At 36.8% G+C, this 121,896-nt stretch overlaps 1 protein-coding gene and 1 long non-coding RNA gene across 10 annotated transcripts; one reads left to right on the forward strand and one right to left on the reverse strand.

Annotated features, from left to right (window-relative positions):
• Nucleotides 1-10,227: 10,227 nt before the first annotated feature.
• On the reverse strand, nt 10,228-71,530 carry LOC112644717 (uncharacterized). Of its 9 annotated transcripts, XR_004809204.2 has the most exons (8): nt 71,319-71,530; nt 70,276-70,401; nt 64,469-64,642; nt 50,182-50,234; nt 14,185-14,961; nt 13,297-13,377; nt 12,586-12,760; nt 10,228-10,651 (listed from the first exon to the last, which is right to left on the reverse strand). It is a non-coding gene; the product is annotated as an uncharacterized LOC112644717 (long non-coding RNA). The 9 variants fall into 9 exon arrangements; XR_007401064.1 differs by lacking the exons at nt 50,182-50,234; nt 64,469-64,642 and adding an exon at nt 27,726-27,862; XR_007401068.1 differs by lacking the exons at nt 50,182-50,234; nt 64,469-64,642 and having other exon boundaries at nt 13,297-13,374; nt 14,348-14,961; nt 71,319-71,527.
• ALDH1A1 (aldehyde dehydrogenase 1 family member A1) lies at nt 66,378-120,563 on the forward strand. Its single transcript, XM_025423308.3, is given in 14 exon segments — nt 66,378-66,535; nt 79,506-79,610; nt 87,665-87,805; nt 89,913-89,994; nt 89,997-90,041; nt 91,575-91,636; nt 93,005-93,133; nt 94,745-94,858; nt 99,140-99,242; nt 101,018-101,202; nt 105,155-105,319; nt 112,549-112,706; nt 115,223-115,297; nt 119,957-120,563. Coding segments are annotated over 14 exon segments (1,503 nt in total). The 5' UTR covers nt 66,378-66,469; the 3' UTR covers nt 120,030-120,563.
• The last annotated feature ends 1,333 nt before the right edge of the window (nt 120,564-121,896 follow it).

Consider the following 121,896-nt stretch of genomic DNA (forward strand, 5'->3'; position numbering starts at 1 on the left):
AAACTCCTTCAATCCAGAACTACTCCGCAATTTTCCTTTGTGTTTTGTCACTTTAACACTTCAGAATAGTACAATATTCTCTTGGAATGTTATTAAACATGAGTTTGATTGATGTTTCCTCATGATTTTGTTCAAGCTATGCATTTTTGCCTGAAAGGTCCAATGGTAGTTCATAGTTCTATCAAAGTTATATAGTTAATTAAAGTTGGGGCCACCATTTGAGCTTGAGTGAAGATCCAAAGCCCATACTTGCAACCTCCATTCCTAACATCATGAATAATTGCAGAATTTTTTGTACAGTATCTATAACAAATGTTGATGGCTTCTATGAATACCACTGAAGATTTACTGTAGCCTCTACCATGTAACAGAATTGAGAGCAGGGAAATCAAAGGGTATTGCAGTATAGATCTACTATAGGAAATACATGTTTATTATCCATTATGTGGGAGTTGCAATGAAAAAATCTGCATTAATAGAAAACTCCATCAAAGTCTACTTTGTCTGTTCTGGTCTATCAATTGCAAAGATTCCATTTTGTTTTGTTTTGTTTTTTTCTTTCAAGTTTCTATTTAAATTCTAGTTAGTTAACATTTAGCGTAATATTGGTTTCAGGGTTAGAATTTAGTGATTCATCATTTATATATAAAAGCTAGTGCTCATCATAATGAGTGCCCTCCTAATCCCCACCACCCATTTAGCCCTCAACCATCTCCCCCAGCAATTCTCAGTTTGTTCTCTATGGTTAAGATTCTCTTATGGTTTAGCTCTATTTTCTTTTCTTCCTTCCACTACGTTCATCTGTTTTGTTCCTTAAATTCCATATATGAGTGAAATCATATGGTATTTGTCTTTCTCTGACTCATTTATTTCACTTAGCATAATATGCTCTAACTATATTCATGTCCTTGCAAATGGCAGGATTTTATTCTTTTTGACGACTGGATTATATTCCATTTTCTTTATCCATTCATCAGTCAATGGACATATCTGATAAAGGGTTAGTATCCAAACTCTATAAAGAACTTACCAAATTCAACACTCAAAAAACAGATAATCTGCTAAAATTTCTTACTTTACTTGCATGTTTGACTCCTGTCTTGTTTTCTTGTCCTAAACATTTGTTTTACAATATGTTTGATTCTATAGCATTTTAATTTAGACTTGTGATTTTCTTAAGAACATAACATAAACATTATAATCAAATGCCCCTGAATTCCAGAAATTTAGCTCCTAAAAGTTTTGCAAAAACAGGTGGTGATTTGTACGTAATATCCTGCTCGTTTAATTACATCAAAAGCCAACAACTTAACAAAGTAGATTTAAAAATAGCAGCATGAATCAATATGAACAAAGAAATCTTTGTATTTTCAAAGCTCTATACATCTTGGGCTAATTCTTCCAATGTCATTATTACAAGGCAAATTGAAACTTAATAATCAATCAATACTGTGAATTATCTTTGATGTTTTAGTCACGAATATCTTTAAATGCAAGCCTAGGTTCCATGAAGAGACACTAAACTTATCCTGGATATTCTTTGTTTTAAAATTTCAGTTTCATATACTCTCAAAATCATGATTGATTTGATTTTGACTAGTGAAAGTAAAAAGTCTCTGAAAATAAGCATAACTTCTCAATATAAATTGGTGTAGCATCTAAAAGAATAAATAAATATTAAATTATTTTGTTTACTTAATAGTCTCAGAACTGTTCCATATCTCAGCAATTACCATAAACTTTCAGCACCAAAATCTTGGAAAATCTATGGGCCTTGAGAAGTAAGGACCAATACACAATGATAGGTCACTATTTTATTTAATTCAGTGTTTTCAAAGATATGAAATTAGCTCCTTGGTATGTCATGATCAGTTCTTTTTAAAGATGAAATAAAACAAGATGGAAATATTTTCAAGGGGTCATGTAGGAAATATAAATATTAATATGGGAAAGTTTAATTTTATTGTATGTGTGTCTGTGCATGTGTGTGTGAACACATATCTAAGTGTGTGTATCATGGACCATGTGAGAAGGGAAAATAGTTTATTTACTTATTTATCAAAGAAATCTTGGAAGCCACTGATTTATTCAGTTATTTAATTCAAACTTAGTCTTTGCCGTCATTTCCTACAGGTTACAAAATTGATGTATTATATTTTTCATTAATTTGTTTTTTCTCCTGCCCATACTAGATATTTCAAGGGCCTCCTTCACGGTCTAGCCATCCTCTCCCAGCAATATACATTAGATAAACTCTTCACCTAGGAATATTACCTCCCTCTTCCATTCTTAGCTTTTTCATAAATACTAAAGCAGTTTCAGGCAGCCCATGGCTCAGTGGTTTATTGCCGTCTCCAGGGTGTGATTTGGAGACCTGGGATCGAGTCCCATGTCGGGCTCCCTGCATGGAGCCTGCTTCTCCCTCTGCCTGTGTCTCTCCCCACCTCTCTCTCTCTCTCTCTGTGTCTCTCATGAATAAATAAATAAATAATCTTTAAAGCAGTTTCATCCAGAGTTATTTATCTTAGTTGCTAGAGTTCCTCTTCTTCCACTGGTAATGATTCTAATTCCTTTCCCACCTGATGAAATTTGCCTAAACAAAATGTAGATTATCTAATTTGCTCACCAATATATGCTGAGTTCCTACCCCATAGTATGAGCTCTTTAAGCATGTGATAAATAAATAAATAAATAAATAAATAAATAAATAAAGGAATGTATTAAAAAGAGTGGTCCTATCTTCCACTATAAAATGGCCTTCCTAAATCATCTGTCCCTACCAAATTATTTAATACAATCCTCACAGGATTAAAAGCATCCTTGCTTGAGATTGTGCAATTTGAGGGGTAAGGGAAATAGCAGAATCTCTTCTTGATTGGGTTTATAATAAAGGTGGATATAAATTATATCTGGATAGCAAAAAATGCTTTGTTTGGTCCACATATTTTAATCAATGTCCTATATTAGGAATTCTCACATAAAACTTGACTTAAGAGATCCTAAGATCTGGCAACACTAGGTTCAGAGAGTTGGCTGGAGCTGGAGTGGCTGATGCATCTTGATGGGTCATGTGTGTAAGTCTTTTCTTTTTGCTAGCTTTCCCTGCTAGTTTGTGAGTCCCTCAGAGCACTCATAGCTGGGGCTCAACAGCCAAGTGTGAATGGATTCATAAATTATGAATAGGTCATAGTGCTTAAGATCAGTTTCAAGGGTGGCTTATGTAACTATAAGGTTTAGTCTTTTGTTCCTTTTCTCACTGCATCTAGAGTTTGTCCCACAGAAATCTTATCTAAACCCACGGCTCAGCTATCATGTCTACCAAAAAGCTAAGTTGGCAATCCTGTCCTGCCTCCTGGACTATAATCAGAGATCTCTAACTGTCCCTCACCCACTCAGACTGTCAAGAGCTTAACCTGTTATCTAGCCAAAGTGTACTTTCCAAATGACTGCCCCATTTTCTGTAACACTACCATCTGCCTCCCACATACATAACCTTGAAGTCTTAGCAAGTTTAGATTTCTCCTTCTCTCCCTACAGCCACATTCTGTGAGTCATCAAGTCTTGTTCATTCTTCAAAATAGTGAATATCTCTTTTCTCTTTCTTTCATCTCTTCAAAGTCAAGTTTATCAACTTGATAAACACTTAATTGCTCTCCTTGACTCAAGTCTCTTGACTGCCAATATAGATTTATTTATAATATCAGTCAATATTTATCAAATATCCATCACTCTCTTAGGAGTTAAGAATACAGCAGTGAGAAAAGCAGAGTCCCTACCCTATGCAATTTGTAGCCAGTGGGAAATATAGCAAACACACTAAAACACACATAATAATATGATGTCAGTAGTAATAAATTATATGAAGAAGAGCAGAGTAAGAGAATAGGTAATGATGCAATAGAGGGGTGTAACTTTATTTTTAATAATTGTAATTCTTTTAACATTTAGATTCTCATGCAATTAATGGGAATTTATCGAGTACAGCTTCCAGATTAAACTGTACTTTTCTCTTGGTGACGTTGAGCCTATACCTGAGACAGAATCATCACCTGAAGCATCCACGTGAGTATGTCTTTTATTTTCCCCTTGAAAGCCATCTATCACTCTAATCCAAGGGAATGATATAGCGTTTTGTGTCTAGGATGAAATGCTTTTCTGTCAGGACAGTAGCTTCCCACACTTACCACAGGGGCACAGCAGTCATTTCCAGGAGCCTCAGTGACCACAATTCCATTCCAGTTGCCCAGATAGTTGGCCCTCCATGCTTGGTTCCCATGAATTTTTCTATTCTTGTTTTTTATCTCCTGCATGTCTTTCCCACAACAAAGAGAAATTCCTTCTTTGCCCTAAAAAGAAAATTGTATTGTAGTTTGCCTGATTCCTCTAGCCACTAATTGTTTAATTTCTACCAGATTCTTATTTCTCTGTTTTTAAAGATGTGGATATCTAAAAATGGCACCGGCACTTTTGGAGAATATTTATTGTCAGAAATAATAATTCAAGGAGAAATCAGAAATCATCTTTCAAACAACACCTGACATGAACAGCAGATAACATATTACTGTCCCTCAATATTAGTAAAGTATTGAATGAAGATAGGTATTGGATACTAGCCAAATAGGAAAAGATCTTCACGAAAGCTGGGGCTTCCAATACTGTACACATGTGCAATTCTAGGGCTAGCAGGAATATTCGGAATAATCTGAACTCAAATATTCCAGTTTACAAATAAGCACATTAAATCACAGAGTGGTCAAATGATGAGCTAAGCTAGTTCAGGGACTCACTTAAGTCCATGGCTCTTTCCAGGAAACCATGTGGTCTCTCCTGGATCATAACGTAAAATCTGGATGATAGTTTAAATGCGGATCTATAATAGTTTTTTCACAAGTTTCACAATATTATTCTAAGAATCATTATATAAATGCGGCTTTGGGTTCTCAATATTACAAAACATCTGACATCCACACAGTACTAGGTGTCAGCTTGCAGTTATTCAGGTAGATCTATCTGTGCCGATTTGAGGCTCAGACTGAGTGAAGTAAGCAAGGTGAATAATAATAGTAATACAAACAAGAGAAATAAGAATACTACCACGTAAGTATGACTTCTAATTAGATAAAGAAAACTCTATATGTCAATGAGTGGATAATACTCAGTAAGTGTATACAGTCAGAACTGCTAACCGTGATACCCTAGGGAAAGAGACAAAGGAACAGGTGACATGCTTTCCTAGGAGGCTTTCAATTTACACTGTGTTTATTTCCGGAATATTTCAGTTTTTGCAACAAACATGTATAACTTCTGACTTTATGAATATTTCAGAGGAAGAAATTAAAATCACAGAAGGAAACACCACATGAACATGATTATGGGAAGAAAATGTTACTTTTGTGAAAGGCCCTTGAACTTGCTGAAAAAAACACAGACATCCATTATTTTCCCACTGAAAATACAGTCAGTGAGGGACTAAGCAGTGAGCCTCAGTCCAGTTCTTTTTTTTTTAATTAATTAATTTATTTTTTTATTTATGATAGTCACAGAGAGAGAGAGAGAGGCAGAAACATAGGCAGAGGGAGAAGCAGGCTCCATGCACCAGGAGCCCGACGTGGGATTTGATCCCGGGTCTCCAGGATCACACCCTGGGCCCAAAGCAGGTGCCAAACCACTGCGCCACCCAGGGATCCCCCCCAGTCCAGTCCTAATGGTGGCTCAGTAATGAATTATGACCAGCAAAGAATGCAGGAGTTATTAAAAATTCTCATGAGCTCTGTCCCCGTACATCAACTACATCAAATCGACTATTCAGCACAGTGCATATCTTGGAGAGATAAAGATATCTAGGCTTTTTTTTTTTTACTGCTCAAAGTTCAGGCTAAGAAGTTTTTCACCCTCCAATGCTTGGTTCTTAAGAATGACCAGGCCAGACCCTGGGAAGACACTTCTAGGCAGCCCTCCACGGACTTTTTACTAGTATCTCCTTCGGTCCACAAATCTCGTTAGTTTTCTTATTAGAATGTAATCATATTAATGAGTTTCTTTGATCTAACTTGAGCTCTATAGTTTCTCTTTTCTTATAATTAGAACGTAAGAATTTCAAACTGTTTATATATTTCTTGTCCTTTATATCATTTTGGTGTGTTTCCTTACAAGGAACAAGTATCTGGGGCACCTGGGTGGCTCAGTGGTTGAGTGTCTGCTCCGGGTGTGATCCCAAGGTCCTCGGATCAAGTCCCGCATTGGGCTCCCCATAGAGAGCCTGCTTCTCTCCTCTGCTTATGTCTCTGCCTCTCTCTGTGTCTCTCATGAATAAATAAATAAAATCTTATAAATAAATAAATAAATAAATAAATAAATAAATAAATAAATACAGACAAAACTCCTGGCATAGAATATAACTGGGATCAGCAAACCTTTCCCCCTTAGGGGCTAAATAATAAATACTTTGTTTTCCAGGCTATACTTTCCTCTATGATAATTTTCAAGAGTTCTGGTAATGAGGAAACAATCGTGGACAATATCCAGAGAGCTGACTATGGTCCAAGAAGAGTTTACATATAAACACAAGCGATGGGCTGGGTTTGACTCATAGGCTACTGTTTGCCAACCCCTGTGCTATAATATTCTGCATATCGCAACCCTGTCTACCTCTCTCTTCTCTTACGCAGTATATCCCCCATGACTGCCACGCCAATGTCACTTACTTCATACTTTTATGCTTACTTCCTCCTCACCAGAAGGGCTTTGTAAGTGTCCTACCCCCTGTCTAAATTGCTCTTTGATCATCCCTTCACTTGGTTAGCTCTTACTCATTCTCCAAATCTTAGCCCAAAGCCACTTACTCAATGAAGTCATCTGTGGTCTCTGAACCCTGTGTAGTCTCTGCTAGCCTCAGACACTTTTCCTCCAGAGCACAGGTTCTAGGGGCAATTGTTATCTCTGCAATTAGCTGTTTGCTCCCTCCGCTTCCTACCACCAAGTGTGAGATGCAGGAAGATCCCAGAAGCAGGAACAGTGCCTTTCCTTTGTTTACCCTTGCATGTTTATCCTTGCCAAGACCCAGCACCTGGCATGTAGGGGATACTCAGTAAAGTCTTGTTGGCTGACTGAATGCATGAATGCATACATGCATGAGTTATCCCCACTCCACCACCAGACCACCAGCAGCTTCCAATATTGCATTGTGACCTGCGCCTATTTTCTCCAGTCCTCTCTTCATAATCTTTTTTTCTAGCAGTATTTCTCCCTCCCTCTTCTTATACCAATCTCCCTTTTTCTGCACACTTGATAGAATTGTAGCTGTTGCTCATTTACCTCTGTGTCCCTTACACATGTCTGTCTTTTCTGGTGAGTGTTCTTCTACCTCTCGATTGGCTCCCAAATACTCATGCCACAGACTTGTCAAATCTCTACATCCAAAAACCTTCTGGAACATTTTATTAGTAGAACACAGTTGCTTTTATTCATTTGTCACAACAAAAGAGAACACACCCTGTTAAAAACCATTGGAGCATCTCTGGAGAAGGGTGTTGAAAAAGGGTTTAAAGATTTGGGAATGGAGCTGCCCCGGTGGCCCAGTGGTTTAGCACCACCTTCAACCAGGGGTGTGATCCTGGAGACCGGGGATCAAGTCCCATGTCGGGCTCCCTGCACGGAGCCTGCTTCTCCCTCTGCCTGTGTCTCTGCCTCTCTCTCTCTCTCTCTCTGTGTATGTGTGTCTGTCACGAATAAACAAATAAAATCTAAAAAAAAAAAAAAAAAGATTTGGGAATGTGTTTGGCATTTGTAGGGAGGGTTCAGGGAAGCAGGGGCTTTTGATCTGGATTGGTGGCTGCCATGAGGAAATTAGGATAATTCTTTGATGGGACATCTTAACTGTTTTCTAGGAGGTAGGGAAGAAGGGAGCACAGATGAGGCTGTAAATTGTTTAAAGGGCAGGGTCCTGGCATTCACCAGGTTAGGGTAATTTTGGCCTTTTGAATCATTTGGACAATGTTTCTGTTTATCTTTCAAGACATGTTTACAAAATAGACTTGTTTTTGCTTGGATCCAATAAAGTTACAGAATAATTACAAGATTAGGTCAGTTACAGAATAACCCTACAGAATACAGAATAGTTAGAGAACATTCTGCTTTGTCATTCTCTGAACTTGTGTTCAATAGAATTCCATGGCCTACCTGGGTGGAAGGCCCAATCCCACGGCACTAAGGCCTTTCAGTGGTAGCAGGCAGCTCCGGGGCTTCAGAGCTGCTGCTCTTTCCTTAGAATGAATCCTCCTGGGGAAGAGTAGGTGCATACAGAGGGTGCCCAAACACACAAGGGTTCTCTGTGTGCTTTGTTCTGTGTCCAATAGTCTGTATCCAGGCAAACTAACCTTGGCCAAAACATAATAGAATTTTTTAAAAATATTTTTTATTTATTTATTCCTGAGAGAGAGAGAGAGAGAGGGAGAGGGAGAGAGAGAGAGGCAGAGACACAGGCAGAGGGAGAAGCAGGCTCTATGCAGTGAGCCGGACTTGGGACTCCATCTGGGGTCTCCAGGATCAGGCCCTGGGCTGAAGGCAGCACTAAACCGCTGAGCCACCAGGGCTGCCCATGTGATAGAATTTTGAGAGTGATTGCTTTTGTTTATCATTTTTCTTTTCATCCTAGTTTAAAAGGTCACATTAAGTTATAAAGATAAATAAAATTCCTCACTTATTGAAAAGTACATGGCATTCTTTGGCTTGTGCTCATTATTATAATTACAGATAAGATTAACACAATAGCCTTCAATAATCTCCCCCAGTACATAATTAAAAAAAATCTCTTGAGTAGTTTTTCCAAGATCATCTGTATATTATCAACCGAGAAGGCAAACAACTGAATTTTGGAGAAAAGCCAATCCACTAGCATCAATTAATAGCTGTAGCCATTTCTTACAGGTATGACATATCAAAAGGATTTATGAGAAGCCAAGTGTAAGTTGAGGAGCACAGTAAGGACAGATCTGTATCCTGTGTGCAGAATCTGAGGTTTCATATCACTATTAAGTGGTCCAACGATATGAGTTACATAAACTTGGACTGGGAAATAGTTGAGAAAAGCACCTTATTCAACCAAATCCTCCTGGAATCAGTGAAGCACAAGTTAGGGAGGTTTCTGGAAGTCTCTGTTCAGTACGTATTTTTGAGAAGAGAGTTGATCTTATCTTTGCTATGCAAAGTCAGTGTCTAGTCACCAGGACAATACTGAATGGAAGCAAAATTTTAGGCCATTGATTAAACTTCACCCCTGGCTAGAGGACCTGTTGTTGAATTTGAAAAAAAAACTTTGTAAATTTCAAGTACCGCAAGCATATAAAGAATGCATATTAACATCATTATTATTTATCCTTTAATTGCATAAAATAACCCACAGATATATAGATATTAGCATGTGTGTGATTATCTGGAAGACAGGAACATTGGAAGTAAGGGTCCTGAGAGAAAAATACTTAGAAATAAAAGGATTTAAAATGAGACCTTTGTTATATATGGGATCCTAGCTTTTACACTACTTTTCATTGTTATCTGTCCCTAACAAGGTCCTTATCTCATCCCCCGCAATATTCACCATCTTTCTTGAGTTATAATGTTTGCTTTCTCTCTCTCTCTCTCTCTCTCTCTCTTTTTAGTAAATATGCTGACCCTGGATTTCACATAAAAAAATACAATCATCAGGGAGGATTATGCACCTCACCTACAGCATACAGGCTTGCAGCCAGAGATGTGTGCCTTCACTTGGTGAGGAGTATCTTCCAGCCATGATTAATGCCTCGATTGTGTTATGAATTCTCCATCTCCCACCCCTGTGGGGACCTTTACTTAGTTTCTTTCTCTTATAGACACACACACGTGGATGTGAGCACACACACATGCTTCAGTATTCCCTCCTGTCTATAAGTTCTTTTATTTCAACACACAACATGAGTCTTTCTTATTAAAAAGAAATGCCTCCCATGAGCCCTATTTTTATTGGTTATTCTTTATTTAGGAAATAAGAAGTAAAGATATCTCATATCCCTAACAAAAAAAATTTTTTGCAAGAGTTACCTAAATGCATTACTTCTGCTTAAATGCCCATTTACTCCTCAATTCCCTAGAAATTTTAGTCTTTTCCAATTATTCCTGAAAAACTGTTTTCATCCAGATCCCTATTTATGTCTGTGTTACAAGTTGCATATAAAATTACTACAAGACTCAGCATTTTAAAACAAGAATAATTTATTATCTCATTTGGTTTCTGTTTGTCAGGAAGTTGGTTGGGGCACAATGGATACAGCGCATCTCTGCTCCATAAGTGTTCAGAATACTCAACCCTGGGGGTGAGAATCATCTGAAGCCTTGTTCATGCACATGTCTGGAGGTTTGTCATGCCTGTGAGCTGAGACTTTAGTTGGGACTCTTCACTGGAACTCTTACGTGTGGCCTTTCCATGTGATCTGGGCTTCTTCACAACATGGTGGCTGGGTTCCAAAGTCAAGCACACTGAGAGAGAACCAAGTGGAAGCTTTTATGACCTGGCTTTGGAAGTCACATAGCATCCCCGGTGCCATGGTCTATTGGTCAGACAGCCATAGATCTACTCTCAGACTCACCCACATCACATGTTTCCTGTATGTATCTCTGCCTTAAACAACATAACATGGCAATAAGAACTTCCATTAAATTCAGTCAAAGGGGAATTACAGATTTGCAACTTCAGTAAAAACAATGAAAATAAGCTTTTCAAATGAAAACAAGACTTAAATAAAAAAAAAAAACAATAATCAAGACATTCTATATCAGAATCTATGAGATGCATCTAAGACAGCACTTAGATGAAAATTTCACTAGCCTTTAAGAAAAGATAATACCAAAGGTATTGGAGCTGTCTTGGACCATAGGAAAGGAATGAAAATTTTCAAGTTTGTTTTATGAAACAAGAATAATAATGATTTTCAAAATTTTACCTTTAATGAATAAAAGAAGCCCACTTGTATATTATTATAATTAATACATTTAGCCTGAGTTCTACCACTCTACATTATATTGCCTGTATATCTATATGCAATCTGTATTCTTTGTCCATTTTGACAGTTCTTCAGATATTTTGGAAATTTTCTATTTTTCAAATTAGTCTTCTAGTCTCAATTCAAACGCCACCTTCTCAGAAAGGACTTGTGTAATCTGACTGAGACCTTCTATGCCACTACTCTGTTTTCTACTCCTTTTTCAGTCTTTTCATATCATGATCAGTACTTGAAGTTATGTTATTGGTTTATTACTTTAGTACTTTATTATCCTTTTTGCTAGGACCTAATCTCCTTTCTGATAAGATCTCTCTCTCTCTCTCTCTCTCTCTCTCTCATTCTTGTTCTCTCTCCTTTTCTCTTTCTCAATAATATAATCAGAGCCCATAGAAGTATACATTGAGTAATATTATGTCAGCCAGGTACTTAAAAATTTTATGCCTGAATGCTATTAGAAGCTGTGTTTTTTTTTTCATTTTCACTTATACTCTTCCTAATAATGTCTCATTCATTTTAAGCACTCAGGAAGTTTGTTATCACTAGATTGAAACTGTAAAGTCTATAACTTTATATAAAATATAAAATATAGATGATGAAGATAATGATAGCTAGTATTCATGAAACATTTACTTTAACGTCAAGCACTATTCTAAGACCTACACATTTAACTCACTTATTTCTTACAGTAATCCTATGATAGGTACCATTGATATTTTTCCACTTTACAGATGAGAAAACTGAATCAGAGTAAATAACTTTCCCAAGGTCACAAAGTTAGCATCGACTTGTTGAAGGTTAAATTAGAATTTATAAAGTCTATAACTATATTTAAGATGGGAAATATGTGCAAAATAATGTTATCCTAAAAGTAGAAGGATTATCCTAATATTATTTTTTCACTATTATGTCTTTGTGTGATTCTTATCCCTTTATTGCATTTTAAGCTGTTTTGTAAGCAGGCATTTTAAAAGTCCCCAAAGCTCATAGAAGGATGATAAATTAATAGAGCAAAAATAGTAGCTTGTATTTAGATAGCATTTACTATATGCCAAGCACTGTTCTTACTGCTCTAAATATATTATTTCATTGAATTCTTATGACAGTAGCTGATACTGTTATTTCCATTTTATACTTGAAAAATTAAAGCACAAAGAAATTTAATAACTTTCTTAAAGCCCCTGGGTTTGCAAATGGCAAAGTCAGAGTTCGAACACAGCCAATCTGATCCACAGTCAGTGCTTATGAGCATTATGTTCTACTAATCACAAAATGCTTATGAGTGATTAAAGAATCTAATGAGATATATATTTCATTATAGGATAATATAATTTGGGGCATGATTTATCCATATGCTTATCTATCCATGTTCCAGATTTATGCTCTTAAATAAACTAAATAAGAACACATTATAGGTATTAGTGAATCATACTGGGTGAATTAAGATTTACATTTGCAGAAATACAGAATCCCCTTCTCCTGGGAAAACACTGGTCATTAACTAAGGTCAAATTATCAGTGATTTTTGAGAATCACAGCCATGTTTTGCACTTACCCAAAATGTTCTTTAAATATTGTCTTCTCTGGGGCACCTGAGTGGCTCAGTGGTTGAGTGTCTGCCTTCAGATCAGGGCGTGATCCCAGGGTCCTGGGATCGAGTCCCACATCGGGCTCCCTGAATGGAGCCTACTTCTCCCTCTGCCTGTGTCTTTGCCTCTCTCTCTCTGTGTCTCTCATGAATAAATAAATAATATTTAAAAATAAATAAATAAATATTGTCCTCTGGATACATTGTATACTGCATATTAGCAAAACAAGCCCATGATATATAGAAGCATTAAGACATTTTTGAATATTCAGATATTTAAAGTATAGTTGCCAAAATAAACTTTCTAAACAAGGAATGACTATTTTATAAAAAAAAATATGATTCCTTTTCAGACATAATCTTCTTGTAACAAATATAATTTATTTTATTTTCTGCAGAATATTAATTCCACATTTCAAAAGAGAAGAAAACAAGAGATGATTAAGTGTGGATTTCAAGGCAAAACTTGGAATTATTCTCACATTCTTGGCTACAGCTTATCATGAAACAGAGTAATATTTTCCAAAAGAAAATAAACAAATGTTAACAATAACCACAATTATAAGCCACTGTTGAACTGAGCATGTGCATAAAGCCCTAGGAACTATCCTTAGATCCCTCTTTTTAGAAGAATCCATTCACAATGAGACAAAATATAATAGTCACCAGAATACATACCACATTGTTTATGATTTCCGGAATCATCAAGCAGCCTATTAATGAGGTATTGGGATAACATGAGGACCTGAATCATTACTTCTTTAAATTAAAAAAAAAAAAGACTAGTTTATTACCCAAAGAAATAAAGTTATACAGAATCTTAAATACATTTCTAGCATATAAATATGCAATAATCACACAGTATAAAAGAAAGGAGATATCAAAACTGTCACTACAGGAAAAAAAGGGCATTGTAGTATAATAGAGTTAGAAAGAGCTAAAAACTGGAAGGAAATTAACCATTGAATGATAAGGATGAAAAGATGTTTTCCTCTTAAGTGTTATGTGTCTGTATTTTCTAGAAACAACTGATACTACTTTTAAGTCTTTAAAGTGTTACAAACTTCTGCCACAAAAAAAAAATAAGGGGAATAATTATTTATTTGATAGGATTAGCAATTGAAAATAGTAAACATGTTTCCTGTATGATCTGAAAACCATAACTTTTATAATCTCGAGGTTAGAAGTTAGTTTAGCAATCAATAGCAGCTGTCAGCTCAGGACCTCAGTAACATAAATAATAAATGATGGTGCCTCCATTGAAATGTTTCTATAAAATTAAAAAATATATATCAAATTATATCTCCGATGGCACACTAAAGAATCACTAGAGGGTGATGTCATCTATAATTTGACATATCAATAACAACAAACAGTAACAGGTTATTAAAAATGCACCTAATCTATGTAAGCAGTATACACACCCCTATCTAGCATAATCCAAATAATACAACTTTTTTGCATAAATAACACGTATTGTAACAAAAGAAAAATCATTAAAATCAGAGGGACCAACCTTCTCAAAGACTAAAACCCAAAAGTAATTTTCACTTTAACTAAACTTACCTAAAATTTTTTGGTAGGTAACAGAGCTTCCCTAACTGGGTCCAAATTCAATCACAAATTTCCAGGAGGTCTGTCATCCTCACTCAAGAACAACTAGGAAATGTACATGCATTCCAGAAAAAAAAAATACTATAAATCAATGCATATATGTAAATATCATTACCCATGTCAGGCTTCTCATTCTTGCTAGAGTTTTATATCAGACAAGAGGACTTCCTTCTGGGTCATTTATCTCCATCAATCTTCCTTCTGTCAATCTCACAGGAAATCAAGGCTTACTTTTCTTTGTTTTTTTTAAGTAAACATAGGTCTTCACAGGTGAGGAAAACCCCAACTAAAAACTTTGAGTCACTTCCTTAAAATTATCAGAAGTTTCACTTGACCAGACTCATATAGCAAATGACAAATCCTTATCTTCAACAAACTCCATTTCAAGACGGTTTAAGGGAAAGGAAAAGGGGAGACAGACAAAAAAAAAAAAAACAAAAAAAAACAAAAAAAAATAAAAAAAAAAAAAAAAACCACACACACAAGTAGAACCAATGTTTGGGCAGGCAGGAGAGGAGATAATCTGAATTTAAATGGAACATTTCCAGGAACAAGAACACAGGCACGCTTTTCCATCTTCTTCTTGTTCTTCAGTCTGATATGGAGATCCAGCTGGAACTCCCATTTCCCAGCGAGTCGGCTCTAGCCATGCGCTTCTGTCCTTTGAATACAGATAGGGGTTCCTAGCCTCTGCATATGGAGGTGATCCTCTCACTCCATCGTGAGTACCTTCATAGGATGCAAGAGGACACGTGTTAGATCCTTGACTGTATGTGGTTTGGGGACCAGTGAGTTGAGGCATAAGGGTTTGCATTGCAAAAGAAGACAAAACTGCCTGAAGACAATTTCATTCTAATTGGGGACTTTTCTGGGCTCCCTACTAACTCCTCCAGAAATAGCTGAAGCTGATTCACTTGCTTTGGGGACACATTTATTGTGGCCAAATTTTTTATGGCACTTGATTGTGAGATCTTAGATTAGCGATGTTGCTTGGTGACACACCAGCCCCCCCACCTACACGTTTTCATTTTGACTTACCTAAATTCAAATTTTAAACTTTCAGAAAGAGCACAGATGGTTTTAAGATTTAGCATTTAATATTTGCTAGGAAAAAGATGTTCAATTCTAATTTATTCTCCTAGCACAAGAAATTCTAAGTTTTTGTGCTAAGCAATTCCATTTATATCCCTGTGAAATGTCCTTGCCATTTCCCTCAGTCTCCACCCCAACTGTTCTTATCACTACCCACACTCAAAAAATCTCTCTCTATATGTATTTGTGGTCTTGATTTCTTCTCTAGAGTGGAAGGTGCAGTAATCCAAGCAATGCCTCAGCCTAATATCATATCATGATTGGTAAAAGAGAGAGAGAGAGAGAAAGAGCCAAGGAAGGCAGGCAGGCAGGCAGGCAGGCAGGAAGGAAGTTTGCATCTGAACTGCCATTCACAAAATTGCTTTACTCTTTGTGACAAACACTACTTCCAAAGGGACTATACAGAGTAAATATTGTTAAGACTCCAGCAAAATGTAACAAGAATGAATGAACATTTCTCCAAAATTTAACATATGCACACATATTTGTAAAGAATTTAAAAGAAAGATACTTATCAGAGTATAGCTTATTAATACAAGTTACTTAACACATTCAAAGATGAGTGAATGATTTATAATAGTATATGCAATAGAGAGATATACTCAATATCTTTGTGGACAATAACATTGATGTGGATTATTTAATGACAAAGACGTCAAGAGCACATTAGATTATTAAGTTTCAAATTTGGTTTCAAAACTAGCATGTAGAATACAACCCTATTTTTGCTAATATAAAGATGTGTATGTGTTTGTGTGTATGTATGTATGTAATAAGTGGAGGAGAGGTGCCCCATTTTTTAAATGGTATGATTATGGGTGATTTTTCTGTTTTTTTTTTTTAAGGTTTTATTTATTATTCATGAGAGACACTGGGAGAGAGGCAGAAACATAGACAGAGGCAGAAGCAGGCTCCCTGCAGGGAGCCCCATGAGGGACTCAATCCCAGAACCCCAGGATCACACCCTGAGCCAAAGGCAGATGTTTAACCACTGAGCCACTCAGGAGTCCCTGATTTTTATTTTTCTTAATTTTTCCTCCATAAATGCATGGTTCTTTTATAAGGAAAAAAAAAATTCAAGTTGTGTATACATGTTGCGCAGTGGACAAAGTTGATTATCAGTTTCATCCTGTGTTATTACCAGTGCAGACTAGTAAGCTAGGGGACATCCTCTCCAAACATGCTCTTCTCTACACAGCTTTGTGATACTGATGTTGTGAGTCTGCAAATAATCCTTCTCTTTTCTAGCTGGTTTCCTGTTGGATTTGGCCATCAGGGACATGTGACTAAAAGGCAAGAATAGGAGGAAGGGATGTGCTTTGCATTTGCTTGTTTCTGGGGATGTCATCCCAGGACCGGCCTGTCATATGATCAGCGGCAGCGATTTATTTTACTCCTCAGTTTCTTCCAGTGCTCCCAGAACACCCCCTTGGTAGTACCAGGGTAAGGTGGGCAGTGTCTTCTCAGTTACTACTGTCATTTACCAAGTCACCTCTAAACCCGTCAAGTTGGAGGGGGGACCAGGGAAAAGAAGGCTCGGCAGCAAGTGCAGGCTGGGGGTAGGCTGCTTCTCCACTTGCAGATCCCCAGCCACAGATTCTCAGATTCTAAGTGTCTGTGGTGGACAGGGCTGCCCCAGGAGTCTCAGGCAAGCCTCAGGAGGAGGATCACAGTGCAGATCCCCTCCACATATTATTTTCTTCTTTTGAAAAACAGCTCCTGGAGTGCTTTTGATTCTTGTGGAGACTGAACTACTAAGCCTGGGACATCAAAATAACCGCATGACCTGAACTGTCCCTCATTAACTGGCTATGATAAGGCCCACCAAGTCAGAAGTTTGGGCAAGTAACTAATCATCGAGTGGATATGCTTTGAAGGGATGTGCATGAGCAGGTGTTTTGACACCTTCATTTGTTCTTCAATGTTCTTCTTTGACACCAACTCCTGCTTCATTTTTCTTGACTTACCCCTGGTCACAAGAGAAATAACTATCAGAATCTGGATGTGAGCAGACATCGGACTGACCCAAATGTCCATTAACTGGATAAAACAGAATGTGATATATCCATACCATGAAATATTAGTCACCAATGAAAACAAATGAAGTATTCATACATGCTACAACATGGAAGAACCTTGAAATCATTATGTGAAAGAAGACGGACAAAAAAGACAGCCATGGTGTATAATTCCGTTTATCTGAAATGTCCCCAGTAGACACATCTGTAGAGACAGAGAACAGATTAGTGGTTGCCAAGGGCTTGATGGGGCAGGGAATGGGAGTGACTACTAATGAGTATGAGGTTTCTTTTTGGAGTGTTGGAAATCTTCCAGTATCAGATGGTAGTGATGGTGGGCACGAGTGCAAATATATCCAAAACCCACTGAATCATACACTTTAAAAGAATGGGTTTTATAGTATGTAAATATTTTCTTAAGAGAACTGTTCTTTTTATTTATTTTTTATTTTTTATTTTTTATTTTTTTTAAGAGAACTGTTCTAAAAATTGCAATTAAAGCCAAAAAATGAAATATGGAGATGAATAGTATCATTAGTTTTTACTCCAGGAAAACGGTTATTTTATCTTTGTTAATCAGCCTGAAATAAATTCAGAAAATAGTTTTCTGTATTTGGGGAGTAAACCATTATTCTGTGTATGCATGTGTGTATTTTTATCCAAAATCTTTCACATGGAGAGCACTTTAATTTTCCCTGGTATTGCTGATTGATCTCTGAGATCTTGCAAAGTATTTGTGATTCTGCACTAAACAATAGAGCAAGAGGGCATTTCACAGAACAGGAAATATGAATATCTGATATAAAACAGATGACCAGCTTCACTAAGAACAAAGTTCATTCATAATGTAAATGTATTGAAAAATAGGCCATCACCTCTCACCCTCAGACTGACTGACCCTGGAGTGGTAACGAGTGAGGAAGAGAAGGCTCATGCATTATTGATGAGACATAAATAGTTACAGCCTTTTAGAGGAATGTTCTGGCACTATATATTAAAATTAATAATCTGCATATCCTTTCGTGCAGTAATCCCACTCTTTATATTCTAGCCCATAGAAATGAAAGTATCAGTGCATAAGCAAATAATGACAAAGATGTATCTGACCCCTTTGGAAGCAAAGTGAATGTCTACCATTTGAGGAATTTGATATATTGTGATACTTTCATATAATATTTCTCAGCCATCAAAAGGAAAGCATAGATCTCTATATGTTTCCCTGAAAATATATTCATGATACATGACCAGGGGACAAAAGCAAGATGTAGAGAAAAGTGGATAACATTTCATTTACGTAAAACAAAGTAGCAAAATGTGTTTCATATGGGTCTTTGTATGTTTGTGTATATGATTTTGTATGCATGGCAAAGGGTATATAGAAAGACATACTTCAGATAGATAATTTTTGGCTACTCAGCTAGTGAGTAGGGGATGGGGGGGGGAGAGTGGGGCAGAAGGAGATTGAATGTCAGTTCACAAAATCAAGTGACCCAGCAAGAACGATATCCCATTAATGCTGTCTTATATATAAATATACATGATTGAATAAAGATGCATAATGAATTTGGCCAAGTGCTACAAATGGACATGTAGAGGTTAGTAGGATTTCAGAGAATATTTTCACCCTTTCCCATAATTTGGTGTATTGTTTAAAGTTTTACAAAGATTATTCATCATTTATATAACCTGAAAACTTGAAAACCTATTTTCAGTGGGGAAAATAGATAATAATATAAGCAATATTTTACTATTGTTATTTTTAACTTGAAATACCTTTGTTAATTTGTGAGCTCAGAAATTATAATACTTTGGAGAATGTCTAGGATTGAAGATACCTTTGTTAGGCTGGAAATAAAAGTGACCATCTAACGAATAGTGCAAATCCCACATGAGGAAGGGCTATGTGTCACTCATATAATGGACAATGGTTTCAAAAATCTTTAAGCCCTCACCCCCTGAAAATGAAGCTGTAGAATATGAAAATGAGAAGCAGTATGTAGTCCTTGTTCTAGTATCAACGTTTTATGTTGTCTCAGTCCCTTTCTTTTTGCTGGGCCTGGAGTTTTTGATCTGTAAAGTGGCCTGGATTAGGTTAGCTATTCTCTCATGGAGATCAGTTAAAATCACCTAGGAGGAGGTCCCTACGAAACATAACAGATCAGAATTTCTGGAGCTAGAGCTTAGAAAACTATATTAAAAAAATCATTCAGGGATGCCTGGGTGGCTCAATGGCTGAGCTTCTGCCTCAGGCTCGGGTCGTGATCCCGAGGTCCTGGGATCGAATATCCCATCAGGCTCCCCTCAAGGACCCTGCTTCTCCCTCTGCCTATATCTCTGCCTCTCTCTCTCTGGCTCTCATTAATAAATAAATAAATAAATAAATAAATAAATAAATAAATATCTTTTAAAAAATCCTTCAAGTCTAGAAGGCTTAAGAATCACATGGCTCTATGTCACATCTAACCATAACTATTTTAAATGCCCTTTTCTGTTGTGGCCACCACACCCTCTTAGGCTAGGAAACGAGTTTTCTCCAAAGATCTGTTGCTGCTTTGGTGACTGATGCTCATGACGGATGTACTAGTCTTGCAGTGGTTTCTCAGGATCTGGTGGGGGGAGGAGAGACAGCTTTTTTTCAGAGTTCTGTGCAGCTAAGGGTGTTGGGGCTTAGCAGGTACTGCCTGGATAGAAGAGAAACTTTTCCATTCTGTCATTGCTTTACCCTAGTGATGAATCCTGGTCTGTCTTGGAGAAGTAATGAATTGGATTTTCTGGGTATGTATTGTTTTATTAGTTGATCTGCCCTATTAATAAGATTTTTCTATGTACAAATAAAATGGAGGTAACAAAAGGAGTGAAAATTTCTACTTTGTTATATAAATTACATTCCAAAAGTTATCATAAGTCAAATTAAATCACTTTTATTAAAGATCTTCTATCACAGTGTGTGTCTCAAAAGAGAAAAATGTGTCCTCATTGCTCCATATCTTCCAAGTACTATAAAGAGATAAAAGTTCATTATATATTTCATATAGAGTGCTTTTTACTCTCCAATTTATTGTAGGATGTTCACATAAGTACCCTGCTTTGTTACTTGATAATTCTCATAGAGCTGAAAATATAATGTGATCAATTAAATATTCATTGCCAGTGATGAACCCATTAGAAAAATCTATCTTTTCCATATATTTTATGCATCCATAAGTAGTTTAAATATGTGAAAAAGAAGAGCTGTGTTATGTGTTAAAAAAATTTAATTGCCACCATTCTGAAACCATATTGTTAAGACAAATAGTGTGGTATGTATGAAGTTTTTTTTCCTATTAATTTTTCATCCATTAAATGTTTTAAATTAAAAACTTATTTTTCCCTAAGCATTTTGCTAGCCACTGAAAATTCAAGGATGAACAAAATATCTTTCCCATTTCCCTGGATCTTGGATTCAGTTGGGGTACTGCTTATAGAAACAAAGAACTGTGGTAAAACATGATGAAGTAGCCACAATAAAAGCATATAAAAATGTTCACCTCATTTATAACTTCCCTTTTTCTACTTCTTCTTCATATGACAAAGTATAATGATCTATCAAAATGCTTTGATATGCTGATTGACTTTAGCCACCAAATAAAACATATTTTAATATTACTGTTGATCCTGTCTTTCATTTTAAGGGAGTTTATAAAAATGGTGTAAATGAAATGAATTGCCTACTAATTCCTAAATATTAGTGTTTTAAAATGGAGAATAACACATGTAGAATCACATGTATCTATTCAATTTAATAAAATGATTAAAACCAGATGTATTTCGTAATATATTTAAGAATATGATGATGATGAATGTTAAATCACATATTTTTTGGATTAGCAAAGCTGTTTTAAAACGTTCTGTGGGGTTTTTCTCTTCTTTCCCCACTTTTCCTTTATTTCTTGATTTTCCTCCATGTCAGATGCGTGCGAGGCATTCAAAGAAAAAAATTTTAAAGTAGCAATAATAACAACAATAACAAAGAGAGAAAGAAAAGAAAGTGAGGAATCCAATATTAACAAAATGCATGTTTAACCAAGTCCAGGAGATCAAGCCAGACTGTGCTTGGTAAATACTCTTTGGAGACACTAATACTCAAAGGTTGTGTTTGCTGTTGTGCTTGAAGTTTGCTTTGCGTGGGATCTAAGACACCAGATGACCAGTAATCTCACTTGCCCTTTCTTTTCTCTGCTCTCTGTGGGCCCTGCATGCACCTCGCTCCCCCCCTCACCGCCCCCTGCAGCCTTGCCTGCCCCTGGCCATCTCCCAGCCCACTTGCTCCCCTCCAGATGTCTGCGGTGGTTAGGATTCAGCAGGTCACACTTTAGCCTGTCAGGACCTGGCGCCTCCGATGCCCAGCATTTGTTCCTCGCTTCATTTCCCCTCCAAATGGCCCTGGGTGACAAGTCTGCCTTGTTAGGCACAGATCTCAGGGAGCCCAAGGCAGCCAGCAGTGTCCCGTTTGGCTACCTGTCATATTGCCTTATGTTGTGGCAGTCTGAGACACCCCCAGTTCTCAGCCTCAGGGAGGGCTGTGCCAGGGAGGGCCTACCAACTGGAGGCTGGACGAATTCATGCAAGGGCTCTTGGATGTAACCTGCAAAGCTCAGCAATGACAACTGCATGTGGGTAGGCACAACATCAGGATCGATTTCTCTTCAGTTTTTGTTTAGCTGAATTCAACTCCCCAAGCATTTATTAGAGCTATGCAGGCTAAGGGAAACCATGCAGTGCTTAAGTTCAAGAAGTTCAACGCACATGACCGGTTTTCATCTTCACAACAACCTTGAGAGTCAAATGGGTAAATGTTTGTTTCTTCCATTCCATGGCATTCCATTCATTCAACCACTTATTCATTCAACAAACTTCTTTTTAATGAATCTACTCTGTACACTACGCACTGCTCTTGGAGGAGAGCTACTCAGAGTCATAAAAATTTGTCATTTTCCATGGGCCACCTGTTTTATGGGAGAGCTGTCAAATTAGGCCGACATGACACAGAGTCAATGTGATAGACCAGCAAAGGAGAGCAAAGCCAATAAGGTGAGATAAGAGGCTAGCCACACGGCTGGGTGCTCAAAGAAGAGGATTCTCCTGTGAGACATGAAGTAAGAGTTTGCCAGGAAAACAAAACTCCCTGACATATTTTCCTCCTGTTCTAAACTCCCCTAAGGCCCTTTGAGGTTATCATTAATATTATTGCTTCTGCGGGAGTTTGTATCCAGTATTAATGCAGTTAGGAATGAGGCCATGTCGATTAGCAAATAAATGGTAAACATGGGGCAAAGCAATCTCATTCTGTCTGACTCATATTTAATGCTTTTTCTCATGAAACAATATTATTTCCTTAGGAGGAGCTAATTCTGTTTTGAAGAAAGCATTGATAGTAGAGAAGAAGTGAGTTATAAAATTGAGAAATTTAATATAATTATAAGCCAGAGAATAACAATAAGTTTGAAGATTTTGTCTGAAATGCTCAATATTCTAACTCTGACATACAAAATAAGTGGACAAAGCTGTCTATTTATATTTTCAATTAGGCTTATAATGCGGTAAATATTTTTTAATTTTTGTGAAGTATCAGTTCCATTCAAGCTTCACTAAACAAGAAGAGAGTAATTTACAGTTGAATTTCATATTGAAGAACTTTTCTTTCCTTTTCTTTGTTTTCTTTCAGGAATGATCAGGGACCTTAAAAGCATCCTCCTACCCAGCCAAAGAGGATGCTTCAAAATCATTTTATTCGATAATTAGATGACGTAAAACCAGCAAGACAATATCAATGCATTCCTCTTGTAGGCTTTCCTGGAAAAATAGCAGGAACTACATCACAAAAGATCACTAAGCAAAATTACTGAATGGAAAACCATTAGACTAGAAATGTCAGCTCTGCCAAAGTTTGCTGTGTGGCCCTGAATACATCACTTCATCAAGGTGAGGCCTTCTACTTCCTTTATATGACAGAGAAAGTAGTCACGATGGTGTTCCAATTTACAAGGTTTGGGTAGACAAATTAAATAATATATGCAAAATAATTTGAAATATAAAATATTATGCATAAGGTACTAAAAAGGAAGGGAACTTTCATTTATTATTTCAAATGGAATACTTTGTATATATTAATAAAAAATAATGTTTGTGTTGCCAAATATCCAAGAGAATGAGCTGAGACAGACAGATGTGTGGGAAGCCATGCATCTTCTCATGGGTGGGTTATAACAATTCTTGTTATGTTGCCTGTTTCTTTTAAATACTTCAATATAGATAGTATGATATATGAGTAGGATAAATTAACTATAATCTACATGCTAGAATGGATTATTAACTTTTGAACATTTGAATTGGGATAATTAGATAGTATTTCAAAGTGGCTAATCAGTGTTATGTTGCTTCCAGTAACAATAATGTCTTCTACTATCACCAGCTCTATTGGCAACAGAATGGTAGAGATGTCTGAAATAATTTTCCCATTGTAAAGATGATATGAGAACTTCATGAGCCAGCCCCCTAATGTTCTTCAAAACAGTGCCCTAGTCCTAGGACTCCTGTTATTTTCCATGCTCAAGGGCAATATAGAAAACTCATCTCATCCCAGCTAGATGACTAACTGATTCTCAAGATTTGTCAAATGGGCCTCCTTACAGAGAACCATTCATGCAAGGTATTAGTGAATGACTGTAGGATAGAGCTGGAGTTTCATTTAGTTTAAAGAATAGGTTATTGGAATATTTCTTACCTTGTTGGTAATAAATCTGTGTGTGCAGACTTGTATCTGACACTTGCTTTTGTTGGAATATCCCACTGGTATGTTGGAGGGGGTCTATAGCTCATCACTACTTCATTCCCTACCCCTGGAGAAGTGGGGGAAGGGGGTTGAAACCAACCAAAAAGGCCTAATAATTGAGAACGGACAAACTGTCTTAAGTGACTTTACCAAAATTATCTTTTTAGTATTTGGAATATCAATCCACATTTTTCTCATAAATGTACCGAATATCTACTATAAATATCAGACTTATGGAAGAGATTATTACTTTGTATGCCACGATATTCTTTGAAAAACTTCCAAGAATATATTTCTTGAAACTACTGTTTTTTTCTGAGGAATTAGTGTGAGTCCATAATTTTTACATAATGAGAGTCATGTAGCCTATTTTATCTCCTTTTTTTCTTTAGTTCACAGAAAACTCTAAGTTTTATATTTGATTTTATGTCCTCTGGGTTTCATTTTAGTTTTCTTCCTTGATGTGGTTTTGATTTTTTTTTAATTTTAGTCAAATTCTACTTCTTTTGTTATTACAGTGGGGTTTTATTTATTTATTTTTCAATTTTTAAAAAAGATTTTAGTGCAGCCCAGGTGGCTCAGCGGTTTAGCACTGCCTTCAGCCTAGGGTGTGATCCTGGAGACCCGGGATCAAGTCCCACGTCAGGCTCCCTGCCTGGAGCCTGCTTCTCTCTCTGCCTGTGTCTCTGCCTCTCTCTCTCTCTGTGTCTCCCATGAATAAATAAATAAAATCTTAAAAAAAAAGAAAAAATTTTATTTATTTATTCATGGGAGACACAGAGAGAGTGGCAGAGACACAGGCAAAAGGAGAAGCAGGCTCCCTGTGGGGAGCCTGATGCAGGACTCAGTACCAGGACCCTGGGATCACACTCTGAGCCGAAGGCAACACTCAACCACTGAGCCACCTAGGCGTCCCTATTTTTTTTTTTCAAAAATTTTAAATGATTTATTTATTAGATAGAGAGAGAAGAAGAAGAAGAAGGAGGAGGAGGAGGAGGAGGAGGAGGAGGGAGACAGAGGGAGAGGGAGCAATAATCTTCAGCAGATTCTGCCAGAGTCAGACACCAGGCTCAGTCTCACAATTCTGAGATCAGGACCCAAGCTGAAATCAAGAGCTGGTTTAGCCACCTAACCCATTCATGTACCCCTATTTTATTTTTTACCTTAAATTTGTTACATTGATTAGAATTACAAACATACTTACAAATGAACTTATCATATAACTATCTAGCTGTGTTCCAGAGATGAGACAAACTCAAGGGCCTCCTACTCCTCTGACATCTTAACTCCTCTTCTATCATGTAATAAAGATTTCAAACATGACTGATGTAGGAGAACTTTGCAACATGAAAAGATGGCCTTTCTCTGCAAGCCTACTTTCTTTCTTTTTTTTTTTTTAAATTCCAGTTAATTAAAATACAGTGTTATATTAGTTGTACAATACAGTGATTCAAAACTTCCGTATAACATCCATATAACTTCCATATAACACCCAGTGTTCATCACAGTAAGTGCACTCTTGGGGCACCTGGGTGGCTCAGTGGTTGAGCATCTGCCTTTGGCTCAGGTTGTGATTTCAGGGTCCTGGGATCAAGTCCTGCATCAGGCTCCCCCCAGAGAGCCTGCTTCTCCCCTTGCCTGTGTCTCTGCCTCTCTTTCTGTGTCTCTCATGAATAAAGAAAATCTTTAAGAAACAAAAACAAAAACAAAACAAGTGCACTCTTAATCCCCATCACCTATTTCACCCATCCGTCATTCACCTCCCCTCTGATAACCATCATTTTGTTCTCTATAGTGAAGAGTCTATTTCTTGGTTTGTCTGCCTCTCTCTCTTTTTTTCCTCTTTGCTTGTTTTTGTTTCCTAAATTCCTCATATGAGTGAAATCAGATGGTATTTGTCTTTCTCTGACTTATTTCACTTAGCATTGTACTCTTAAGCTCCACTTCATGTAATTTATAAATGGTAAGAGGTCGTTCTTTTTGATGACTCAGTAATACTTGAAACTTGATTATTATAAATGTTGCTATAGACATGGGGTGCATGTAGCCCTCTGAATTAGTGTTTTTGTATTCTTTGGGGAAATACCCAGGAGTGTGACTGCTGGATCGTAGGGTAGTTCTACTTTTTAACTTTTTGAGGAAACTCCATACTGTTTTCCACAGTGGCTGTACCAGTTTGCCTTCCCATCAATAGTACAAGAGTGTTCCTTTCCCCCCTACATCCTTCCCAACACTGTTGTTTCTTGTGATTTTAGCTGTTCTGACAGGTGTGAGGTGGTATCTTATTGATGCTTTGATTTGCATTTCCCTGATAGTGAGTGATGATGAATATCTTTTAATGTGTCTGTTGGCCAACCGAATGTCTTCTGAGCTTATTTCCAGGGTAAACAATTGAGAATTCAGGGAAATTAGTGGACATTAGAAACAACAGCATGAAAGTAACATTTTTAATAAGCTGTAAACTGTCAGAAACAGAAAGTGTGCACATTTTCAATCAGGAATTTCATTAATGAACATGTATAATTAATAAATGGTTTCCTCAAACAATATTAGAATAAAAGTGCTCATTATGTGTCTTTTACAAATGTCTGTAATGTATGTTATAATACCTAGTCTTTCTAAATTTTCTATATTTTAAAAAAACTGCTGAACAAGTTTTTAAATCAATGAATTATTTTTAAATCATTTGTTTTCTATCCCCATTACTTCCATCCTTCCCATCCTTGAGCTAATGATAAATACAGAATCAAGCTCAAGAAGTGCAAGAAAAGGCTTGATGCCATTTTGAAACTCAGGTTATTCTCCTTTAGGCACTGAAATCCTTCCTAGTAGAAAGTCAGGAACTTGCATTCAAATGGGTTAAAGCCACTGCTTAGTTAGCACTAACTTCCAACATCTTTGAAGTAGTTAGTGGCCTAATTTTCCCCCTTAGCATTTATTTCCTTTGTACCCAATGTCTTTGAGGTTTAAAGTTAGGATTAATTTCCTAATCTTCACGTTGTAGTACTTATCATCTCTCTCATCAGTCTAATATGAGTTAATTAGAATCTGTAGTTAGTTCTCAATCTGTGTTATAGTAGAACAATTGAAAAGAGAGGCACAGACACAATTATGTTGTTTTATGTCTGGAGGAGACAGAAAGCCAGTGGGGCTTCCCTTATTAGGTTAATATCTACCTGACTTCAAATGTTCCAGTGATACAAATAGCAATGGAGTCAATGCTCATTCCACCCACCATCTCTCCTTGCCTTACCCTGCTCCTTACAATCCAATTAATTCAAAGGTGATGGAAGAAGAGACATGTTTCACATGTCAAAATGACAATGTTCATTACATGATTCACAGAATGACAAATGTTGATGGCTTTGGGTAAATCCATGCTTTTACTTTTAAAATAAATTCTCTTTTTGTCATGTTTTACAAAAAATCCTCCTTCAAATCAAAAAAAGTATTTGCCCAAAGAAAGCAAGTGCCTGAATAATTTCTTTTGATGACCACAATGGCTTGATAAACATGAGAATTAAATAAATATACAACGTTGTGTATATTGTTAAATAAATATACAATGTTACCTCTAACTGATAATCCAGGAGTTGGTGGTGTGGTATTCCAAAAGGAAACTTTGCTTTTGAGTATACTTTGCAAGGCCAACTTTTGCTATAAAGGTTATACATTACACTCTTCAAAATCTATGTGGTTTAGTCCTGGTCTGAAATTTAATGAACAAATAAGCTATTCATAAAAACATCAAAAGAGAGGTACAATATTTGGTATAATTGTGTATACACAGTATTTCTTGTATTCATGTAAACTCGAAGCCTCTAATTCAATGGTTAAAAACAGTAAGAATATAATCAATCTGAATGGGTCATTAATGTTTAACAAATTGAAGTTTTTAAAACACATAGGTTCCAACAATATTCACTGTATATGTAGAAAGATCTAAAACCCACTCCTTAAGAAAATTCTAGTTGCAAATCACAAGGAGCCATTAGGACATGAATAAATGTAAAACAAATGAAAAACAGGTTTTAAGGTACCAAGATCAGGTGGTAAGGAAACAAAATAAATGTCAGCTACTTAAGAAATCTACATTGAATAAGAAACTACTAATACTCTTTCAAAAGGGATATTAAGGAATTATCTTAAAGATATTCTCCTCAGAGTCCTGTAGATTCATAAAAGTATTAGCTAAGTTGTTTTTTTCTTATCTTTATATAAAATACAGAGTATGAAAACTGTTTATGATTAGCTAAAAGTAGATTTTAATTGACTCTGATGTCAACTTGTTTCTCAAAGGTAGTTATTTTTGTCAGAATATTTTCAAGGGAGAAGTTTTTGTCATAGGCTCCTCCGTTATATAACTTGTACAAAACTGAAATTATAATAAATTAGATTGGGGGAGATACCACATTGCCATTTATTTTTGGCTTTTTAAAAACCTATAAATTAACTAACAAATATGATGAAGTATTTTTATTAGAAATCAAAGTTCTGAATGAAATTTACAACCGGGCAGCCCTGGTGGTCCAGCGGTGTAGTGTGATCCTGGGCGTGATCCTGGAGACCTGGGATCGAGTCCCAGGTCGGGCTCCCTGCATGGAGCCTGCTTCTTCCTCTACCTGTGTCTCTGCCTCTCTCTCTGTATCTCTCATGAATAAATAAATAAAATCTTTAAAAAAAAGAAATTTACAAACTAATATTATGGTTGAATTATTTCCTTTTATTACAATTTGTTCCTAGCCTATAAATGTGACATTCATTTTTAGTTCTAGTGTTTATTTCTATGGAGCTGCCTCATGAGCTACAGGAGTTTTAATTTTATTGTCAAGGGGAAAATACGGAAATTCAATTCCATTTTGTTGGCTGTGAAAAGAGAACAATACATACTTTTAATCTTTACACATCTCCTTTGAGAATACTGATAAAATATATGTGAAAGTTGGGAAAATAATAAAACCTATGGCAAATATAAGATGATGCCAGAATTCTTACTGCATCTCACCTGGAAATATCAGTGCATTCTTCCTGGATGATTTGAGCAGAAAACAGTGTTCTGAGAATGTATTTTACAATATTGTATGTTGCAATATTGCATCTTGATGCAAATCCACAGAGTTAGCTCATCTAGATACTGTCTTGGTGCCATTTAGAAGGGAAATCCATTTTCTAAACAAATGCAGGCACTTGCCGGGGCCATTGCTTGGTGGGTGAGTGTAGGCTGGATTTTTTACTTAAAAGACCTGGTGTTGTGAACAACATTTATAACTGTATGTGTGATCCAGCAAATGTGCTTTAATTTAAAAATTCACATTTTCACTAAAAAAGCTTAACCTTAGGAATACCCAGCTGGCTCAGTCGGTAGAGCATACAACACTTGATCTTGAGAGTAGTGAGTTCAAGTCCCATGTTAGCATAGAGTGTACTGAAAAAACAAAATAACCTTATATAGGCTTTGAACACTTACTAACAATGAAATGGTCTCACATGGAGAAACTTATTCCCCATGTGGTTAGATTAGTTGTGGCTATATGAAAGGGATATACTAAAAAAATAGATGTGTAATACTTAGTGACATATTTATTGGATATGCTCAAAATTACATGTAGTAATAATTGGCCACATATTTTATAAACTGCAAAGACTATTAAGTTTCAATTGTTATTTATAATGTAGGTCAGCACTATTCCATCAAAAACAGAATGCAAGGCATGTTTGTAATTTAAAAATTTCTAGCAGCTACATAAAAATATTAAAACTGATATTAAATAAAGTTCAGTAGTATGTTTTATTTAACATACTATATCCTAAATATTATTAACCCAACATGTAAGCAAAATAAAAATATTATTTTCCCCTTTTTTTTTCATACTGTAGTTGAAACCCAGTGTATTTTTGACACTTAAATCACAGGTCAAAGGATTTAATTTTCACCAGAAATACTTTATCTGTATCGAGATTTCATAAAATTTACAGTTGACAAAGCTGTCCCAAGCATATTTAACATTTTAAAAAAGATTTTATTTATTTATTTAATCATGAGAGACACACACAGAGAGGCAGAGACATCTGCCCCCACCCCGGTGGGGAGTCTGATACAGGACCGCATGCAAGGACCCCGGGATCACGACCTGAGCCAAAGGCAGATGCTCAACCAACTGAGTCACCCGGGTGCCCTGCATATTTAACATTTTTTTTAAAGTAAAATGAAAACACTGATTCTTCAGTCACACTAGCCATGATTCAAGTGCTCAGTAGCCATCTGTAGCCTGTAGCTACTGTTGTGGATAGGATGGTTGAATTACATAACTACAATAACAATTTTCAAGTGTATGTTTCCTAAGCATCAGATAGGCTTTTGGATATCTTAAAATCCTAAATATATAACAAACTTTTAAGAGTGAATATTGAAATAAAGATGTAAACCATCAAATTTTAAAAAGTCATATTTTAATAAAATATATAGATTTATATGAAAAATTTAGTAGAGTAATAGATGTATACTTTGCTGAAATAGTAGTTGCCAATACAATTTACTCCATGGCCATCATTTTTCCATAGAATGACTTCTGTCTGTAAGAGCCACATTCACATTTTTCGTATTTGAAAAATGAATAATGGAAATGTTTCCTCCATTTTAAGAAAAAAAAAAAGGGTACTTTTCCTACACATCTTCTAACTTAGGACTTCTTAACTTTCAAGGAAGAAAGGAGCTAATGCAGTTCTTTTTTTTTTTTTTTTTCTTTTTTTTTTTTTGTTAGTGAAAGTAGCCTTTCCATCTAGATGAAGGATTTGGAGAAGACAGGTTTGATTCCTTATACTACTTTTATTTTTCAGTTGCAACTTGGAAAATGAAATTTTGAACAAAATTCTGAATAGCCACCCTCAACTATTCTCTTTCCTAGTCCCTGGAACAATGTAAGGATTGCAAAGATTTACCAAGTATTTAAAGAAAAATCAACGTTTACTGCGAGTTTTGGTGCACTATTTTTCTCCACTTTTATATCTATCCCATACATCTGAAGAACTTTTTAGAGATAAGATTTATTATTTTGATGGGGAAAAATTATTGAGAACGTGTTCCATTCTGTTGTTTTATACTACCTTAGTCACCATTAAGTAACAGGATGAAAATCTTGGCTATATGTTCTCTATAAGAAAACAAAATGCAAAATAATAATCTTCTCTTCTCCAAACAACTGGATAAATATCATTCAGATTCCTGATTTTTTTTTTTTTTTGCTTAATTGGTCTTAAAAATTTGCATGAATGTCATATGTAAAAGCATGTGTTAAATGTGTACACCTCATAAATATTTCAGAAATTGAATATTTTCATTTTTCATGATTTTATTCATTGAAAATATCTATACTTCAGTTTTCTTTTTAAAAAAATCTCGAAATAGGGATGCCTGGGTGGCTCAGTGGTTGAGTGTCTGCCTTGGGCTCAAGTCTTGACCCTGGAGTCCTGGGACTGAGTCCCACATTGGGCTCCCTGCAGGGAGCCTACTTCTGCCTATGCCTATGTCTCTGCCTCTCTCCCTGTGTCTCTCATGAATAAATGAATAAAATCTTAAAATAAACATCTTGAAGTAACTTTTTTAAAACACTTCAATGAGATGAAAGAGATCAAAATGTTTAAATAAAAATCATAAAAATTATTTTCCTTATAAATTGTTAGGCTGGGCAGCCCGGGTGGCTCAGTGGTTTAGTGCCACCTTCAGCCCAGGGCCTGATCCTGGAGATCTGGGATTGAGTTACATGTCAGGTTCCTTCACGGAGCCTGCTTCTCCCTCTGCCTGTGTTTCTGCCTCTCCCTCTCTCTCTCCCTCTCCCCCCCACCCCCTCTCTCTCATGAATAAATAAATAAAATCTTAAAAAAAAAATGTTCGGCTGTTTTAAAAGTATATGCTTAAAATGAATAATACTATGAGCTTTTATCGTCTGGACAATATTCATTGTCTGAATATTTTATATGAATTTTGCAACCCCTGAACAGTCAGTGAGTGTCCAAAATACAGAGTCCATTAATCATTAAAGTTTCAAGTCTTTATTTTACTGAATCTTTTTTGTTTGCAAAATATATTTAGCTATACGGATAGCTTTGAGTCTGAACTTGACTTGGTGTGAATTTGAATGACTTTTATGGTAAATGACATGGACTGGCTCTAAGTTCACACATTGTTCTTTCTCCCATTGAAAATTAGTGTTCCTGTAACTCCTTTCAGAGAAAGCAGATGTCTCGTTATTTTCCTGTTCATGATGTCCTATGATTACAAGAGCATTGTAATACTTATTCCAGCAATGTAATTCATGCCACTATAAATATGCTGAACTGTCTTGTAACCCCATGAAGAGGCAATGAATTGCAGCAACAAAGGCATGTTCAATGCAGAGAATGATGTGCAAATAAGAAAAGCATGCAGCCTCATCTCTTTAAAAGAAAACAGCTTTTACAAGACAAATTTTATCGCAGGAAGTTTGTTAATACACCTGGCAATTTTTATACTAGCATTTTATTGTGTGTAGTGTTGCTTGTAATAAGTAATATATCAGTTACAGTGTTGAAAAACATTATTTTCACATGTTTTTATTTTATGGCCATGGTTACAATGGGATTTGAGCTCCAGAAAATACAAAGGAAGCCCTATTTCGCTATTTGTTGCAAGTTTATGTGCTAAATAAATCTTTTTTCATATGTTGGTGTTCCTACTGGAAAATGTTTTTCATCAATGTATAATGCCGCATATAGCCATATACATGTATTTATCCATATGTATCACAAAGAGTATCTACTCCTGTTTAAATTTTTTAAAAATTATAGATAATGTATAATTTTTCATACCTACTCTTTACTTAAAAAAATTACATCCAGTCTTCCTATTCTTTTCTAACAGAAAGTTTTTGAGAGTTGTCACTTTTTAGGTAGAGAAAGATCATATCCCTACCAGCAGGATAACTTCAGGCCAGCTTTGCCTTCTTGTGTTTCTGTATAATTTCACATTTTTTCCCCTCCAGGATGCATAAGCCAGGGCAAAGATGGAGAGCTAGAGAATATACTTGGAGTTTTCTGGTACTTTCTTTACTCTTCCCCTAAACTACTCTGAGTTCTTTGCTTCCAAGGGCTAGGCCCATCTTGTTAATGAAATCTTTAAAAATGTTGGGAACTTGATCCCAAGTGTGTTTCTGCTTCCATTCTTTCCTGCCTCCATGCCCATAAAAGCACACCTCTCCCACAGTGTCATCTAAAGACCATAACACATTTTGCCACACTGCCTTCCGTTGTCATCCTTCTGCTTCCCTCCTCAGGAAAGGGGAACAGATTGAGAAATATGTGCATTGTTGTGGTCCTCAAAACCTGCCTCACAGCAGAAGCATTAGAAATACCTGGGAACTTGGTAGGAGATGCAAATTCTTGGGGGCATATTCAGCCTACTAAATTAGAACCTCTGGGGGTAGGGAGCACCAATTTGTGTTTTAACAAATTCTCCTGTTGATTCTAAATTTGAAAAACATTGGTGTAGAGAAAGGCAATGCCAAACTCCCCCCAAATCACATAGTCAGAGGTCAAAACCAGTCTGAAAATCATGTGCCCTGACTCCTAGATCAGAACAACATGCCCAAGACTCTGTGTACGTGTGAATCTCCTCCTGTTCTTCTTGCACTCCTGTTTCAGGCTTATTTGGATAATTTTGGAAACAGAACTTCTCTAGGACTTCACTTAACTTGAAGAAATTAATCAATTAGCATATTTTAATAATGTGAAAAACAAATGAGAGTATAATGCATAATGAATACTTTCCATTAAATATTTCTTGACTTTGAAGACCATATTGGAAATAATGGCTCTTTGATTAGTCTCAATCATTTGTTTCTAGGATCACAGTTCTACAAATGGGAAAGTCTGAATGTTTTAAAGCACTCAACAAAATCTTTGTGAAGTCTGCTTCAATACATCTGTTCAAGAAGTGAAAAGACTCTTGTGGGATCACACCAAGTACTCAAATACCACTCTTACCTTTCTTCAGTGTGGTATCAGAAAATTCACCTAAAATACGTCAGGGAAATGGTACTCAGTTCTTCTGGCACTTGCAGACATTCCAGTGCTTTAGTACCATGTTGTTTTATTGGTCTTAAACTTATAAATGAACTATGGGCACCCTCCTATTTTATTGCTTGCAGATAAGATTTACTCTGTACCTTTCTACTCATAAAATTAGTTCTTTCTCAATTTCCTTCCGGTAGTATCTATGAATTTTCATTTTGTATATTTTAAAACGTTAATATGGTGGCCTAGCTCACCCTTCAAAGTACTTAGGGATCTAACAAAGACCATAATTTGAGAGGAAAAATGAACCATCTAAAAAAAAAAAAAAGAAAAAAAAAGAAAAATGAACCATCTTTCCTCTCAAGGTTAATATTTCAAAAATGATCACGGTAGAAAAAAAATGATCATGGTAGGATAGTTGACACAAGTCTGAGATTTCCAAAGGGGTTTGGCACTGGAACTATATTTTTTGCAATACAGGTTTAAATACCTTGCATGGTAAAACATTTCTAGAGTCCAAGAACTGGAAAGAAGACAAGTTATCAAGGGTGATTAGGTTTAGCAGGTACAATTTCCCTATACCTCAGGTATCTCCCCACCACCCCCGGCGCTGTCTCTAGGAGCACTTTGTGATAAATAAAATGAAATTATCCTCACCTGGGGGTTTGCACTGACAGGCATAAATCCAGGTAAAACGCATTTGTACGATGCAGCCAAGTATATGACTTAGTGTGCCTACAATGGGATTCCTTTGGGCCTGTAAATTGACAGGCACAGCCAGGAGGATTATGTAAATAACCAAGGGAATGAAATGTGATATAGAGGATGTCAGTCAATCCAGTCAGGCTGTAGAGCAAGAGGCAGCATGTACCTGGCAGCACACTGGACTGAAGGGAGAGGCTAAAAATGGAAGCAGTTACTTTTTATAGTCGTGTTTCTCAAGGGGGCATATGCTACGTACTTGTGGTAGACAATACACTGTGCTACTGTGCGAGATTCTAAATCATTCCATAGTTTGTTGCTTACAGCTCTCTTGAGCAAACTTTAGGCTTCTGAATTTAGTGTGCTCTGCTTTCATAACAAATTTTTTAAATCTCTGTTAAATGTGGGACACCTGGGTGGCTCAGTGGTTGAGTGTCTGCCTCCTGCTCAGGGTATGATTGCCAGTCCTGGGATCAAGGCCCACAATTGGCTCCCCGCAGGGAGCATGCTTCTCCCTCTGCCTATGTCTCTGCCTCTCTCTCTGTCTCTCATGAATAAATAAATAAAAATCTTTCAAAAGATAAAAAATAAAACTCTGTTAAATGTGTTCATGCTTAGAGGAATGCTTTCTTGCATCATTCCCTAGCACCATGATAAGTGTTCACTGGTGTAATTAATAATTATTGATTGGTTCACCCATTGAAGCCATCCATGTACTATTCTAGTTTCTGGAGACATAATGCTAGCAAAGCTCAGTCCCATAGTGCCCCAGTGGATGTGACTGATTCACAGATACTCTAGTGTGCTAAAAGCCCCAACAATCTTAAGAGGTCTTAGAAGGTTTCCTGGAATAAAGTCCTAGTAATGCTAGGACCTGAAGTAGCAATTGACCAAATAAAGGAAAGAGGGAAGGTGGGGAGGAAAAGAAAAAGAATAAAGAAAAGAAAAAAACAGAGATAGAGAGCTTTACAAATAGAGAAAAATAGTCTAATAGTATATTCTAATATGCAAAAGGAAGAGAGCAAGTTCTGTTCAGGGAAATAATGTCATGTGATGAAGATCAGCATTTATGGGCAGTGGAGTGAGCAGTGAGCAAGGAGGTAAGACCTATACCATGAAGCAAATTTAACACTCCATGATAAGAAGCTTCAATTTAAGCACCCAAGGTACAATTGGAGAGCCACTCACCAGGTTTTAGCAGCAAGTTGACAGCCAGATTTGTGTTTCAAAAGGATTTGTCTGGCTCTGTGGAATAAGGATTAGAAGGACCAAGGTATAGGGAAGATACATCAGAGGGACCAATCTTGAGTCCGTCTTGTCTGTCTGCATTTCTTGTTCCTTTCCAGTAAGGAAATATTTTAAGTGCTCATTCAACCATTGTGAACTGCAATGGGGACTTTTTTTTCCCCCAAATAATTACCATAGAAACACAACTATCATAGAAACCACAACTTGGAAAAAAATCTCATAATTATATGGAAACAAATTGCTAAGGTCATTAGGTCTAACCCCTGCCTTCCATACAAACCAATGTCTTAAAAGTCAAGAACATTTACCCAACCATTATTTCTCTGGTATGTTGCAATTGCCCTAAATGAGCTATTCTAGCATTTTCTGGCCCTTATAAATAACTCCACAGCACAGTGCCTGCAAAATTATAGAAGTTCAATAAATATCTGATGAAGTATTATTTAAAATAATCTCTTAAGGGTGCCTGGGTGTCTCAGTCAGTTAAGCATCTGCCTTCCACTCAGGTCATGATTCTAGGGTATGGATGGAGCGCTGCATTGGGCTCTCTGCTCAGCAAGGAGTCTGCTCCTCCTTTTTCCTCTGCTGCTCCCCTTGCTTGTGCTCTTCCCACCCCCACCACTCTCAAATAAATAAAATCTTTAAAACATTAAAAATTAAATAATATCTTCTGATATTGTATAGCGTAGTACAGATGGAATCCTTTTGCTAGCCAGCTTCTGCACCTATCTCTTCCTTAAGAAAAGCTTTCCTGAAAATATTCCATTGTTGTGCCCAAGATTGCGAATCCAAGAAACCACCAAGGAGCCGACACCGATGCAAACACACGAGGGTTTATTTACAAGCTCGAGCTTGGGTCCAAGTATACCCGACACAGCGGAGCAGGGACTTGGACCCCAAGGTGGGTTACAGCTGGTTTTTTATAGGCTGGTCTAGGGGATTTTCAGAAGGGGTGGAGGAATTTCTCAAGTTCTGTTTACATTCTGTTGTGGGGCTTTCAAGGGCATTGAGCTCTGTTCTCATTCTAATATGGGACTTTCTACCAGGGGCGTGGGCTCTGTTATCTTTCTGATATGGGATCCCCTGCCGAGGACATTGAGGACATTCTGCAGTTTTTCCTGTAAAGTTAATTTTTCTCAGCCTCCACACCATCAGCTTGATAATACCCTTTCTCTAAGCACTCAGTGTAGGTGGGAATGTGTGTGATGGAGGGAGTCTTTTATTTTTATTTATTTGCTTATTTAAATAAATTTATTTTTTATTGGTGTTCAATTTGCCAAAATATAAAATAACACCCACTGCTCATCCCGTCAAGTGCCCACCTCAGTGCCGGTCACGCAGTCACCCCCACCCCCTGCCCACCTCCCCTTCCACCACCCCTAGTTCGTTTCCCAGAGTTAGGAGTCTTTCATGTTCTGTCTTCCTTTCTGATATTTCCCACTTACTTTTTCTCCTTTCCCCTTTATTCCCTTTCACTATTTTTTATATTCCCCAAATGAATGAGAGCATATAATGTTTGTCCTTCTCCGATTGACTTATTTCACTCAGCATAATGCCCTCCAGTTCCATCCATGTCGAAGCAAATGGTGGGTATTTGTTGTTTCTAACAGCTGAGTAATATTCCGTTGTATACATAGACCACAGCTTCTTTATCCATTCATCTTTCGATGGACACTGAGGCTCCTTCCACAGTTTGGCTATTGTGGACATTGCTGCTAGAAACATCGGGGTGCAGGTGTTCCGGTGTTTCACTGCATCTGTATCTTTGGGGTAAATCCCCAGCAGTGTAATTGCTAAGTCATAGGGCACATCTATTTTTAACTCTTTGAGGAACCTCCACACAGTTTTCCAGAGTGGCTGCACCAGTTCACATTCCCACCAACAGTGCAGGAGGGTTCGGAGGGAGTCTTTTAAAGAGTAACTTTTAACTGTGAACTTCGGCATCAAGCTAATTTAACTCCAATCATTCTATAATGGCAAAGCACTTTGGACGTGACCTTTCCCAGCGTCATGGAGGAGAAGGCGTTTCACCCCTAAGCAATTATTCCTGTTGTCCTCTCTCACTACATTTATGGAATCAGCCCTCCATTCTACCTGCCTCAAAATGCAGTGTCATTCATGTGTTGCCTAATTGGAAAAATCTTTATCATATTTCCTGCCCACATAATAAACATGTAAATGTCAAAGGCTGCCTGAATAGTGGCTTTGAAACCAAGATTGCTTCAGGGGAAGTTTAAAGCTGCTTAAACCCAACTGCCTTCAGCAGGACAAGCTGATTGATTGGTTAAGGACTATCTGCAAGCTGGGGAGGGGTGGAGATCTATTAGTCTACTCACATTATATTTAATGCAGAGAACTTTATCAGTTGCATAAAAATAATTTCATTTTTTAAAGTAGGGAAAGCTCATGTTAATGTTTAATTTTTCCTTGTTGCATGTCATTTGAGTCAGATTATTATCATCCATGGCAAATAAGTACCTAATGAGCAGTTTGGGAATATAAAGTTCATATGGAATCATGCATGACAAAGATTGAAAGGCAGGCCCATCTAGTCCAAAGCATTTTTTTCTCAGTTGGGGACACAGAGGTCTTGAAAGCCCAGGTGGCTCCACCTGCCCAGGCTCACATTGCTGATTTTCAGAGGGATGGAACTGGGACCCTAGACTCCTAACTGGGATCAGGGCTCTCTTCACTCCATCCTGCATTTTGATTGTTATATTGGGATTTTCTAAATTGGATTGTGAACTACTAAAGAATTAAAAAAAAAAGAAAAAAAGAATAGTCAACAGTCATTTGCAAGGAATGATTTTACATTTTGACCAATTATAACCATTGACTTCTGTGAAGGTTATTTTCTTTTATTTGCCTGCTTTTGACTTCCTACTGCCAATAATTAGCTAAAATTTCACAAATGCGTGTGAACTTTTGTGTATAATTTTGTCTTCCCTAGTAGCTATGTACACCCAAATTAACCCTTCTGGCTTTGAGGCTAATTCTTAACATAATCATTGACTAACTTTCACAGATTGTTTGTCTAATAGGTAACTTCTATGATATATTAACCCACATTGTCTATTCACTTGATTCCCTAATTCAGAGAAGGCTATCTAACTAAGGAATGAATTCTTTTTGCTCTCAAAGCTCTTAATCCTCTCATCCTTTTAATAACAGAGCAAAAGACACCGCAATGGATCTTCTAAAGTCATATAGGATCCTGAGGAAGGGTGTTAACATAGATCCTCTATTATATCACTATGAAATGCCTAGAAGAGTTGCAAGGGCTTGTGATTTTAAACCTAGATCTTTCTAAGAAATTATAATTTTAGTGAGAATTCTCTTCATTAAACACTCTTCCCATCAGATTGTTGGATGTAATGAATCATTATCCAACCATGGCTGTGATAGCCAGATTTGGAGAGACAACTGAAAAGAACAGTCTGCTGATAACAGAGCCCTGCCATTTCTCTTCAAAAGTTTGTTCTTTGGGCAACCTGGGTGGCTCAGCAGTTTAGCATTGCCTTCAGCCCAGGGCTTGACCCTGGAGACCCCGGATCCAGTCCCACTTCAGGCTCCCTGTATGAAGACTGCTTCTCCCTCTGCCTGTGTCTCTGCCTTTCTCTCTCTCTCTCTGTGTCTCTTATGAATAAATAAATAAAATCTTTTTTTTAAAAAAAAGTTTGTTCTTTGAGTCATGGCTGCTTCTCTTTCACGAATCTGCTATCAGGGTACCTATCTCCACAACAGTGGCTTCTTAAGGATTATTACTTCCAGTCGTTTTATTTTTTTTTTCCAGGAATTATTTATCAAGCTAACATATGATGCAATATATTATCTTTTGTATGTCATATTTAATATTGTAAATAGTATAATCTCATATGCAAGCATAAAAAATTCTTGAAATAATACATGCAATTCATTTGAATATATTAGTTTACTGCCTTTTTAAAATGCTGATCTCAACCCACTAAATTCATATCTTTACATTTTTAGTTTGACAATGAATTTGACTGATTATTTGATTTGTCACTTAAAAATACTGTTTTGAGCCAAATTATTTTTTTTAAAGGCCTGGTAAAAATAATTTCTGGATCTTGTTAGTAATTTTTGGTTTTACTTTGTAAGTCACAAGAGGCTGTTGAAGAATTTTAAGAAAAAAAAAAAGGGATGATCTTTTGGTATTTTATTTTGTACCCAATTAACATTTTAATTGAGGATAACAAACAATCATTAAGCAGCTGACATTTTAATTAATTTTCCCAACTAAAAAGAGCCTGATGGAAATAATTGTTAAGTCTGATTTAAATATTTCTCCTTAAAAATAAATAAATAAATACATAAATAAATATTTCTCCTTGCACAGTGACCTCAAACTACCCGTGAACAGAAACATTCCCCACTTTTTTCCAGCTTTATTGTATTAGCCATACAATTTTTCTTAAGATGTACAATGTATTGGTTTTTTGCACATATATATTGCAAAACAGTTACCACCATTAGTGTCAGCTAACAACTTCATCACATCACATAATATTATTTCTCTTCTGTGGTGAGAACATTTAAGATCTACTCTCTTAGCAACTTTCAAGTATATGGTACAGTACTGTAAACTATCGTCACTATACTGTATATTAAATCCCCAAACTTATTCATCTTATGACTGGAAGTCTGTACTCTTTGACCAACATTTTCCCCATTCCCCCAACCCTCAGGCCCTGAAACCACCATTCTAGTCCTGTTTCCCTTTTGGTATTTTATTTATTTATTTATTTTTTATTTTTTATTTTTTTTCCCTTTTGGTATTTTAAAAGACAATTCTGGCTGTGCCATGGAGCATGGCTTGCAGGAGATGGAGATATCCCAGGTGTCCACCATCTGTACAAGAGTTTGGAGCCTCACTGAACATCGGGGGCAGGGGGGCGGGGGGGGGGGAGGAATCTGCTTCTTCTTATCATGACTTAGCTCCAGGTGCCCAGGAATCAATTAGAAGGCCAGGGTTTTAGGATGGTGATTTTCATGTGAGCGAAGGTCAGATCAAGGAAACAAGGAAGTATGGCAAGGAGGTTATGAATTAGTCTAGTCTTTTGGAGCTGGAGCTCCAAAATATATATACAATCTAATGTTATCTTAGCCCTGTGTATTTTATTATCCAAATTACTTTGGTATTTTACTCACTCAAGTATCTGTTCATTTAAGTGTATCAAACAATTAATATGTGTTAAGATTGTGCTAAGAGTCAGGGTTTAAGAGAAATGAGGCAAATTTCTGGTCCTGAAAAAAATCACATATCTTATATTTCAGTATTTATTTCCTTTTTTGTGCTTCTTATGTACTTAGTAAAACTAAAAAAAATCTAGCCTGGCTTTGTTTTAGTGACAGGAACCTCTACCATTAAAAAAAAGGAAAGAAAGAAGAAAGAAAAAGAAGAGAGAAAGAAAGAAAGAAAGAAAGAAAGAAAGAAAGAAAGAAAGAAAGAAAGAGAAAGAAAGAAAGAAAGAAAGAAAGAAAGAAAGAAAGAAAGAAAGAAAGAAAGAAAGAAAGAGAAAAAGAGAAAAAATACTCAGCACCATGGAAACGAGGGAACAAATCTGGAGCCACTTGGTTCCAAGTGTACCTCCCTATGGAGACAGTGCCTCTAGTAATAAAAATCTTTTGAGGTTCTGTATTTTGTTTAAGAGAGTTGGCATTCCCTTAATCCTACATCATAATCTTAACAAATATCTTTTCAAAACATGTTGGGTTAACTACTAAGAAAATCAGTTGTTTGTCATCAAGAACCAAAAGATGAATGAAAGACACTTTCCATTATTCATAAACGCATCTCTCTAAATGTATTTAAGCCACCAGCGAGTAATGCTGGCAACAGCTGAAACAGGTTTACAAAATACTAAAGGACATGTGATAAAGATCTGAGCAGTAACATAGAACAGAAATAAGGGTTATTCAAAGCACACTTTCCCCCAAACTCCAGCACACACAATAACTCCCTCTGTGGAAGGCTCCGGTGGAAGATCAAAGAACTAACACTTGAGACTCTATCAAGAAATCTGGTCGTTAAAGAGCCAAAAATGTAGATCAGAATCTTCTTTCAGATTAACTCAGCATATGAAGCAGAAGAAAAATGGGCAAGATAACTTTCCAGTGAAGTAAAGAAGAAAACAAGTTAAAATAAAAGAAAGCCATACTCTATAGTTAGTTCAAAGTGGACCTTTAAAATATGAATGCTTCAATATTTCATCTGTTAACCTGCAGACTGTCTTGTCTCCTACTAAATTGTTGATTATTTGACCCACATTCTTGAAAATTATAAAACTACTATATAAGTTTAAAGTGCTAAATGAGAAACAAGGAAGTTCTGGAAAGTCTTCAATAATCCTGGTAATATCACTGCAGGGGAACTGGATTAAATGGCAAACCATTCTTGGGTATTCAGTATTTCTATATGTGCTTTGTCATGCCTAACAAATACTTCTTTCTTCTTAAACTTGCAAAATAAAATAATAAAATGAAATTATCTCTAAGGCACCTTTCAACCTTAAGATCTTGTATATTCAAGCCTTTTGAAGGAATTGCCACTTGGTTAGAATATATATTATTTTTCTATAATATATATTATTATATTGTTATAATATAATAATACACATAATAGCATAAGAAATATATATATATATATTATATATGCATAAGAGAAAAAATTTGTCACTAAAGAATATGCCTAAACTGTAACATTTCTAATAGAGGCATCATGAGATGGGTCTCGAAGAGCTCTGAATGCTACCATCTTGATGGATAATTTGGATAATTAAAACGTTACATAAAAGCCCCAAATGGGCATTTGACTTCACACAGCATCTGTTGACAAAGACCATGTCTTTAACCTGAGGAAAATGCAGTCTTCCCTGGAATTTAATCTGTGTGTTAGGGCCTGACCTTTCATTTCTTGCACAGTGAGTCAGCATTATTTGGTAAAGCTTTACCAGCATTATTTGCTGGTAAAGAACATAAACGAATTCTCACACTAGTTGTTATGTAACCCATAAAAATAAAATCTATACCCCTCTTTTTTCCCCATGGCATTCTCGCAATGCTGCACCTCATTCCAAACCCAAAGACAATTATGTATGCTCTTTCAAAATAGTGCATACACCTTGTGTATACAAACACCTGGAGTCATGTTTCTATTTGGTTGCTGTGGTGGTACCCACAATAGCATTTTTGTGGTAGGTGTGCTGTTTGCACCAAAACTCAAATTCAAGCTTGACTTATAGATATGAGAACCTACGAAACACAAACAAACTCCATGTGACTACATTGTTTTGTATGTGAATAGTACTTCCTAGAAATCTGTGGAGATAATTAGCTCTTTGGTAGAAACCTGAGAGGTCCAGTGGGGGGCCTTGCTCTGAGAAAAAGACTACATAATAAAAAATTTTTTTTTAAATTGGACGTTCTCTATCATAACAGTTCCAGTCTTGCTAAAATGGTTGCTTTTTAACAATCATTTTGTGGCTCTTCATGAGAGGGAGCCATTGTGGAAGAGATTAGAACATTATATCAAGCATATTAGCTCCTTTTTTTTTTTTTTTTTGCATATTAGTTTCTGAACATACAATACCTTAGTTTATCTAAAATGTGTGAGTCTTGAAGCAACCATTAGGTATTAGTAGGTAGAAATAGGGCAGCTCCGGTGGCGCAGCGGTTTAGCGCCGCCTGCAGCCCAGGGCCTGATCCTGGAGACCCAGGATCGAGTCCCACCTTAGGCTCCCTGCATGGCGCCTGCTTCTCCCTCTGCCTCTTTCTTTCTCTCTCTCTCTCTTTCGCTCTCGCTCTGTATCTCTCATGAGTAAATAAAATAAAGTCTTTAAAAAATAATAATAAAAAAATAATAATAGGTAGAAATATAGATTATTGGATGGTGGCCAGTAGATCCAAGTCCCAGAAGGAGATACTTTTAATGTACTGCATTATTCAGGTCTATAATCTCTTGGATTGTTATATAACATTTCACTTCACTATTTGAAAATGCTTCCAAACCACAGAATGTCTTCTGCATCGCAAATAAGTTACTGTGCCAACATACTTCTGCCACCCTGTTGAGCCACATTAGTGGATGAGTTCTCTCAGCACAAAGTATTTTTTGAGGGACTAGATTCACTTGGTTCACAAAAATCTGGGGTTTTATTATTCATGCATTCATTCAGTCGATCGACATGTGTCTGCTCTGGCTTTTGCTAAGAGCTATAGGGCAGAGGGTAGTGAGGAAAGTAAAGACAATTAAGAAACAGTTCCCATCTTCAAGCTGCTCAGAGTCAAGGATAGAAAACAGACACATAATCATAATTATAACACAATGTGATTAAGATTATAAGCGAGACCAGTGCAAAGTGTCGTAACAATAGAGGGGTTAGAAATTAACAGGTGGAGCCTAAAAAAACTTTAAAAGGTAGAACTGAACCTAGGGACTGAAAGTTACATTTAAGCTGTTCAGAGAGGAGGGATTAAGGCTTGCATGATAGAGAGTGCAATACTGTAAGTTATAGAATCTTAAAAGATTAAAGTATATTAGGAACGTTAAGGCAATAGTGATTTCTTTGGGTGATGATGTTTTACAACCTAAAATGTGTTAGGGAGTCTATGGGAGATGACAGGGAAGATAGAATGAGTTCTCAACCTGTGTACCTATGAGCCAGGCAAGAGGACTGTGCTCATCCCATAAAAAACTGGAAGGCTTTGAAGGTTTTTTTGAGCTGGAAAATTAGAGACATGATTATCATTTTATTTGATAGTGATAACTTTGGAAGTCATATTTAGTAAATATCTATTCATTTTTAGCCTGACCTACCAGCTTTTGTTTTGAATATTGCCCCTTCTTCCCTGCTCCTTGTGATTCTGGTAGGGCTGGTAAACTCAACAAGTCTTCACCTCTTTCCACGATGAGGTCAGGCATGTGGCACAAACTTGCTATTCAAAGTGGCCCAGGAGAGAGCCTGACCCAAGAGAGCTTGATGTAGGCCTTTGGGGCAAGGAGGGTGGATGGCATTCATGCTTTGGGACATTATGCTGCTGTCTCTGGAATTTCTAGCTAAAAGACACATGTAAGCCCCTGCTCCTGGACCATCTTTATTATTCTGTGGCCGCAACTTCTTCTTAGGAGGCCAATGTTGAAGAAAATTGAGTTGAAGGATAGAGAGAGAGAATTCTGATGGCATCATTTGAACCCCTGTATTAGCTAAGTTTCAAATCAACTCTATTCTTCAATTTTTTTATTCAATACATTATTTTTGTTGTTACTGTTGATTTCACAAACATAGTTTGATTTTGATTCCTGTGTTTATAATTGAAAATGTTCTCACTAAGGCAGAGAGTAAAAGTCAGGTAAGATTGGAAGCAGAGAGATGTACTGAGCGGAATTAAAGTAATCTAGAAGAGTGAAGATAAAAGCCTGTACTGAGACAATGGAGCTAAAGAGGAGAGGATATATCCAAATGTCTGAATCCCGAATGAACAAGATTCAGTGAGTTATTAGATGTGAGAGAAAATGAAGAGTGACAGATGCTATCTATAAAACACGCTCTGCCATAACATCGAGGCAAGTGAAAGGGTGCATTCTTAACTAAAATGAATGAATGAAAAAGCAGGATATGCTTTCGTTCTCCTTGGGGCTCAGTCCAAGGAAATCCATATGGTATATTGAACCCTGGTAAATAGCCAATATGAAGAAACAGAGGCCGTGTGTTCAATGTTTTCCCTGGTACTATGGGAGTCAAGTTCCAAGCCCAGTGTAATTATTTGACATAGCACTTGATGTTCCTTCATCTGAAAGCTGGGCACTGTCAGATGTGACATGCCAGCTAAGCTGAGTGCCCACAAAAGGATGAGGATGACTCACTGCGCTCTGCTTCTATGTTTGCCACTGCTCTGAATGGGATAGAAACTTAAACCCTCATCTTTGAAGCCGATCTTTGTGGGTAACTCCAAGCAGAGCAGTAATTCAATCTCCAGTTCCCAGAGGTATAAGTGATAGTGATTTCAGAGAGATGATGCCACATCTGTGCCAAGATACAACTGGAGAAGAACTCCTTTGCCTTGATTCAAGAGCTCTAGATTAATCTTGTGTGATTAGTCCAATATGATGGAATGAAAAAAGGCAGACTAAGCAGGGGCTTAAAATAGAGGTTAGCTCTTAGAAAAAAAAAAAAAAAAAGAAGAAGTCAAGTTATACAGTATGTGTTACAAGTCTGTAAACTGTAAAGAGCCCATTCAAATTTTCATGTAAAGCACCAAACTTCAGTGCAAAGAGAATGAGCAGGAGGCCCACTTGTGAAGGGACATGCACAATAATGACTCAAAGTACTTTGTTTAGCCTCATGGGCAATCAAATAAATATTTATTAAAACTAAGACAAAAAGTACCATTTCATTAATAACTTGAAGGCAGGAAATTAAAATGTTTAAGTGAAATCATCACTTTGGAATTAAGTGTGACAATATTTAATTAATGATATTTAAAACCATGTAATAGCATTACCCTTAGTTGATATGCCTATTCCTGTGATTATGTCTTCAGGATATGATTCAGCATAAGAAAAAGGTATATGCATAAAATGTCTACTATAATACTCTCTATAATATCAAAAAATATTAGAAAAAGTTTGACAAACAAAAAATAGGGAATTAATACGTAAAAATATCCCAAAAATGTGAATAGGCACAAATATTATAATTGTAAAGCAGTTGGAAATATGGAAAGTAAGATAACCTGTGAAAAAGAGAAACAGTATACAAAGTCATGTATGTACCACACAGACAAAAAGTATACATTTAGAAAGACTAAGTTGACTCAAATAAACTAAACAGAAACAAATATACACGTATTGAAACTTAATATATGACTGAAATTAAAAGAAGGACAAAGAGGAACAACTACTCAATAAATAGTGCTGGATAACACAAAGGCAAAATCAATTCCAGATCAGTAAAAAAAAAAAAAAAAAAAAAAAAACCTTTAACATGAAATGCAAAATTCAACATTTTTCTGGCTTCAGGGCAAGGAAAAATTTCTTAAATCAGATCGTAAAAACTTTTACCATAGAAGAAAATTAACACTTAATTAACCTCATGAAAATCAAAACCTTCTGTTCATCCAAAGACACCCTGAAAGGGGTAAAAATACATGCCACAAATTGAGAGGAGATATTTGTAATGTATAGCTAACAAGGACTAGTATACAGAATACAGCAAGAATTGAAAACTGGGTAGAAGCCATGAATGCATGCTTCATAAATAAGGAAATATAAGTAGCCATTAAACAAGTGAAAAGATTCTTGAACTCATTAATAATAAAATAGTTATAAATTAAAAACACACTGAGCTATTTCATACCAAGTTTGCTATATACAGTTGCATGGATCGTGCACTGCTCAACTCTGGGGAGCATCATTCCCATGCACTCAAATGTGAATGTCACCCCTCTCAAACTGTGAAATGCATTGGCCCTGTTTCACAACCACAAAACTGGCAGATATTCAAAAGTCTGCAATATTGGCAAGGATGTGAAACAATAAGAATCTCAGTCACTGCTTACTGAAGTGTAAATTGGTTCAACCACTTTGAAGAACAGTTTGTCATTATCCAGGATGATTAATGGCAAGTTTAGAAGAGGAATGGGAAAGAATACTGAGTAATGATGAACACACAATTGAGCAGATATTCAAAATAAAAATGTGAAATAGTACCAATCAGCATAAAATTTTCCAGATGTACTTAGAAGCCTGGCAACAAAAGTGAGGAAAGCAGATCGAGATAGGAATAAACAAAACAAAACAAAACAAAAACCTGTCATATGTTACACTGTGTGTTAACTAATTGGAATTTGGATTAAAACTTAAAAAAAAAAGATTTAAAAAGAAATGGGATCCCTGAGTGGCTCAGTGGTTGAGCATCTGCCTTCAGCTCAGATCGTGATCCCAGGGTCCTGGGATCGAGTCCCACATTGGGCTCCCTGCAGGGAGTCTGCTTCTACCTCTGCCTATGCCTCTGCCTCTCTCTCTGTGTCTCTAGTGCATAAATAAATAATATCTTTAAAATAAAATAAAATGTTACTGGAATAGAGTCACATCCGTTCATTTATGTAGACTCTGTGGCCACTTTAGCTCTACAATAGTGAAGATGAGTCCTTGTAATAGCGATGGTATGGCCTGCTAAGGCCTGAAATATTTACTATCTCACACATGGCAACAGTTTGCTAACCCCTAGACAAAACATTAGGCAAACTAAAAAAGAAAAAAACAAATAGAATGCTTGATGAAATTAAAAAATATGTATTTTAGTGAAACAACGAGAAGATTCTTATTATCATGGAGAGGAATTTCAGGATTCATTTTTTTTTAATTTTTATTTATTTATGATAGTCACACAGAGAGAGAGAGAGAGAGAGAGAGAGAGAGGCAGAGACACAGGCAGAGGGAGAAGCAGGCTCCATGCACCGGGAGCCCGACGTGGGATTCGATCCCGGGTCTCCAGGATAGCACCCTGGGCCAAAGGCAGGCGCTAAACCGCTGCACCACCCAGGGATCCTCCAGGATTCAATTCATGTATGCTAAGTTGGAGTTAAACTGGAAGATAACAGGGTCCAGAGTGTATTCCTGCCAAACTTTTATCAGTTTGTGACTAAATGTAGCAGATTTTGTGATATCTAGTAAGCACAGTGGAAAATCTGGAACAGAAGGCCAAATATTTCTCAGGAATTGAAAAAGTCTTACCTCAGTGTTCTCATCTGTTAAATGGGAAAAAAATAGTTATATTTTTTATCTGGATTTATAAAAACAATTAGCAGAATTGGGTTCATAATGATACATAACTCTCAGTTGTCATCATTTTTGTCTTTGTTTTAGCTAATATAATTCTTTGAGATTTTTATTTTGAATAATGAACAAAATTCCAGTAGCTACAATTTTTGAAGTGTATAAGTTCAGGCCAATGGAATGGGATCATCAGCTACTGGATACTTCATTGGTATGAATCCAGGATGCAACAGGGTTTAGTATGGATTTACTAAGTGAGATGCCTTTCTAAGCCACATGCCTAAAAGGAGCTCCTTTTTTGTGTCCTTGGTTCTATATTTACAAAGAGTGATTTTACTTACTCAGTTTTTATGAATTCCCTGCTTTACACTTTTTAGGGAGAAGTCCACCAGCCTCTTTCTATATGTTGACTGAGGTAAAAGAATTTGTCCCTGCGCACATCAACGACAGCCCTGATAGGGAGGCATGTAAAAAAGTTCCCCTATAGGGTCAGTCCCCACTCAAATGGTAGTTGAAAGAAAAATAGTTATGCAAGGCCAATTTCAATATCCTGGAATGGTATACTTGGGTAAGGAATGAATAGCTTACAATTCTATGCAACAGAGTGGAACCTCTGTACCCAGGTGCTTCTTAAGATCCAAAGAAACAATTTTTTTTTTGGCATTAGTTGTGTATTTCTTGAAATTTTGCAGTTTGAAAAACCTAAATTAATGTTTGGGGGAAATTTTTTTCATGGAAAATCAACTAGTTAATGCACATTGAACTTCCCAGAGCTCTTCTAGGACCTCATACTGTTGAAGTTTATTTTCTTGGAGGAACAGTTTGGATTACCTACAGATACTATTAGGAGATTATATGTGTCTATGATGTTCATGATGCACTTATTTAAGAAAGTCATTCTTTATATAGGAGCATAAGGGAGAGAAATGTGCCATTGCTTTTATGTCTAGGAAAGTTGTATCCTAGAGAACCACCTCCCAGTGGTATAGAAGGAGGCTTTGAAATCTGGGTGCAGGACAAATCATGATGCTATCACCTGAAGAAAGTCATTTCCTATGTTTACACATCATTTGTTTTTAAAATGCTTAAACTCCACATTCTAAATTGCCGTTTTGTGCTTTAATGCTATACGAGTCTGACTTCAGAGAGAAAGACATTCCCGATTCTCAGGACATTGTACACTTTCCAAAACTAATCACGATGACTTACAAAGGTTTTGGATTAATACCTACCTTTGTTTCCTTCTTTGAGGGAGGGAGAAATGTGAGAGAAATCGTCCTTTATCCTCCAAAAAATGATCAGAAACAACAAGAAAAATATACAAAAGTTACCCTTTTAGAATATTCTTGAAGTGTTATCCAATATATGCTAATCATTATTTATGTTGTCACAATATCTAAGAATTGAGACTGAAACAATAGGACATGGAAGCAAAATATTTTAAGTGGCATGAAACCCAAATTTCCCCAGGGCAACCATTCCTGGATCAGTTTGAAAGTAGTTAAAACTCTGTTTCTCAGGGTTTTTATATCCATGTTGTTGTAAGGTCCAGAGCCCCATCAAAAAACTTCCATTATTTGGAGTCGTTCTTGGGTTGTCACCTATGGTCAAGAATAAGCTTCTATCTTCTTCCCCTTTATATTTTTTAAAAAGGTGAAATTTTCATAACATAAAATTAACCATTTGAAAGTGAACAGTTCAGTGGCATTTAATCCTCACAATACGGTTCACTCACAATTCTTATCTAGTTCCAAAATATTTCTATCACTCTAAAGTAAAACTCCTTACCCATTAATCAGTTTCTCCCCAGACCCTGGCAACCACCAATCATCATTATCGCTCATTTGCTTCTTCTTTTGTGATCCATTCTTTTTAGTAATGCCTCTTACAAGCTTTTTGCTGCCCAAAGAATCATCTGAGAGTACCTTGTTGCTGCCTTTTACAGCTGAAGAAAGCTGATTCTAGAGCCAAAGGCACATTCCCTCTCTTAGTGGTCACTAAGCTGCCAATTCCAAGTCTCTGCTGCCTGAACACTACCCTGTCTCCCTGGCTATTCTATCTCCTGGGCACTGCTCTGAGCTCTGTAACTTTGCTGCCACAGCTGATATAGTGGTATCTTCAAAAATGGCAGGTGATCGTTTATTTTCTGGGTTCATTAATGCCGCTAAGCTAATGTCTAAAGAATATATCTGTCTCTTTGTCATGTGGGTAACAGAAATAGATTGAGGACCTCTGGAATTTCTTCATGTATCTGGAAGCTTGACTTTGCATTAACCAGTAACTTTTTCATTAATTAATTTTAGCCTATTCTGTCCTTATCATTATGATGAGAGACCATGTTTGGGAAAAGGGTGCTGGGGTAGCCCGGGGGCGGGGCTCAAGGGTTTAGCGCCGCCTTCGGCCCAGGGTGTGATCCTGGAGACCCAGGATCGAGTCCCACATCAGGTTCCAGCATGGGGCCTGCTTCTCCCTCTGCCTGTGTCTCTGCGCCTCTGTGTGTGTGTGTGTGTGTGTGTGTGTGTGTGTGTGTGTCTCATGAATAAATAAATAATATCTTTAAAAAAAAAGAGAGAGAGAAAGGGGTGCTGGGTAAAGAGAAATCTCAATAGGAAATAGCAAGTTTCAGATTCAACACTCATCTCTAACAACCAAAGCATTGTACAGACCCAGATTTATTTGTCTGATACTACCTTCACTTAGAGAATTACTCCCAGGAAGATCTTAGTTCCTGCTTTTAAAAATCTTCTTAATGAATTAATATGATCAGTTCTCCAGACAATTCCAAAAATATTTGAATACTAGTGGACTTTGAGTTTAGACTCATTCTGGAACTCTACAAATTTAACAATGTTGGAGCAATAATAAACTGATACGACTTTGTAACTTCAGCATAAATTGACCAAGAATTGCTATAAAAGTAAAAAACCTGAAATCTGCGTTACAGCCCCAAATTAAAAAAGATGTTTCTCTACAGATAAGCCTTTATGCATATAAGTAATAATTAAGCAACAAAAACTATAAGAGAAAAAAAAACATTTTCTGTTATTGACTGACATCTATGAGAAATAGCTTCCCCAAAATATGTACAAACTAAAAGTAAATAAGACATAAACCCAGCAGTTTAATGAAATAACTAGTTTTGCTTTTTTCTTTTTTTAAATGACTGTCTTCTTTTGGAAAAAATAATTTCCATGTCACTCATTATAGCAGACTATATCATGTGGAAATTCTCCTTAAAAAACACAGTTAAGAATGCAAGATAAAAATATAACAAATAGCTATCAAAAGCATACTTGGCTCAAAAAGAAAGCAAGAAACATCCCCAGAAGCCAAAAATCAGAGGAAACTAAGAATCAAGAGGTAAACAAACTGTTCTTGCCCTTGAGAATTTGTTGTCTTGATAGCCAAAGGGTTTGATAGCCAAGTAAAGAGAGTAGTCAAGGTTGTATGAAGAGGAGCTAGAAACTGAGACTCCATTTCCTGGAATGATTTACACTCACTAAATAAAGGAATAGAAAAATATGCCCTCTGAATCACTAGATGAATAGGCAGCAACATGGCCAGAGCTCCTTAGCCTAGGCTGTGGTGTAAAAGATTCATTTTTTCTTTGAGATTTTATAAACACAGGCTTATACTCTTTGTCTGTGTTCTATCACTTAAACATGAAGCTACCCTCCCAAATGCTAATAAGAGAAATATCAGAAAGATAACAATAAAATGTCCCTTCTGGGCAGCCCAGGTGGCTCAGCGGTTTAGCGCTGCCTTCGGCTCAGGGCCTGATCCTGGAGGCCCGGGATCGAGTCCTATGTCAGGATCCTTGCATGGAGCCTGCTTCTCCCTCTACCGGTGTCTCTTCCTCTCTCTCTCTCTCTCTCTCTCTCTCTCTCTCATGAATAAATAAATAAAATCTTTTAAAAATAATAAATAAAATAAAATGTCCCTTCTTCCTCTTACAGTACAGAGGAGCAGATATAATTTCATGTCTTAAATTTAGTTCTGATTAAGTGGTGAATTAAGAACGCTCACAAAAACATCTCAGTATGATTCTCCTTTACAGTATGAAGATTTGTATAAAAATGAACAATCCTGCTCTATTTCATAACACAGTCTTGGAAGTGTCATTTATACAAATGAGCCTTTAATGACATTGAGACTTTGGAGATTGTTGCATGTTTCATGAACTATAACCTTGATGAGCTTTTATGTGTTTTGCCCAAATAAAACTATTTGAGTTGACAAAATATTCTGAGGTTTCACTATTAGTCCAGAAGTACTTTAGACTTTCATTTTTTTTTTTTTTACCATTTAGATGTGAAAATATAACACATATGTGATTCTGTTGAATTCTTTGGTTAAATGATGATTTAAGATTATTCATCTTACTTAAATCAACACAATATAACACCAAAAAGAACATGATGATTTTTAAAAGAATCAAATAAAGCTCTAGAAAGAACAAAAACATAGTCACTGAAAATAAAAGCTTAATGGATACTCTAATCAGCAGACTAAAAATAGCTAAGTAGAGATTAAACTAGAGTACAGATTCGAGGAAATTATTTAGTATGCAACATGGAGAAATTAAGATGTGGGAAATAGGAACAGAAACTCAAGAATACAGAGATAAAATCAGGAGATCCAGCATATGTTTAATAGAAATGAAGGCTGAGACATCTACAAAACTAACGAAATATATAAACGAAAGTTATAAAACTCAGATTTAGGTATCAGAATACATCCCAAAAGGATAAAAAATGAAATATACATTTAGACATATCATAGTAAAAATGAGATTACCGTGAAAAAAGCAGATAGGAGAGTACATATAAATGGCTGACAGAAAGAAAAAGAGCTGCTGATGTAGAATTATCACTTAACATAAATTTTCAGTCAAGAACTTTTCATTGAAAAATTGAGAAAGTTTTCTCAAGAACTGATTCTGATAATGGCAGAACAAATAATGTAGACTGGATCTTCTACTGAAGAACAACAAGAATATCTGGACAAATATTTATTTAAACAAATCTCTTACAGATAAAAATTGCTAACCAGATGGTGAAAGTCTCAGGCCCGATTCTCAGGCAGGATGGAAGTCCTCGGAAGGAAGCCCACTGTTTGGGCTTTACATTGGGGAGCATTTCCTGGTTGCAGATAGCTAAGTATCTGAGAGGGTGTGCTGCCCATTTGACAATCTGGTGGTTCTTAGCTCAGAGCATGTGGAGACAGGAAGGGTAGCCTTGATGAAACCCTTCTACTTTGATCCTAGAATACCAGGGCCGAGATCTGTTTGGGGAAACCTAGGGATACTAGGAATCTAGCAGTAGCAAATGCACATATTCTTTGGAAGAAGATAATGTCACTGCTGTCATTTCTACAAGCACATTTTTCAATCCAATGCCCAGCGCCAAATAGCTAGCAAAGCCAGAAGAGGGCAAGACAACATGAACAAAAGCCAGAAAGAACAAAAGAAAAAATGTATTTCTCAGTGTAGAGATTTAGGCTTTGCACATCATCAGACATAGACTTTAAAAGATCTATATTTAAAATACAAAATTGGAAAGTTCACAAGACCTGGAAACTAACAAAAGGGTAATAAAGAAATAAATCTTGAACTAAAAATGGCCATTTTCAAAAGCTAACTGGGTGAATTATCTATTAAGAATTGGACGCAGATAAAGGAAGAATTAGTAAATTCATTAGGATAGGAGTTTTCTGTAATGAAGCCCAGACAGACAAAACAATGAAAAATGGAGGAGAGGGTACTAAAGGATACAGTGACGCGATCTATAAACATGGCTGGAGTCCCAGGAGAAGAGAGAAGATTCAATGCAATCCCAATTGAAATCCCAGAAGGCTTTTTGTGGAAATTGACAAACTGATTCTAAAATTTATGTAGCAACAAACAGGATCTAGCCAAAACAACTTTGAAAAAGAACAATGTTTAAGGGACAGCACTGTCTGACTTTAAAGACTCATTATAAAACAACAGTTGGTACAACAGTGTGGTGCTGGTCTAATGACTGACAAAGAGATTAACAGACCAGAATAGAGCCCAGGAATACGCCTACATATAGGCAGGCAGTTGATTTTCTATAGAGCTACAAAGGTAATTCCATAGAAAAGAAAAGGAATAGTCTCCTCAACAATGCCTTGCACCATTGGATAAATTCATGTGTAGTTGTTGGCAATGTTTTCTTCTTTAAAAAAAAAAAATGCATTACTGCAAGCATGTCCTGTTTTAATCAAAATATCTTTGTACCTTTTTTTTCTCTTTTCTTGCTCAGTATTACAAAGGACCTCACCTTCTTATTTTGTCAAAAAAGTCAACCTTGGGCTTTGTTGACTTTCTCCATTTTTTCTCCATATAATTCATGCCTCTTTGCTTCTATTATTACCTCCTCCTTCCACTTCCTTTAGATCCATACTGCTCTGGATTTCTTAGCCACTTAAAGTGAACAACTCATTCCATTTTAAAAATTTTCTTTGACATAATTTTCAGGAACAAAAACTTCCTTTTGAAGTATGTTTTTTCTCTTTCTTTCTTTTTCTTTTTTTTTTTTTTTTTTTTTTGGATGGGCCTCACAGATTTCAATACATGGTACTTTTATTATTGTACCTTTCTAGATATACTGATATTTTCGTTCCTAATGTAAGTCATCAAATGGAAATCCAATTTAGCTTTATCTTCTGCATCTAAGGATTTTTTAATATTAGAAAAACCCATAAATGTAACTGACAATATACAGAGTTAAGAAGAAAAATTATATAAAAAGCTAACGTGATACAAAAGAAAATAATTTTACAGCATTCAATGTACTCATAATAAAATAAAAGCTCTAAGAATGAATCAGAAGAGCCTTCTTTAATAATGAGTTTCTAAATGTAAACAAACTAAACCCATTATAAAGACCAATCTAAATGAGAAAACACCAGCACATACTGGAGAATATGGATCCATAGGGTTCTTTTCCACTGAAGGTAGAAGTATAAATTGATAGAACCAATTTGGCATTGTATCCCGAGGCTTAACATTCATATTCCTTAAGAACTTGCTAATTTGATTTCAGATATATAATCAAGAGAAATATACACAGGAATGTTTATAGAAGCACTATTCACAATGACAAATACCCAAAACCCATTATCAAAAGACTGGCTGAATAAACTACGATCAGAAAGGTATAATACACAACAGTCAAAATAAAGAAACCACAGTGACATGCAGTGATATTGTTGATTCCTATCAATGTAGTATTTCAGAAAAAAAGAAGTTCATTTTTATCAAGTTAGAAATAAATTTATACACACATGTACATACATGTCACTCTTGGAATACATAGAGACACAAAGGAAGTCCATCAAGAGAATAATGAACACAGGTTGCATAATTTCCTCATTTGGGTGGAAAAAGGGGGACAGAATAATCAGATAAAGGACCACAAGTATACATGTAGGTTATTTCCCAAGTATTTTGTTTTGTGTAATGACTTGCTAATGCTTATTGTTATTTTACTGAACTAACTATGGAACTTCCTCTTCCCCCCAAAAAAGATGCACCTAAAGTTCTAAAGGAATCACTTCAGGGTCACAACAAGAAACCATAGGCACGCCTGGCTAGAGTTTTGAGGGATGATTGAAGGAAAAAATTCTTCACAGAAGTGTGAACAGTCTACAAGTCTACAAGGGGTACTGAAGACTCCAGAGCTGGACCTAACCACTCCTGAAAGCCTAAAGATGCAAAAGGTGAGAATGGTGTTATGAGAGCCCAGGGAATAATGGAGCTGTAGAAGCTGATACTCCATAGTGACAGACACTCAGCAGAGCCTGTCATTGCAGGAGGAAGACACAGCCCTGTCAGATCCTGCCCGAGTGCCACTCAGGCATAAAAGAAGCAAAGGAGGAAGGGGGGAAGCATCCTGGCTTTCTCTACACCTACACGTCAGCATTCCCTGCCCCCCCCCCCCCACACCACACACACTCCTTTCCTATTGGTTGAACTAAATCAGAAACCAGAGGACAGGAGAGCTAGGTCTTGAGGCAAAGAGATGAAATGGATCTGGGGTGGAAAACAGAATATCCAGTAACAGCAACATGCACACAAACATTTAAATAAACATCTTGCGAAGATTGCATGGATATTGGGAGGGATATAAATGAGTTTAAAGTGTCCCAAGTATTTGGATTAGCCAAGAAAAAAAGTAAAAGCACCAATTGATTATACTTTGATAAGTAACAAAAGAAAAACCTTACTATTCCTCAAATAACCATTCAAATAACAGTAAAGACAATACATAATTCCCAACCTGATTGAATAAAGAATTAATTTTTAAATGAATTAAAATGAATGTACTTTAAGTGTAAAGTTAAAATTTAGTTTGGTTTAGTTTGAATACTAACATCTTAAGTGACTTTAAAATAACTTTTTTTTTAAAAAAAAGGTCAAAAAGGAGAGAAAAAGAACACAGAGTAGGTAAGAACGAAGTATTTAGTTAGATGGTAGAATTTTTATTGGTTTTTCAGTGTTTGTTTCTAGTAAGATGGTAGGATTTTTGAACATAAATTCATCAGTACATTATGTTACATGTCAATAAAGGAAATGATCCAATTTAAAGAGAATGTTTGTAAGACTGCATAAGTACATAACTACAGGCCATTTAAAGAACTGTCTGCATGATGGGTGCCTGGGTGGCTCAGTCTGTGAAGCATCTGCCTTTGGCTCAGGTCATGATCTCAGGGTCTTAGGATCAAGCAGAGTGGGGCTCCCTGTTCAGGGGAGAATCTACTCCCCCCTCTCTCTCTGTCCTTCCTGACCCCCTGCTCATGATCATATAAATAAATAAAATCTTTAAAATAAAGAACTGTGTGCAATAAAATGCAGATTATAAGTAAGAAGATAGAGGGGGATATATTTTGCAAACCCCACCCAGAGGAAAAAAGCTACTGTAGGGCTAATTTATCAAAAGAAATTCCAAGGCAAAAAGCATCAAGGAGACCAAGGAGAGCTTATAATGATAAAAAGTCTGATTCTCTAGGAAGACATAGCAATGCTAAGTTTATAAGCAAATAAAAATATAGCTATACTAACACATGCTACAATGATTTGGGAGTTATCTATTGCCAGCCAAGAGAGGAACTAAGAAATGCACTTCAAAATAAATCATAAATCAGGAAAGAAATCACAATGGAAATCTGGAAGTATCTTTCATTGAACATAAATGAAAATACTATATCCAAACTTGTAGGTGTTGCTAAAGACATGCAGAGAGCTTTGAAGGGACAAAGGCTGGAAACCAAATGATCTAAGGATCTGGAGGTTAGCAAAGGGACAATAAAACAAACCTCAAGGAGAGAGAATGAAAGGAACAGTGTAGGTTATGAACAGAAATTAGGAAATGAATAAACAAACATACAATAGAGAAGATCAACAGAGCCAAAAGTTCTTTGAAACACTAACGACATTGACAGTCTTCTGATGAGATAAAAATGTGAGCCTCTAACAGACCCTCAAAGAAAATTATCACAGAAGAAAAGGTTGAGGTAAAAGAACAAATAGACTGGCCATGAAATTTTAATTTTTAAATGTTTTTTTTTAAGATTTTATTTATTTATTCATGAGAGACAGAGAGATAGAGAGAGAGAGAGAGAGAGAGAGAGAGAGAGGCAGAGACACAGGCAGAGGGAGAAGCAGGTTCCACTCAGGGATCCCGACGCAGGACTCGATCCAGGGTCCCCAGGATCACACCCTGGGCTGAAGGCAGGTGCCAAACTGCCGAGCCACCAGGGCTGCCCTTTAAATGTTTTTTAAAGATTTAATAATTTACGTTTAGAGAGAGAGAACGAGCACAGAGGAAAGGACAGAGGGGAGGGAGAGAGTCTCAAGCAGACTCCGTGCTGAGCATGGAGACCTGCAAGGCTCGATCTCACAACCCTGATATCATGACCTGAGGTGAACACAAGACTTTAACGCTTAACTGGCTGAGCCACCCAGGTGCCCTGGAAGCCTTGGCCAAAGAAATTTTTAGATAAATAGGTAAACTAAAATAGCAATTGATTTATTACAGTAATAATTGTGTGATTACGATTCTTTTGGGACGGCAGAACAAAAATTTATAACAGATAAAGCATGTAGAACAGGAATAGAAAATCAAGAGATAAAATGTTCAGAGTCCATAAATTCTGTGTGAGATGGGGATTAAATTTACACATACTTACAGGTATGTGAAAAGGTTAACCAATACAAAAAAAGTATTTCTTCTGAACAAGGAAAAAGGTAAAAATAGGGAAACAGAAACTGTAATCAATGAAAGAGAAGATTGGTAAGAAGAAAAAGAGTATGCAGTACGTCTACAATAGTCCCCCCCTCCTTAATAACACAATTACTTGTTTTGATCATGAGACTGGCTGCCCAGAAAAAGCTTACAATCTTTAGTTCTCCTTATATCAAATTGTGGACTCATGACTAAGCTCTGGTAACAGAACTCTAAACTTCAGGGAAACTTTCTGAAAGTGCAGTTGACCCTAGTTTTTGGTCACTTTTCTTCCCGTTTCTCCATGCTAATTACCGGAATGTGAATGCAATGGTTAGCATTCCAGCAGCCTTCTCTTATCAGGAGGTCGTCATACTTCTGGGATGCAGGAACAGTGTGAGCCAAAACGACTCTTTGTGTCTTTTGATTCTGCCACTGGGCCTGCCCTGGCTAACAATTTACAATCTCATTTATGTGTAAGAGAAATCCATTTTCATATTGAGTATTTATTTTGGGTTTTTCACGATAAAGCAACCAAACCTGATCCTAACTGATATAAGCATGAGCAGAAAGCACAAAATACATCAGTAATCAGAATAGGTAGAAATATACAGAAATGGGCCAAACATACATATTAAAGGCAGAAATTCTCAGATTGGGTTAAAAATATTCCTTCTATGTGCTCTTTAAAACCCAGACCTAAAATGTCTTGATGCTGGAAAGTCCAAAGTCGTAATTATTTCAATAAATAAAACTAACACTTTCCTAGAAGAAAAGCAAGGAATCACAGATGTGTGAAGTTTGGTGGTATTGTTTTTGCATAATTAGAGACAGGACATTCAAGAAAGAGATTACATTTTGGGAAGTGATAATGGGTTCAAGCAGGGGTCTTAAAAGGTAAACTTAAAGGACAAGGTAGTTAGCTCAAATTGAGTGTAAAGAGCCTCTTTATAATAGGGATAGTTTGGGCCCATGTCATAGTGCAGAGACTCTCAAGCTGGAGCTTGACTCAGAATAACCTGGAAAGATCATGAAAATACAGACTGCTGGGTCCTACCTCCAAAGATTCTGATTCAAGAGGTCTGAGATGAGGTCTGAGGATTTGCACTTGTAAAGGTTTTCCATGCATTGTGGATGTTGCTCCAACCTTGAGCACCAGGAGAAAATGGAGCCAGAGCTACTTCAGTGGTTCTGAGAGCTGGACCACACATTAGAACAACCTGAGGGGCTTTACCTGGCATACTAATAACTGGGCTCAAATCCTTTCTATTGAATCAGAATCTCTTTTGTTTTGTTTTGAATTCCCTAGGTGATTTCAATGGGCCAGCAGGCTAATACCTCTCTTTGGCTCTTCTGATGTTTAAGAAGTTAAAATCTGGATTTTAATGTAAATGTTTCTAGTTTTTTTTGTTATTCAGTGCGAGGGTCCACAGGAAACAAATATGTAGGCTCTTGAGTTTGGAAACCTAGTAATATAACTATATGACATATAGCGCAAGTACCCAACAGGCAGCTGACACGTCAAGCCAGGGCTTGCAAAATGAGTTTGGATTGTGGTTATAGGTCTGGGTACATATGTGCAGCTTTAAAATGTGGGAACACATCCAAGCAAGGAAATGCAAGGGAAGTTTGCCATTGCCCAAAGAAAATGATTATTTTAAAAAAAGTAATAGTTTTCACTCGTCGTTATCTATAGCGTTTTACTTTTGCAATGGAATAAATACCCACCTACACTACAACTGAAATGAAGATGTTCATCACCTGAGAAGTCTCTATTCCAAGGTACAGATGGGAGGCTTTCCTTTATTTGAACAGGAATAGTCAGACATTAACAATAAACCAGAACAATGTGCAGAGTCATGATTAATAAATGTATGTACTTTTTTGGCAGCTCTGCACTTGAGCTCTCATTGATTTGTGTATTTGATTGCCAAGGTTGCTCTAACAAGTTACCACAAATTTGGTTTAAAGCAGCACATATGCATTCTCTCTGATTGTAGAGTTCAGAAGTCTGAAATCTGTTTCACTGGCTGGTATCAAAGGGCCTGTTTCTCCCAGAAGCTCTAAAGGAAGGACCCTCTTTGCATTTTTCAGCTTCTAGAGATGTGTTTCTTGTGTTCCTTGGCTTCTGGCCCCTTCCTCCATCATCAAAGCTGGCGGTTTCAGTGATCACATTGCCTTCTGCTTGTATGGTCAAGTTTCCTTTGTCCTCTGCTTCACGGACTACATTTAGCACCTGCCCTAATAATTCAGGATAATTTCTCATCTCAAAATCCTTAACTCAATCACATCTGGAAACTTTCCTTGGTCATACAAAGTAAAATTTACAGATTCCAAGGATACTTTTCCAAGCCACTATTCAGCCTGGGAAAAGTATATAAACTATAACCAAGGGAATCATATGATCATGCATAATTTCAGGATACCAGGAATGACGCTGAAATTGAAATTCAGTTATCTAGCTTTCCAAGCCCTGAGACCAAGATCAAAGGGAAATTGCAGATTTTGGCCAAATCCTGAGGGTAAAGTACAATTTCTTAGCACCTCTACACATCACACAGGTTTATAACCTACTTTTTAAAAATTAAATTACAATATATTTCAAAAGTTCAGCAGGTCCTTCCTTAATTATTTGTTTCCTTATTTATATATGTGTTTTGCTAAACCATAGACTACCTAACCATTTGGTATTTTTCTATTTTATAAATAATATACTAAAGATACTTGCTCATAACTTATGTATATTTAATTGTTTCCTTAAAAATGGATTTCTAGAAGTAGAATAACTAGATCAAGGGTTTGAACATTTTCAGTATTTTAATATAAGTTGTAATTGCTACTGAGTTACTGAGCTCTGACAAAACTGTGTGAAAAGGGCCATTTCTCTGCACTTTTACAGGTACTGATTGGGATGAAAAAAAAAGCCCCTCTTTTCATAAAAATGCCAACCTATTGCAGTATAGATCACATATGAATTATGTTTATTGAGGTATATTTGGGCGGGAGTAACTCTCTGAGAAACTTGCTTTACCTACAACCACAGTTTAACTTACCTGCCAGATTCATTTGCACCTCCAGATTTCCTTTAAAATTATTCTGACTGTATGGTTTGCTTGCATCAAGTTCAAAATCGGGGGGAAAAAACAAGGTATGGCATTAGAAGCCAGGATACTAGTGATATCCTAATTTAGGGTGAGGAAAAAGGAGATCAAGGTGGAGAGGAGGCACAAAGTGGGCTTCGGGGTACAGATATTTTTCATTCCCTGACCTAGTAGTGGTGATTTTGTTTTGTTCCTTTTATGACTGTTTATTGAGATGTAGACTTGTGATTTTTGCAGTTTCTTTTACTTGGCACATTTGACTTGAAAATGTTTTTTAAAAATGTTTAAAAAGTAAAAGTGTGAACACAGCACTGACACTCCTGTCCTGCAATCACTCAGTTTAGGACACAGCTTCCTCTGCTTACCGATCGTCAAATCTCTGCTCCAAAACCTGATCACCCTCATGAACCTAGTATTTCAATTATATGATGGGATTAAATGTTATCTAAATTGTATATTTAACAGGAGGAGGAGTTTATTTATTTATTTATTTTGAGGAAATGTTTAGGATCTGTGAAATCTATGTATAAAACTGAGCGCTGGGCAAACTCCCTACCTTGTCAAGTGGTTAAACCCATTCCTGTATAATCTGTGCCTAAAACAATTGTGAAACAATATCGGAAGTGTTATAAAAATCTCAAAGTCATCTACATTCAGATTCCTTCAAAAGTGCCATTTGTATCCTTAATTTCTCTGTCCACTTGGAAGAAACAAGTACACTGTGAATGCTGTGGAAGGTTATTTCAAACTCTGACAGCCGACCCGGTGCTAAAAATTGTCTTTGGCCCATAAAGTTTAACAAAGGCCTATTTAAACTAAAATAATTACCTTAGAGTGGTTTAGTGTACTGTGTCTTTTAGTGACTTTGCTAACTGACCGGGTGTCCTGACTGTATCGGATCAGAGGGGCACCTGCTATAACATTAGTAAGGCAAAACAAAGAGAAAACAGTGATAGGGTATGTGAAGAGCAGGAGAACTCAGAGGTGAGGAAATATTGCTTATTGGAGAAGGATGGTAGATGAATAGAAATTAGCCCATATACACATCCATTCGTGTATTCAAATGCCACCTTTCACCTCCACTATTAACACCAGCATACCAACCAAGGACAAATCCCATCACCACAGCCAAGACCCAGTCTTTCTAAATTATTAAGGCCCAAATAGGCCTAAGAACAATGTGGTGTCTGCAAAAATTGCAGTGATCAAAAGCCAAGGGATATATCCATTTCTGGATTAACCAACCGGCAGACTCACCCAACCATGCTTAAGGCAACACTGAAGAGACAACACTGAGCATAAGAAATTTCACTCCAACAAATGGATCCTGGATTTTTGAGATCAGGAAATGTAAAAAAAAAAGCTATTTTTATTTCACTGTATGGTTACGTTTGCCTAACACATTTGACTGGTTTCTATTTCAATTACTCATGTGGGTGGGAGAAGGTTAAGTTAGGCTCCATTATCTTTTCAGTCACCAAGGCATGCAGGGAGCTCTGGAGAGATTCCTTATAAAATGAGAGTAGTTTCAGCAACGGCTGAAATCATGGTTTGTGTGTTCCTTGGTATAATGTACCTTTCACAAAGGGGTGGAAGAAGTTCAATTGGAGAGAAGAGACAAATAAACTCTGCTTCTCTACCTCTCCCACCTCTCAGCTCCAATTGTGTATGTGTGTGTGTATGTGTGTGTGTGTGTGCATGTGTAATTTAGCTTGGCCATAAGGAGGACAGGATGATTAAACATCTTTGGTCTATGATTCCCAAAATCAAGTCCCATACATATAAAAATACAATAAAAATATGGAACCCTAGGGTGTGTCTTGAAGTGAGCTTCTTTTGTTCTGTGCTTTCACCTAAGCCCCATGTGGTGTGTGAGCAAGAGAAGTGATCTGATAAAGCCTTCTTTCCATCCATGCCACCATTCCTGGGAACACCCTATTCCATAGGGAGGGGATGACGCTGACTTCAGAAATAAAGATCTCAGGCTCTGTGGTTTCTGGGCAGAAATTTAAAAAAAAAAAAAAATCTGCCCTTCAAGTAAGATTAATGCTGGAGAATTCCTGATATTCTAATCATAGTGCTTTACCCATTAAAAGATACTTGGTAAATATTTGTTGAAATGAAATGGACAGGTATGGTAACATGTTTCCAAAGCCATACCTTTTACCTACCTTCAGTAATGTCTGTGATAAAGGGAGGTCTCCTTAGGTAATTATTCAATGAAATAAAATCAAGGGCCAGCATCCAAGTAGTGAGGCAGCACACCAAGTATGTCATGGGGCTCTGTGCTTTCACTATCTGGACACCAAAAAAACCGATGTTTGGATCTCTGCACAACTGTGAGGCTGAAAGAGGCAGACAGCAGCAAAACACAGATGTCCAGGCAGGGCCAGAGCCCTGCTCTGCAAGTTATATAACAGCTGTTGTATAATTGTGCATTTAACTCAAAACACATTTTTAAAAGACAAAACAATTAGATTTTTCCAAAAAGAAAGAAATTGAGAGCAAGAGCAAGAGAGGAGGGACAGAGAAAGAGAGGAATGTTGACATAACCCAGAAGTTTCTATCTGGCCTTCAAGCAGGAGATGCAGGGGAGGCATGGTCCTTGGAGCTGGTTGTCTTGGAAATCAAGGGACCGACCCATGAGCCTGATCTGGCCAGCCTCCTGTTTTTGTAAATAACATTTTTTTTTTTTTTTTGGAAAACACCTATACCCATTCACGCATCCACTGTCTATGGTTTCTTTCATGTAGATTTGAATAAGTTATGACAGAAACCATCTGGCCTAGAAAGCGGAAAAGATTTTCTGTTTCTCTAACAGAAAAACGTTTCTGGCCCTCGTCTTAGATGAATAAAAGACCTAATAACCGTTAAGTGTCCATGAGGGTGACCCTTCACTTAAGAAACCCAATGGGAAATGAAACTCTGGTTTTGCACTTGTTAGGTCTGTGATCTTAAGCAACTGGCTTGTTCTCACTATACCCGTAAAACGGGGTAATCAAGAATGGAAAGAGAGAGGAAGGCTCCCCTGCCAGATTTGGAGCAACTAATCAATAAACCTGCATTCTCCTACCTAGATCCCACATTTGAGGGAGTTGGCAATTTTCCCTGGGGGAAAAATTTTATTCTAACTCTCCATAATCAGTATTAAGAGTATCCACAGTTTTCTATCGTGTTCCTATTGTAACTTTTGCGAGAGCTTCAATACAATAAAGTTTTGTGCTTAAAATGGGAGTTCAGTTAAAAATTCTTTTTAAATGTTCCCAGCTTGAAACACTCATTTTTGACATTGAATTACATAGGGTCCTGTTTAAATCTACTTTTTGTATAACTGCCTGTATCAATCATTGATAAATATAGCCAACTTCCAAAACCAGAGGTTAGTTTCAGTTTAGATGGTTGTAACAGAAGAGATTGCCATCTCGCTGTTGTGGTGACTGTGTGTGACAGTGTGGTCTGAGATCCGTGAAAATCCTGCTGACTCTTCTATTCCCATATGTAACATAATGATAAGTTAGAGCTTGAGAAATCACAGTAGGGCTGCTTACCCAGCACTGAAAATACACTCAATTGGTAGGATCTTGTAAAGCTGATTTGGGGTTGGGTCTATCTAGAGGGACACTCTTCCCACTCTGCTTTTCGGGGACCTGGGCTGATTCAGTGACAGCACTGTCCTGAAGACACCTGGCCAGGGACCTCTCCTCACCAGCTTCTACTAAAAACAAGTGCCCTTTGAGACTCTTTCAATCCTCAAATTCTCTGATTCCAAGGCTGTCAGAGGAGGAAAAGTTTCACAGTAGCATAAAAAGCATGAAAAGCCAAAAAATAATAACTGGCCTTAGTGGCCAGAGCAGCTGCACTGCATATCCTTATCACAGGTTTCGGCTTTGTAAATTAATTCGTCTGCAAATAGTGCTCTGTCTCCAGATGCAGTTTCAACGCTGGAGCGCTGGTTTCTTAAGGATTTAAGTTTAAAGTCAAGGGCTTCCGGCCCTAGGTGTTACAAATAAGTAGTGTCGTTTTCTTTTTGCTCCGAGTTTGTTCATCCAATCATATTCCAGTATGCAAATAAACCTTAGCCCGTGCAGATAAAAAGGAACAAATAAAGCGAAGTGCTCTATCAGAACCAAATCGCTGAGCCTGTCACCTGTGTTCCAGAAGCCGAACCAGAAATGTCGTCCTCAGCCATGCCAGACTTACCTGTCCCACTCACCAATTTGACATATAAATATACTAAGGTTAGTACAATTTATATTTGCTGCTTTGCCTCTGGTTTATAAAAACTACATGTGTGGAAAGCATAAAAGGTCAATGTAAGTAAACTTGTGCAAAGAGCCCTTTGCAAATACAAAGATAAAAAAGGCTTGCAAAATGCAGGTTTGGGTTTAGTGTCTTGATCCAATTGATGATTTCTAGATCGGAGCGGGCAACTTTTCATAAATTTAGTTCTTAAACTATTTCTAAGTGAAAAGAATTCTCTTCTGTGTGAAAGGTTCTTGCAACCAGGGTTCAGTAGACTTTACTAAGCAGTTCTATTACTTCAGCATAGCTCGACCTGTATGATAAGAGAGGCAAATACTTACTAGAGAAATTTACTGGAAAGAGCCAAACAAATAGGAAATGATTTTTTTTTTTAAGGAAAAACTGTATGCTGAAGTAACTTTTTTTTTTAATGTTTCATGAGTGTCAGACCTAGTTTTGATAATTTGATGAAAGCTCCTGTTTCAAAAACTCCAAATGGGCTTTGGATTATTTGGCATATTTGAGGGGAAAGAAGGCATTTTTCTTTCTTTCTTCAGCCAAGTTTGTTGCCATTGGAGCAGATGCGTAATTGTTAACTGATAAATATGTAGAGAAACAAGATCAGGAGCCAGATCCAGACTTAAAATCCCACAAGCTAGGGAGAACGAGGAAATGAATCCTGTCTGATGCACAAAAGTACCTCTGAACTTTGCCTGTTTCACACTATTATATGCCTGCTTTCCTGACAGAGTCTAGAACTCCCAAAACAAGCAAAAACCAAACAAAAAACCCAAATCTGAACAAAATCACTTAAAATTGGCTTTAGGGTACACTGAACAAACAAGGTAAGAAAGGAACCATTCCAATTCAGTGAGAGCCATTTTGCTTTCCAAATTAGTCAATGAAAAATCAAGGGCAATATAATTTCATGATAAAGTAAAGCCCCACTAGTATTTATTTATTCCCTTGCTTGTAACCATGGATACTTTTGAAATCCTAAGGTCTGTTATATTTTCATTCTTGTAAGTGCAACAAATGAGGAAGTTGCTCAGCTGACTGGTCTTTTTCCTTAGGAAAGTATTTGCAGAGATCAGATTGTGCCTTTAACATGGTTGATCAGCAGCTATAAAGTGTATTAAGGTATTATTTTTTTATGTGGTTTTATTAAAAGGGAAAACATTTCTTTTTCATGTAATCTTATTCCAAATGAGAATATGGAAAATGTGGTGAGTTCATACCCTCCAACCATTTGCACTTGGCAAAGGTGTGCCCAAAAGATGACAAGACTCCAGTCTTCCCAACTTTTCTTACTCCAAACTGGTCATTCACAATAAATTTCAATCCGAAGCAGGCACATTGAAGAATGCATTTCATAAACATCAAAATCCTTGGCAATGACTGAGAATTATCTCATTACTGTTACTACAGAGTCTTTTTTTTTTTTTTTCCTATGATCCTACTTGGGAAGATATTTTGGTAGTCTGAATGTCACATTTTTAAAAATTTGGCTTTGCAGAAGTTGGTGGTCTTCTTTGTATGTGTATCTTGAGGAAGCTCTCAAGTGAAATATTCTTTCTACAGAATTATGCTTCATTTGGTAGCTATTAATTGAGCATGTCAGAAATCGTAATGGACAAATGAGATGGTCCTTAAAATCTAGCATACAAATGCAGATCTGGTGATCCTTCAACATGGAAAGATGTTTTTAAGATTGGAATCTCCTGTTCACTTCAAAGCCATTAGATGAGAACACCCCTCTAAAGAAAATGACCGACCACAGTGTTCAAAATAGGCACAATTCAGAGAGTAGCCATTTGCTTTTGCGTTTAAGAACTTTTCTGGGTAGAAACACACAATGCAAGTGAATGAATTTTGATAGCTCACACATCTTCTCTATAAATCTGTTCTGCTCAGATAGCATTTTATTGTCTGATTTATTGGTTACAGCATTTTCACACTTGGGAGGACACCAGTTATGTATGTAATTAAATCTAAATGGGTGAGCTTTTTCAAATGCCTTTGCATTTGCTTTTTACTGTGCCCCACTGAAGAATTATATTGGATTTGCACTTGCAAGGGGGGTGCATAGAAAAATGACGGTTATTCACTAAGTTTCCTGGTTGCAAACCAAGTAAGCAGGGATTTTATAGTGTCTGTGGAATTACCTTCTATGGCCAGCCCCTAAACTCTGTATTATTTTTTTACTATGTTAATGCCCTTTTTTATTATCACTAGAAATATAGCAGCCGCTGGGGCCAGGTGGAGGGAAGAGACAAGCAGGGTTGAGCAACACAAAATTATTACAGCCAAGGTAGCCCTCAAATTTGAGTCTGCTTTCACCCAAACAAAAGAAGTCATTGTTGCATATCTTTTGGGAGTTATTCTCTAGTTCAGTCTGGTTATGTTTTTATTGTTGGTGGGGTGGATAAAACAGAGATCGGAGTTAAGAAATAATTCCTAAAATGATACAAACATTTTTAGGATTTAAAACCTCAAGAACATCATTATAAATCCGCATAAACTTGGATTCCATTTCTAGCCTCATTTTTCCCCTTTCTAGTTCTAAGTGAGTCGCACATCTGCCAGTCCAACCGTTTTATTGAGCCTTTAAATGAAGAGCTTCTTCAAACTTATGCGATCATTGGGCAAACTATATTACCTTTCTCTGCCTCGATTTCCTTATGTGTAAAATGGGAATAATAAAGGTCCCAATTTCCTAAGGTGGATGAAACCATTAAATGAGTTTAATTTGTATAAAGCATTTGAAATAGTGGCTGGCACATGGGAAGTGACTGATTAATGTTGACTACCTCAGTCCTATTTATTTTTCTGAATTCTTTCCAATTTTCCAGAATCTTCTTTTATTCAGCCTTCCCAAGACCTATTTCCTCTCATGAGTGCTCCTCTCATCTCATTCTTTTCTCTTAGTTTTCCTGCCACTCTTGCATAGTCACACCCCATCTGACAAGGATCTCATTGGTGCAAAGTTCTAAGTGTTTAGCCAGGACTTCAAGGATCAAAAATCTTCTCTTACAGAATTCAGTAACTTCATTTTCCATGCTGCCTTCACAACATCTTTTTTTTTTTTTTACCTTAAATTTTTTTTTAAAAGACAAATACAAAATTCAAGAAGACAAGCTTTCTCAGGATTCAAACTCCAAAATGTTTAACTTAATGCTACACTTAACTCATTGAACAATAAGGTGTTCCTACCAGAAAAGATTTTCATCTGCTAATGACATTTTTTAAAAAAAGAAAAAAAAATATTTTATTTATTTAGAGAGAGAGCCTGCACAAGCAAGAGGAAGAGGCAGAGAGAAAGGGAGAAGCAAACTCCCTCCTGAGCAGGGAGCCAGATCTGGGGCTCCACCCCAGGACCCCAGGATCATGACCTGACCCAATGGCAGGCATTTAACTGACTGAGCCACTTAGGTGTCTTGCTAATGACATTTCAAACACTGACAGACACAGGCACACACACACAGAAAATGACAATAGGTAAAATTGTGTTTACTCTTGTACCAATGACTAAGTTATTTGCAATGATTCTATTTACTTCTAGCGGTAACCCTGAGAGGAGGCTCCTCCTCCTGTTTTGTAGATGAGGAGACTGAGGACCAGAGTGGCTAAGTAACTTACCTTAAATCATACAGCTAAAAAGTGACAAAACTAGACTTCCAATGGGGGCAGTCTGGGCTCTCACACCCAGTGACTTGTCTAAGATCAATACTGTTACCTGGGGATGTGGACTTGATGGAATCTTATTTGGTCCTCCTTTATTCTCTCATTCGTCCATTCCTGATTCCTGGAGGGGACATGACCGTGTGGCTTTCCAGCAGCTCCTCAGCTGTTCCCAGGCCAACTTTAGGGGAAAAAAAAAAAAAAAGAACAATAAGGAAGACCGGAAGCAAATAGGCATTCTGCTTTGATTGAAAAGGTGGGGTTTGGGGTGGGAGAGGCTGCGACCTAGAGGATTTGGAAATAGGTGTGCCATTTCTATGGGAACTTCATTTCTTCAACTCCGCAGAGTAACTTTTGGTCGGAGTAAGAGTTGTTTTCTCTTGTAATGGTTGCTGAACCCATTGTGGTCAAAGATATCTTTTTGATAAGGAAGAGTTATGAGTCATTGCATACTATGTGCTATGCGTCACTACCACTTTTTTTTTTTTTTTAAGATTTTATTTATTAATTCGTGAGACACACACACAGGGGTGGGGGGAGCAGAGGGAGAAGCAGGCTCCATGCAGGGAGCCCCACATGGGACTCGATCTCGGGTCTCCAGAACCAGGCCCTGGGCTGAGCCACCCGGGCTGCCCTCATCAGCACGTGTTAAAATTCTCACGGCAGGGACGCCTGGGTGGCTCCGTGGTTGAGCGTCTGCCTCCATCCAGCTCAGGTCGTGATCCTGGAGTCCTGGGATCGAGTCCCGCATCCAGCCTGCTTCTCTCTCTCTCTCTCTCTCATGAATAAACAGATAAAATATTTTTAAAAATCCTTATGGCAAACAAATTCAGGCCACGTGCATTCCCCACTCACTACCCGGTTCTCTTGGCTCCCAGCTCTCGTTTCTCCTTCCACGTGGTTAACCAGTCACTACACAATAGCTCTGTGCTTGGTCTTACAGTAAGTAGAAGGAGGCTAATAGGGTTTAGGGAGCTTATGTTCCTGGAGGGTGTGGGGATGAAAACAAGCATCTATGTGAATACTTTATGATCACACATCAGGAGAAATGCTAAAGAGAGGACAGCTGGAAAGCTGAGAAACAAGGGGAGTGCTTACTTTCCATGAACTTCTAGGGAAGGTCTCTTTAAGAAAGGGGCATTTTAGGTGAAGCCTGAGGGATGCAGAGCACAAAGTGGCCTCGGAGACGGGGAAAGAACAAGGAGGCAACGGCTCTCGGCTCGGCTCGTTCAAAGACGTGCACGTGGGCAAGAGCCTGCTGTGTTCGCACAACTCTTGGAGGGGCTAACGCGGCTGCGGCTGTCGCGGCTGTGGCTGTCGCAAAGGCAGCATGGCCGCCGTAAAGCGACAGGGTGTCGTAAAGCGAGGGAGGCCGAGAACAAACCGGGTGGGATGGAGAGAGCGGCTGTGGCCACACTGTCCAGCGGATCCGGCCGGAGGGGAACCATCCACGGGGCGCTTCCAACAGGACAGGACTTGCACTCAAGACCAAGCTGATCGTGCTGAGGCGCTGCTTTCATCTGGGAAATGTTTTTAACCGTCTTCTGACTGAAGCAATATTTTGTTTGCTTTTGGCTTGGAAGCCGTTGAGCAAATAGCTGGATGGGTGCGAGGGACGGTGACTTGACAGGATAAACCCGGCTTCGAGCTCCCGCTCTTCTGCCCATTGAGTGCTGTGACCTTCGCCAAGCTTCTAATCCCCTTGAGTTTCGGTTCCCCTGTCTGTAAATTGGGAATGATAGTGACAACCTTGGGAAAGTGGCCCTGAGAATTAAGTGAAGTCATTTTTGTGGAAAATGGTCCAGGCTCCTCTTTTAACCCTCTCCTGCCCACGCTGACTCCCACAGTTCTCAAATTACTCCCCTCCCAATGTATGTGGAATGAATACTTGCAATGCTTGCCATAGTTTAAAACTGCTTTCATCTCTTGATCTCCTCTGAGGCTCATAATCAGCCACTGGAAGAGAGTTAGAACATGTCGCCCGTGTCCCATTTTCCAGCTGAGGAACCTGAGTTCAGAGATCTTCGGTGATTTTGCTCCGGGTCTCACAGCCCTTAGGATGCGCAAACAGAATGAACTGGATTTTGAATCTTCTCATTTCAGGTCTAATCCTTTTCCACATGATACCATTTCCCCCTCCACACTAAACATGGTGGTACCTGAATCCTATTGGATTGTTGGCCACAAGTGATTTCATACCTATGGCTTCATTTGTAGCATTCGTCCTTTACTCTGATTGAGAGAGTGGAAATCTGGATGATGAGGAGAGGTATGATTTGGGCACTAGATCCCCAGACAGATGGTCCAACAAGAGAGTACTCTAGAGTAGCATTTCTCCAATTAAATAGGCACATGAATCAGGGAGGGTTCTTGTTGAAATGCAATTTCCGATTCTTTCAGCCTGAGGTGAGGTAGGAGATTCTACATTTCTAACAGGCTTCCAGGCTTTGCTGTCGTTCCAAGTGTGGTCTGTTGGCCAGCGGCAATGGTCTAGTGGTTTGGGATCAACCTCATATTTTTACTTGCAATGGCCACCATCTAGTTACTTAGAGACCTGACTTCCTCTTTCTCTCAGAAACCCACTCACAGCCAGCCAGGTCAGAATCACTTACCTTCCCCTTCAGAAAGTGCCTGAGTCCAACAGGAACCCAATGGTAGCCACAAATAAATGGTGGAACCGACCATTAATTTTGTTCCAGGCTGGTAACCATTCACTACCAACTGCAATGTTTTACCTCATCTCCGAGGACTGATGTTTTGGCAAATCATTTTGTTCTTTGGCACCTGCTTCAAGAAACCTAATCAATAGCAATCCTAAAGTAAATAATACATGCTCTAAGAGACAGTATTAGTTCAATTTCGTAAGGAGTCTAACTACTGCAAGTGTTCACATGATTTCTTTAAATTGAACTTCACCTACTGAATCAGTCATTAACTGCTTGCCAGAATGAAAGGGCTGGGTGAGAAAACGCTTAAGGATTATGGGAAACCTCTCCTTTGAAGAGGAACCCAAAGTTCAGGTAATGCCTCTGAAATGGCATCGATAATCTGTGGGATGATGTAGTAGAGATCTGCATTAGAGAAATCTCATGGGAATACAGGCATTGATAAAATGGTGATATGCTTGTCTCAAAGTAGCAGTTACCTGGCTTGGGGTGGTGGTGGTGGGTCCCAGTGATTTGAGTTTCCCTGATGCTAGCATAATTGTGGCCAAATGCCTTATAACATTTACCAGGTTTAAGTAACAACATAAAGCCGTGTTCAAAAGAACAGGAGCAATAGTTCGTTAATAGTTAAAACCATTACTAAAAAACAAAGCAGAGAAGTAGAAATTTGTGTGAACCCAGATTCCAGAACACTGATATATTTTGAGTACCTGTGTGTATCAAAATCTTGCACAAACATTGTTCGCAAGGGATGTAAAGTCTTAATATTTGATCTTCTGATTATATATCATTATATCTCTACCTGATGACTTTATGGTAATGTTGAAATTGTTAATGGGAATTTGTTTCCTAGGAATCTGGACAAACATCACAGATCGCAAAACTTTACCTGAACACCTACCTCCTCTTGCCCCCCAGGTTCATCATGTGTCTATTTCCAGTGCTCTCCTGATGCTTAATAAGAAACCAAAAGAATACAAAAAATAAATAACTGAATTACGCTATTTGGCACTTTCTTTAGAAGGAAAAAGGCTTAATATGCAAGCCATTGTACTGTTGAACCTTGATATGGTGAAATTTAAAGAACATACAGAACTTTCTGGTGCTTCCACATCTTACCTCTTTGATACAGGGTATGCATGACAAAGACCACTGACAAGTATTTTTGTCATCTATGGGACATAGTAAAGATGTCACTCAAAACAGACATGCTTTAGCATCTTTTCTTTGCCCAAGTTGAAAAAGTTGAGGGGTTTTTCAAACAACAACAGAGAGTATATATTTATGTCACTAAAGCCAGACTATAATATAAAACAGAAATGAAAGGAAAATTTTATTTCTCCCACTTTTGTTTTGGTCACTCTCCTTTTGTTTTCATTCCTTTGACTGGAGTTAAACAGTTTCCTCCTGTCTATTTCCTCCTTAATTTCCTTTTAGAATTTTATTTTTTTATTTTTTTAAATTTTTATTATTATTTTTTTTTTTACTTTCGGTCTCAACATTTTATGTTGCTGCCTCGGGGTTTGGAATGAAAATAGTTGCCAGAGGTCTAGCTCTGATTCTTTTAAATGTTTAACACCTCTACCTGATTTTTGTTCAGTGTCTCTTAGTCATCCCCCATCTTGTTATTTATCTCCCCTCCCTCAAAGTCTTTGGTTTTCTTTAAGTACCCAATGCTGAGAAAAGGTTTACAGCATTTACAGCATGCACTCCTTCTTGTACATTTGCAACAACACCCATCACTCCACATGCTGTGGCCCAGGCTCTCAGATTTGAAAATTCACACAGGAGACATAATATGGGGAATTTCATCACCTTCCTAGCCTTTGGCAGATCTTAAAAGAAATCCTCTGTGCACTGAAAATGTGATCTGTTAAAAATCTCTCTTCCATCAAGAAATCACTGGCTTCCCTTATAAAGGATCTAAAGCCACTGGCCCTGTTGCAGCCCCGAATTGATGATGTGAATTTAAGGCACCCTGAAGATCTATTGGAGGGAGTCAGGGGCTCTCTCTCCCTTGTAAGCCAACAGGTTCCAAAATCCTCTATCAACAAGCATAACTAGTAAGTTTTATTTTGCTTGTTAATTAAAATCAGCTTGATCCAGGTCAGAACTATTTTGAGGAAAGGGCTTATTTATTTAGAATCATAGCTTTATATCAATCACATAAAAACATATTCATTTGTACTCTGGAAAGGCCTCCTGTCCCCAATTTATGACTTATTCTTAAACATTAAACTGCATTCCGGAAACGGCAAGTTTTTTATTATTTTTTTTTAAATCAGAGGTCATGATACATCCTTAAAGGCTGGCATATCTAAAATTTAAAGAGTAAAAATCAATTTTTAAGTGTTCTCAACATTCTCATTGATTGTTTCCCCAAATAAGCATGTGATATCTAAGAGCATGCATAGGAATCTATAATTCCCAATCAATATTATGAACTTTAAGCTGAGGTCTAGTGTACATATATTATTCAAAAGTATCCTGAGTCCAAAACTCTTAAGTAGAATATAGTTCCTGTAGTAATTAAATGGGACCCAAGATTTTTTTTTACTTTTATAGGATGATCCCTTTCCCCCTAAACTTGCTAAAGGCAAGCAGCAAATGGAAAATGAGGTTGTCACCACGAAAGATCATTTCAACAGGCCTAAAATAGATTTCATAATGATTATAACAAATATCCGTTAGCCTCCACTTCCCCACGTAACCATTTTATATAACAGGAAGGATAATTATTCACAAACATTTGGTCACACAGTTAGCTGGAAGGCAAATGTCAAATGTAAAGCCCACAAAATTAAAACAGAAGAAAAGATCATTATGGTAGTTCTTACCAAAAAACTTCTCCATAGCTAAGGGGAAGAAAAATAAGGTGCAATAGTTGGCTTTCACAGCTACCTTGGTCATCTCACTATCTATGCTGGGTTCTGTTTTTATGCTGAAAGGCTACTGTTTAGGGGAGAATGCATATATTTCGTAATTTGCATTTGCTCTCTCACAGTAATTTGTACTGCTCTCTCATTCCATCTACTCTCAAGACTTATGAACACATGCCTGGAATGTGAAAATTGTCTCCCAGCTAATCTAGGACTCTGGTTGCTCTACTTCAAATCCATTTTGGGTACATTAACATCAACATTCCTAAACCATCTGTTTGATCCTGCCATGCCCTTGTTGCATCCAGAATAAAGTCCCACTGTCTCACTATGCAGATCAAGATTCACCACAAACTGACTTCTTTTTCTTTATTGAAACTTATCTATGACTTGTTTCTACAAACTACTTGGGGCTCATCTCTTCTCTGTGTTATATGTATCCCATCTCTTCTCTGTGTTATATGTATCCCAAGAGTGTTTCCTTCCTTTGCTCGTTTGCTCTTTCCATCAATACAATCCCATCCTTCAAGGATGCAGTCTTCTGGCCCATTGGTTAGCCTTTCCTGGGTTCCATTCTGCAATTTACTAACTAAAGCACTGTGTTGGTCTTTACCCTACATACAACCTTCAGTTCTTTATTCCCTGATCTTGATGAGAATACACTCTCTTCTTCAGTTACAAGCCCCTTGAGGGCAGGGGCTCACTCTCTCACACTTCCCCACAATATCTGCCAGATATGTCAGGTATTTATCACTATTTGGCAGAACATAATAAGTAATTTAATAGCAGGATATGAAAGGCTACGTCAGAATAGAGGGGAAAAAAGAGGTAAAATTCAATTGGTCCAACAATGAAATCTTCATGAGGAGGTAACACTTTAAGCAAGACTTGAAGTATGAATAGAAAAAAATAGTGAAACTCTAGTCTGAGGAACAGCATGAATAAAAGTGTGGAGCAGAAAGGTATGATGTTGGAGACAGTAGAATGAGGCCAAAGTAGAGGGTTGGAAAATAAAACAAAAGGTTGGAAAAGCATAATGAGGTCACATATGCTTAGGAGAAACACCTAAGTGTTTTAAGGAGCTGCCACAGTATGAATTGGGTTGGTTTAGGAAGATTATGATAATGGGGGTGGAGGGGTGGAGGACCAAGTTTCAATTAAGCAGAAGCAGGAGGCAGGGAGGACCGGGAGTTTTGTTTTTTGTTTTTTTTTTTTATGATAATATAGAACAACATGATACCAAAGGATGACTAGGGATTATGTGTGTCATTAACTGGAAAGGAAAAGTGTGTGTATGTGTGTGTGTGTGTGTGTGTGATTGTGTGTGTGTGAGAGAGAAAGAAAGGAGGAGAGAATATACAAACTGTAAAGTGTAGTCTGAGGTAAAAAGTAGCATAAAGCTAGGGATGACAGTGAGCTGCATTTGGGACATGTTGATTGAGATGATTCCCAGCCAATCCTTGGGAAGAAAAGCACAAAAAAAGGAAAGGCTAGAGATGTATAAAGGAAAATATCCTTTAAAGATAATTACAATATTCTGCAAAATGTGTTCCTGAGAGCTGGGATGCTGATTCAGTCTAAGAGATAGTGGCCAAATCAGTATTTTAATCTGAATTTATCTTTCTTCAAGTTGACTCAGATGCCAACACATTTTTCTTGAAGACAATAAGAATGTATGGCTTTCATCTGCATCCCATTATCCTTGCCCACACCCCCATGTATGTGTCCTTGGACATCTAGTCTCTTCATCTGAGCTGCTATGCACTCACTCCCCTTTATTTACTCATGCTCACATCTTTTTCCTGTCAATTCCAGGGTAGCACTACATTTTTTAATTCCTTTAAATACCTGGTTGATGCTGTTTTGACACACAAATAACTGCATTGGGGTGAATAGGCAAAATAAGAAGGCTTATCCTTCCCTTTGTTTTTTTCAGCAAATCACAAATACCAGTCTGCCCATATGCAGAATATTATAGGTCTTACTCAGGTATAGTTCTTTGATTCAATTTTAAGTTATTTATGCAAGAATTCTTGACAGAGCTTAAAATCTCTTGAGGCCTGAGATTATACTGGACACTGAGGGTAAACAAGAAAATGAGACAAACAGAGTCCTTGACCTTATTTTACCAAGCTTACAGCCCAGGAGAGAGGGCAGGTGTTTAAAAATGACTTTTTAAAAAAGTGGCAAGTGTTATGATGGAGACCAGGGAAATATTTTTGAGAATAGGCTGTCTGTGTAAATAATGTTGTAAGTCACAGGATATAGAATTAATTATACTTAAGCATTTAGGGATATATGGTAATATACATTTTATTAATGTGATTGAATATTAAACTATGTTATGGATACTACTTGATGGAATAGCTAAGTTAGTATAAACTTACAGGCTAATTTAAAGACTGCTGTTGTTTCAGATATACATAATATAAGTAATTAAACTAAAAATGCATAATCGTGATAGCCGCCACTGGGGAATTTTTAATAGCTAACTGATTTGTATTTAATATACAACAAATTTAAACCTTGGTGAGGAGAGAGGGCAGTGTTTCAATACTTTCTCCCTCAAGATTGCACTATGAATAACTTATCTTTAAATATCAAGTAAGGGGGGTATCTGGATTTAGGTATATGTTAAAAATCCAGTGCATATGTCGCCCTTCATTTAAAACTGAGCGCATCAACTACATGTGATTCGCAGTTAAGTAAACTAATTCACGTTGTAATAATAAATCTAACAGAAAGTTGTAATACATAGTGTACTTAAGATGATTTTTATATTTCAAAAATAAATAAGAAAAAGGAGAACAGACAAGAAATAATGAAATGAGAGGAAGGATAATAAATTCTAGTTTTTGCCAGAAACAAAACAGTGCTTCTTAATTGGGCTTTGTAAAACATTTTTATTCTAATAAAAGGTGAATGACATATTAAAGCCCTAGTAGGCTCTGAAATGAAGCAGAAGTTCAGGGCAGCAAAAGTTGAAATTCAGACTTTTTAAGCAGCATATGAACACTTTTAAGTATTTCTATTCTTTTATTCACAGAACAAAATTCCATGTGTCTGGACTGGACCTTTCTGTCTCTTTAGATGCATGTCTCTTAGATATCACTAAGAAATCTAGTGGCTAATTTTATCTGAGGACAAATAAATGATTAGATAACCTCTTTAAAAGAATAACACACTTATACCTTGAAAAAAGTCAGTAAAAACATATCACTGGCCAATTTTTTTTCTAAGCAAACTTCTTTTAAAACCGTCCTCCAAGCTGCCTTTAATATGGTAACAAAAAGGATCAGAAAACAGTCATTTATGATACCAAATCACCAGCAGCCCAACAGGAGGACGTTCAGAATCTGAGAAAAATCAAGATTAAGAAAGATGAAAGCCACCAAAACCTCTACTCTTGCCTCAAACTCAGATAAAAGCACTTTTTCTAGATTGTTTTCTCTAGTCTGTATTTTCCAGGGTTGAAATGACCTCATACTTCAGTGTAATTTCAAAGTATTACTTTATTTTAATATGTGTGTGTCTCATGCACTCATGTGTGTATGTGTGCATAAAACGTCTTAAACAGCCAAAAAAATACCTTCTGGGGTGGGAGGAGGAGTGTGAATGAGATGAAGTTTTAACATTGGCCTCACTCAGGCATTTTGTAATGCTTTAACTTTATAAAAGAATTTCTCAAACTTGCTGCATATTTAAATGTTTGATTACCTCCTTTGTCTCCCTTTCTATAGATTTTCATAAACAATGAATGGCATAACTCAGTGAGTGGCAAGAAATTTCCTGTCTTTAATCCTGCAACGGAGGAGAAGATCTGTGAAGTAGAAGAAGGAGATAAGGTGGGTTTCCCAGGACTTACGCCAGCTTTCTTTGTTCCCACCATGCTGAGCTCCCAAACCCACCACAACTTCAATTAAACAGATCATGAAAATACCATTTCTGGGGCCATCTGGGAAAATTTCCTTGTACATAAATGGCACCCAGTAGCCATTTGATGCCGATGAGCTTATGCTTCTGGATGTTGTGGTGATTTTTTGTGTGTGTGTTTTTGTTTTTTTTTTTAATTTTTTATTTATTTATGATAGTCACAGAGAGAGAGAGAGAGAGGCAGAGACGCAGGCAGAGGGAGAAGCAGGCTCCATGCACCGGGAGCCCGACGTGGGATTCGATCCCGGGTCTCCAGGATCGCGCCCTGGGCCAAAGGCAGGCGCCAAACCACTGCACCACCCAGGGATCCCTGTGTGTGTGTGTGTTATTTCTCCTTACTTGTTCTTCAATTTAAATAATATTTGCATTTATTGTATAAACAGACTACATATGATTAGTCATAGATTTACAAAGCAGAGAAATCGTTTATTCATATAAATTTGTTCTTTGTTAGGTTGCAGAATGAAACTAAAGGAAACAATATAGGATGTTTGAAACAGTATATTGCCAGATTATTTCCTTAAAAATCATTGAACGAACATTAACTGGTACCTTGAAAAATTGAATTTTAAAATCACAAAAATTGAACCGTGAATTAAAGATAGTGTTGCTTTCTAGTTAATCATACCATCACCAACAAAAATCAACTTATATCATTACTTTTTAAAAATTCTAAATGTTAATTTAATCATCAAGCATCCTGGTGCATAAGCTACTCTGTAACTGTCTTCACAAATGATAATGAAATAGCAGAATTTACTTTAGGGGATATTGCTGATCAATAATTAATTTTAAAAAAAAATTTAAACTAATAATAATAATAATAATAGTGAAATTGGTATTCAAATGCTGCCCTTCTGACCCCAGAGTCTGACTGGCAGGGCTGTCTTACCTTGTAATTATTATGGGCACATAATATCTGAGCACATACCTTAAACCGTGAATGTGTTTCTCAGTCTTTAAATGTCCACATGTTATCAAGCTTGAAATCTCCATCCTGTAAGGTATTAAAAGGTAAATTATCTTGCTATGTAAAAAGACAATTGAAAGATGAAATCCATGGGCCCCCTGGGTGGCTTACTAGGTTGAGTGTCTGCGTTTGACTCAGGTCGTGATCCCAGGATCCTGGGATTGAGTCCCACATTGGGCTCCCTGCTTGGTGGGAACCTGTTTCTCTCTCTACATGCTTGTTCTCTTCCCTCCCTCTCTCTTTATCTGTCAAATAAATAAGTAAAATATATATATTTTAAGATTTTACTTATTTATTCATGAGAGACACATACAGAGAGGCAGAGGCATAGGCAGAGGGAGAAGCAAGCTCCCTTCAGGGAGCCTGATGTGGGACTCAACCCCTGAGCCACCCAAGTGCCCCATAAATAAAATCTTAAAAAAGAAAGAAAAAAAGATGAAGTCCGGATAGCGCCCCAAGGATAATACCATTGGTGACATGATGTTCAGTTCTCCAGGGCAGTTCCACGTTCCTATTCTTTCATTACCTTCTTCTCACTTGATGAGATCACTAATTGAATGTGTTAAGCCTTGCAGATCGATTCGAAGGTAGCCATAGATCTGAGTGGCTCATTTGCATTGGTAGAAGCCCCTGGATTCAAGGCAGTAGTATCAGTAGACATATGATCTATGCCTTGAGGGACGAGAGTGCAGAGTTTAGCCAGAGGGGTCGACAGCTTGAGAAGTAGATGCAGGATAGAATGGAGACCCATGTCACCTGCTTTCAGATTTCACTTTCTATATGGATCAGGGTTCATCCGTACATAAATTCTTCGTGGGCTTCTCTCTAGTGTCCAGGAAAAACCAAAACCCAGAAAAAATCCTCATTGTGTTTGGCCCTTTCTCAGGCTGCCCCATCAACGTAGAAGTTCCATCTTCACTATGCCAGGAATCACGGGCCAAATACTGCATGCTGCTCACTGCCATGACTGCCAGGGTCAAGTTCAAATCATTAGCTATAGAAAGAACACAGATGTTCCACATTTTATTTACCTTCTTTGAGCTTTGGTTCCTTTTTTGTGTGTAAAATGGGGAGACAGGAAAAACTTGGGGGAGGTTAAATAAAAAAAGATGTAAATTATTTCAACAGTGCCAAGCACCCAACAAAGCCTCAATCATTAGAGGATTCTATACATCTTTAAAGGCCCCCAAACTTCCCAGGTAGAATTGCTCTCTTCTGTGTCATTATAGAACATCATGTTTACCTATATTATACCCCTTGTGTTCTATAGGTATTGGTTAATTTGTTTGAGACAGCATGCTTTATAAAAGCTCAACACTACATCTCACCTTTATACTCGCAGTGCCTCACACACTACAGGTAATAGATAAATGAGATTATACAATTAGTATGTAAACCGCCTCCGTCATGTTCTGAGTTTCCATATACCTCACCTGCCTCATCTTAGGAATCTAATGCTAAATTAACAATTGACCAAGGAAGTCTTGCTCACAATTTGCATGCAACTGAATTCCCTGGAAGGCTTGTTGAAACATAGATCACTGGGCCCAGCCCACCCCTAACATTTGTTTCAATAGTTCTGGAATGGGGCCTGAGAATTTGCATTTCTGCCAAATTCTCGGGTGATGCTATGTTTCTGGTTGGAGTATAGATGGGGGAATATACTTTCAGAACCACTGAGTTAAGGTATTAAATCATAAGTTGTATCTCCTCTCTTAGCATTGTATAGGTGGTGTGGACTTTTATAAGTAAGCAAGTTGGAGTTGGAATCCACACTGTGATAATATCCTGCACCCCTGTGAAATGTTACAAGGCCATACTTGAGCAGAGAAACACTGGTGATCTCTGGCAACATGTTTTAGGAGACCCAGAAGCTTGTGTCCTTTGGGCCATTCCTAGAAATAAGAGAAAAATGTATTCTTCATGTTCAACAGAGAAATTACTTTTTATCAGAGACTTCTGGAGATCTACCCAACACTACATTACAGGACCACATTACATCAAATGTCCTTCTAGTTGCTTGAGTAGTTCTGGTATCCCTGGGGAGGTGGGGAAAACAGTAAAGGGCAAAATAAGGTATGTTTGAGCCCCTGACTCTTTCTCCCCAGAGTAAAACTGGTTGCAGTTGTCAGTTAACAAAAGAACAAGTATTCTTGATGCTTTGGCTCTGGTGCTTTGGATCTCTCTCTCTGCTACTGGCTTTCAATTTTAGCTGTATCAGTAAAACACATTTGTGCCTGGAGTTTCAGTTGAAATCTTGTCAGGCTGTCTGAGAACTTTTCTTGGCATCGTTGGTGGGATTTACCTTCTTCCTAAAGTGTAGTGAGGGGGAGGTGATGATCATACCTGAAGCTTTAGAAATATCTGTCATTTATTTGCTGTGTTTATTGGCAGTTACTCCTGCTCATAGCAGAGCAGCATTGTCTGTGCAAATGTAGATCAGAAACACACTCATTAACCTCCAGCAAAGCTTCAAATCAGGTCACAATGCTAATCGAGTTGCTGGATACTTGATCACTTGAGTTCATATGTTTAGATATAAACTCTTCAGCGTAAGCAACTGTTTGCTTCACAATTCAGTGTTCTTGTCATCCTATTCTCTTTTGGAGTAATCTACTGATGTTTGTTTTTAAATAATTATTTCTGTTCTCACAATTTGGCCAACAAATGTGCATGAACTAACACTACTCAGTGAAAGGTACAAATCTAGTAATTACATTGTCACCGTAAACCTAATATTCTGGAACTGACTCTTTAGATAATGAGCCAAGAGGTTTTAGGGATTTAATTGATGAGTAGAATGGAGCTAACAATGGCTATATACTGCCTTTCAATAGTGTTATAAAGAAAGAAGGAGGAGCGAGAATGAATGGAGGTTACAAAGCAAAGCACAAATGTGGGTGGGAACTGTTTTCTTTTCACTTCAATGGTTCTTTTAGTCTATATTGACTAATCCTGAAAGCTGCTTTTAATACTAAGCATGACCTAACAAATAATTGGTGGGGATAAAAATAAATGTCCATTAAAGTAAGTGCTTGTGACGGGTGTAAAAGTAAAACTGGTCTGATAACTATTTTCTCCAAATTGGAATGGATATCATATGGAAATGCACAGCCTGGGAGTGATAGAAAAGTTTGTCCTTCCTTAGCTATGTTTAAGAGGTCTTTGGTACTTCATCATCTGGTCTTCAAAAAAGGAATATTTAAATACTCTAAGGCAAAAGTGTTATTGATGGTAGCAACTCTGAGTTAATATAGCAAATTGTTTGCTAGTGGGTTAAAAAAATTATGTCCTTGGTGATGCTAGTCCTGGTGTAAAAATCCAAGAAATACTAGCTATAGAATTTAAACAACAACAAACTTTATGCCTAATCTGGTTAATGTAAAAACTTTGCTATATGTACAAATGGAATCAATTAAATATGACTTATGATGCAAATGTCAATATAAGCAAATTATTTATATCAGGAGTTCTCTTCTATAAAATCAATGTAACATGATGAGTTTAAAAGATAGGTAATTAAATTATTAAATATTTATTAACTGCCTATTGCAGGCCCAGAATAGTAAGGAGTATAATTGGTTTTAATATAGATAGAAATAAATATTCATTGCAAATATTCATTACAAAGGATAGTCTTGCAGAGATATAAAACCAGATTTGGGAGCCAGATGTGGGATCAAATTTTGGTTCATAGATATTATGCTGGATTTCATGTCCTGTAAGACAAGGTCCATGGTGCTTAACTGTTGTAATAACTGTGGCGTTATATAGAAGGTTTCACTTAGTGTCTGGAGCTTAGTAAACTCTTCACTAGTAGCTAAAATTAAGCTGGATTAGGCTGGCAAGAATTTGGGTAGGTTGTGCTATTTGGTCTTAAAGAATATGTAGGATTTTGAAAGTTGAGGGCTGTGCTGGTAGAAAATTCTAGGCAAGGAGAATTACAGGAGCAAAGGTGAGAAGGAATTGGCCGGACAGTCGAAAAAATGTAAACAAGTTTGGCTAGGTGAGGTGGAGCCCAAAAATGTTGGGTCTTGAAAATCAGAAAGAAGTCTGGCCTTAGGGACTGTAGGCAAGGGAGTTGCAAACATTTGAAAGGGAAAATTATCACATAAAATTGTTTGAGGAAGATTAGCCGGATAGTAATAGGCAAGACAGTTTATGGAGAGAAGAGAATGGCTTGAGAGGGCTAGCGCCAATGAGATGATAGCAGCCTAAAATAAAACAGCATGGTGAAAATGGAAAGGAAAGATTAAAATATACTAGGACTGCTTAAAGTTATTTCAAGGTGGCTTTACCTGTTTTGCAGCAACCACGATAGCTCTAGCTACCACTTCATGAACACTCAAAGTCACGTCTGTCACATAGGAAATGCGTTTCCAGTGTTACCTTATTTAATTTTCAAAAGGACAGTCTTCTGTCTTCACAATTTGATCATTAGCAGCTTGATGCCAAGACTGTTTCAGTATAGTGTTTAGCAAATTTTTGAACGGATGGATGGGTGGGTGGACGGATGGATATCTCAAAACACAGAGCTCATAAATGAGGAACCAGAATTCAAATCTGGGTAGTTTTGTTCCAAATCTATGTATTAACTACCATTACTCTATTTCTGTGCCTGGAAGATAAAATATAGGATTATAAGAAAAGGAGGACTATGGCCCAAAGAACACAACCACAAGAAGGTCTTTATCTCAAGGATATAGTTTCCATATGGCAGAGTTAGATGTCTTGAAACAATTTTTTTTTTCCATAACCTTTGAGAGGCCAGGATGCCAATGATAAACCATATTTGGCTAAGGCCAATGGCAGGACACTGAGCAGAAGGATCCAAATGAAACCTGTGTCACCCAGATCTGTTTAAACACAGAGCAGCATATATTTTATAAGCTGTGATATCCATACATCATGCTGGAAATTTCAAATTCTTGTGGGTTTTTTTTCCAAATAGTACTGTTGTAATATAACTTGGAAAAATTTGGAACCTATGGCATAAAACAATATCCAAATAGAAATAATCAATGTGATTAACTGAATATCCCAAATACGACTATATACATATTTCTCAGGAAGGGCAAGTAGAAATGCACATATATTATTGCATATATTCATCGTTCTCTCAAAAATTAGTGAGATAAACAAGTGTATGATGTATTGTAGTGAAAGAATATTTGCTTGTGCTCTGTGAATGTTATCACTTAATCAGAGCACTTAATCACTTCTAAAATATCTCGCTGGCCCCAGATCCTCTTAGTGTGGCAATATCTACTGTAAAAATAGTTTATTGGTCTGTGTTTTAATTTGCAGACTTCTAAGTTTGGGCTTTCTAATGGAATATACTATAAGGTGGGAGATATTAACTTGAGGTTCATGATTCTCACTGGGGGAGAGGTCATTCATGAATGGGGTTCAGCTAAACCATAGGCAACTTTAAGAAAATTTTATGACAATTTTCTCCTCAGATGCTCAAAAGAAATTACGTATTCTGCACGAAGTTCCAACCTACTGGCCTAGGATGTGTCCATGACTTATAGAATTTATGTAGCTCTGGATTGTGGCCAGTCCCACATACCAAAGAATGTTGGAGCAATCTATGCCTTTAAGGTGCTTGCAACTGGGGAGCTTGGGGTGCTCAGTCAGCTAAGCGTCCAGCTCTTGATGTTGACTCAGCTCATTGACAATTTCAGGGTTGTGAGATCAAGCCTCTTCTGGGGCTCTATGCTAGGCATGGGAACCCGCTGATGATTCTCTCCCTCTCCCTCAGCCAGGTGCTTCCCTGCCCCAGCTACAAATGTGTATTCATGCTCTCTCCCTCTTTCTCAAAAGAATAAATATTTGCAAAAGATTTGAAGGAGGGAAAAAACATATAAAGCGGTAATGGAAGAGGTGGTGGTTTTCGTAGTAGATACATTCTGTATTAGCTCCAAAAAGATCTGAACAGGGATCTGAGGAATGGAGTAGCCAGGCAAAAGAATGCAACTAAGGTTGGCTAGGAAAAAACAGGAGGAGTCGACTTGGCTTAGAGGAAATGGTATGAGTAAAGGTAACATGAGTTAAGGCAAGAAGGCTAGACTGAGTGTGGAGATACTTGATTATTTGGCTCTGCTTGATTATTTGAATTAATGTAATTTTAAATAGCATGTTAGTAATAGGAAATTAACTTCTTTACTTAGTTAGGAACTGAAAAGATCTCTTTCCAGTTGGAAAGGGGTAGTAATAAAGAGGTTGTAATATCCAGACAGATCCTTCTATATATCAGTTCCACTACTCTATGCCTTTTTCTCTCTGCATAAGAGCGATGAACACACACTTACCCATCAACAGCAAAACCCAGTTCTTATTCAACTGCAGGAGGTTCTAGACGAGAGTGCACAGGCTGTAGAGGCACCAGCCATCCAGAAGATATTCTGGATATGACTCAAATGTTGAATATCCAGAAGATATTCACCATTTGAGTACATACTGAGTTTTCCCTGGAACTCTTGGTCAGTCACCAAAAGCTATATGTAGTGGTGAACAGCCAAGGCTCTATGGTCAGAGGTGCTCCATTTAAAAACATTGTGTCACTTTTGGCTATTGACCTTAGGCAAAATGACCTCTGTCTCTTTGCTTCAGTTTCTTCATCTGTAAAATGGGGAACATATTTGTGTCATAAGATTATGAAGATTTAAATGAGTTAAAGTGTGTAAAGTAATTTGAACATGACTTGATATATGTATGGTAAGCACTCCAATGATAGCAGTATTCAAACATCACAGTATTTCTATTCTAGGAAATCAAGCCTGAGCTGTGTGTGTGGAATTGATCATTCTAAAGATGAGGCATCAGGTTTATAACTCCAATATCTGATAGTTGAATTTGTACAATGTGCTAGACTTTGGGCTGATGAAGATACAGCATCTGCTTATGAAGACCTTTAGTCTGTTTTATAGGGTAACTGTTATTGGATTTGCTAACATGTTTAGGCTGCTGAAATGAATTATCTTTGACTTGCAGGAGGACATTGACAAAGCAGTGAAGGCCGCAAGACAGGCTTTTCAGATTGGCTCTCCATGGCGCACTATGAATGCTTCAGAGAGGGGGCGGCTAATATACAAGTTGGCTGACTTAATTGAAAGAGATCGTCTTCTCCTGGCAGTGAGTATGAACCAAACTGGGCAGATAGCGAGATCTCTAGAAAGCATTCATTGTTTGGATTGGCAAGTTGCTTTGGTTTTAGTGATCACTTCATGCTCTCTACAAACAAAACTAAAAGATTTATACCAGTTCCCATATAGAAATTTTACCATTGATTTTATTCTCAAGTAGTAATTTGCATGCTGGTCTGGATAATGTTGATTTCTATTCCTATATTAGATTCTTCTACAGGCTAATAAACCTTGGCAAACCTCAAGTTAAACCAACTTAGATGAATTTCTTTTCTTTATTCTAGAATTCCTTAGAGTCTTTAACAAGGTCACATGCAGTGAATATCCTAGAATAATATACTGGGTTTCTCCAACTTAACTGCCCACCGAACTCTTTTTTTTTTTTTTTTTGTAGAAAATCACATAGAATTTGTCAAAGGTGCCTAAAATATTTCTAAAAAATAAACTTATTTCTCTTCAATCTAGCCCACTAAGAAACTTAATGAATGGCTGCTTTCCCCTCCTGAAATGTATGTGCTCATAGTGGTCTGGATTAATTTTTTTTTAGATTATTTATTTATTTATTCATGAGAGACACAGAGAGAGAGAGAGGCAGAGACACAGGCTGAGGGAGAAGCAGGTTCCATGCAAGGAGCCCAATATGGGACTCGATCCCAGAGTCCAGGATCACGCCCTGGGCCGAAGGCAGGTGCTGAACCCCTGAGGCACCCAGGGATCCCTAGTGGTCTGGATTAAATGAGGTTTTTTTTTTTACAGGTGAAAAAGGTGAAAAATAAAGAAAAAAATCCAATTATTTGTGTGTTCATAAAAACTGTATTTTTATGCATATTGCTTTAAAAAAAAACATTTTGGCAGTTAGATGAGTCAGCAAGTAAAGTGAGTGGGGTGTTTCCTTGTTTTCTTTTCCATTAAGTATTATAGTGAAGCCAATTGAAAACAAACCAATACCAAGATCAAGTTTCAGAGCAAATTTTTATTACCTTTAGAATCTTATACTGGCAGTAACAAAGAAGCCTATATAAATATTTTTAATTCAATATTAGCAATTATAGTTAATCAAAAAACTATTTATTATCCAAAAGTTCAGCATGATTCAAAGTATGCAAAAATATGGAGTTAGAAGTTATACACAATAAAATTACATTAACCAAAATGTCCTGTAGGAAGAAAGCAGAATTTGCTAAAACTTGGCTTCTCTTATTTAGCTACTCTGTGGATTATAGAGTGCTCACTGCCTCTGTCAGCGTAAGGTCCTAAGATGGAAAAAAGAACAGGCACACAAAAATCATGTTCGATTAAATTTTGAGATGGCATGCAGTATAATGCAGAGACAGAAAATTGTATAACAAAGGAGGAATAGTTTTAGCAGGACAGTAGGTCCCAAAGGGCTCTTAGAGTTCCTGCTGAAGGAAAGGAGGAAAATAAACAAGATCATCTGATAGATGGTTAGAACACTAGACCAGAAAATGTTGCACTTTACAACCTGATCATTCGAACAACAATTATGGGAAGAGTGGCAAAACTGTGAGTTGCACAGTGACAAGCTCTACTGAAGAAAACTCATGAACAAAAGATGCAGAGGTCACTGAAGTTTGTGTAAGTTGATGGTTGTATCCAGGTGGAATGTAAAAATTAAAAATGATCATTGAGGCACCATTAATAGCAAACACTAAATTTATACAATAAGTGAAATTTTGTTGGAGCTCTGATCTGACTAAGGAAACTGGGTGTCACTTACCCGCACCAACCATGTATCTACCAAATTGGGACCAGTTCCTAGAAAGCTGTCCAGCTGGGGGACATTCAGAATGAGATATAAGGAATGCTATGGTTTAGAAACCAGAATCTTATGGCCTTTTATGTCCGGATCTTGTTATGTGACCTTAAGCAAGCCTAAGCGAGTCATTTTAACTCCTTTTTTAATTTTTATTTTTTTACCTCCTTTGTAGAAAGAAAAGATTAGACAAGATGGCTTACAGGATTTCTTCTATTTCCAAAGTTCTCTAGCACATGATTATTCAAAATATTAAAACTCCCTATGTTTTAATCTAAAATGTTTATGAAAGTTTACATTGGAGGTTTGATTTCCTTTTCAGACAATGGAGTCAATAAATGGTGGAAAACTCTTCTCCAATTCGTATACATTGGATCTGGGAGGCTGCGTAGCAACATTACGCTACTGTGCGGGTGGGCTGACAAGATACATGGCCGCACAATACCCGTTGGTGAGCAGCTTTGAGAAACCACAAGGGGGGAGGGTAGGCATCAAGAAGATCACTGTAGAGCTGAATTATTCCAAACTCTCCCGTTTAAAGAAGTCACCCAAAAAGGCAGACTGATTCTTCTCCTTGACTTTGAGACAATGCAGCTCCGAACCTGGAAGTTCTGCTATGATTTATCAAATGGTTTCTTAAAAATTGTTTCGGCACAATTATGCTGAAGATACCTAGAAAATATAAAAGGAAGAATATTCTTCTGCCCACAGTTACTGAATCAGGGCAATCGTCTCTCTGACCGCCCACACTTTTCAAAGTGGGCCACAAACTATTTCCTTTGTATTCCAGTAGTGAAATTTATACCCTTTCTATAATGTAATTATTTAAATGTCTTTGTGTGTTCCAGTGTGAGTTAGATATGGTTGTCTGTGCCTGGTCTAACTCAGTAGAGTTACAGTAGATGAATTAAACAAACCAAATTCACACTAATTTATTTCAAATAGCTTCAAAGCAAGAGGAGACTGTGTTTACAGCCCAATTTAAGAATTTGTCTGACGAAATTGTGTGTGTGTGTGTCTTAGTAGAGGATGCATATGACGGGAGAGGAATATAAAAAATGCATCAATTTAGAAAACATTATGGGTAGAATTTAATTCATATAAACTTCCTGGCTAAGGGACTGTAACACCCTCCAGTACTGGTCTTGATGGGCATTTTCAATCTACTGAGAATATCCAGAAGGTTAGCAATAGCCAGGAATTAAAAGGGGGGAGTGAGGACATGGTAATAAGAAACGTGGCTATTTTAGAAATTCTTGCTTTACCCTTTAACAGAATGGAAGAAACTATTTTAAGTACAAATAGACCTGATAAAAAGCTTTATTGCTATCATAGCCAAGAAGCTTTTGTGGGAAATAGAACAGAATAAAAAGCACAGTGTAACCTCAGGATGACCACATCAAACTTTGAGGCGTATGAATCAATCAAACCCAGATTGCAAAGCAATGTCTTTTACTTCTGGCATTTTGTTGCTGTTGTTGTTAAGGTATTTGCTTTTATTGGTCAGTAGGCTTGTAGGGAGATATTTTTTAATTCTATTCTTTTCTAATTTTGTTATATTTTTACTTCAATAAAAATTCTACAATTACTAATAGAACTTAGAACTGTCAGAAATAGGACTCTAACAGTTATTGCCTTAGGCACACACTTTGTACCTTTTTCCTTAAGAAAGTAAACTTTGAGAATGAAGATGATTTAGAAAGTGGCTCTTATACATTATGAGAGATAGAATTAAATATCTTGTAGATACATTCTGGTGTTGCATCTTTGCCTTGATCTACATCAATTTTATGGTTCCTCTCATTTCAAATTACTATTTTAGGACTCAATTTTTCATTTTGTAAGTGGCTGGAGATATTTTTTTAATTTCTTTATTTTTTGTTTTTAGTTATTGTCTACACCTTCCTCTAACATCAACCCAAATGACCATTCCATGAACATCAAGCATATTTGTCCACAAATGATTGTGTGTTTTATTTTCCAGATGGAAACTTTTTTGGTTATACAAGACATGAGCCTATTGGAGTATGTGGCCAAATCATTCCTGTAAGTTGGTCTTCTATATCATTTTTGGTCTTAAGAAAGAAAGAAAGAATGAATTACAATTCTATTTCATTTGCTAAAGAAGTTTTCTCTGACACAATTGGATTCTTAGATATTGGCTAAATGTACAGAAAATGTAGTAACTGATGAGCTGAGGTCTTGTGACTGAACTTTTTGAATATATATATATATATATATATATATATATATATATATATATATGACTACCTCATATCTATATTGTGGCATATCACTTGAGTGTGTTTTGATATTATAGCATTGACCTATCTTAACCTTTTTTTTCTATGGTTTGTTTTTTAAAAAGCTGTGTTTTATATTCCTTTTAAGACCCATGCTTCACATGTATATAGCATAACAGTCATCACTGGCTCCTCTGCTTCAGGACACTATTTGAGTGAAGCAGTATGTCCTACTATTCCCCAACCCTTTTCATCTCCTCATTGAGAAGAAGAGTATCAACCAGAGTGTTCAAATCCTAAATGCATTTTTAAAACTAAAATGGAAGAAAATGTTGGAGCACTGTATGGAATATATCCTACATTTAGTAGTATTTTTAAGCAGAATCATGAAGGTTTTCTTTTAAACCCAACAAGTAGGAGACAAAATGATTCACCAACATATTCAAAGACACCAAATAAAAAGACAGGAAAGTGTTCTGAAGCTTTTGGATAAGAAAGTGGCAATGACTTATCTTTTGCTCCAGGGCGATTGGAATGCATCCCTATCCACATTGTGAATGAAACTCTTCATTAGTTTAAAAAAATCTCAATAAAATTAATAAAAACTACACAATCCTGAGGACTAATAGTAGTTAATATTTATTGCATGCCTATGGTAAACCCGTCACTCTGTTAAGCCTTTGGCCCACTTTCTTGAAGAATCCTCAAGATAACCTTTTGAAGTAGAGAGGATTTTTATCAGCACTTACAGATGATGAAATCATGCACAGAAAGCATGTTACTTATCTGACCTCACTGGGCCGGTCAGTGATTGAGCTGAGATTTGAACCAAGTTCTTAGCCACCAGACCCTAGACTTTTTGTGTTTTAATAAGGCTTGATTTTTTAAAGCATGTGGTGATTTTTTTTCCTCCAGTAGATGAAGAACTCAAAATAACACCTGATAAAATTCTGTGGCTCCTCCACTCCTGTCCTATATCTAATTTATTTGGAGCTTTTTAGCATTTATGAGTTGCTTTTAGCAATGAACTTAATTTGAATGTACCAGTTGATTACACAAAACTACCACAATTATTATTTCACATCTCCAGGTAGTGTAAAATGTAGAAGTTAGATTAGCAAATGTGGCTTTCAGCAACACAAAGAATCTATTGTTTTATATTGCTTTCTAGTGGAATTTCCCGTTGTTCATGTTCATTTGGAAGATAGGGCCTGCCCTTTGCTGTGGAAATACGGTGGTGGTCAAACCTGCAGAGCAAACTCCTCTCACTGCTCTTCATGTGGCATCTTTAATACAAGAGGTAAGTTTCCCAAATCAAAATATGCACAAGAACCCAGGAGTCCTCCATTACAATATGAAGACCTCACTTGGTGCTACTGTGAACGACCTGCCAATGGCTCCTGTCCAGATGAGGACACATTTAATATGGGTGCCGGCTGAGATTTCTGGCAGTCAGCCCAAATGAACCTCTGCCCAACCGGAGACAGGAAGCCAGACTCAAAGGCTTCATGGCAAACAGTCACCTTGTGATCACTTTTATTTTGTTTCTTTAGTTTAACTCATGAATGCAAATGCATGTTGAAATTGATGCATCTTTCTTTCAAATGTGGAAATGAAAGTTGGTTTATAACTGGCACTAATGAAACAATTTTTTTAAATGACTCCATCCAAAGATTGGAATCTTCTGTGCCAACATGCTTATGCGTCACATGGGGCCACATAGTTTTTAAACATATATATATCCACAAGGGGACATGTTTATATTCTGTTTTCTATTAATTTCTATTATGGTTGCCTCTGCATTTACCTTCTTACTAAAAAAAAAAAAAAAAAAAAAAGCTCATGAAATTTATTTTCATCAACTATCCAGATACTGTTAATACCTTTTTCTCACAATTTATCACCCTTTGTCCTTTATATCTTTCCAGCACTTAAAAACCAAGCTTTAGTTACTAGAAACTTAAATTAAAGAAATCTGAACCTAACTCTTAAAACTATTCTTCACTTCAAATTTTATTTTTTTATTTTATTTTATTTTATTTTATTTTATTTTATTTTATTTTAAGATTTTATTTATTTGTTCATGAGAGACCCAGAGAGAGAGAGAGAGAGAGAGGCAGAGACACAGGCCAAGGAAGAAGCAGGCTCCATGCAGGGAGCCTGACATGGGACTTGATCCCGGGTCTCCAGGATCACACCCTGGGCTGAAGGCAGCTGCTAAACTGCCGAGCCACCCGGGGTGCCCTTAACTTCAAATTTTAAAAAAAGTCCAAAGAGATGTTAAAATGGGGGCATTTTGATGCCAATAACCTGAAATGTGAATGTACCCATCTCAAGTACACACTGTTTTCTTCCTAATCATTCCTAATCATTCTTTAACCAGGAATGAAATCAATCTGTGAAGATTAATCACACAGAAGAGGACAGTTCTTATCTGATGTTTTACTGATTAAATATTGCCAGTAGGAATTTGCAACCTAGTTGGTATGCCCAAGAAGCAATAGGTAGAAACTAAAAATGCAAGATCCTTTTAGCTTCCTGGTTTTGCTGGTAGGGTACTAAATGCATTGCTTTCCTTCTATGTGAGTAATTGACCTAGCTTTTCTACCTACACTATATTTTTGAGTCACTATTATGAAATTTGAGGCAGCCATCACTGGAGCAACAATCCGTAAAAGTCAAACATGGACTTACCCCGAGGAGAGACTCTTCCCCAGTAATGTAACTCTGGAGGTTATTTTAAGTGGCCTAAGAAATGAAATAAGAATAATAATAGCACTTACATGAATCTTTCTTGGTAGAGAAACTCATAAGCTTAGCATAGAGAGGCGGCTTTGAATTTAGACTCTCCTCTTTTTATCATAGAATTAATCCTCAGTTCTGTCCTAATGATTTTACTTTTTATCCTTAGGCAGGTTTCCCTCCCGGAGTAGTGAACATCGTCCCTGGGTATGGGCCTACTGCTGGGGCTGCCATTTCTTCCCACATGGATATAGACAAAGTGGCCTTCACCGGATCTACAGAGGTAACATCAGTTATTCAGGCTTGGCGTGAAGAATGTTTGCATCTCCAGGTGTCAGAAGCATGTTCTATGTCACTGTTTTTAGGCCAACATTTCTTTAAAACAAAAATTCTTTTTAATGATTTATTCCTTAATCAAGTCTTTGTGCATGTTTACAGAACAGAAGCAGACACAGTGGAGATGAAGCGGAGTACCTGTCACAAACTTGGCCTGCACAAAACTGTTTTTAGTGTGTTCATTGCTTTACCTGACAAGAAATATAGCCGACTAGACCCTGTCGTCTGATTAGTACAGTTTATGATAGAAAATCTACATCAGGCCCCAGTGATTTGTATGAATGAATGTAATTTTAGACTGTAGATTATAGAAATTAAATAGCAGAGCATCACCTTTAGTTCCTTATTTGGGATTCTGTCTTTCCTGATTATTCTGAAAGAGAGCCAACAACTCAGCTAGCTTCCTGAGTGTTATTGCTGGCTTAACCTAACTTTTATGCCTCTCTGGCTCCAGCTTGACTTTCCAGAGGGTTAAAGAACAGGGTCTCAGCCATGAGCACTGCAAGAAGAGGCAAGAGGGGGAGATAGAGTAAGCTGCCTGGAAAGTGGAGTTTGGGAGAATGGGTTCCCATCTATTGAGATGATTTTCAACTGCAAGCAAAAGAAAGTGGTAAAATCATACTATATTAAGGAAAAAACAATTCAAGTCATTCTATTGGATTATGTGACATTGTGAGATATGCAGTGAAACCTCTTACTGGTATACAGTGTAAAGGATGAAGAATGAGAAGAGCCCCTTCTTATAAAGCTGCTGTTACAAATAAGACAAGATAGGAAGTGATAAGATACTAAGATCTGTACAAACTGCTGTAAGGGCCTTCACAGGAAGGGATGATTATGTCTACATGAGTGCTAGAACTTGCTCTGAATTTTGAAGAGTGGTTACTTTTTTAACTCCTCAGAGATTGAGAAGAAGAACATTCTAGATAATGAGAAGATGCTAATTTGATTATTCCATACTCCTGATTAGCCACTCCAATATAAAGAAACATTTATATAGAGAACTAAAATGGTAGAAAATCAAATTTTAGTTTTCTTAATCTTTTTAAAACTAGATAAATACAAAAAATGCTTTTTTATGTTTCATAAACACAGAAGAGAAAAGGTTTACATTATATAAACCCTTAATTGAAGTAGGAGAAAGTGAATCCTGCATTCAGGATCCTGTGGACAAAACAACTGGAAATGAGACATGGCAATAATTTAAAAAATGGTGAAGTCATAGATCAGAATCATAGCAGAGGAGGTAAAGACACAAATTCCACAGCCTAGCATTCTAGACCTTCTCCAGTAGGGACTCCGTGCACATTTCCTAATCTAGATCCCATACCCACTCATTCTCCAGCTCATATGGGCCAGGAGCTACCGTCCCCGATCCCGTCTCTAGTATCACTGGCTATTTGTCATGGCCCATCCCTGGGTCCCTACAGTGCTTTGGGGTACTTTACCTGCTAAAAATAGGAAAACTCTGAGATTAAAAGACTAGGAAACATCTGGGTTCAAATTTTGACTCTACCCTTTTAAGCAATGTGTCTTCTAAAAGTTAAGTATCATTGCTACATTTGCATTTCTCACTTATAAATGGGAATAATAATATCTGCCTTATTGTACAGAATAAAATTGAGTAAGCTAAAAAAAAAAAATGAGTGAGCTAATGAATAGTAAAATATTGAGCACCCAATAGGATACTCAAATGTATCTTTTCATTCCTCCAGGCTTTTGCTTACTCATGGCCACACCTACTATAATATGGCTTCCACCACATGTTACCTCTATGGCTTTCTCTGCAGTTCCAGGATCATCCTGATTTTAAAACCCTCTCTGAGTCCCCAGTTATCCATGATATAGAATTATGATAGCACATGCCCATTGCTTTGTCATGTATCTCATCTTTGCTGACTATCCTCAAAGACTATCTTATTCATTGTTATCTGCAGAAACCAGTACAGTAACTACTACAGTAACTACTTCTGAATAGGTATTAAACAATTACATCTTTCTGGACTCTCTTTTAGCTTCAGGTTTGTTGGTTGGCAGGTAGTAGGAAACTTGCCAGATGCCATGAAAGAGGCAAACAATAGATTATATCTTTTGTGGTCATAATAGAAATGACCCTCTTCCTAAAAATACTTCTGGCAAGGTAAGAACTTTTTTTAAGGTAAGAATTTTAATGTCCCATTAGATTCATTTAAAATAGAAGAAAACAAAACAAACCAAAAACCAGAATCTAGTTCACGTTGTGCACGAGGTGATTAGGTTAGACCATTTTCATGAGGACTTTCTACTTCTGCCCCACATGGCAATGCCACAACATCATGGAACATATTGCTTACCATAGTCTTGAATGTTCTTCTCTTTCTTCATTGCAGACTTCTTTAAGAAAAATTATGAACCTTTATTTTTTTCCAAGTAAGGGAACAAAATCATGGGACAAAATCGATGTTTCCTTGTTTTGACTTCAACTAGACCTTTGGGAAAACTCAGATCAACCTTTTATTTGCCATGGAAACTTGTGCTAAGCAAAAGTGTAACCTTCCTCCCTTACTCATACTTCTGGCCATTCTTCATTCAAGTTCTTTTGATATCTGTAGCATTTAGAAAAATATCTCTGATCTTATTCCCTTCCCTGAGACAAAAATTATCTACTTTAATAAAGTTTTTCCAGTAAGTATTTCTAAGTTAAGAAAAAAAATCTGCTGAAAGAACTTGGAGAATTCAAAGGGGGAAAATAAAAGAATATTATGTAGGAAATAAAAAAATTCTTAATCATCTTAAGTGAAAATTTAATAAGAAGTGGAAGGAAAATGATATGTGAGAAAAATTTCAGACAGGATATCCCCACAGCAAGTCTACTTTTAGTTTCTTTTTATTAACCTATATTACAGGATTTTATTTAGCATGTGACATCTTAAAGATAAAAAGATTGGCAGATTAATTATTACACTGCCCTATAAGGCACAGCAATAGTCAATTCAATAAACCACATACAATTCAAACAGATGCGCAGCAAGCATCTACTTTTCTTTTGTTCAGTTGGGATAGAAGGTTTTTTATTAAAATCTGATGTGTCAAGTAGGGGAAAAAAACAGAAGCAAGATAAAATGAATCCTCTTTCAAAAAGAAAAGCACAGATCATTTAATACATTAGGACTTCAATAAAAATAGTAAAGAGGAAATAGTTATAAAGCAGGCCAGATTTTAGAGATGGAAAAATAAAACAACTACAGAAAATAATCTTGATGGGACGTGAGCCACAAAGAAAAAAATGAAAACAATGTCTTTCTCTGAAGAGAGGCAAGTAGCATTAAAGGAGAAACCAGAACCGTAGGATTCCAGCTAACTGAAGTAGCAGCACAGAGCACAGATCCAATTTCTTTTTTCTAGTTCCATGGTTCAAAGTTGTGGAGGGAGAGAGGAAGGGAGGAAGGGAGGAGGGAGGTAGGGAGAAAGAGAGAGAAAGAGAGAGAGACCTGTCAGTCAATCTGTTGTTAACACACCCTACTGTGACAGGCAATGCTAACTTTGCAATGATAGGACTTTATGACCACCACCAAGGAGGTGATATCTGTTTGGGAAATTGATGTGTATACACATAATACAATCTGAGGGAGACTCTGAAACAATCTCCTTGAGTGTTCTTGGGAGATCATAAGAGGGAAAAAGGCCCATGTCTGCCTAGAGTCAACAGAGTGGGCTTTAAAGAAGAGTTCACATATGAGCTGGACCCCAAGGATGGGTGGGACCTGGTCACCCAGCCAGGTCAGGGTGAGCATATAATGAGAAAGAGAGTTGAGATTTAAGGAGTGAAAATGCCAGTTTGGATAGAGTTCTCTGGATTTCAGTAGAGGGATGAAAAGTCAAGTAGACAAGTTATGTGGTTGGATCATGATATGTCCAGTTTATCAGCAGAAGGATGAAGTTCTTTTTTTTTTTGAAAGATGAAGTTCCGATTAAAATGAAAAATACCTCCTGTCCAGTCATGTACATCAAGATCAGCTGTCATCTTCTATGTATCTGTTCTCATGAATGTTTTTCTGATTCATCATGTTTGTGCTCGGATGAAGGAGTCTTTGATATTTGAAGGCACCAAATCTTGAAAAATGCTATTTAATGTTTCTCCCTAATGAAACTTAATTATGGCACAAACCTCATATAAATTTAAAATGCTAAATAAACCCGCCTTCATGAGAACAGATTAAGCCTCTTCCTTTGTAATGCTCCATTACAGGTTGGCAAAATGATCAAAGAAGCTGCCGGGAAAAGCAATCTGAAGAGGGTGACCCTGGAGCTTGGTGGAAAGAGCCCCTTCATTGTGTTTGCTGACTCCGACTGTGAGTGAAAGCCACTCTTAACTTTTCACCCCTCATCTTAGTGTCTGGTAATGCCTGATGGACGGTAACCTTGAAGTTTATAAAAGGGTTTGCTTCTAACATCAAATCAGAACCTAGAATTACTCTTGAAAATCTCTCGAACTGTCCTAAAGTGTAACACCTAGATAAGTCTAACACTAGACACTCTTTCTTCCTGGTTTGGAATACATTACTATTTTCACAGCTGAACTTTAAGCAGCTGTTTTGTACTTAGGAGCCATGATGTATTTTTTTTAATTCCATGCCTTTACATGTTAACATTGGATTAGGCATGGTGACATACCCTCAGTTATGTTGGACCAGGACCAACTAGAGAGATGGCTAATTTCACATTTTGTCATTTCCCTTCGTTCTGGGTCATGCACACATTAAATGAAATGACCAGAAGAGAGTGACACTTAGCATTTAAGGAATTTCTCTCTCTTCTTTTTTTTTCCTAGCAAGTGTGGTCAAATTTACGTATATTCCATCTATAGTTATCATGTGACTCCACTATACGATATCCCAGGTTCATTCTGATTATATTATTGAATAGAATCCCACAATTATTTTCTAAATGGGAGTCAGTGAGCAGAAATAGATTGTCAAGCATTCATCTAGCTCTTTGACAGCTGCAGTATGAGGCAATAAACAGAAATGGCTGAATGTGATCTTAGCTGAAGCTTTTCAGAACACACTGGCTTATTATTATATAGTCTACAAATATGATAAGAGTCCTGACTTTTTACCAAATCTTTCTAGAAACTGTTTCCACTACAACTTAAGTAGATGTAGTTAATTCACAAAGTAAATATAACAATACTCGAGTGCTATGATGTTGAATTAATTCTTCAACATTTAAAAAATTAAAATGCAGAGAAACCTTTCTTTAGGTTGTTTAGGATTTAGTAATGACACAACCTGTTTCTTCCTTTCAAGCCCCATTCTACCATCTCAAATGCACAGATAAGAAGAGTTTATAGGCATCTATGAAATAATATGGTATATTTTAAATAAAGTTGGAAAATGTTTTTCCTGGAACAGGGCTGTTAAGGTGGGTGAGTGATTTTGAATATTAATTTTTTTCAGAAATATCACATTTCCTGTTAATTAGGGTGTCTGAAATTGTTTTTAAATTATTCAATGCACTAGATAGTTCATATTTTCTTTGTCGTTTTGTTAAAATCTAAGGCCTGACATATTCATAGTCATCTAATTATGAACAGAGATATTTATATCTCTCAGAGATATTTATAAAAATCATTTGCAGGGATATCTGGGTGGCTCAGTCAGTTAAGCATCTGACTCTTGGTTTCACCTGAGGGCATGATCTCAGGGTCCTGGGATCGAGCTCCACATTGGGCTCCATGCTCGGAAGGAAGCCTGCTTGAGATTCTCTCTCTCTGCCCCTCGCCCCCATGTTTGCATGTTGTCTCTCTCTCTCTCTCTCTTTTGCTCAAATAAGTAAATAAATCTAAAAAAAATCATTTGCAGTAGGCTAGGATCTTATGACACTCTCTATATTCTTGGTTGTCTATATTAATTTTTTCAGAGTCCATATTCGTGGTTATCATTTCCATATCAAAGGATAAGAATGGTTAATCACCTGACTGATAAGAAGTGGGATGTATTGAATCTATGTCTGACTATGCAGCTCATAATTTTCTTATGCCATCATATTGCCTCTGAGAGATACGTATAAAAATATATAATCTTTAGAAAATATCTCTTCCTCAATGTGAATACCTTCTTTGCAGTGGACAGTGCTGTTGAAGTTGCACACCAGGCGTTATTCTATCACCAAGGCCAGTGCTGTATAGCTGCATCCAGGCTTTTTGTGGAAGAATCAATTTACGATGAGTTTGTTCGGAGGAGTGTTGAACGGGCTAAAAAGTATGTTCTTGGAAACCCTCTGACCCCAGGAGTCAGTCAAGGCCCTCAAGTGAGTATATAATAGAAGGAATAGCATTCACAGGGCACAAGAATAAGGTTCCTCTCTAAGTTTACTTTTTTATTGAATAAGTTTATTTCCTTACCACAGATCTTCCTTGGTGACAATACTGTGTCAGTTTGGTACTTAAAAAAAAAAAAATGTATCTAACTCCCAGTGTTAAAGAAAGCATCCTGATTTTGTGTTGCCCGCTCTTTATGTCCTTAAACAGTTTCAGAGAGGTACCTGGTGGCTCAGTGGTTGAGCATCTGCCTTTGGCTCAGGTCTTGATCCCGGGGACCTGGGATTGAGCTGTCTCTGCCTCTCTTTCTGTGTCTCTCATGAATAAATAAACAAAATCTTAAATAAAGAAACAGTTTAAGAAGCATGTTGGCAATTAAAGATGTGATGAGAAACAACAAACACTGTAAATTTCTTGTTTCCTTAAGCTATATACCTCTTAATTCCTGTATGTGGTTTCTATCCACTTGGAAGTTCAGATAGAATCCTATCATTTATTTTTCCCTCAAGATCAGTCCTTTGTCTTAGCTTCCAGCCACAGATGGGAGCAGCTAGCATAGCTCTACATTCTCTCTTCAGACACTCTGATGGGCTTTCTAATGGTGGCCCGAGTGTCCTAGAAGGTCATGAGTTCCTGCCTTTGTGGCAAACTTCTCATTTTAGGTGGGAAAGGCCAGTTATTCCCTAAGGTTTTCATTTTCTTCTGTCCTCTTAGAACCAGTATCAATAAGAGTGTCCTTCTCTTGTCCAAAGTCTACCTTTGCATCTTCCTTCCTTCATTGTCTGTTATGCAAGCTCCTCAATCTTTGGTTCTGAGATTACTCCAGGCCTCCGGGATCCTGATCTAGAGCAGTGGTTCTCAACTGGAACAGTTTCGCCCCTCACCAAGGAAACATTTGACATTTTTAGTTGTCTCAACTAGGGTAGGTGAGAGGGGGTGGTTTTACTGGCATCTAATGGAGGGCAGAGGCCAGAGATGCTATTAAACATCTTACAATGCATAGCAGAGCTCCACAACTAAGAGTTATTGGCCACAAAATGCCAATAAGGCCGCTGTTGGGAAATCCTTTCCTAGAGTGTAGACGTTAAGCTTAGAGACTTTATTCTTTCACACTAAAATTTATACACTGTTCCATGCTGTTGATTTGAAGCAAACCCTATTCTTAACATAGTCACTAAGCCAAAAATACATTTTATCAACCAAAATGTATTCAACACTACTATGAGCTAAACCCTGGGATAAGAACCTGGCAATGCCAAAAGGAACAAGGAGGATATGCTACTGACCTCATGGAGTTTACTGCCTGGAAGTGTTAAAAGGCTGTCCTGGGATTTTCTGCTCATGCCAAGAGAGCCATGTAAGAAAATCTTAGGATTAAAGCCTAAAAACCGTAAAATAACTCAGCTGACAAATGAAGTAATACATTGTTTTATCTTAATCACACTATATTTTGTTTTTATCCTTGAATTAATGAGTACATAGAAGTAGTTGCTAATTTTGCTCCTATTGAGTAGCTTTTCAAATGGATGCCAAGACATATTATACATTTGATTTTGACATGGTCTCCAGTTTTAAAAAAGGATGGAACTCTAAGATTTTCAGCTGTGATTATTTCTTTCTTTAAATAACTGCCTATTTATGTAAAAGTAAAGCATTTTCCCCATTTGATGTATCTATAGATAAATTGATAGGTAAATAGATAGATAGATAGATAGATAGTTAGATAGATAGATGATAGATAAATCTGAAGAGGATCAAGGAGGAGAAGAAGAAGTGAAGGGAATAGAATATCCAAGATACTTAATATTAAACATTGTTGGGTGATACTTTCTCCACTAGAGGATCTGTACCATTCAGCTAGAGAGACTCAAGAATTGACCTAGAATACCTCATTATTCATGAGAGAAGGGAGTTAAAATAGACTTTAAGAAAATTTCTATTCATAGAATTCTTAAGTAAACAGTGATCTAACTGCTTAATTTAAGACTTTAATCTGAATAACTGAATAGATTTTCATCACACATTGTACTGAGTAAGTACAATAAGTAGATATTTGAGAAGTAAGACTGAAAGGCCCTTGGGGCCTCTTTACCCTTAAAAATATCTGTTGTTATATGATGAGCTTAATGGAAAGAGGCATTTATGCACTAAGCATATTTTATATGTATATAAATAAATGTTAATACATGTTTCATATATATTATATATAATTTATATAGAATGTATTTAAATTTCTTCATTGGTAAAGTGATTTTCCAATTGGATTCCATAGACCAAAGTATGCATTCTTAAAAACCTGGAAAAAATCAGTATTTTCATTTGAAAAAGAAATAATTAGACCCACATCAAATGTTACAACATTATCAGCAGAAGTTGCATCTTGTCTCAATGCAGAGAGATGGACTTTCAAAATAGAAGTTGGATTTAAAATCTAATCTCCCTGAGGCTCTGTGTTCTCATTTGTAAACCAGAACTAGTGACACCAATTTTGCAGGATCACTGTGCAGTGAAAGGCAATAATCTATCTGAGTGCTTGGTTCATAGTACATGCATAAATGTCTGTTAAATAAATGAAAATTACATACTGCCATTGATACCTATGGTGACAATTATTATCACAGATCAAGAACTCCATATATCTGCTCTCATTGCTTTTGTTGATCTATGGTTTCCAAATAATCTGAAGGATGTATCAGTGTCACTTCTCAAACTGTCTTCTTTCTCAACTCATCAGTCCTAAGGAATAAAGAATTAAAGAATTTGCACATTCCAACACTTCAAAATGTATACTTTGAGACTATTACAATGCCATGCCCTATTACGTTTCATGGACTAGCCCATGAATTAATGGCCCATCACATAGTAAAGAGCCCCTGCTACATCCTAGCATTATTGAGAAGTTCCTGAGGGCCAAAAGGAAAGCCAAATTCAGATATGGCCAATCTGATACCTTCTGAGGAAGACTTGTATTTATGGTGAAGCAAAATTAGCCAGACTGCACAGAGCATGTCCCTTAGTATAACTGAAAACACTAGGCCTAAACTGTAGTATAATGTCCTCAATATTTCCTGTGCATTTGAATCATCTGAGAATCTCATTAGAACACTGATTCAGAGTCCCAGGATCACTCAACCTTTTAGCCTCCCAAAATAGGAATTGAGATAGTACAGAGCCCCAATTCCACTGCATGGTGGGAAGATGTATGCTCCTGGTATCCCAGCCACAAGTCTGGACTTAAGTGGGTTCTTTTTTTCCTTATAAAAAATATTGTTCAACAAACCATGAAGGCTCTGTTATTCTTGTCATATACTTAGATGTGGCCTATGTAATGAAGCAGGATGGTAACAATCAAGACAGACTAGAAGTTGGGACTGGACCCACTGAGACTGCCCCAGGGGGACCCGGACTGAGGAGGGTGATCCGGCTGCGGTCAGCATGGATCTGGCCAGAGGAGGCTGTCAGAAATGAGAAGAACCAAACAGAGGTCTAAGGGTCTTCAAAGTCTTACAGCATCTGCTCTCCAACTGCCATATTTGATTAAACCCAGTATCAAAGTTCTCTTCTCCTTTTTGCTCCTTATTTCAGTTAGGACTAGTCTTCAGTACGTATGTTTGACTATTAATAGGTATTTTTTTCCCATGTAAATGAATGACAGTTGTGGGGAAAAGATTTACATTTGTTTGCAGTGGCGATATGCTTTCCTTACGTGACTGTAAAACAAATGCTAAATACAAATTTTTATCTCTAAATATTCTTTCTAGAAAAGTCAAGAGAATAAACAGAATGAATCTGAGCCTTTGTAAGCTGTTTTGGTGGAGTATTTCATTTCATAACAATATTCTAGCATTTTGAGGCTCTCATTAACAGGCTGCACCATGTATTACGTTTGTAAACTTAATTAATTCATTTATTTTCTTTTCCATATGATGCTTTTCCTATTAGATTGATAAGAAACAATATGAAAAAATCCTTGACCTCATTGAGAGTGGAAAGAAAGAAGGAGCCAAACTGGAGTGTGGTGGAGGCCCATGGGGGAATAAAGGCTTCTTCATCCAGCCCACCGTTTTCTCAAATGTGACAGACGAGATGCGCATCGCCAAAGAGGAGGTAAATACTTTCATTCTACACTGTTCCCTTACTTGCCATATTTTTTCTATGGCTGTATACAGAGTGTCCCTTTAAAATTCTCAGTTCTTGGGGACCCTGGGTGGCTCTGTTGGTGGAGTGTCCAACTCTTAGTTTTGGCTCAGGTCCTGATCTCAGAGTGGTGAGAGGGAACCCCAGAGAGCTGGCCCTCTCCCTCCCCCCAGCTCACACACACAGTGTCTCTCTTTCTCTTAAATAAATAGATAAATCTTTAAAAAATAAATTAAAATTCTCAGTTCTTTTAACATCTTTCTTGGTAAATGTTACCTTTCACCTCTGTTACCTGTAAACGTTTATTTGTAATCAAGACTAAAAATAGGAAGGAAGTTGTGAGGCCAGACAAGAATTTCCAGCCAAAGACAGGTCAGGATGCTTAATAATTTCTAGGTGCTTCTTCCACAGCTTTAAAGTAATGGAAAACAAAACCTCCTCTTCATTGGTGCTTTTTCTCTGGAAATAATATAGTTGAAGATCATTGGAAAACAATTACATGACACACACACAGGATATTTTTTTAAAAAATTAAGCTTCTTATTTTGTGATCATTGTAGATTCCAGTGTTGTTATGAGAAATAATGCAGGCAGATCCCAGGTGCTTTTTACCCAATTTCCTTCAAATGGCAACACCTCACAAAACTATAGCATAATATCGCAGCAAGAATGTTGGCATTGAAACAGGAAAAACATGGAACATTTCATCACCACATAATTCCCTCATGGTTCTTTAATAGCCAATCCATGTCCCTCCTCTACCACCCTATCCTTAACTCCAGGCTTTTCCTTAACCACTAATCTGTTTTCCATCTCCATGATTTTGTCATTTCAAGAATTTTACATGAGTGGATTCATACTCCAGCCTTTCAGGTTTGGCTTTTTTTTTTTTTTCCACTCAGCTTAATTTTCTATAGATTCATCTAGATTGTTGCATGTAAGGAGAGCTTGTTCCTTTTTATTGCAAAGCAGTACTACACAGATTGGATGCACCACTGTTAACCATTCACCTACCAAAGAACATATGGATTGTTTCCAGTTTGGGGTTACTAGGAATAATGCTGCTATAAACACTGGTGTAGGGCAGCCCGGATGGCTCAGCGGTTTAGTGCCGCCTTCAGCCCAGGGCGTGATCCTGGAGACCCGGATTGAGTCCCATGTCAGGCTTCCTGCATGGAGCCTGCTTCTCCCTCCGCCTGTGTCTCTGCCTCTCTCTGTGTGTCTCTCGTGAATAAATAAATAAAATCTTGAAAAAAAAATAAACACTGGTGTACAGGTTTTTATATGAACAGAATTCTTCATTTCTCTGGGATAGATATCCAGGAGTACTATTACTGGGTCATATGGTAGATGTAATTTTTTTAAAGAATATGGGAAACTGGTTTCCAGAGTGGCTGAACACTTTCACATTCCCATTAGCAATGTATGAGTGATCCAGTTTCTCTGCTACCTTACTCACATTTGGATTATTTTAAATTTTAGCTCTTCTGATAGGCATGACTGCTCATTGTGAATTAAATTTGCATTTCTCTAATAGCTAATGATATTGTTCATCTTTTCATTGGCTTATTTGCCATCTGATATCTTCTGTAATGAAATACTTCTTTATATCTTTTGCCCGTGTTCTTATTGGATAGTTTGCCTTTCACTGTTGAGTTTTGAGATTTCTTTATGTATTTTGGATACTAGTCTTTTGTTGGTTATGTGATTAGCAAATTTTTTTTTCCAGTCCATAGCTTGTCTTCTCGTCTTGTTAACAGGGTCTTTCTCAATTTTTCATTTTGGTTGGTTGTTTTTATTAATAATAACCATTTTCCCCTTGTATGGACAGTGTTTGGTATCAAACATACGAACCCTTCATTTACTCCTAAATCTAAAAGATTTTTATTATTTTAATTTTTTTCCCAGAAGTTTTATAATGGGGATGCCTGGGTGGCTCAGCGGTTAAGAGTCTGCCTTTGGCTCAGGGCATGATCCTGAAGTCCTGGAATTGAGTCCCACATCGGGCTCCCTGCATGCCTGCTTCTCCCTCTGCCTATGTCTCTGCCTCTCTCTCTCTCTCTGTGTCTCTTTCATGAATAAATAAAATCTTAAAAAAAAAAGTTTTATAATATATTTCACACTTAAGTCTATGATCCATTTTAGGTTAATTTTTATGTAAGGGGTGAGACCTAATTCCAGGTTGTTGGGTTTTGTTTTGTTTAATTGCTTCAGCATCATTTGTTGAAAGGTGGCTTCTTCCATTTCTGTCACTTTTGCAACTTTGTCAAAATTCAGTTGTCCTTATCTGTATATAAATTTCTAGTTTTCCTTATCTGTTCCACTGATAATTTCAAGTGGAACAGATATCTGTCCCACAGATCTATGTGTCTCTTGGTTATGGTAGCTATATAATACATCTTAGAATTGGGAAGACTGAATCCCCTCTATTTATTCTTTTTCAAAATTGTTTTAGCTAACCTAGTTTTTCCTTTTCCATATAAATTTTAGAATAACCTTGTCCACATATCTTTTTAAAATCTTGCTGGACTTTTGAGAGGAATTGTGTTAAACATATCTATCAATTTGGTAAGAATTAACATCTTTATTGTATGGAATCTTTCAGTCATTGAACACGGTCTGTATATACCTTTTTTGATTTCTTTCATCAGGACTTTGTAGTTTTCAATCCAATACATGTTTTATTGAATTTATGCCTAGGTATGTTTTTGAGCTATTATAAGTCTAATCTTTAACTTTGGCATGCATATGCTTATTGCTATATAAATAGATATAATTTATTTTGTATATTTTCTTGATGTCATTGAACTGGGTATTTCTAGGAGGTTTTTGGAGACTCCTTGGAAATTTGTATGTAGACAATTGTGTCATCTACAAATAGGAATAACTGTATTCTTTCCCTTCTCATCTGTATGCTTTTTATTCCTTTTTCTTGCCTTTTTCATTTGCTAGAATTCTAGCACTATGTTGAATAAGAGTAGCAAGAGTGGGCATCTTTGCTTTGTTCTCTATCATGGGGAAAAAGCATTCAGTCTTTGCACTGAATATGATAATCACTATGAGATTTTCATAAATGCCCTCAATCAGATTTTGGAAGTGCCTTTCTATTCTGAATTTTTTGAGAGGAAAAGGAGGATGTTTTTTGTCAAATGCTTTTTCTGCATCAACTAAGATTATGTGGTATTTTAAAAATCATTTTATCAATGTCATGTCTTGTATTAATTGATTTTTGAATATTGAATCATCCTTAAATCTCACTTGGTCATGGTATATAATTGGTTGTAGGCATTGCTGAATACTATTTGCTAATACTTTTTAAGAATATTTGCTGTAGCTGATACTGGTCTATAGTTTGATATTGGCTTATAGTTTTGTTTGATGGTTTTTATTAATAAGAAGGACCATATAGGGGTGCTGGGTGGTTCAGTCCATTAACCATCTGTTTTTGGCTCAGGTCATGATCTTAGGGTCCTGGGATTGACCCCCACATCAGGCTCCCTGCTCATGCTCAGTGGGGAGCTTTCTTCTCTCTCTCCCCACTGCTCGCGCTCTTTCTAGCTGTCTCTCTCCCTAATAAGTAAATAAAATCTTTAGGGAAAAAAAAAAGAACCATTTAGTGATTGTTCACTATGTGCCAGATAGAGAGCTAAGAGCCTTATAGTCAGTATAAAATATAAATATAGTCCTATGAAATATAATAAATATAAATGATTTATTTATATAATATATACAGATATATATTTCTGACATTTGTATTTATTTTTAGAAAGTTGAATGTATATTATATATAAAAATATATTTATATAAAGAAATATAAAATATTTACATAAACATGAAATATTCTCATTTAGTTCTCATTACAACCTCTTGAGAGAAGTATCATGATATTTTTTCTTTTCATTGTATCACTCCAATACTAGAAGAAAGCCTGTAGTCTTTTCTTCCCAGAGACAAATACTATCTTTCATTATTTTCACCTATTTAGACTGGCATTATTTTTCTAATAAAAATCTCAGAACATTTATAAGGTGTATAATTCCTATATTGCATTTTAACGATTGGCAACTAAATAAAATTAAATGTGGTATTATGATCCAAGAATTTTCCTAAATAATGACATGGTAGTTGTTTTCAGTTCCTATATGTTATATTTATTTTATTACCCTTGTGAACATAACATGTCAAACTCTTTTGAACTGTTTTGTATCTTTAAGCCTTTTGTATTTTGAGTTCTTCTTTGAGTCACAGAGTCAACTGATTTATGATTCTTGTTATCATCCTAAATAGTAGATGAAAAATGTAAGGTCCAGAGTAGAAAGGGGGGTAGGTCACATGGACAGATAAAGGCAACTTGGAAGTATAGCCTAATTCTCATGACCACCATTCCCCACTCTTTCTATGTGACCTACTGTTGCTCATATTAACTTTATTATCCACCCAACCCCAACTAACCTAACACTGTAGACATGGAGCTCATAGGAACCATTCTGCTTAAAGGTGATAAGACTGTTAATATTAGAAGGAAGATTATGGATAATTTAGGTCAAAAGTCAAATTTATAGATCCAAAAGATCTATAACTGAGATCCAAAGAGCTTGGGTGACTTGTTACTGTTACAAAATTATAGATAGCATCATAAAGCTAGAAGGATCTCTTAAGCCCACCTCTCCAATCCTACTATGTCCATTGGTTTGCTCCAGGCCAATGGCCAGCCAGTGTGTCTTTAAACAGCATCAACGGGTAAACTCATTATTTCTTAGGCTTTTCCATGTTTGGACAATGCTAAGCATTAGAAATTTCTACCTCTGGCCTCATGTAAGTCCCTTCTCTTATGTTCTACTCGTTAGCCCCATACATGCAGTATGCCTTTTTCCACATAAAAGCCATCCATATATTTGAAAATAACATTTATCCCCTACATGACTCCTCACCCTCCATATGTTCTTGGCCCTGTTTTCAGCTCTTGAACTTCCTAATTTTCCTAGACAAATATATTGTTATTAAATATTTGGTGAGCACAAACTGATTAACATTAAGAAGATGTTATCCAGAGATGTGATATATAACTACATAAATAGGAAAGGCTAGCTTGCATTTGGGAATTATAAATAACCTCCTTCATGGACAGAGGGGTTTTATTTTTTAAAGATTTTATTTATTTATTTATTTATTTATTTATTTACTTGCTTACTCATTTCGGAGACAGAGAGAGAGAGAGAGAGAGAGAGAGAGAATGAGCAGCGGGAGGGATGGGGAGAGGGAGAGCATCTCAGACAGGCTCCTCACTGAGTGTGGAGCTCAACAAGGGGCTCTATCTCATGACCCCGAGATCATGACCTGAACTGAAATCTCGAGTCAGATGCTTAACTGACTGAACCACCCAGGTGCCCTGGACAGAGGGGTTTTAATAAATACAGAGATAGATTCATTGACTTTGGGCTATGAAGGTGTTCCATAATACACTATAACAAGAAGTCACTGGCAACTCAAATATACTGAATCATAATCTTTCATCTAATGAACTTGTATTTCATGTTTATAATGTGATGGAGAATCTGAGAGGGTTATTTTCTTTACCTCCCAAAATGCCATCAAGCAAGGGGAAAGTGCAGAATCAGATTTGCAAACAGTAAATAAATAGGAAAAACAAAACAGACGCATTTGGATAATCAAACATAGTTTCTCCACACCAATGCAACCCTCAACTGATTTTTTGAATGTAAGTTTTGCACAAATCAACAAATATTTGTCTTATTAGAGCTGCTGTTCTCCCATACCATGGGAAAGGACAAAGGAAAACAAAGATTCAATAAAGGAAACATTTATTGTGTTCCAATAATATACATGGTGGAGTAGCTTGTTTACTACTGCAAAGAAGTCTTGAACCATGTGCTTTGTTCAACTAAAATTGTATAAGATATTAACACATTTGTTACAATATCTGCTGTATATCTGGTTCCCAGTTACAATATTATAATTCGATTTACAGTCTTAGAATTTGCACTCAGCCTCTATGGAATGGTAGCCCCCTACTCTCAATACTTAGATCAGTGTTGAACACCAGAAAACTACTTATCTTTTCTGATTTTGCCTCCCCTAACTTACATTTCCCAAAAAATTCTAGTAACCCTCAGAAAGGCCCCTCTTTGGGATCCCTGGGTGGCGCAGTGGTTTAGCGCCTGCCTTTGGCCCAGGGCGCGATCCTGGAGACCCAGGATCGAATCCCACGTTGGGCTCCCGGTGCATGGAGCCTGCTTCTCCCTCTGCCTATGTCTCTGCCTCTCTCTCTCAATCTCTGTGTGTGACTATCATAAATAAATAAAAATTAAAAAAAAAGAAACACCCCTCTTTGTTTAAATTTAATGTATGTTTTATAGAAACATAATACAGGAGCTTAGTTTTTAAGAGAAAATCCAATTGTTTTTCTCTCATCTGGGGATGAGATACAGAATAAGGCTGGCTTTGGGCTGAGCTAACTAGGAGAATCTAGCAAAAATGAAAGAGCAATTAATTTAGGCTTGAATGAGCAAATTGTGATTTTGGCTTCCAATCCTGTGATTATAGTCATTGTTAATGAACCCATGCTTTGGTTAGTGGTTGAGGATTTAAGCTCACACATTAATGGATCATTTTGCTTGGTACATGGGTATTGCTTGAGATTTGGCTAAAGGGTAGAATCTGAACAAAAATTCACATTGTTTCACTTAATTTGGCTGGTTATAAAAAGATCTATATCCAGTAAAATAGGTGATACCTCAGTTGATGATACACTAAAACAAAATAGTTAGTATCAATTATTGCTTACTCATTTATCCGGTAGAAGAAGTGTTGGTTTCTTGTGTTTGCTTTTATGTAGTGACTTGATGTGGAAAACTATAATATTCCTAAATGCAAAAGAAGCTTTAAAGTTAATGACTTTATGCACAATGGTAAGTTCTTAGAAGTCTAATTCCAACAACAAGAAATGAATATTGCCTTATTTATTTGTACCTCATTTTGTTTCAAAGGGAATTTAACACATGACCATTGCCTATCTTAACCTCCCATTCCAGCAGCTACCATTTTGATTCTTACACTTTGAAATATGAAATAAAATCTTAATTTAGGATTGTTTGTAGGGGAATAAAACTACAATACCATTTAAAATATTTAGTTTTAACCTGTTACTTTGATTTATTTCATTCATTTTTATGGTATAGATATTTGGACCAGTGCAGCAAATTATGAAGTTTAAATCTTTAGATGATGTGATCAAGAGAGCAAACAATACCCACTATGGCTTAGCAGCAGGAATCTTTACCAAAGATATTGATAAAGCCATAACAGTCTCCTCCGCTCTGCAGGCTGGGACAGTGTGGTAAGTCAAATCTACATAATATCACCTTTTCAATGTTAACCAAATTAACATGTTACTCTGAACTTTGCTATTTACTTAACTATTTATTTTTGAGGTATCGACATTATATTAGTTTTAGGTGTACAACACAATAATATGATATTTGTATACACTACAATGTGATCACTACAATAAGTCTAGTTCTCATCAGTCACTCTGCAGAATTAATTTTTTTTTTCTTGTGATGAGAACTTTTGAGATTTACTATCTTGGCAACTATCAAATATGCAGTACAAAATCATGTACTGTAATTGACATGCTGTACATTATATCCCCATTACTTATTTATCTTATACCTGAAGTTTGTACCTCTTGATCCCATTCACTTGTATCTTCCACTCCCAATCCCACCCCTCTTGGCAACCACCAGTCTGTTATTTGTATCTATAGGTTTTTGTTTTGTTTGTTTTATTTTTTAGATTCCACATGCAAGTGAAATCCTACAGTATTTGTTTTTCTATGATTTATTTTAAAGGACTGTCCATGTTGTCACCAATGGCAAGGATTTCCTTCTTTTTTATGGCTAAGTAGTATTCCATTGTATGCATACACCACATCTTTATCCATTCATCCTTTGATGGACACTTAGCTTGTTTCCGTATCTTGGCTATTGCAATAAATGTTGCAATGAATATAGGGTGCATATATCTTTTTAAACTGATATTTTTATTTACTTTGGATAAATGCCCAGAAGTAGAATTGCTGGATCATATGATAATTCTATTTTTAATCTTTTGAGGAACTTCCATACTGTTTTCCATAAGGCTGCACCAATTTCCATTCTAAAAAACAACAAACAAACAAACATGCAAAACCCACACATCTATGCATCACCTTACTTACACATTGAAATAATCTGGCTAAATATTATCAGTTCCATTGTACAGAAGAGAAAACATATGCTTAGAGAGGCCAGATACCTTTCTCAGTATTGCCTAGCTACTAAGAGGACAAAGCCAGGGCTTGTAGGCCTAGAACCCCTCCTTCTTTATAAAAAGAAAGGACTGTGGAAGAATCAGTTGGCAAGTCTGATCACTTTTCTCTAACTGAATATTTATTTCTTAACTCTCATATACTTAAAATAGTTTCATTTTCAGTATAAGGTCAAAAAAGCAAACTCATTTTCTACATCTTTCAACAAAGACAAGGTTCAAGTTTTTTACTTGGAATGTTATATACCTGCTGGATTGGGGAGCATATGACATCATTCTGCCCAGTGGCGTGGAAATTCCCAGTCAAGAATTCCTCTGTTATTAAAACAGAGGCATGTTCTTACTGCTATTTATTCTAGAACATAATTCTAATTTTGGCATTGTCCCAGACATAGTTTCCACTTGGTGTTTTCAGGATAACTATTGAATCCCAGGGTTGCTGGGGTTTCACCAATCTAATTTCAGAGTAGGGATCTGATTTTGTAGTTTGAAGAACAATTAAAGCTTAGACAAGTTGTCCTTTGAAAGCACACATTTATTTAAGAACTATGCTCCAGAAGGTGAGACTTGGATAAGAAACTGTGGTCCAATGAGAACATGGAGCTCTAGGAACTTGGATAGTAAATGCTTTAACTGAGGAAATGTCTGAATATTGTCTCAAGATCAAATTCATAATCAAACTTCCATGCCTAATGCAATGTATCTAGGAGTCACATTGTTGTTCTCCTATTATAATAACATCAAGGGAGAGGAAAATTTTAAAAGAACATTGTTTCTCCTTTAAGTAATATTTTTTTCTTCTTATGTATAATGAGAATCATATAGGTAATTAAATGTTGCTGTTCACTTTGGCCACCAGGCGATTGAAAGCTAAATAAATTGTTCATGCCCTGCAAAAATGCATTCTAACTTTTCCTCCTTGTCCTGACCTTCTCTCATAATTTTTCCTTTAATTCTAGTTATTCATGTTTTTGTAATTATACATGTTCATAGAACATCCTTAAACATTTTATAAAGTATGGCAAGGGATAAACAAATTAATAGTGAAATCCAACTCCTGCCAAGGACTGTTTAAGTAATTTATTAAACCAATTAATGGAAAAAGTGAACTGAGTAATGTGATACATATTACAATTGCAGAAGATAATTGATTCTAGCCTGTTATATACAAATCCTCAAGAGAATTATAACACTTATGAATATAGGCAGTAAAGAACACAACACAACAAATTGCAGTCTCTGGCAAACCATAGTCTTTCTCCTATGGCATGTTGGCTATACTAACTTTCATAATTCAAACTACAACTTCTCTGGGATGTACTACTGAAATGACTACCGAGCTGTACCATTCTATGTCTTTCTAGGCAGTATACATATATATCTTCACATTCTAATTTATAGTACTGCTTTTTTTAAAAAATAACAATGAGTATATTATATATGTCATATTGAAATTAACAGGTTGTTAAGGAGCTTTGAAATTCCAAATTCAGAAGTTATTTTGTAGGTTAAGTATAATCTATAATATACTTCTTTTTTTCTCAGGGTGAATTGCTATAGTGTGGTATCTCCCCAGTGTCCTTTTGGTGGATTCAAGATGTCTGGAAATGGAAGAGAACTGTAAGAATAACTTTCTATTAAGATAAATACTTACCTTGACCAAATGATTATCACTCGGAGAAATTAATCCATAGTTGCTACTTGAATTAAAACCTGCCTCTGTTCTTTCCTGGAGATTCGTACTGTCAGATAGCTTTTAAATGCTGGATTTAGCCCATAAGTGCAACAGATTGATGGCAGAAAGGAAATATAACATATTAATCTTCTACTATTCATAAGGGACCACTTTGCATTGGTTATTGAAATATTGTCTACCTTTTTTTAGAATTTCTTGCTGTGTATAAGAATGTAATCTATCTGGGAAATATTTCCAAAAAGGAGGCAGAAACTGTAAATTGGTGACTGTAAGAAATGTGAAAATATGAGAACACTCTATACTTCTTAAATAAGTAAATTAGTGTCTTTATCACAAAAGCTTCTAAGTACTTCTAAGTAATGAGTGATTCTCATTTATTGAAATATTTTGATATGGAATCTAAAAATATAAATTACCTGAATTAGTTATTTTTGCACTAAAATATAAACTGAAAGAGAAATTTGGCTAAGGAAAACATGTTTTATAATCATGACTAGCTTGAAAAAATATACATATATATATATATTCATGTACAAGCCTTCAAGTTGCTTTTGAGACCTGTGTATATAGACTCTTTAAAAATGTGCATATGCATATGTATACACAGAACATGGTGGCAATATACTTGGTTAATTTTGTTCAAACAATTTTAACCATTTTATTTCTTAAAATGTTCTTGTATTTCTCAATACCTTTAAAAAGTCCTGAGGAATAAAGATACATCATATACAAACCTTATGCACTCAAACATAGTAAAGCTGCTCGTTCTGTAAATAGCAAGTAAAAATGAGTCTCAGTTTCTAAAGGTCATGAATCCATTAAATAGCCATCTACTTTGTCATTTAAATAAATCAGCAAAATTAAAAATGAAGCAATCATCATTGGGGAGCCAGTAGAAAGGAAGAATGATAAAGTGGTCCATCCTCATTCTCAGTACACATTCGTTAGGTCTTTGCTCTGTAAAATAGGGCCGATGAGCCCCAGATATCTGATACCATATCCCACCCTTCATATAACTGCGGGGGGCAGGAGGAATGTGTAAAAAGATAAGTCATGCAAAATAACCTACACACTATGAAGTAAATAGTCATAGACTGGGAGTTTATAAGCAGAAAAGTAAATTAAAAGGCAGAGAGAGCACAATGCTGAAGGACAGGAAATGTGGGCACCACCAGAATATAAGGTTTGTGGCATTGCCCTATCTCTCACTGTTTTCATCTGTCCAAAAGATCAGCAATTGTAGAGAAGGGTAGGAGTGGGAAAATAAAGCAGAGAGTCCATGAGCTCCTTTCTGTACTTAAGATCCTATGGTTTTAATCCTAAAGGGAATTCAATAGATAAGAACTTCCTGGCAGTTGACAGAGTAAGAGATGATCTCACAGAAAATACAGGACTTGATCTAGGGCATGAAACAGATATAGGATGTCAGTAAGCAGAGAAGGGAGCATTTTTGAACAGGATGTTGTATGTGGCATGTTGAGGGGTTCGTGAATTTGGCTGGCTCATGGGGATTTATGGGAGTGGAGAGTTATGATTTCAGAGATAAATAGGATACAGATTAAGAAGTCTTGTATTCAAGAAAATTGGCTTACATTTTGTTAGTGGAGTGGTGAAAAGCCATGGATATCTTAGAAAGTTTTTGAGGAAAGAGAGTGGTAAAAGCTGGACTCATAAAAAGAACGTGGTGTAGTAGAGGAAGCATGATTGGACACTAGCCCACCAGCACTTGAATCTCCACTCCACTTCATGCAGCTTGTTTCAAGTTGTCCAATTTTTGAGCCTCTCTCTGCTCCTATTTGAAATGGAGATGTTGACAAGTCTTTTAAGATGGCTGTTTGAGAGTGAAGTGACACACTGTGTGCCCATCCTTGAGCATTCTGTTACCAGGTGGGACTCAGCAAATGGTTCCTTCCTTTTTTTCCTGGTTCCTTTTCTTTATAATATCCATTATTAGAGAGTCCCTTTGCAGAACTAACTACTGTACAAAAAGAGGTAACAAATGTTAGGTTATTCGGAAGAACAGTTTGTTGCTGGCCCAGTTATCTAACACATTTCCCTAGGAAAATGAAGATAAACAATCAAAAGAGACAAAATGACTAAAGAAGACCAAATAGGTCAATTTTATTGAATGCAGTTTGGTCCAACAATTGAGACATAGGGAAATAAAGTAAGAGAACGGAGTGGAAAATATGAATCGAACATCAGTAATTCCTCAAAGTTCTAGAATGTGAATATAGATAATTTCCTTCTATATCTATGTAAATGCAAAGGAGAGTGATGCTGTAATTTTTTTTTTTTTTTACTTCAAAAATTCTGGCTAAGAATGCTGTTACTGTCTACCTGAAACCAAATTCGGTGAACTTCATGGACAACTCATTTGCTACAAGATGCTTAAAGAAAATTACTGAAGCAATAACCTTACATGATTCCCAAGAGTTCAATTACAATTTATCTTCAAAAACAGAAAGGTATAATTGATCAGTTGGGAACAGAGTACTCAAAGAACCAAAAATAGTGGTAGTATGCAAACCTCGATGTGGTAGTAATACTAAGGGCCCGAAACTGGGATTGGATCTCAGATCATGGTGCTGGCACTGGAATGAGTCAAATAGTAGAAGTTCCTTCCTTTGTGTCATTGTGCTAATTTTCACTTCAGTTAACATAAGTCACTTGAGACTTTACCAGTATACCATTGCAAACTTAATTGGTTCTTGGCACCGCACAGGATATTTATTTTCTCCTGTCCCTTGCAGAACAGGGGAACATGAAAGTGTTACAAACTACTGGACTTATAGAAAAAGCTCAGATGAATATTTTTTGTTTGGTTATATTTGCCAAGTCAGTCCAGCAAACATTATCCCTGTGCCTACTTAAGTAGCGCCAGGCTCAGTTCTGGGTACAGAGTGAAAAACATATGTAACTTGTTTACTAGGACTCTGTTACTACAGGATAGATAGACCCAGGTGAGAAGCAAAGGTAGCATGTGGAAGTTTGTTGGAAATACAGACTCTCAGGCCTCTCCCCAGACCTACTGAAACAGAATCCGCATTCTAATAAGGTCCCACGTGATTGGTACCTTGAGGATTTTAGAAGCACAGAACCAGTAACTCACAGACCATCAAGATAAAGAGAAATACAAACAAATGTTTTTGTGTTATATCATAGACACAGGAAAGTATGATCAAAATACTTGGGAACAGGACTTACTTCAGCCTGAGAATGACAATAATCACACTTCGTACTCTCCTGAGAGTTTCAAGTGTCCATGTCAACCAAAATACAATGAAAAGCCCATTGGCAAAAATCTTGAGTTAATTTATCTAACTTTGTGAGATAAAATACTTACTAAAATATTATCCTTTAATGGGTTTCAGATAACTGAGGCTGAGCCCTTTAATTACTTTGAAGAACATGTTCATTGAAGCTTTTAGAAGGTATTTTCAGAAGCTTAATTGCCCAAGAAAATAATCAGTGTAAGAGGATTAGGTTACCCAGGAGAAAAAGATGTCTTCTACATACCTGTCTACATCACCAGAAGGGAGGGGTACAAAAGGATCAAGATCATTTTGCTCTGTAAGCCTGCATGTGCCTGAGTGTTATAATTTGAAGAGTGCTCCTATGAACATGCAATTTAATCCTCTCATCGAAACAATATAGAGAATAACAAACTCAATGCTTTTAGTCATTTCTTCAAAAGAGGGTAAATAGCAGTTTCCAAAACTGGTAGGAGCTCTTGATAAACCCATAATGGGATACCAGGATCCTAAGTGACTGACTCAGGTTAATTCTTGATTGTTTGGGTTGGATTTAAGAGTTATATAAGCAAATGGCAGTGGTTGTATGAATAGAAAAATCCCCAAACTGCAAAAAGCCCAAAGGCCTGAATTTAAACTAATGAACCATCTCGTTCCTCTCTCAAAACAAAGCAAACAAACAAAAAAGAACAAAAACAAACTCTAACAATAAAGGTCAGGGTTTTCTTTTGTTTTGTTTTATTTTCCCAAAAATCAAGAGATACTATTAAAACTACAGCTAGAAAATATTTTGTTTCAAACCGTATTAGGCAGAATAGAACAAAAATGCTCCCTCATCACTTCTGGGCCAATCACACACCAGTAAAAATGCTAAGCTAAACTCTACTTGGAATTTATAGTTTTACTCCACTATTCAAGTGATTCTATAGTATGACTTTTTGTCTTGTACTATATCTGCCTTATTTATTCAAACCTAAAGTAGAAATGGTAAAATTCTTCTTAGACTGAATTATCTCCCTGTTTGAGGTAAGTTTTTTTTGTAGCAAAATAGGACAATGTCAAAATTGGACAATTAATGTGAAAATCAGCAGAATGTACATAGTCATTTAAAATGAAAACAAAAAAGGTCAAAAGGTTCCCCACAAGGGGATTTATGTGAGACCAGATATCTTATGGTTGGCTGGCTATTATTTGAAATGCTTCTGTATGCAGAAAATATTTTCCATTGTCTCTAACTAGATAGGCAAGAACAAATTTGTACTAAGTCATGGACGATGCTACATTTGTCCTGCTGTGCTAAATTCCATGGGTTTCTCCTTCTCTTTCTAGGGGAGAATATGGTCTCCAAGAATACACAGAGGTCAAGATGGTCACAATGAAAATTTCTCAGAAGAATTCATAAAAACCACAAGAATGAAGCAAAGAATCTTCAATGACTAAGCATCTCCTACAGTTGCTAATATATTGCAGTGGGTTTTGAATACAAAATTGTGCTTTTCTTGATTTTTTTAAACATAAGCGAATCACATTAGCATTAAAACTACAGATAGAAAACTTGACATGTAGCTTATTCTGAAAGAATCCTTTATCTTCTAGTATGTGTCCCCAAGTCATATCTGTAAAAAAAGGATGGATCTAATGTAAGACTTCTCCAAACTCTGTAATAGTTATGTGCTTCTTCTTGTAACTACTTTTCCAGGATAATCATGTTATAGAAGAGGACCAGTTGTCATGTAGCTTATTTCTCTAACATCCTCTTAAAGTCCTTAACATACCTTTGAACTGGGGAGATGTGCTCTGTTCCTAATAGTTGTGAAATCAGTGGAGTTTGTTGAAATGTTACTTAGACTATCATGTCTGCTTGTCAAATGTAGTAATGCCTGTAATACCTAGCTGTAATCTATATATAAAGCTTAATAAAAACAACCTTGCATGATTTTTGTTAAGTTTAAATTTTTAAAAAGATTTTATTCATTTATTTATTTGAGAGCGATAGAGAGGAAAGCATGAGTGGGGGAAGAGCAGAGGGAGAGAGACAAGCAGACTCCACACTGAGCATGGAGCCCAACTCAGGGCTTGATCCCACGACCCTGAATTCCATGACCTGAGCCGAAATCAAGAATTGAGTGCTCAACTGGCTGAGCCACCCAGGTGCTTTGAATTTTTTAAGCAGAAGTTTTGGTTATGGTGATTTACTCTCCTGGTCATTCAAAATCAGTGTTAAATTCGGCATAAAGATGTATTTAAGAAGAAAAGTCAAATCCACTCATTCTCAAGGAGGTAAAGAAACATATTTTCTTTTCCAGAGGAAGTCTTAAAATCAATAGCAAACATTTGAGGTACGTGACTTCAGTCTTTCAGGAAACATTTATTGAGTTTCTAGAAAGTTCTGGGTCCTATGTTAGATTTTATTAAAAAACAAACAAATAGTGGATATTTCATTATCTCAAGATGCTTTGATTTAGTAGAGAACAAAGACACCATACCAAAAAAAAAATGTTTTTTTTTTAATGATGGGCATGTAAAGGGAATGAGAATTCAAAGAAACCGAAGAGTGTGATAATAAGGTACCCAAGGAGTAAGGATGAGCTTTTATGAGGGAATTGCAAAGAGCCTCATAAGGGAAATTTGACTGGATTTGAACCTTAATAATGAGCAGATTTGCAATGAATAAAGAGGAAAGAGTTTCCATAACATACTCTCAGGACATGTTCCTTTGGAAAAAAAAATTGGAAAAAATCAATATCGTATTCCTCTCTGGGAGTTTCGAATTGCACAGTAGTGGATTTTAGCTTCTGAGAAGTCCTGCAACTTATATGATTTTGTTTAATACAGATTTTCTTCTAAATTTATTTAACTATAGACTTTCCCTTTCTCCTACCCTCATATAATACTGATTAGCACTAAGGAATCCACATTGGAGGATGCTGTTCTACACCACAAATTAGCAGTGAGTATCCTGAGGAGAGGTGGGGATCAAGGAGGAAGAGCTGGAGCAGTGACCTCTGTGTAAACTACCTAACTTACATGTTTATGCCCTCATACAAAAAACTTTCCATCTGGGTGCCCATGGAGAAAGTAAAAATACGTGAACATTCTGTGTGTATACATGTTCTAAAATGTTCCTAGTTCAGCCACCTAACATATAAGTTGAATAATGTTTAGGATAACTTTTTTTTCATATTCATATATTATAAATATCATTGCTTATCATTTTACATCAGTAGATACCTCAGTAACATTATTTATTGTCAGGACATATAACAGCT

The sequence above is a fragment of the Canis lupus genome, chromosome 1, assembly GCF_003254725.2.
Source record: "Canis lupus dingo isolate Sandy chromosome 1, ASM325472v2, whole genome shotgun sequence".
In the NCBI taxonomy this organism is placed as follows: Eukaryota; Metazoa; Chordata; class Mammalia; order Carnivora; family Canidae; genus Canis; species Canis lupus.